Source organism: Hippopotamus amphibius, chromosome 13, assembly GCF_030028045.1.
Source record: "Hippopotamus amphibius kiboko isolate mHipAmp2 chromosome 13, mHipAmp2.hap2, whole genome shotgun sequence".
In the NCBI taxonomy this organism is placed as follows: domain Eukaryota; kingdom Metazoa; phylum Chordata; class Mammalia; order Artiodactyla; family Hippopotamidae; genus Hippopotamus; species Hippopotamus amphibius.
Window position 1 is genome coordinate 19,412,749 of NC_080198.1, and position 144,179 is coordinate 19,556,927.

Below are 144,179 nucleotides of genomic sequence, written 5' to 3' on the forward strand. Positions count from 1 at the left end.
TCTTAGTTTCAGATACTATACACAAGGATCTATCACATAAACCACTATTTTAGTGACTCGATTTCATTTGGAAAAACAATTATGACAGCCATAATATATATTGTAAATATATGTCATAATTCAGTTTTGTGAATTTCCAGTAACTTTTAAATTTGACTTTTTGTCCCCATTCCTCTGACTGAATCAGCAAATGCCAACTTAAATGAAAAGTTAAAATTACTTAATATTTTTCTAAGTTTATTTTAAAATACGTGGAGTCAATCATTTCAATTCTATTAATCCTAAAATGCAATTTTGAAGAAGATTAAAGATAATTTCATAGAAATATTAAAAATCATAAGACCATATGGAAAAAAATACATTTTTCAGAAAATATTAATTCTATTGTATTTTACTTTCCTTCCTCAGGCCTTGAATCAGTCATAGTTCCCTAAGAAGCCCTACTTTCTTTTAATAGGAAATAGTATTTCAGGACCATAATGCTACTCATTGTTTCTAGACCTTTCCAGCAGAGCCAGGAAACACTATATATATTTATATACACACATATGCACGCACACACACAGAAAATAATTAAGATAGAGTGCCTTATGATTTCATACTGATAATTTCAATTCAAATTCAGGGTCACAGATTTTCTTAACCACTGGTATATTACATCTTATGTGCTGAGAATCCTGGTTCTCAAGGACACAGTGAATGACAGAATTAGAACTATTTCACAATTACTCATTGTCTTTATCTTACATTACCAACACAATTGTCTTAGAATAATTATACAAATACTACCATCACCAACTGCATTCCCGAAAACAGTTAAATATATATTTATTTATACACACACACACATTTATATTTTTGCAATCACTCTCCTGCTCTTCCATCATTTCTTTTAGAGTTGTCCTATGTCTACATGGAAAGAATATGTAAGCTTAGTTATATATATCCATAAAAGTCTTCTGTAGATGTCTGCTCATTTTCGTTGTCAGAAACTCCCCCAATTCTGCACACTTGCCACTAACAGGCAGATACGGTGGCTTTTGTTGTTCTCTCCTGATCCTATTTCACTTTCGGATTCATGGTGCTATCCTGTCACTTTATCTTACTGCCAACACTGTCTACAGGGCTCTCTGTTTGCTCTGTTGCTTCTATGCGGGAATTGAGGAACATCTGAAAACTAGACCACACTACAGATGCCATTTTTCCAACATTCTGCCCTAACTGTTTTTGATGCATTATTTCACTTGTTTCACAAGCCTAGAAAACAGTTTTTTAAAAAAGAAATCAGTTTTAATGCCTCCATTTTACGATAATACAAACAGAAGCCTCAAAAATGATAAATACTTGTCTAAGATTAAATAGCTAGTTGCTGATGGAAAGCCATTTCAAATCGGGTCTATTTGACTCTTGAGTCCATAACCTTTGCCCCAGTGCCACACGGCAATAATTTCACATATACTAGAAACATTTTCTTAATATCAGATAAACCAGAGTCTTGTGACTTCTAAATAAAGTAAGCTTTCAAAGGAAAATTTCAATGCATTTCAAGTTGTAACAATTTTATCTTATACCAAAAGCACTGCATGTAGAGTCATACATGCACATGATTTTCTTTTAGAAATTGTATATAATCACCAAAGAAATTTCCATTGGATTTTTTTTAAAAACCCCTTCATGAATGCTCTATGTTACCAGTCAATGGACTGCTTTCAGCAAGTCTTTACTAAAGACTAAGAATAGGCAGTATCATTTGTGGACAGAGCACAAGACAAATGGTCGGAATTCCTAGGTTTCATTCTTGATTCTGTCATCAGCATACTGTGCGGCCTCCCGAAAGTCCATTTACTCATATGATTATAGACTCCTTCAACACTGACATTAATTCACTCCTGCAAAGTGAGTCTCTGGTATCTAATGTCCTTCGACATCATCTTGAGACAACAGTTGTAGCAAATACGATAAGAGGCACATAATGGATTATGTATCGATGACATAAAGGAGGCATGCATAATAAAGAGTGGGAAATAAATTTGAAGCAAGCAGGACAATAGGGGGATTGTTTCATTCTTTTCAAGAAGAGAAAAAAAGGCATTTTTATTTTCAAAAAGCCATTCATGGACAAGAGTTTCATCAATAAACTAATTTCTCTGATTGCGTTGGTTGGAATCTGAGATGAATTTTTATATATGAGAAACTTCCATGGAAAACAGCCTGTTTTCAACTTCAGATCTGTGGGCAACAACAGTGCCAAAGAAAACCCAAGGTTACTGAGGAGGAATCCGTTTGAGACACATATATGTGTGTGTATGTAAATATATATATATATATATTTGGATATTTTACTTACTAAGAGCTGAACACTGGATTACATGTTAAGGTGCTCAGAGTAAACCCATAGGGAAAGCAGAGAGCAGTGGGAATTCCTGGGCACTTTGGCTTCCAAGTCTTGAATTTTTATGCAGCTGTTCTGCATAGATATAATGAGAATTAAAAGGTAAACCCATGCTCTGAAATCTTTCCCTTCTCCCTCTCATTCTCAGAAATATATTCCTTAAAGTCTGTTTGGAAACAAATTTAGAATTATTGTGTAATGCTTTTATTACTAACATCTGTCTACACCAAGTTATATAGATTATGGAAACAAATAAATCTCCCCGGTTCAGATCCTTTCAAAATGACCGAAAACCTTTACTGCACTTGGGGATTTTCTATGTAGTCACAGGGAGGAAACATGGAGAAGGAGAGCGCCAACAGGTGCAATGCTTTAGAGAAAGGAAAGGAGCCAGGAATCATTTGAACTGTGCCCTGTACTCAGACAATCTGGTTACGTAGCCATTCTTGACTATCCTTCATTGTGAGCTGACATTTTACAGAGAATTTCACCTAATAGAATGGAAGTTTCAAAGCGTATTTATTTTAAATATGGGAGAGGGAAAAAAAAACAGTAATAGAATCACTTCACTTCATGAACAGGGCAAACCATGTTAATTCATTATAATTTGAGGCTAATTATGTGTGGATGACACTGAATAGTAGTAATTATTTTAGATCCCAATCACTGTGTCTTCAAGCTATAAGACAAGCAGGAAGGAATATAACCTATATCAAGACTTCTACATGATTCATTCAGACAGTTTAGAGGCCCTTTGAGACCACTTTTCAGGATCTAAAAGTTTAGAGGCTCTTGGGTTTAAGTGTTGTGCTGGATGCATTGGGGAATAAGAAATTCTCCTGACTCCTCCCCACCCCTCAAAATCTGTCCCATCCTTCTGCACGTTGGCATTTCTTTTGTTCATTTCACTCCTTAATCTCACTTTGAAAACACTTGCATCTTAATCATTTAATGGTTGAAGTTTAACACTTTCTGGGCAACGCTACAAATATATAAATTCCAACTTCAGCCATGTAACTGAACCAACAAGTTGTATGGAAGAGAACAAGCAGACTCCAAGAGCATAAGATATAAGTTTTTATGCAAATAGGAGTTTGGGTAGAGTTTTGAACATGGAATCTGCTTCCAAAGCCACTAAAACTTTATTGTGAAGTTCTCTGGAGCCACACATTCAACAGGATGAAAGATGATTATGGTGATGGTGATGATGATGAAGGATAACACAAGATAAGAGACGGAGAGTGAAATCATTTTTCCTAGATCAGGCTGTTGTTTGCAAAATCTGGTGTCCTCCACTAAAACTCTGTTGTAATATACTTCTATAAGAGATAGACATTATTATTTTTGTTTGTGAAGTGGCCTTCTTTCCATTGGGACACTGCTCCTGAACCATAATGCTCTGTCATTGTGGGACTATCAGTTATAGAGCCCAGTGCACATGGAGTTGAGCACATGACCCAGGGCCAATCAATTCTACAACATCTCATCTTTTTGGTCACATCCAAGGGCTGACATATGACTTAAGCAGATAGAGCCCTTTTACAGATTTATATACGAATACTGGCAAAGACAAGTTCCTCTTCGTTTTGGAGAACAAGCTATATAGAACTAGTTGTTGAAGCCAGCAGTAACCTTCTTCCATGTGAGAGGATGTGGACCATCCACAGCAAAAAAGAAAACAGCAAACATGCAGAAAGCATCTAGCTGCACCAAGAGTTGGTGAGAGAGCCCGGACACCATCTTTGAGTCTCTGAATCCAGTGCTTCCTGAAGCCAGCTCAACATTTAACTTCTCGGTTGCATGGGGCAATCAACTTCTTTTCTTTTTCTCTCCTTTTTTTAAAAATTAATTTATTTTTGGCCATGCCGTGCAGCATGTGAGATTGTAGTTCCCTGACCAAGGATCGAACCCGCACGCCCCTGCATTGGAAGTGCAGAGTCTTAACCACTGGACCGCCAGGGAAGCCAGCAGTCAGTTTCTTTTCCAATCACTTCAGGTTTTCTTTTTAAGACGGCCAATTTGAGTTTGCCTTTTGTTACATAAAACTAGAAGAGTTTTGACTAATAAGACATGGCAGGGCAGAACTATTTTTTTCCAGTTGCATAGTTAAAAACCCAGAAGTTAACAAAAATAATCAATTATAGTGGGTAAATTAATTTCATCTCTACTTGACTCATGACTATTTACCAATAACTGAAACATAAGTAGCAAATTTGCTTAATGAAATGGTATGACTTGAAAGTAATTCAACAATAACGAAAATATATACCACTAAAATATTAACATGCATTCATTCACCTGGAGTTTAGGTGACAGGTTGATAAACTTTTTCCTTAATAGGCATAATAGCAAATATTTTTGGCTCTGTGGATCATATAATCTCTTTCACAACAAATCAAATCTGCCATCAGAGCATGAAAACACCCACAGACAATATATTAAAAAGTAGCATGGCTGTATTCCAATAAAACTTTATTTACAAATACAAGTGGTGAGCTACATTTGGCCCAAGGGCTGTAGTTTGCCAACCTCTATTTAGAAGATCGACTTTGGACTCTTCTCAATTCACTTCATCATGAATTCCTGGAACAGCTACACTATACTAGACAACGTATTTGGCCCTAGAAAAGATTCAGAGCTGTGTATGGAAAAGTTCCGACCCTTAGGGAGTTTGCAACATAATAGGAAAAGAAGGCAAGTTTATCCCTAAATTGCTATTCAAACCAAATATGAAGTGTCTTAAAAATAAGATGAAACAAAATTATATGAAAGCCCAGAGGTGAGGATCAAGTCTACTGAAAGCATTTGTCCCTCAATGACCCAGAAAGATATAATTTACTCAGAACAACACTTAATCCCATGTTATTCTATGTTGCTATGTGACATGGAGAGAAAATATAATAATTGCACCTCTTTTCTCTTTCCTCGTACTGAAAGGAAGATTCTCTGTCCTGCTCAGCAAAAGAGGATTGTGTGTGTGTGCTAATCTGAAATTAATGGTGGAAATGTACAATTAAAGATGGAGGTCAGTGGTTGGTGGCAATAGAACTCTACAAAACAAAGGGCATGAAGATACATGAGGCAAGTTTTCTTAGGTGGTATATGTTTTAGTCTGCTCTGTACGCCCTGGAACTTCCCATTTCCTGTTCCAGATTTGGAACAAGATCACTATGAACAGATTATTTGTCTAAAAAAAATCTCTATTGTTTCTGAATGTTTGGAGTCAGATTTTTGTTGCTTTTGAGTGAGAACACGTGACAGAGGGCATTTAGATGGGAGGGAAAAGGCCTAGATGAAATGGATGTGAAATATATAAATGATACTGGATGTTCAGAGTCCGAAGTGTCTTTGGAATGACAAGCAGTGTGTCCTTTTTCAAACTGTTTTCTGCAGAGTCCTCATGTTTAAGAGGCTGAGCTCATGAGCAAGTGGGTGGAGACCAAAGGAGGAGGCTGGACTCTGGGACCTGTGCCCTTGGTTGAACCCAGAGCTAATGGGTTTGTTTTAATCTGTTTTATGTACTAGGGTTTCAGGGAAGATAGTTGAAAAGAAAGGGGCTAAGGCTAGAAAAAGAAATGCTTAGACACTATGAAGTTGAACCAGAGGTGTCACACAGGCTGAGTCAGACCTGGGACTGGATCTCACAGTTATTTCCTTTTTGACTACCCAGGATGGCTCTTTCATGTGTATTCTCAAATAAGAAGGTGAGCTGCCCAAAGACATAAAGGGAATTAAACTGGGTTCAAATGATCAGCTCTGGACTCATTTGTTATGTTAGAATCCCTGCTACGGCCAAGTACTATTTCCTGTCTTTTTTGCTTAGACCAAAGGGCTATAAATGTTATTTATTGGATTAAATTGACAGTGTTTGTGCCACCATATCTGATAAATTAAATGTCAAACTCTGTCCTCCTCTGGGATCCATCTCCTTGGAACTGGACATCACCTTTGCCTCTTGAATAACTGATTCTACCTTTTCAGAAAAAGGTCTCTGAAGGCCTGCTGGCCATCTAAGAAGGGAACCAGATTGTCCTTCTCTACTGTAGTACTGAACTTTGGGACAAATGGCTTCCAATCAATTTGGTTAGTCCATGGGGCCATTTCTAACTTTATTCTTTCACAGTATGGTGTGCTTTTCTCTCCTACCACATTTTCATTCTGGCTCGTAGAGTTAATGCTAGAGTCTTCTTTGTGTTTATACTTACTTCTGTATTTACTGTATAAAATTGTTCCATCTTACATGAACTCTGGACCAGCTTGCATTGATCATTTCCACCTGAAAAATTCTGTCTGAATGGTTTTTGGTAACATTCTCTGATTCAGGGAAAGTGAAAGATATCTATTCAATGAAATGATATTCTTTATTTTTCTGGTCAGTTACTCAGATACCGCACTACTCCCCATCATACAGAGATAAAGCAACATCCCTGACCTTGTCAACACAAATCCCGTGAAGCGCTAAAAGGAAAAAGACAGGTAGGAGAAGAACGGCACTGGTGAAAAAGACTGGAAGTGGGAGGAGGGATTCGATCTGGCTGTCCACCAGTTCTTACCCCTAAGATACATACTCAGAGATAAAGCCTTCATGTTCAGTTCTTACTGATGTATTTTATTTATTGTTTCGTTTAACAGCTGTCTTCAGGTATGCTCACCAAGAACATTAATATAAAATCACTTGGTAATCTCTTTAGGGTTAATCAACAATGGTCCCCACAACCATATAATAGCAATAGCATCAACAATCAATAATTTGAGAGGCTGACTAGATTCCAGGCACTATTCTAAGCACTTCAACATCTACTGAATGTCAAAGGAAAAGAATCAGATCCTAGCCATCTCTCTTCAAGCTTGCCCTTTAGGCAAAGAATGCAAAAAAGAACAACAAGGTAGTTCTATAGCCTAAGATTCCATAGATCTTAGGAAAAATATGACCTACAGAAACTGGAGAGCACTGTGTTAGCCTCCAGGAAATTAACAAGCTTGAAGGAAAGACTGCCACACTGAAGAACAGAATAGACAGTATCACAAAATAGACAACGGCGTGCCATTCCCTCTGTTCTCTTTAAAGTGTCAGCATTTTGATCAATCAACAAATTTATCAAGCATTTGTTGCACTTTAAGTTTCCCATATTTTATAAAACTTTTCAGAAAGCTCTGTGTGATGTGTTAACCACAAACTATTTTCTGAATTAAGGGTAGATTAGGAAAGTCACAAATTGGATGGCACGGACCTTTAAGAAAAAGAAGTATGCATCCTTAATTATGGATGACTTTCAGCGGTGATCTTTCCTATCTAAAAACAGGATAACATATTTTAAGAACAAAATGCTTTCATCAACAGTCATTCGCAGTTAGAACAATAAAATATTCAGATTGTTGTAGGAAATAGGAAAGTTTTAAGATTTCACTGAAAGACAAATGACTTTAAATGGTTTTTTTACATAAATATTTGGTTGCTGGCATAAAGGCTGAAGTATCAGAAGCCGGGGGAAGGAAACTGTAACAGTTATAAAGGTAACAATAGGCTCAAAATATAAAAAGGGCCAATTCAGCTGGTTTAAAAAAAGAAAAGAAAGCACAATAGCACACCAGTAAGTTCACCTATTACATAATTACAGGTTTTGTATACAAGTGCAGACAAGCAGACAGAATAAAAACCTCCTCTAGGAAATCCAAAAAACTTGGCAGGTCTGGCCAGGTGGGATGTGATGGCGGTACCAACAACAAAAAGAAACAGACTGCAACTAGGGTTTGGCCTAAGTCTGAATTTGGCTTCTCTTTGCTAAACAGCAGTTTGCTGCAAAACTCTGGGAGACAAAGGGAAAATGGAAAGTGCTAGAGAATTTAGGCATAGAGATCAGGTAACAAAAAAAAAAGATGCTGTCAGTCACAGGCTTTGCCAGGCAATGTTTTTGCCCTCATGTATGAGAACAACTCACTTGAGATCTCTCAAGAACTTCGGAAGACAGTCATTTCATAAACAAAGCTCTTCATTGGAAGGCAAAGGGGGAGACAAATGAAACTGTGTTTGGAACATTAAGCTATGGGGACTGTGTACAATCCACAGATGTGTTTTAGACTCAAAGCAGTTCTGGTTTGACTGGGGTTGTGGCAACTGATAAATCCAAATTTTGGAAGTTTATGGGCCATTTATTTCCTTCCCTGGCATGCTTATGTTTCTGCCCAGGTGTTTTCCACACACTGTGTTTACCTGTTATGTAGGGCACCCCGAAGATAATCAACCCCGTATTTCTACATCTGGGTGTATACCCAAAGCATTGAAAGCAGGGACCTCGAGAAATATTAGTATACCCATGTTTGTAGCAATATTATTGGCAGTTGCCAGAAAGGAGAAGCAACCCAAGTGTCCAGTGATGGATGAATGGATAAACACAACAGAGTATGTGCATACAACGGAATATTATTCAGCCTTGAAAAGAAAGGAAACTCAGGGACTTCCCAGGTGCTACAGTAGATAAGACTCCATGCTTCCAATGCAGAGAACTAGATCCCATATGCAGGCCGCAACTAAGAGTTTATACGCCAAAACTAAGGAGCCAGCGAACTGCAACGAAAGAGTCCGCCCGCTGCAGCTAAGACTTGGCACAACCAAATAAATAAATATTAAAAAAAAAAAAAAAAAAGAAAAGGAAGAAAGGAAATTCTGACACATACTACAACACGGATGAACCTTGAAGACATTATGCTAAATGAAATACGTCAGTCACGAAAGGACAATCATTGCATGATTCTTCTCAAATGAGGTTCCTAGAGTAGTCAAATTCATGGACACAGAAGGTGGAATAGAAGTCATCAGGGGCCGGAAGAGGGGACAGTGGGGAGTTAGTGTTTAATGGGTAGAGTTTCAGTTTTTTGAGATAAAAACGTCTGCGGATGGATGGTAGTGATGGTAACATAACACTGTGAATATATTTAAGCCACTGAACTATATACTCAATAATGCTTATGATGGAAAATGTTACGTTATGTGTATTTTACTACAATTAAAAAAAAAAAGATCAAGTAGTAGGGGACATGGAGAGAAGAGGCCAACAAATGATGACACTGAAGTGCCACTGAAGAAGATCCTAACACCAGCCAGAGATTGGGACCAATTAACGACGGATTGCTCTCAAAGTTCAGCAGATACAGTCAGTGCCTTACCCATAGGCCTTCACTTACCACTTTTTTACAAGTCAATCTGAATTCCAGTTGCCAGCACCAGCACCTCTTTGCCTGCTGGGTCTCATTAGCTGAGCTGCCAGAGCCTTCTTTTCCTGGGTATGCAGCAAAACAGAAGTGCCCTGGAATTAAAGCTGCTTGGGAACAGACCTCAATCCATGACTGATTAGAACTGGTGTACAAATACCCCAGTTCCCTCACCCCCCTTGAATGGGATGGATAACTGTGAGACAGCTGTTTTATACCATTTCTCAAGTTGCCCCAGCAGAACTGCACTGCAATTTCCATGAGAACTTGCTGAATAATACACCCTTATTGGCTTCTTCCCCTTCCTTTCTGTTGATGGTTAATTCTAAATGTCAACATGATTAGGCCATGGATATTTGGTCAAACATTCTAGGTGTTTCTGTGAAAGGACTGTTTAAATGAGACTAACTTTATAGTAGATTAGCAGATTAGCAGATTGAGTAAAGATTACCCTCCACCTGGGACTGGGCCTCATCTGATCAGTTGCAGGCTTTAATAGAAAAAGACTCCTCCCCCGTGAAGAGGGAATTCTGCCAACAGACAGCCTTCAGACTTGAAATTCACCATCAGTTCTTCTCTGGGTCTCCAGTCAGCCAGCCTACCTCACAGACTTTGGATTTATATATCCGCAATTGTTTGACCCAGTTTCTTAAAATAAATCTCTGTCTTCCTGTCTCTGTCTGCACACACACACACATTCTGTTAGTTCTGTTTCTCTGGGGAACCCTCACATGCGTTTCCACTCCTATACCAGTGCTTCCTGGGATCGCTTTCCAACTAAACTATGCTTGTACTTGAACCCTTGACTTGGAGAAGTGGTCTTCCCCCCGGAGCACCTTTGGTGATATATGAAGACATCTGTGGTTGTCACAACTGAGGGTGCATCTAGAGGCCAGGGATGCTGCTCCACGTCCTTCAGTGCTCAGGGTAGCCCCCCACAACAAAGGCGCAGCCAACCCTCAATGTCAACAGTGTCAAGGTTGAGAAACCCTGACTTAGAGTTGGCTTCTGAGGAAACTCAAACTAAGGCAGGAACTAAAAAGAGAAAGGTAGATGCTGCTGAACTAGGAAGAAGTACTAGAATCAGGGTTATTAAAAATCTGCACACCGAACACAAAATCTTAACATTCTTGCAGATGAGGGGTGCAAGGTTACTAGAGGGCCAGGCTTAGAATGCCAACTGAGGGTGCCACTTCCCTTTGCAATGGCTCTGTCATAAAATGGGAACAAAACCATGTGGGATTTACCTCTGTGTGGTGAATCCTTACACAGAAATCAGCACTCAAGAAAGGCCTAGGGCTTCCCTGGTGGCACAGCGGTTAAGAATCCGCCTGCCAATGCAGGGGACACGGGTTCGATCCCCGGTCCGGGAAAGTCCCACATGCCTTGGAGCAACTAAGCCCATGTGCCACAACAACTGAGCCTGCGAGCCACAACTACCGAGCCTTGTGCCACAACTACTAAAGTCTAGAGCCCGTGCTCTGCAACAAGAGAAGCCACCACAATGAGAAACCTGCGCTCCCCACAACAAGAGAAAGCCCATGCAATGAAGACCCAACGCAGCCAATTAATTAATTAATTAAAAAGAAAGAAAGGCCTAGCCATATGGTTGGTTGGTGATAGATTCTTCCTCTGTGTTCCTGTGCTGTACTAATATGCTAAGTGACTTGTGTCCTGGTCCCAGCCTCACCTAGCATGGAATTCAAATTTATGTCTCAGCAAAAAGAGCGATTATTTACCATTACTGAGTTTGGGGACGGTCCTCAGCAGGTCACCATTGCCAAGGCTGCGTCTGTGAATTGCCTGGGCCTCATGCACTGGGTTTCTGGCTCTATGAAAAACATGATTGGTTGTCATCTGTGCTCACTCATTGTCCTTCACTGGAACGAAGTTCTTTCTTGGCCACATTAAGAAGTGAGCCTGTCAACACTCCCATATGTTCTCCAGGAAGAACGGTCACTCCCTCTCAGCCTGCCTTGCCAGAAATGCTCTTTTCAGTGTTACCTGTCCAGTTTCTTATTTCTCCCGGGAGATTCCCTTTCCTTCAGTCAGCTGGATTGTTTGAGTTCTCTGGGAGTGTGACTTTAACAGGCACGGTGGGGTGTTACAATATCTGTTCGTCTCTATCTGTGTGTTGTTCATTTTCAGACAATCCAATTGCAGAGCTTGCCTTGGCGTCTTTGATAACGGGGATGGTTCCAGGGCAAAAAAAGCGGGGCCAGCAGTTGGTGAGAAAATAAGTGAGAGTCAAAGAGAAGACTCCAAGAAAATGTTTCTGGCTGCTTCGCTAATGCTTGGATTGATTTGATGCAGAGATATTCTTGGAGGGTTTTGATTATTAATGTGCCTAATTCTATGGCTTCAATGTAGGTAGTGGGTTCTTCTACAAAGTGGGATCCCATGAAGAGTCACAGGGGTGGGATCGATGTTAGTTCAGCCTCTCGTCCCACATAATGTGTTGACCAGACGTCCATGATTAAAGCTTCAATTGTACCACTGCAAATGCCAGACTCTATTCTGGGGCTGTAACAATAGCTTCTGTGCCACCTGATTCTATTCCAACGTGAGAATAGCACAGAAGAATATCAGAACCTGGAGTTTTACAGATATAATTTGAAAACCTATATGAGAGGGAAACAAACATTATCTTTAGCTTTGAAAACTGTAAGCTGAGACCCTTGTATACTGAAAACCAATTGGTTTGAATTCTAATTTTATCTCTGTTATGAATTACAGCCTTGGAAGAGTTATTTACTTCCACTAGACCTTTGTTTCCTCCACTGTCGAATAAGGAGTAGGCAGGACTGGGTCCAAGAACCCTCCCAGCTTCTGCATTCTGTGATATCGTAGCAAAGGTGGGCAAATCAGATTTCATGTCATACATATCGTTTGCATAGAATTAGTTAGCCTCTTCCCCGAGCGCATGAGCAATGGCAAAAACATTGCTGATAGAGAAAAAAAAAATGGAAGAGATGATTTTGCACCCATGGGGTTGATTTGGGATTGAATCAATGAATATCTTGTGAAAAAAAATTAGATAAACAGGTTTTATAAGCCAGTAAAATATACTGAAGTCTATGAAAAATGACTGGCATACCTCTACGTGGGAAGGGGGAAGTTTTTAGGGGAGGTATTCTCTCTCATCAGATGTTCCACCATTTACCATGCAGAACTGCCTACAATGATGCAATCTGAGATCCAGAGAGCAGAAAGTATTATATATGGACATAAACCGTTATATGTTAAAATGATAAATCGGTCATTATTGGTTTTAATTAGGATGCTCCACAAAGCAGACCCTAGGACAAGGATTATGGTGCAGGTCACTTATTCGGGAGGTGATACCAGGAAACAGAAGAGAGGAAGCGGGAAAAGTAAGACATAGAAGAGAGAAAAGCCAGGAGGGAGCATGAATACTCAGGCTGCCTCAGTAGGAAACTAGCGCTCAGTCACACTGGTGCTATTCAGAGGAAATGCTTAAGAATGACATGCATAACTGACTCGCAGAAGGACAGGAAGCAATGGGCATTTATCCACTCATCCCCGTCTCCCTTGGGCTGAAGCCTGTTCTAGGGGCCAGTCCTGGGCTGTGTCTATCTGTTGCCTTGCTCTGTTACCCTCTCACAGCTTCAGAGGAAGCAAAATGGAGGGAGCCTCGGCCCTATTGCTCGTGCCACACTGGCAACAGAGGCAACTGTCCACCACAGCTGCCCTGAAATCGGCTGGGCCAACTGCATGTGACAAGGTGCATCACAAACGCCGCACTTATTTTCATCAGATATAGTATATTTTCATCTTCACTCAGCCAATGGAAAAGAAGCGCATGCACGAACATTCTTCTTTAAAGCATATTGTCATAGTTAAGACGGGGACTTGAAAAAAACTACCTTTCATCCCAGGTTAGAAATATCTTTCAAGGAAGTGGGCTTGGAGAAGAGGGGTGGAAGGTGCCCATGGGTGGATAAGGGTCTCTGTACTGAACTCTGTGGCCAACAGTTGAGTACAATAGTCCAGGCTTCTGTATTCCCCTATTATGTCATAGCTACATCAACACCGAGAGCCAGAGACACCTGAGCCAGCACCAAAGAGCTGACTGCTTACCTATACACCCCTTCCTTCTAGTCCATTATTTTTCCTTCTGGATTTGAAACACTTGAAAAGAGGTGGGGGGGACAATAAATATTACTTTAAAAAGCCATAAATGCTATTCTTTGCACATCTTTATTTAGTACTGGGCAATCCTATCTGCTGAAGAATAAACTGAAGGAGCCATGATTTGGAGTTTGATATTATAACCCTGCTAACCTCCAGACAAGGACAGAGGCAAGGGTTTTTTTTTTTCAGTTGAATATAAAAGGAACAGCTCATAACTTCATTGGCTAATTAAGGTCTTTTTGATTCAAAGATCAGAGTCTCCACTCAGGCTCAGATTAAACAAAGGGGCATCTATTTTAATGATACAACACAGATATGGAGAGATTCAAAGAAGGCACATCTGGGCTTCGCAAGGACTAGAATCAGAAACTCAAAACTCAGAAATGAAATCTCTCTCCATTTATTTGAAGCTGTGGTTTTCTCTCTGTTTCTTGCACACGTGCGTGTGCTCGCTCACTCTCTCTCTCACACACACACACATTTCTCCCCATCACCCCTGCCCACCAACTTCCTCTACTGAATCTTATTCTAGTGCCTCAAATAAGCTTCACTCACAACCTTCCAGTTCTAGTAACCCTTTCCAATCAAGAATTTCCTGTTTCTCTAACACCAAGTTCCCAAGAGAAGAATCCATTGCAATCATTCCAATTCACACTAGACCAGACAAGTCATAAATTGTTAGAAGCTATACAGTTAGGGCAAGTTCCCATCTTTTGTTCAATCAGCTGTTGCAAGGGCCAGGGTCACAGAGACCACACACATTCAATAGGGCTGTGGGCGGGACTGGTCCCCACAGAAGAGGGCGTATGTAAGGTAAGCAGTAAATCCCATATCTAGGGCTTCCAGAATAGCCCACTGGAAAGTGAAGGAATAAATTACATACTTTTCTATACCAATATAGTTTATTGATTGATACATTTTAAAATAAATTTAACTAGTACTAATTTGAATTCACAGTCCATCATTTACCTATGAGACCTAAGTAAGTAAAATAACCTTTGGGGGCTTCATTTCTATCTTTCACAAGTGGCAGATATACTATTTATCACCAGGTCAAGGGCTGGCAAACTGGGACCAGTGGACCAATTCCTGCCGAGCCGCCTGTTTTTGTAAAAAAAAGTTTCATCAGAACACAGCCACGCCCATTTGTTTGTATATTATAAGGTAACAATGGCAGTGCAGAGTAGTTGGGACAGAGACGTCATGTCCCATAAAGCCCAAAATACTTACTATCCGCTATGGACTGAATCACGTCCCTCCCAAACTCAAATGTTGAAGCTCTAGTCCCCCCAGAGGATGGTATTTGGAGGTGGAGTCTTTGCGAGGTAATTAGGTGTAGCTGAGGACATGAGGGTGAGGCTTTCATGATGGTATTAGTGCCTTTATACCATCAAGGCACTCGTGCCTTTGTACCATCTGGGTGCTATCACCAGCAAAGGACCGAGTGAACACACAGCAAGAAGGCAGCCGCATATAAGCCAGAAAGAGAGCCCTCTTGAGGATCCAAATCATCTAGCACGTAGATCTTGGACTTCAGCCTCCAGAACCGTGAGGCGTAAATGTCCGTTGTTTAAGCCACCCTGTCTATGGTATTTTGTTATGGCAGCCCAAGCAGACACAACCTATCCTTTTACAGATAAAGTTTGCTGACCAGGGCCTAGATTGTTATGAAGATTAATTGTGATCGTGCCTCCCTAAGCACACAGCCTGGTAACCACACACCTTCTCCACATGTATTAGATTCCTTTTGCTGCACTCAGAACACATTCAGGGCTCTAAGATGCATACCTTCAGGGGGAAAAAAAGTAGCCTACAAATTCAAGATCAAGGAAATGGTTTTTATGCATTTAATATCGTCTTGAGATCGTCACAGGTTTTCAGTTAATCTGTTAAATGTAGCAGTGTGTTCATAACTTAATTTGTATATTTTAGCCATTTGCTTCAATGCAAGTAATTGGCAGGTACCACATTAACACACAAAAGTAGTTAATGCCATGTACGAAAAAAAAAGCATATTTAGTTCTTTATTATTTCTGCTAAATAATATAATGCACAAATCATAGAACTGAAGGGCCTGCAAAGATGTGTGAAGGTGGATTCATTCATCCCTCAGCTTCTGGGCAGCATTTCACATTAATTATCCTACAAAAATTGTTGCACGTTAGTCATTAAAATCACCAGATAATGAGATTCCACAGAATCCCTTGGTAATATGCACCAGGGCCTCACAATTCTTTTCTTGGGGTGTTTTCCCGAAATGGAGCCCTCCTGCTGCTAGGTCTTTTCATCTTGTTCTCAAAGGTCCGAGCTGCTCCACCTGAGTTTGTATGTGGCAGAAATCACTGAAATGACTGCTTCTCTCCTTCCCTCCATGTGAAGTGGCGCACCAGCCACGCCACCTTCATAATACCCTGGACCTTAAAGATCACACTTCTACGGCCAGGGCCACACCCAAGCCGGGGGAAGAGAGGCTTCTGGGACAAAGAACATATTTTTCTTTTGTCTTGGACACAGGGGCCACTGCCTTTTTTCTAACTAAAAGGCAAGAAGGTCACCATTGTTATAGTATTATAAACAATACCACCTTCTACACTGAAAGCAAGTCATCTCTTTGGTATGTTCTGTGGTATTTTCTTTTAATATTTCAAATGCACTCTCCTAAACGTATACCCTGATAGGGAGAGAAACTCCAGGATGTTCTGACAGTAATATGCTTAGAAGGTTGAGAAAAATGAACTGCTACAGGATGAGAGAGGGTGATTTAACTGTCCTATCAAAAAAGAAGTTTGCTTTCCTGAAAACACTTTCTGAGAGGATCCGGCTAACTAAAAATATACTCAAATGGATTTCTATGAAAACACTGTAGCTAAAAGTAAAATAATGTAAGTGACGGCATGACTAAAACAGTATTTCTGTTTTTCTCTATTCTCCCAGAAAACTGTTTTTTTTTTTAAACAGGCATGAAAGCATACATTCATTATTTGAGATTCTTCTTCTCATTTTAATGATTAAATTAAAATACAGTGTTAGGGGGCTTACCTGCCATTCCTTGTGCCTCCCCTTTTCCTGTAATCACACCCTATCAGAACTTCAACACAGACAGCTTGTTTCTGTAGCTTAATTGCCATCAGTCATCAGACTTGGTGACAAGAGGAACTGCCCAAAGAATTCACAGTTGAATATGCACCTCTATGTAAAGGCAGAAAAGGAAATAAAGGCTTGTAGGTAGCAAGAGAGCTGTTGAAGAGAGGGACCAGTGACATTATTTGATAAGACTGGTTCCCTCAAATCTGAGATATATCCATTTACCTCTATCATGGGAATTTTGAAATAGTGGTGAAAGAAGCAAAACATTTGGAGCATACTGACTGACATGGAAACAAACCAGTAAAAAATTGGGAAGTTTCTGGGTAACTATGTCATATAAGCTAAGCAACATTTTGTCAATATTTCTTTGAAGCTATAAATAATTATAAGATAGTTACTGCATTCCTAGAAATATATATAAGTTGCAAACAATTATTTTTTGATGATTTTAGTCCATACTTCACTTGTGTTTAAAAATGTGGTGTTTGTAGGTTCAGCCACTGGATAATTCATACCAATGATAATGTTTAAATCACTGACCTAATGTGTAGTTATCACCCAAAAGGGGTCAGAAAGTTTTCGCAGCTGAGGCATAAGCTTGTATTTACTGTCTCAAGGATCTGTGAAGAAATAGATGAAAACAGTTCCAGTTGGATCCAGGTAGAATTTTGAAACTTTAAGGATCCTCTTTTAAAATCTGTTTCCAATTTTAGAATACCATCCACACTTGTGCCATTTTCTTAAAGAAGAATCTAGGATGGCTTTTTAAGTTGGATGGATTCAACTTTCAAATTTGATTAATGAAATATGTTATATGCGAAAGGCTACTGATTTTTAATTTAGTTCCCCATCACATACTCACCAGAACACTGTGAGAGGCACCTTTAATCATGCTAATTTCAGGCAGGTTCATAATGTCCTGGAGATTTGTATATTTCAAATTGAATTAATCATCACCTCCCCTCCACCCAACCCCTTATCAAGCAGTCCCCTTTTCCTACTCGTTTCTTTTCTATTAATGGCACTGCCATCCGCCCAGCCACCCAGACTCAAAACCTCACAACCATGATCATCACATTTCTTTCCTTATCTAATATTTAACCAAATGACAAGCACCACCAATGCTACCCTGATAACATTTCTTACATCCACTCTTCCTCTTTACTGCTTTATCTCACTAAGTCATGGACCTATTCCATTTAGCTCAAACCAGAGGTTTGTTCTGAAGCTCAAGAAGTTCTGGTAACCCAGAGGGTTTTTTTTTGTGGGGGGGGGGGGGTTGGTTGGTTGGTTTTTAAATAATTTGTGACCTAAACAGACATGAGGCTTTTATAGACATCATTTATAATATTGAGTTTGAATTTATCTGGTAAAAAAAGGAGCTCTCAGACCCCAGTGCTATCCAACATATGGTATATGCCTTGTAGCACCTTTCTAAAATCTGGAAAATTCCGAATCCAAAATTCACCTGGCCTCAATGGATTCAAAGGAGAGAATGTGGATTTCAGTTATAACAACCTCCTGAAGAAGATTCTACTTATGATTTTCCCTTTCTTTGATCCATTCTCTACATTTCTATCAAAGGAAACTTTCTGAATATATTTACTCCGAAACTGTAGTCTTCAACAGATACATCCACATTTTGGCATTCAGGAGCCTTTGATCTGGTCTATCTTTTCTACATACAGAAGATGCGCCCTAAAGAACATGAGATTACATACTGACTAGCTATGAGAAACAGAAGACGTCCAAAGTTAAGCATCATGCCTGCTTTGTAGACCTATAGGTTAGCTATTGAGTGCATAAGTACTCAATAAATATTTGTCGAATAAATAAAAGAACAAATAACTGAGAAAAGAAATACTGAATGAAAGAATGAACAAGTATTGATCTCAAAAGATACGAATGGTAATGGCAAATGACAGGTTTTAGTTCCTACGTCTATGCCAAACATTGGTCAGGCTCTAAAGTCAATTTTGGAATTCCTTAACTCAAGAGAGAATGAAATTTTAGAGATGACCTAAACAAGAGGCAACTAAACAGTGAAAGATTGCTATTAAGGAAACCTAAATAGGCTGGGGTTTTCTGTTTTTAGTGAAGAAGAAAACAAATGAAGGGAGTTGTATGACAGGCAGTTGGGGTGGCCTTGACTTATTAAGTACCTATGTGACTAACTATAGAAAGGACATAGCATCAGAGGACAGGGAGTACTTACAGCGAGAACGTGCCAGGGGCAGTCAGGGCCCATGGCAGGCTGCCCTCCCAACACAGATGCAAACTGGTTTAAACACAGTCAGAGGGATTCAGTTTATTGAGATTTAGATCAATAGAATGTAGAAAATAGAACATATCTGAGTAACATATATTTGAGTAACCAATATATTTGGATAGTAAGTCAAAAAGAACTTCATGAAATGGGTTAAAGACATGCAAAAAAGTATGACAATTTTATCTTTATTTATACCTAAAAAAAAAAAAAAAAAAAAAAAGAGAGAGAGAGAGACACCTATCTTCTTGGAATACTGTAGAATCATTCTAGTTTGGAAGCAGGCAAGCCAACTCAAGAGCTTTCTACATAGTCTTTTGTGATGGAGGATTCTGAAGAACTGTATTCAAAGGGCATTAGAAGGGAAAAAAAAAGAAGGCAAGCAAGCAAGCTCCTGGTGACAGAAATAGAAGCAGGAGAGGGGTTTGTGATCCTTTTGACAATTCATAAGGAAAGCTTCATCTGTCATAACCTTAAGCGCAGTAGAATATCTACGAATACTCCAATAACGGGGGCTTATATTTGAATCACCTAGTCAGCAGCTCTGGTAGTATCAATATGACATATATGAATGGACCTGCTCAACCTGCATTCCAATCACTCACTTCACTTCTAACCCAGGACTTTAATGACTGCCAAGCTTCTACATTCACTGGCATGCACTCGTCTCTGTCATGCTCTTCTGACAGCTTATTCAAACAAAAGGAATATGACTAAACTCCCCAAGCAGGACAGAGGGAGTTCTAGTGCTGAAAAGCAAGCCAAATTTACAATTTAAAAACAAATTCCAGCCCTGTTCAATAAATTACCTATTGCATACTATAAGAATTACATTATTATTGCCATAATAATATATGGCCGTTATTAGAATTACAGCAATAACATATGCAACTGCTAATGGACTTATAATGTAGCATGCCACTGGGAAATAAAAACGAACTATATTTTTTCCCGTTACCAAACAAATGCTGCTAGAATCTATACAGTAATTTGAAACTGAGTAGTTATAAGTGGAAGTTTATACCCATATTTGTGATGCATATATGGGCCTCTGTCACATAATTTTCCACTAAAGTTAAATAAGAGGAAAATATTACACACAGACTGTTTCTATATACCCAAACTGTTTTGATTATTTTGATGGACTCAACCAGCTAAGTCAAGTTATACAGTTAAAAAAAGGTGAACTCAACCAAAAACAGTCAGGGAGGTCAAACCAATAATCAAGACAGTCAAAAATTGAATTGCAAGTTTTTTTCTTTCTTTTTCCCTGAAGAGATTGATTGGACTGGTCAAGTCAGTCAAAATAATCAAATCAGTTTGTGTATATACATAACCACAGTATTTAGCCATATCTAGCTCACTGGAAAAAATAGTAGCAATACTTCACATTTATTAACTAAGTTGATATTGAATACAGGCTCTCTGAGGTGGGTGGGACAAACGTTTCCGTTCCTATTTTTAAGTCGAAGAGTTTTAGAGAAAAGTGGCTAGAATGTGTCATCTATAATGGCATTACCCCCAAAACATAGTGACTTAAAACAATGATTTATTATTTCTCGCAATTCTGTGAGTTGAATGGATTGAGCTGGACAGTGCATTGGCTCCATTTAGTATAGACTGAGGCCATTCACGAACTTGCATTTAGCTGGGAGCTTGACAAGGGATGGAATATCCAAGGTGACACCTTCTCCACAAAGGTTTCTCTCCATAGAGCTACTCACTGTTTAATAGCTTAACCTGAGTTTCTTTCTAACAAGGCGGTTGACTTCCAAGTAGAAACAGTTCAAGAGGACACCCCCAACGTGCCGGCATTAACCGAGCCTCTGATTGCATCACACTTGCTAATGTCCGCTGTCAAAGCAAATCCAGTGACAAGGTGGGAGGGGAATCCGGAAGGGCATGAATACCAGGAGATGAGATTCCTTGGGGGTCATCTATGTAACATTCCACCACAACAAGGCTGGTATGTTACACAGCATAGATTGAAACTCAGGCCTCCTTAATGCGGTGTTCTTCCCATCAGACTAAGCTGACTCCCCAGTGTCACAGTTGACCTTTCTGTAGTAACATTACGAGTATTCATCATTTCTTTGTGTGGGTTGTGTCTTTAAACTCAGGGTAGAGAGGACTTTAATATCCCATATCTATTTTGAAGTTACCAGTTAAATTTAGCTTCCAGTTTCAAGTCTAGTCATTTTTACCTAAGAAGGAAATCTGAGGCAAACATGTCTTTGCTAGTTTCCATATACCTTCCTTTCCAACAAATTAAAAACTTATAAAGACACAAGAAATGATCTTACTGCCATATATAGGTCCAACACTGGGAGGAAGAACTAGAATTATTAATTCCTATATCAAATAGTTGAGGAAACTGAGAATCAGAATGTGAGCTACTTGCTCAGAATCTCATGGTGCATGAGGAAGCTAGCCTTCCAAATCCAGAAGGTTCTTGCTCTGGAAGAACTCATGGTCTCTTGGGAACATATATGCATAAACCTTTGAACACATCAACATAGAGCTTCTCTACCTGCTGAATGTTTACAGCACAGATTTGACGGTGCTATAGCTGATAGCATTTGAGAAGTTCTGTGTCTTACAACGCAGCACAAAGGACACACCAAACCAGCAGTTCTCCACCCTCTCGGTCTCCAAATCCCTTTCATTCCTGAAAATTATTAAGAACCCCAAAGAGCTTTGGTTATACAACAGTTACTGTGTTAGAAATTGAGAATTTTCTTCAATTTTAAGAACAGGAAGCATACATTCTGTCAGTTGTCAGAATGATAACATCATCATATGTCATGCTGCCTTTGTACCTTCCACTGTAGCCTCTGAAAGGAATGGGAAGGATAAAAGCAAATTCTATCTTGTTTATTATTATGGAAATAGTTTTGACTCTAAAAGGGTCTCAGAGGCACTCACAGGCTCTTAAACCACATTTTACGAACTGCTGTTCCAAACAATTTTCTCCTTGAAAAATAATAAATAGGGCAATAATAAAATTAGTAAACATCTCTTTATTTTCACTCCTAAACTGACAAAAGTTAAAAGCTTTCCTTAGAGAATAAAACTGAATTGAGGGCACAAATCCAGAGAGGGAGGGGACCACTGAGCCTGGGGTAGCTGTACATCTTTTGTGACCAATAAATTTGACTTTGGCAGATATGTTGGGTGGAGAAGTCACAAGAACAGATTTAGAGTTGCCCCAAAGTGGTTAATTCAATGGTGGTAACTCCACTGGGCTCTCAGCTTTATGCCAAGACCCCAAAGGGCTACTATATCTCAGCAAAAGGGTGAATAAGGGAAAAGACCTGTCCCCCCCCCCCGCCCAGAAAGGGACATGAGGAAATTTTCTCTCCATATTGGTCTTGGAGGGAAAAAAATTCTCTTGAAAATTCGTAACCACAGGCTTGCCCTTTTACGGGGTTTCAGCCCATTTTATTATAAATTTGTCCCAGGTTGGTGGTGCTTCCAGGCCCTTGGCAAGCACGGATGCAAATTCCATTGGGAGGAACACAATTTTAACCCGGGCTTCAAAGAATTCCTTCACACGTGCCACTAAAAAATAAGCTTGTAATTGAAAACAAAAATCATAAAACACAAAGAAACAAATCCCTGAGTTAGATGGGCAAAGACCACACATATAAACATAAATAAGAATGTTTAATGAGCCTATAAAAATAAAAGAGGGTTTGAAAATACATCAAATGATCAGTCAAATCTGAAAAGGAATAAAATAGAATTTTTAAATAAAATAATCATATGACTTTGAGAAATTATAATATTGATATTTGAAGTTAAATAGTAACAAGGCTTTAGATCAATTGGAATTCTCACATACTACTGATAGGAGTGTAAATGGGTAAAACCACTTTGGAAAACTGTTTGGCAGTATTCACTGAAGTTGAATGGCACACACTCTGTGACAAAGCAATTCTTCCAAGTACAAACTCAATAAAAATGCTCAATGTGTTCTCACCCAAAGAACTATGCAAGCAAGTGTATAGTAGCTCGTCATAATGGTTACGAATGTGTTAATTTATAAAAATTCATCTAGCTCTGCATTTAGGATTTGTGTATTTTTTTATATGTATGTTGTGAATGAATAAAAATTTACACACACACAAATCACTCACATACAAAAGTTCCGTAATGTCCAAAGAAAAGGACAATTCTGATAAATCAGAGCAAATGCCAAAGGGATTTATTGCCCATAATAGAAAAAAGTCAACAAATGAATCAAAAAGAAAACTAGATACCTATAAAACTAAATTAATCAGAAGTTACATCTAAAGAAATGAAAAGATATGGTCCAAAGAGACTAAGACATGCAAGTTATGAAAAAGTTATGATATATCTACACATATATCTGAATATTTGTATCTATATCCATATATCTGTATCTATATCTATATATCTGTATCTATATCTATATATCTGTATGTGTATCTATATCTATATATCTGTATGTGTATCTATATCTATATATCTGTGTGTGTATCTATATCTATATATCTGTATCTGTAGCTATATCTATATATCTATATGTGTATCTATATCTATGTACATGAAATGCCAAAAGGAGTTAACGGGGAGCATGAGGGACCTTTGAAGCTAAGAATTTCCCAGAACTGATGCAAGACCTAAACCTCAGAATCTGGAAGAAAATAAATTGCCAAGGTTGATCTACATAAGGAAATTCACACCAAAATGCATCACTGAGAAATTGCAGAACAGCAAAGATAAAAGTGAGACCTTAAAGGCAGCAAGAAAGGGTTTTATGAGGAAAAACACTATTTTTTAGGCTAGCAGCAACAATGGAAGCCAGAAGATCACAGAATGATGAGTTCCAAAGTTCTAAGTGAAAATCATTGTCAATCTAAAAATAGTCTAATTTGGGAGAGAGTTATGCAGAATTAAAGCATGTAAGTACTTTGTGTTGTCTAAAAAAGATACGACATCATTGTACTGTTCTTTTCACCACGATCTGCTGCAAAAAAGAGCGTGGTATGCTCTTTAGTTGTTTGTGAGATTTAAACATGTAGTTAATAAAATTGCCCTGTTAATGAAACGTGCTTGGTCAGCTAGAAGGGTCCAAATAGATGTGATCAGTCTAGTCTAAAAGCTCTTTCACTTCTCTGGGTCCCAGCATTAGGCTGAATGTAGATGCTCAGGAAATACACAGAGGGATGGATAAATGGATAGACGAATACTTATTGATAAATGGATGGAAGGATGGATGGAGAGAGACATAGAGACAGAGAGACACACAGGCAGAAAGACAGATATTTTGTGGCCTGATTTTATCATCTGTATCTGCCCCTGACATTGAATATCTCTTTGGCAGAGTCTGATAGAATATAGAGTCCAAAATGCTAATTTTCTGAATTTTCAGCTCCCGGATCTGATTAGCGTTTCTTGGACTAAAGGAAATGCAGGGAAACAGCTTTATGTGTCCATAATGGAGAGCATTTGTCTCTATGAACACTCTTTGGGCGCCACTGCTATGTTTTGCAGTGAAACCAGCTGATGAAAGATCTCTGCCAGGGTGGAGGTCAGGGACTTTCTCTGAGTGAAATGTGACATCAAATGCTGGGCCAGTTGTGAATATCTTTGTCCACAGCCCAGAACTTATTTATCTTCTCTGGACATGGGCAAAAAAGAAAAACTGTATAGAGCACTTTAAAAAGTGTGTCACCGTTTCCTGAGAGAAATGATCTCCCCTCTAGGATCTGACTGAAAATCATGGGCAATTGAAAGTCTGGTTTATCCCTGTGGACTATTAGTCACCCTATAAAAGTTAATTTAAAACAAATTAATCCATAAATCTCTACATTGTCTGCAAATACTTACCACTATAAAAAACCTAATTTAAACCCTTTCCCCTCTATTCTAAATTAGGGTTGCACTGCATTTTAGAAAATGTCTTCCTGACTCGGAATAAATTACTAGTTATTTCCTTTCTTACTGATGACAGTGGAAGTTCTAAGGGTAGTATTAGGTCCAATCACAATCTCTTAGTTATCAAAGAGAGGGAGAAAGAACGCACAGTATTTTACAGAGCCTTATTACATAAACGTTATGTATTGGAGAAGTTTAATTTTAAATGCAGCTCCTCGGGCCATTCTTCCTGAAAGTCACTTAATAGGGTTTTCTCGTTAACACTTAAGTCAAACTTAGAATGTGGAAGAAAATGAAATCAGAGAGGCAGCTCTTTGACTGAGTTCTTACTTTTATCAGGATCATTCTCATTGGAGTCTCAAACAAGAATACATGAGTGGCCTTCGCTTAGTGAAAAGACTAAAAATGGTACTTTGACCCATCAAATGACTCAGATTTCTGATGAAAACTAAAATGCAAACTTTATTTGCTCCGGAGTACCGCTTTAAGGTATCTGTGGAGCATGGTCAACGACCAGGTTAAAAAAGATGTTTCTTATCTTTTCTACGTTGATGAGGGACTAACCAGAAACACAGTCATTTAAATACACATTTAGAATCCCCCCAACCCCCGCATCTTGAGGGGCAGACTGTTGAAAAGGGAGTGTTGCACCTCTGGTAGCTGCGAACTTTCAGGAATGCAATTTTTGCATAGAAAAATCCTGTTCCACGTATGGTAAGTGATTTATATCCCGAATATCTTAAAAAATGGCTACCTCCTAAGTCAGAGGAAGACTCAGGTGGTGAACAAAAGTCAATTATACCCCAATGTGCCCAATCCCACTGTCTACAGCCAATGAAAATAAATAAGACAGAATTTAGCACGTTGAGACATTTCATGCAAAGGTGTTCTGGGGCTGTCATTCCATAATCTAAAAAAAGGCACTTATCGAGCTGCTAATTATAAAGCTCCCCCACACCACTATACTGGTGTTAAATGGCACTGTTCCATTAGCTGTAATTATTCCATTTGTAATAGATAAGCAGTAACCATTTTCAAATGTACACTCGCCAATCATTTTTAAAGGATGAGTTTCATACATTTAAAACCATGTATTTCAAAACAACCTAGGTGACCAATCTATCTGAAGGCCTAAAATTCAAATTAGAAGAGCATTTAAAAAATTAAAATAAAATATATTCAGTAACAGAAATGATTATAGCCTGCGAGAGAGAGAGAGTGAACACTACAAACAAATTAAGGAGAAAAATATTTAGATGTTCAACTAGGTGGATGTATTAATTGTTCAAAAGGCCAGAATTTTTTTTATAGAACTCAGCATCTGGAACCTAGGAAGTGATTTGTATGAAAACAGACTTTGATGGTTGGAGACCAGATGTACTCACATAACTACGCAAGTGTCTTTGACCGCCATCATTCTGGATAAGTGAGATGCAGTAACCATTTGTAAATGCAGAGGAATAGACATGGACTGGAAGGTCTGGATGTGGAGGAAAGAAGTGGCTAGAATAGGCTAAGACTTTCCCCACAACTGCTACCCGGAGATCACTTTAAGGAATGCAGGAGTATCGCATTCACCAATTCTTCAAAGTTTACCCACCTTACTTAAACTCATCACAAAACAATTAATTAGCAGTACTATAGAAAGTCTCAGAAGCAAACAGGTATGATGTGTGCACCTTTCCTTACGTACGCCGAATTGCAATGAACTGTACAAAGCAGAGCAAAAACTGAATAAGTTTCTGTAAAAATATTGTCATATCTCTACGTGAGTAATAAAAAAAAGGCTAATGCTGGTGTAAAGGATGAACCCCAACAATAACTTTTCAAAGCAAATAAAAAAAATAAGTGCTTGGCGGGGGGGGAGTCAAGGAAGGGAGGGAATACGGGGATATGTGTATAAAAACAGATGATTGAACTTGGTGTACCCCCCCTAAAAAAAATAGAAAAAAAAAAATAAGTGCTTACTTTATTAATGAACCTGGAGACTCAAAGTTTTGTTTGCTACCAGTCTTGAATGGAAAGGAGCTGCCTACGCCTTGGTGCAAGGGTTCTTGAATTTGTTCTAAGCGTGGTTTCCCTGAAATTCTCAGGGCTTTTAATCATACAGTAGAAACTATTCTACATCTCAACTGATTTTATGAACATCGAATAATTTTACTGGCAGAAAATATGACTTGTTATATATTCATAATAATATATACATAAATTCCCAGTTGTGAGAAAATATCTGTTAAGAATAAACAGGATTAATCTGTTGGCTACTGTGAAAGAGTGACTGCTTAGTATTGTGTGCTGTCCAATAGACACTAACGTAGTTATTTTAATTTAAATTTAAATTAAACAAATTTAACAATTCAGTTCCCCGGTGGCACTAGCCACATTTCAAGCGCTCAGGAGCCACGTATAGCTCATGGCCATGGTTCTGCACAACACAGACACAGCACGTTTCCATCACTGAAGAAGGTTCTATTGGATTGTACTTTCTAGAAGTATTTTCTAAGAGTCAGCTAGGAGAGGGACAGACCCAGAGAGTTCATAGTTGTCTAGCAACCAAAGAAGCTGGTGAGTTGCTTTTATTACTGAGGTTTTCTGCAACAATTATGCTTTTCAAATGTTGTGGTCAATACAGGCTCTAAAGTTAAAGTTTATATTCCTAAGAAATTAAATCAAAACTTCAAATCTGAAGTTGAAAGTCTTGGGGGGCTTATGCACATTTTCTGTAAACACTTGGAAGAAGAACTGTGATTTTCTGATGACAAGAAACAGAACCTGTATAAATTTAAACTGAAACAGATTCTTTACCCCACTTGCCTGGTGCTATCTGTTCACTGTTCATTTTGCTTCTGCCCTCACCTAAACATAAATATTTTCTAAATGCCTTTTCTCTGTCTTTGCTATAAAGTTAATAGATAGCATAGTACCTTGAATTTTCAAACATAGGCCAATACTTGAAAACTTATTTCAAGTATTCTCATCAAATGCCATTGTCAATTCAAAGTCCTGGTGGCTTAAAGTTTTCTTTCAAACTATAAACAGCAGTTTTTTTTCTTTATTCGCTAAAAGTACTTTGTAACAGTTTAGCACCCTGAAACAGTCCTAAGTCTTGGGATGGAATTTTTAACAGGAGCTGCTGACCTGGTTTTACCCAGTATGCTACCCAAATCTTGACTTGTAGTTAGGTAGGGGCCACCCTATCTAATATATACTATATACAAAATAATATATTAATACTTATACGTTATATATTATAGCATATTATACAACCAACTTATTTATATATATATATATCATGTTATAAAATGATACCTCAAGAAATGTGTTCCTTTCCTATCTTTTAGCTGAACCCACAATGATCCAAGAAATTGGCACAGAGTTCACTCCTCCAATTTATGGACTCGAAGCACTGAGGAACGTACAGTGACTGCTCTGAGATCAGTTTTACAGTCTCAGGAATTTGGGAAAGTCCGCCGCTTTAGCCAGGAAAACTGTCACTGGCGGGTGTACTCTAGTTGCCTTTCCATGGACCAAGCCGTGCTGGGGCCATGTAGTGCTTTGGTCCGTCCTGGAAGTCCTGTTCTCACCTCAAGGCCTTCATTAGAAGGTTCTACCCCTTCTTATACACTTGCCCCAAATAAGATGTTTCTATTCCGAGTATTTAATCAGCTGATTTCTTCAGAAGGCTTTATTTACTTAAATTAAAAAAAAAATGGACTCTTTCGATAGCTGTAGCTTTCTGTCTCTCTTATTCTTTCTTAAAATACAATTTTATCTGATCCTACTCAGTTAAATCAGAATCCCTAGGGGCAGAAGCCAGGCAAAAGCATCTTGGAAAAGCTCCTTGGGCAATTCTAAGTCACATTCAGAGGTGAGAAACTGTTCTAACCTGAGAGTGATCCATTTCACCCTCCAGCATGTGGGTGCACATCCTGGTTCTGCAGCTCATTCAGGATGTGATTTGGGCCAAGATACACCCAACCTTCCTGTGCCTCACTGTCCTCATCTGTAAAATGGGAATGACAATACTCTCCTGCAATTGTTGAGACACTGAAAGGAGAGAAAGCTTGAATTCCCTCCATGGAAATCATATTTCTTCTCATCTATCAGTGTTCTTTGTAATGGGAAGGCACTTTCCAAACTTATTTTGGGGAAGAGGCATATTCCTATTTTGAGTCCAACGTGGAACTGGGTTCCTGACTGGGCGATACTGTTAAATGGCCCACTTGGGAGAATCACGTGGAGAATCACAACTTGGAGAATCACTACTCTGTGCAGTTCCTGTTCACTTCTCTATGCCCACTCTTGCACTGGTTGCAAACTCAGTTCTTTTTTATTAATTCCTTGTTAGCATTCAGGAAGGGTCCAGTCATTTAAGAAAACCATGGGAGAGAAAAGGTTTCACTTGAGACAACTGGATCCATTTGGTGAACTACAAAAAAGATGATTATTCCATTTTAGCAGCAGAGTACCTTCCTTCAGCCAAGGAGCAGGATTTGAGTACCACTGAGGCAGTCAACGACATTTTCTGAGATACTTAAGTACAGGAGAACAGAGGTCATGTATAGTTCATGTGGGGGTCGCTAACATGCCTTACAAATAGAAGGTATTTGGAAAATATGTAGGGAATTGCAATTGAGAGAAACAGGCAGGTTTTAGATTGGAAATAGTAGATAGTCTGAAATTCTTTCTTTTTAAAAAATTGGAATACATTAATTGTTTTCACCTTTCAATTATGACTGTCTTGAAAAATTCTGGTTTCACGGTGTATTACTTAAGCCCAAACCAACTCATAAAGAGGATGACCCAAAGAGAGTACCATATGCAAGGGGTGCAGTTTTCTATGAATAATCCACAAGTGTTGTCCAATATTTCAAGCATTTATAAAGTAAAATCTGAGTGCTGTGGCAGAGTCACTTGTAAGACAGCCTTGACAGATCAATTTGCCTCCTGACAGTATGGGGGGAGGGGTGGTCTGCTCATTTTTAGGATCGTGATATGCAGCTCTGCAGGTGAAAAATTAGAATTACCCTGAATGCCTTTCCCAGCATTTCACAGTGGGTCCAGCCACAATCTTGCTAAATGACCATGAGCTGTGACTATCAACACTGGTTGAGGATTTGTTTGGGGAATCATGAGATGAAGAAGAGATCTTCTATTTCAAAAACACTCTAGGAGTAAATTCTGGAACTATTAAAAGCTAAAAATAAAAACAAAAAAAACCCTTTCCAAATCCTAGACATAGAATGGTCTTGACTCATTTTCCAAATAAAGTCAAAAGGGATGAGCCTCGGAAAATTGTGCAACGCACAAAATGTGTCTTCTGCACCTCTAACCTTTCTCTGCTCCCTGCCCCCACCTCTCACAGACACTCCCCCTGGTGCCAGGAGCCTCCTGATTTCTTGTCAATCATGTGTGATGGCTGAGTGATTGGCACTCTCTGAATGAAACTCTTTTACACTCAGGTGTTACCCTGAGCTCTCATTTGCATTTAAACCCTTTTCTTTCTGTGGAGTTGCTAGCATTTTTTTTTCCTGAAAAGATTTTCAAGCAGAACACAAGAGAGATCTGGCATGGGGCGGGCGGTGGGAGTGGGGGTGGGGGATGGGGGGATGGGTTTGTGATCACCCTGCGTCTATTTTCTCAGGTCTGAAAGAAACGCTCAGAGTACCTTTTATGTTTCATTTGGGGAAAACAAGAGGGATGGAAGGAGGAAAGGAGGAAAAGAAGGTAGGAAGGGTGGAAAGAAGAAAGGAAAGTAGGAAGGGAAAAAGGGAGATGATTTGGGGTTTTATTCCAGAATTGAAGATTTCCTGTCTGATGTCCCTTTAAGGGTGGTCTTGGGAGTCACAGAGGGTAGGGCAATGGGTTCTCTGGGCAGTGATTTCTCTCGGGCCTAAAGCCTCTCTGCCTTCCCGTCTCAATACAAGTTGACTAGGGATCTGGTACCTTTCCTGATTCCCACAATTTTAGCACGATCCATCTGATTCCATCCCTCGGTCCCACAAGATGGACATACATGCATTTTGCTCTGTAACATCTTTGGTAAGTGTTTTCCTAAGCATATATATTCCAAAGTTTTAAAATAATCCTTGTATATTATGTTATTGTCCCAACCTCTGTTTCTAACAAACTAAGCAGTTTGAATCTCTTCCTAGCAACTTGGGTATCATTGTAGAGCATGTTATCATCAATTCCTTCAAGCTCATCCACTTAGCTGAGCACTGGACAGGGAACTGACTTGACACCAGGCAAGACCAGACTGAAATCTCACATGGAAATCTCACATACAATTCTCGAAAGGTGGATTATGAATAGTCTGACCAGCCTTGCATGTTTAGCAGGAAAGACTGATTAGCAATGTCTGCCTTGGGCCCAGGGCGACTACAGGACACTTATTTGCCTCCTCCTGTCTGAGCCTCTTTAAACAGTCTTGACACTGTCCAATCAGTGCGCAGGCACTTTCTGGCTCCAGTCACATCTCTCTCTCTCTTCCACTCACTTTGTGGAATCCTACTTGATTAGAGTTTGTCTGTTGTTCGTGAGGTGGCCTGAATTAATAGAGATGACATGTGAATGCTCTCAGCACAGCATCCCAAGACGTCAGCTTCCCAGAGATAACTAATTTTATAAATGTGATCTAGCCTTAGGATAGGTCAAGATGTCATGGAAAGTCCAGCAAAGTAGTTAATATGGAACTGCAAAAGATCTCACACCTCTAGTTCTATGATGGCATTCAAATTGCAAATGTTTTATATCAAGATAATATCAATGACGATGATGATGGTGGCTAAATACCTAGCTTTGAACGACAGACTCACAAAGCAAGGCAGCCAAGACCGACCGAGGGAACAGCAGATTGCCAGCTCCTACCTCACTCTCACACCAGCCTGGCGTGGCAGGCGCGGAGACTGGCACTATTGAAATTAATTCCCCCATGCCTTTTTGGGGGTTGTTGTTGCCAATCTCGTAAAGTTGAAGTCATCTAAGTGAGATGTTCTTACTGTGAATGTGGTGAATGTGCACTATTTTCCCAGCCACATCCATACCAGGAGAGCAACCCTGGCATCCTCTTATAAGAGACAAGAATGGGATGCCATAGAGATGTGCTAGTGACCTCTAGTCTCCCAACACATTCCCAGTCCTGGGTAGCGTTCCTAAAAACACAGTTTGCTAATTTGAAAGGGAGAATGCCTTCGGCAACACAGGAGTTAAGACACAAGATGTGACCATAATAAAGAATGAAATAATGCCATTGGCAGCAACATGGATGGACCTAGAGATTATTATACGAAGTGAAGTAAGTCAGAGAAAGACAAATACCATATGATATCCCTTATAGGCGGAATCTAAAAAAATGATACAAATGAACTTATTTACAAAAAAAGAAACACAAAAAAAGAAAACAAACTTCTGGTTACCAAAGGAGAAAAGGGTAGGAGAGGGATCAGTTAGGAATTTGGGATTAACAGATACAAACTACTAGATATAAAATAGGTAAACAGTAAGGACCTACTGTATAGCACAGGGAACTATATTCAATATCTTACAGCAACCTATGTTGGAAAAGACTCTGAAAAAAAAAGAGATACATACGTATAACTGAATCACTCTGCTGTAAACCTGAAACGTAAATCCACTATACTTGAATAAAAAAAAAAAAAAAAACCCACAAGCTTTTTTAGTAAGAGAGTAAGTAATACAGGTGTGAGGCAGAAGCCCAGCGCCACTTCTTATCAGTTGTGGCGTGACATGGCTATTTAACTTCCCTGAGCTCTTCCTTCTTCTGTAAAATGGGTCTATGGCCCCGACCTCACAGATAATAATACAAGGACACATGGTATACTAGGTGTAAAGTGCTTTTTCTTTTTGCACATGGATTCCAAAAATAAGTGCATTCCATTCATTTCAATGAGAGATGCTGTTTTGGTGTAAATAGAATTGGGCTTGCGGGGATGGCTGTGACAGGGAAGAAGCACGGTCGTGAAAAGCAGGGGCATGCCCTCCACCCAATTTTTGTCAGGCGGGAATCTATCTCAGAATTTTTAGATTTTTTAATTTTTCAAGGGATTTTTTTTTCCAGAAGGAAATAAAAAACATACATTTTTATATGAAATTTCCCAAGGACTCATATTTTAGAAACACTACCAGGTCAACGACCTAGGCTAGAGAGGAGCTGTTCTAGAATAGGATGTGGCCCTTCGTCCGTCTCTTTCCACCTATAGCCTAAAAATCATAAACACTCAATATGTAACCATCATCATTCTCATCATTTGCCTTGCCTCTAGTAGAAAAACAACCCAAATTGGAAATCTCTTAATATTTGTATGACAATTGGCTGGTCATATGGTAATGTTGATGTTGGAATCCTTAAAATTAACTGATGGCCTGAGGTCCTGTATGTTCAGCACTAAGAATGAATTTATCAGTTACTATCTTCAATCAACAAGCTCCAAGTCACCTAAACTTAAAGCAATGCACCAAGCCCAAGTGGAAATTCAGTATAATCTCATGAACATAATAACAAAATGCAATGCATATGCCAGCATATGAAGAATGTATTCTACTTGGAAAGCAGGAGAAAAAATGAAAAGTGCCTGTTTCTATGTATAAAGCATACCCTATAAGTGTTAAATGCTGTTTTACATAATAATAGTACATAAGCAAAGTGCTTATGATATATTTATAAACATCCACGTAGAGAGAGATTTTGGGAAAAAGAAGCAGTCCTGTTTAGTCACGAATTTTCATCCCATGAGAAGCTGAAGAGGCTTGTTTAGTGCTCAGAGGTACATTCAGCATTTATTTTGTCAAAGCACCTCAGTCTCTCTGAGTCGCATCTGTTAGACGGGAAGAAATATTAGGTTCTACCTCAGAGGCTGACTCTGAAGAATAAAGACATTTAATGTAAAGGTGCTTAGTGCAATGCCCAGAACACAGTAAACACTCTGAAGAGCAGCTGTTAGAATGAAATGACTGAAGTTAAACTTGTGAAATTAGTCTATGGATCAACTGGCTTTTTTAAAGGGCTAATATTTTTATCATGGTACGTATCTGGGAGCAAAACAATACAAAAATAAAGACTTCTGGCATTTTCTAATATTAGCATCTATAAGGTATGATTTAAAAGCCTTTATCCGGGATGAATTGTTGGAGGAGAGAGGCTCTCATGCAACATTTTCGTGTTATGAACAAGGAGCTTTTGCCTGGTAAACTCATGGGGTGAAATCTCATCCCTTGATCTTCAAAGTGTGACAAAGAGCTATTGATTGAGAGCATATTGTCATTTAAATTACAATTAGGGATGGGTGAAAGGTGGTTATTCAACAATTCAAACCTTTCTTTTAATACTGTCAAGGACGACTTAACCTTCACCCAAACACACTTCTAAAACTTCGGAGTTTCAATATGTCTACAATCAATGTGCTTTTTCTTCAAGGATGAGAATCATGTCATTACTCTCAAATGCTGAAATTTGGTCGTTTTGAATCTGGTGGTAAAAATCTTTCAGAAGGCTTTGCTCTCAGTCACAAAACGCTTGTGTCTTGACACAATCCAGCACTACATTTGCACCTTAATATGAAATTAAATCATTCGGCGCATTTTCCTAGAGTAGAGAGTTAGAAAAGTATATGCGTTTTCAAAAATCAAGTGCTATGTGGGTGATGTATGTTTTAATTTAGAGTAGTTTAAATAAAAAACCTTCCTTCTGAAGGCACAAATGGCTATGAACCTCATGTCTTTTATTACTGGCCAAGCAATGTTCAATTCTAAAGGCATTAGGCTGTGTGTATTTTAAACGAAACAATGGATAGAATGGAAACAGTGTGTATGTGTGTGTCTGAGTATTTATGCTGTATTTCCAACTTCCTTGCATGTTGCAATACGAATATACTTCATACATAATTTGCTTTGATACTGCTAACAGACAGACAGTCCGACACACATGGAAACACAGACACACACGCACCGACACACACGCTAACACGCTATGCCTGCATTGCTGGAATGCCGGACTCCATCTCACAACCTTGCCCCGGACAAGTTCCCTGCAGCTTTCATAGGCATGCGGACAGCATGAAGACTGCAGCTTTGATCTCCTACACTGAAGTACATTTAGCATTTATTCTGTCAAAGCACCTCTCTTCTCCTTTCTCTCTCTTTTCCTCTCTTCTCCCTCTCCTTCTAGGATGCATGCATACCCATCTGTGTCTCTGGAATGGCAGGCATTTACTAGGATAACATTATTCCAGAGGAGCCTTTGGCAGCCTCTTGTCCTCAGGGCAACCATTGTTCTGGCAGCACTAAGTCAATGAACAGTGCAAGGTCACCCAGTCCCACCATCTTTCATCCCCTTCTCTTGTATAAGGCATGGACTCCAAGGTACCCTTCACCGGCTTGACACATGAGGTCATGGAAGACAGTCTCCAGCCCAGGTACCTAACAGGTAAGCCAAAGCACTAACAAGAGAGTTAGTGGTTCCCATAGTGGGTGGAAAACAGACTGTAGGAGTTCTAACTGAGCCGTCCATTCTCTCTGTCATTAAATGCTCTCCTCTCACTTGTGAAGGAAACCTATTAAAAGAGCATTTTTCTGTACTGCAATGGTTTTTGGGGGCATCTATTAAACCAATGGGAACATCTAATTTTACATTTTATTTAAAAACTCCAAGCAGAAAAATGACATGTGAATGCCACAGTCACAGAATATGTTAGGAAAAGAGAAAAAAAAAGTATCAAAGTTAACATTGCTTAAACCGCGACTTCCTGTATCGGAAAATTTAGAGGGACTCCTTGTCACCCCGAAAAACCGGAAAGGAGTACTGCCTGTCCATAGAAATAGGCAGTTCATGTTATCAAAACTTTAAGGATTTCTACTCATCTATCATAAGGAAAATTAACTGTCTCATCATGACCAACTCATGCTTACTACTACATTTTGTTTGGATGACAAAGTGAAAACTTAAGGGCAGAATAGTTTTAAAATTATTCAGGCAAGTATAGTATCTAAATATTTAGAAAATGAAAACTAAGGAATTCAAGATATTGGGGGGAAGAAAGATGTTTTACTGCCGCCTTGTGGACAATTTAAAAGAACTGAGTATTTATTTAAACCAGTGGTTAATTTATGAATCTTGGTCAGTAATAGAACCAGACAAAAATGAGTACAGGATAGAGGCGGGACAGAATTAAAGATTAATTAATTGAGTTTAGTCCAAAAATATTTTCTCTTTTTTTAAGCCCAAGGAGATTCATAAAGTCTTCAAGTGATTATGTCACTGTATTTCAAGAAATTCCTGATATCCACAAACAGGAGATGGGGAGAAAACGAGATGGAATTAAATACTGGTTAATAGAGTTTAATCAGAATAACATTGTTCAACTTTTTTTTTTCTAATCAAAGGAGTTCCATAGATACTGGAAGTAATTTTGCCACTATATTTCAAGAAAATTTACAAAATCTGTTAGTCACCATAGAATTAAATGCAGCACCAGAAAAGCAGTGATAAGAAAATGTGGACATATTCTAGGGTTCAGTCCAGCAATTTAGCTTAGAATGTTTATTTAAACATAACTTGAATTTATAAACTTGTTTTCTAGGGAGATTTATAGTGCTTTTGGATTTTGGCTGGATTGAAAAAGTTCAAGTCGACTTCCTGCATAGAACATGCTTGTGTAAACCACCTTCTTCTTAAATTTTGACATGAAAATTTTTCATTATGTACATTTCAAATTACAAACAAATGTCCAGGTGGATGCTTAATTTAAAATTTAAATCTAGCTATCAATATCACAGAAACAGCATCTTGCAACTTTAGCATTATAACACCATAAATGCTTGTTGATGAAACATCAAATAATATATTGTAATTTCTAATTTCTCCTTGTTCATTTGTTGGCTAAATATTTGGAAGATCTAACTAATTCATTAAGAAAAAAAATATCTTAGCACTTTTGAGTAGTGAATCTAATTTTAAATTGAACAAATTAATAGATTTTTAATTTAAAACGTTTTTAAGCATATCATGTTATACAATAAATGCTTTAAACTTCAGAACATGATCTGCAATGATTTTGTAGCCACTATTGAGTCATCATATATTTTTCACTGGAGAGGAGGGGGAGTAGCTTCTTCAGTGAAACAATCTGAAAATCAAACAACAGGGGGATCTAAATTTTGCTAAATAATCCAAAATTTAAATTATTCATTTTTTATTATTAAACTATCTTGATTTGTGCAAGAAATGGGTACAGGAAAATTACTTAAATAAAACAATTATAAACCTATATTCTCTACCAAACAACAGTCAACACCTCATAAGTTAAACCTGGGTGTGGCAATAGTCCTGATTTTTTTCGTGGTATTGAGCATGGAAAAACTTAAGTAAATGTCATTTTCAAAATTCCTATCCCATTTTTGAGGTAGTAGAGAAGGCTTTCAGATTGTTGATAAATATACTAACTCCTATTGTTAAAATAAGGGTTCAGCTCTATCTAAATTATTTTATAAACATGTTCTTGCCTGTCCTCAGTAGGATATTAATCACTTCTTTTTTTCAGTGTCACTAAGTGTTCATTATATGCTGTTTATTTTGGCAGCATTCTCACAATAGCCTTATTACAACCTAGAAATAGGTTGTTGTCATCTTCTTTTCTACAGTTCAGAAAATGAAGGCTCAGAGAGGTTAAGTAAACTAGCCATGGTCACACAGCCTTTCAATGGTTCTTCTAGCAGCATCAATGACTCTGGGTACCTCTCTTCTTCCTCCACATATTTTAGGGGAATCAATGTCACCTATTTTTTTGAGCAAGGGTTGGCAGTACCTGTTTTTTTTTTTTTTTTTGCTCTGGCTTATGACCAAAGACAATCCCATCCAACAATGTTCAAGCAAGAATTGAACAAGTGCTAAATCTGTTTACTACTTACTGGTTAATTCATTTAATAAATATTTATTTACTGTCTTGTGCTGAGTATAGTGCTAGGAACAGGGCTACAGTAATGCCACACCCAGAATGGTAACTGCATTTCTGGAACTTACAATTTAGACACTAAGTTAGAGAAACAGAGAATTGAGCAGGACCCTGTCTTTCATGACATAGGGTAAAAACAGTAGCTTTGGAACCACACGAAGTTTAAGCGGCTCTGCTATCTTCTGCTTCTGAGAAAGTTAGAAGCCATTTGTCTTCCATCTTCATTTCCTCTCCTGTACAAACAGGTGTATTCAGAGGCTTAGCACAGAGCATGTAATGACCCTGGCCTAAAGCAGGTGTCCAGACATAGTGACAATGATTACAACAGGTAAGGGGGAGAAGGAGGTATGTAAACAATTCAGCAATCATGTTACAAGTACCATCCTAGTGATACTGACAAAGTTTTCTGGTAACCCAGAGGGCAAGGGGCTAGAGAGGGTGAAAGAAATGTCACATCAGGAGTGATACTTGACTTGGGTCTCCAAGGATAAGAAGAAGTCTGCTGGGCAGAGGGACTTCCATGTACAAAGACATAGATGGGTGAGTATTTCTATGGGATCAGAAAGATAGGTCTGGGAAAAGACTGTAGGGAGTTTTCAAAAGTCTAAACGTCACAGTTTAAGGATTGGACTCTGTAAAGAATTTTGTAACATATTCTTCTTGTACCATTTAGGAATCTTTGACTGCAGGTATAAGTAAATGAAATTCAGGTGAGGTTAAATAAATAAGGAATTTCTCGGTTCAATACCTGGAAATTCAAAAGTGAGACTGGCTTCAGGTGAGGTTTGATCCAGATGTCATCATGCCCTGTTCTGCTATTTTCTCAGCTCTTCTCTCTTCCATGTGGTGACATCATCTTCAGGCAAGGCGCCACTCTTGGCAGCAACAATATCTGCAAGCAGTGAAGTCAGGTGTCCTGGGCCTAACAGGGTCACATGCTCAGCCTCTTACCAAACACTCTATCCCAGCAGGAAGACATGCTGATTGGTGTAAGTACGCTCCAAGAGCAGGAACACTCCCACCCAAACCACGTGGCCACAAATGAGAGAGGTAAAATATGGGAGCTGTTAGCCAAAGGGAAAAATGCAACCAACCAACATCTAATACTCTCTCCTTATACGATGGCGTCTCAGTTGGAGTTGATCCCTAGAAGGGCTGGCATCCAAGTCTCCTTAAAATGATTAAATTAAACGAAACCAGGAAGAAACGGAATAAGTACATTTTCCTATTTTTACACAAGGAATATATCATTGACACATGTTTGAGACATAGCAATGAATGATATAGCTAAGAAGAATCCCCCCGCAAATTTACTCTCCATTTCAGCATGTATCCACAAAGGAAGGACTTAAGTCTGAATCAAGTACATTTCAAGGCTCTTAGAAACACAGACGCCTAGAATTCCTCTTTAGTTCATATTTCTTTAGAGTCCTTTTTTTTTCATGTTAACAGCGGCCAGAATGAGTTTAAACCTGATGGCAACAAGAAAATTGAAATAAAACGTTTATTGTATTTTTACTTTGTGTTTCCCAAAATGTTTCCCTTGCGTAAGCTTCTAATATCTATAGCTGTAGATGTGTCATCATTACTTAGCTGGAATGTTTGCATTATTAGAACCACATTAGGCAGTAAGCAAAAACACATGCCCGGGAGTCTAGTTATGAGATTTGTGCATGTTTTCTTTGAGTTGAAACAAAAGAATAATGACCAGCAGCATTCAGCAACTTAGCCTTGTCTCTATCCTATTAGGATCACATTCCCAGGAGAGAGCTCTGGTTTTAAAAGCTATTTGCAAATGTAGAACGACTTTTTTATTGTAATTTTTCACAAAGCAGTTGCAGAATAGAGCAGGGGGGAAGCCCAAAACGTCATGACTTGAGGACGTCCTTTTTTTTTTTTTTCCTGAAATGATTCCTGAATGAGCAAAATACCAAGGAAAATTATGATTTGTGTTTCTCATTTAGTAACGTAGGGGGATTTTGTCATTTGTAGCTTTTAGCTTGTGGACAATTGGCTTGGAACACTCAGCTGGATGATGTACCTTGATTAGTTGGGATTATACTAATGTGCTGAAAGTCAGGCCCTAGTTTCTTTTTATTCCTTAGACAGTAACATGTACATTACCTTATCCAAAGTCCATAAATTAAGTCCACTGAAATATAACTTCATGATGTCCCTCAATTCAATGATGTTTCTGTGTATCTTACTAGACAGAGTCCCTAAATTTTTGACACTTTGGTTGGGATATCCATTCACTTACTGCATGTTTATTGAATTCTCCTATATGCTGGGCATTGTTTTAGGGCTCTGTAGGTGTACAAATCAATACAGTATCTATCTTCATAGAAACTGTGTCAGGAGAAGGTCAAGGATAATTAAAGTTTGAGGAACGTTTTCAAAAAGAGAGACTAATTAGTAAAGAGAGCTCTGAGAACACATAAAAAGTCAATCTAAATTAGTCTACGGGGCAGGTGGTCAGAGAAGATGTTCCTAAGGAAGCGGCTTTTAAGTTGAGATCAGATACAGACAATTGGATTAAGAAGATGTGATACACACACACACACACACACACACACACACACACACACACATATACACACTATGGAATATTACTCAGCCATAAAAAGGAATGAAATTCTGCCATCTGCAGCAACATGATGGACCTAGACACTATTATGCTTAATGACATAAGTCAAAGACAAATACTGTATGACATCACTTATATATGGAATCTAAAAAATAATACAAATGAATGCATATGCAAAACAGAAACAGACTCACAGATATAGAAAACAAACCTGTGGTTACAAAAGGGGAGACGGAAGCAGGTGAAGGACCAGTTAGGGGTATGGGATTAACAAACTACCATGTATAAAATAGATTACTATTTACATATGTATACACACACACACACACACACACACACACACTCCACACATATAAAGGGTACACTTTATAGCACAGGGAATTATAGCCATTATCTTGTAATAAAGTATAATGGAGTGTATATAATCTGCAAAAGTAGTGAATTGTTATGCTGTACTTGTGAAACTAACACAATATTGTATCAATGACACTGTCTTTTAAATAAAAGATAGATGAGTAAGAATTACCTGGGGCAAGTCTCTGGGTTGAGAGAGAGCAGGATTCAAGTCAGGATGCACAGATCAAAGCAGACCACCTGCGATGGTGTCCATGCCAGCAGTGACCCTAAAGTGGTGGGGTGAGGCATCCTGGAGGGCCTTTATCTTACAGGCAATGGGAAGCCACTGTTAGATTCTAATTTGGGGGTGACATGAACAGATCTGAATTGTACATGGTCCCTTTGGCTGTGTATAGAGAATGGCTTTTGGGACTTCCCCGGTGGCGCAGTGGTTAAGAATCTGCCTGCCAATGCACGGTACTCCAGTTCAACCCCTGGTCCAGGAAGATCCCACATGCCACAGAGCAACGAAGCCCGTGCACCACAACTACTGAGCCTGTGCTCTAGAGCCTGCGAGCCACAACTACTGAGCCCACGTGCCACAACTACTGAAGCCTGCGTGCCTAGAGCCTGTGCTCTGCAACAAGAGAAGCCACCACAATGAGAAGCCTGTGCACAGCAACAGAGACCCAATGCAGCCAATTAATTAATTAATTGATTTTAAAAAGCAGATGTATCAAGCATACTTCAATAATAAATCTAAAAGAAGAGAATGGCTTTCAACGTGTATGTAGATTACATGTGGAATATTTTCATCTTGGTGTAAAACTTTATTTCTTTCTCCTTATTTGCTTTAAGATGGCAGTAAGGATTCCTGACTTAACACCTTCCATCACCAGATAAGCAACCAGCAGATTCATCCCGACAACTGATTTCAACGAAAATTTTATGGAACTGGGCAGTTTTATGCTTTATGTGCTTTTTTCTCCCAGAGGCTCTCAAAGCAGTCGGGTTATTGCCAAATTTAGAACGTGTAAGGGATTTCACTGTGGACGTTCTCTTAAAGGTATCCAGAACGAACGCCAACTAATTTCCAGGCTTTGAATTAGTTCCACCAATTTTCTTTTAATAATGTCCCCCATCCCATATTACAGCTCCGTAAGATTTTAGTCCTATGACATACAAAATTATTGAATGACCGATTTTCTAACTTCACCTTTTAAGAAGCCTATGCCACTTAGTAAGGGTAGTTATGAGAGAACATGCAAGCCCCCAGCAAGAGACAGAAGAAGAATACGTGGCCCAGAAGGACAGAAATGTACCTCTTACTTACAATTCTGTTCTTCAGGTCATTAACAGAAAATCAAATATACTGGGCCTGATTATACAGAAAAAAAGAGAACTTCCCAGTTTTCAGGTGAATTAGCTTTCCAAGGTGCAATTCCCTTTTTGCTTTGGCCGCTGGGTATCACAAGACTAGATTCAGGCCCATCTCTGTCCTTGTCAATGACAGTTAACATGTAGTGAAAAACCTCAGAGAGCTAGAATCCGCTCCCATTAATATTTCCTTGCATTCTTTCGCCCAAGTTTTCTCTTTATTTACTTCTCATGACTGTATTTCTGTAAGTCAACTAAAGGGATTTTTTTTTTAAACAATGTGGAGGTACAAATGGCTGTCTTAGATTCTCCCCCCAAAATGCCCTCTTAACAGGCCCTCTTAAGTGTATTAAAATATGTGTTAAATAGTATTCCAAAATCAGGTTTCCTTCTTTGAAACAGCTGTGGAATTGAAATGCTCCAAAACAACCCAAACAAATTATCTGCAGTAACCTCCCCCTCCGCCCCCCAGTTCTGCCTGCATGTAGCCAACAAGATGGTGAATGCTCGAATTTGGCCCCAGCCTTCTCAATAATTGATCTAAATAGGCTGCGTATCTGAACAGACTTCGCAACTGCAAGGTCAGATCGAAGGAGCTGACCTTAGTGAATGAGGCCGGAGAACATTTCCCTTCTGTGAGTATAAACAGGGCTTCAAAGGGAAGGGAAAGGTTGGCCTGAGAGGGCTTTAGCCACCACACTGTAAGCAGCCTCCTTTCCCTACAATCAGCAGAAATCCTACAGGGCCCACCAGTGTTTTCAACTAAGAAGGAAACATTTTTGTCTCACGGTCATTAAAACCACCAAAGGAAAAGAGAGGCCCTCCACTTTTTATCCTTTCTTCTGTAATCAACAGGTCTTTACAAGAGAGAATATTCGATTAATTTTCTTTCTCTTTCTTTTTTTTTTTTTTAACATTAAACGGTTGGTAGTTTAAATGGGTTTAGTCACTTCTGGGCTAGTTAGGGTGTCAGCAATGCCCCCAACCTAATGTCATGAGATGTTCAACAATGACTTTAAAATAAGTAGCTTTTGGGAAGTTATGTCTTTGAAGTTTCATTAATTAGTCATATCATCGGGAATGTATGGCTAAAGTAAATTACAGTGTTTAAAATATCTACTCTTTCAATGTGAAAAATGAAAGGATCCTGCTACCTTGTCTTTACACTAATGAAGATATTATTAATTGGTTTAGCAAAAACATAGATCTAACCATAATGTGCAACAGTTATTAAAGATAATTAACTACAGATCATTGGTTTGAAACATCTAGTCCAAAATGATTTCTGAAGGGCACATTATTCTACGAGATAAAATAATTAAATTTCTAACTGCTGCACGAGACAACTGTGGCATATCTAGCGTTTTAATTTCTTTTGTTCTATTCTCAGGGTACTCTTACTGTTTTAGGTTTTGAAAAAGCTACCCGTGTTTCACAGGGATCTCTGTTCAGCACGTTTTGCCGAAATCTTTCATGTCTACGGAAAAATTATGATTGAAAGAAAAGGATTACAATGACACTAGACCTCATAAAAAGCCCACATAAATTCAGCTTCTTTTTACTGGAGAGGGGTGTCTGCTAAATCAAACAAACAGAAAACTAAACAAGTTACTTTAATGAAATCCCTTCAAACACACCCCTCACACAATCGATTTTAAAAAATGGAGAGCCTCACATTTCCAAAATAAATAAGGGAAAATATAAGTAGGAACTCATGGATTAATGAATAATGTAATTATGTGCATACACAGAAAATAAAATTAAGCAATTAGAGTAAAAACAATTGAGGCACAAACAGAAGGCTATCTATTAAAAGGTGTACGATGAGAAGCGAAAAATTCTGACTGTATTTCTCAAAATTGCTTCACTTGGTTCTTACTATTTGAAAGTCAGTTAAATTAATGGGGGGAAAATTTAGACTCAGATGCCAATAACAGTAGTTTTATGAATCCTTGACAAAATTAGGATTATAATACTTAACACTGCTAGCACATTAAGATGGTCACTGATGACCAAGTTCAAGTGAGGTCTGAAGACCACATTAGCCTCAATGTGAGAGGTCCAAATTTTAAAATATTTATCGTACTATCTTGTGACCAGAAACTGACTTTGTGTTAAAACCAACAGTGAAAAATAATAGGGATGTACCTTCTTTTTTGAAGTAATTCAAATTTATATTGTCTCAATTCATAAATCCTGTCTTCATTTGTGGGAGGCCTAGAAAAAGCAATGAGTTTAAAGCCCCAGCTCAAGGCTTAGGTATAAATTATTGTTTAGAGAAATATTATTAATAACTTTAATCCACTGAGTGTACACTTGGTAAAATAGACTTAAGAAACCATAGAAATAAAGTCATTTCTTACTTGCACTAAAGTTTAGAGACGTGACTGAATATGAAGTTTTTGAACTTGGGAAGTTTATACTGATATTGATACTTGGAAAGAACAAAACCAAAATATTTAACACGTCTTTTTTTTGTTCAACATACAAAGAAAAGCAGTAATGCTTTAAAAAAAAAAAAAAAGGAGGGTAAAATAGGTTTTGAGGCTAAATATGAGTAAAAATCACTACCTTCTGAAGATGTGTGCTGTGGGCCACTAGTCCCCTAAAAAGAAGCAAAAATATTCTTTGTCAAAGGTCTGAAAATACAGCATATGGAATGCTCCTGGTTTGCAGTGCACATAAGCAAAATCAAAGGTTCTGAAAAGTCCCGCAATCACAATATTCACATAACGTAGCTTTCAAATGTTTCTTTCCCTAGAACAGTGATTCACAGGGAATTAGCATTCTGTATCACACTTAAGGAGACGGGGCTCTAAGGTCCCTTGTGAAGCTAATTTTGCTTTGATTCAGGGCTCCCAAAGTCCTTTTTTTTATTCCTCTGGTGTCACATTCTTTCACCTTCAGCCAGGGATTCCATCTCTTTTTACTGAAACCACTTTTAAGCTTTTTGTTAGTTATTTGCAACTAGGGGAGTACTTAAGTTGCTTTATTGTCCTTCCTAGGGATATTTACTTTTCAATGTCTTGTTGTAATTGTAGAATAAAAGACTTTAAAAATAAAATAATACTTGACATTGCTGAGCTTGGGGTGGGGATTTTTAAGTCTCCCTGACAGTGTAACACACAGGTCGCTGTTCTCTTCATAGATGGGGAGGCAGACACTCCCGTGAACAACGGTCTTGCCCAAGGACACATAGCCACTAAGGTCTACAGCTGACGCTTGACCCTCTGTCCTTTTACTGGCAAATTCTGGGCTGTGTTTTCATACTTTTGTATATACATCTAGAGGTAAATATCCTAAATGTAACCAGAAGTCCCAAACTTGTAGCCTCCAAGATGCACTTAACATGTAGATGTATTTATTTGACTGCCCAGTGCTTAATTTACAAATGACAGAGGTTTAGTTGGCAACAGTTAAAATTCAGGAGATTCCATGTAATAACCTAGATTCCAACTTCTGAGAAAGCAGGGGGCTTGTAATAGCAGACCCACTGGCTGGAGCTATTATGATCATCTGATTTAGAAAGGGCAGCCCCTTCACTCTCCCTTGAGCCCTAGTCCCCATCGATCCTTAGAGCCCTGCCTTGACATGAAGCGAGAATAAGTTACCAATTATTGCCTCACTTGCGTTGTTGGTGACTTTGTACCAGCTTTGCCTCAGTTCTTTACACTTTCGGACTACTTTTATTTTCAATTCCTGACCTCAACAACCTTTCTCTTATGGTTCCTTTCTATTTGAAAATTCTCTTTATCTCCCTAATAGAGGACATATTTTAAGTTGGTCACCAGTATATCACCTTTAGCTAAATAACTGGAGCCTAACCGCACTCAACATTCTGGGTGAAAGCAAGGGCACACCCACTATTGTGGGTCACCATGAGGAAAACCTTTGGCTATGCCGAACCCAGCCTCACCAGCCTGCTGGCTATCTCCCCCACCAGCGCTGTAGCAGCTCCGTGTCACTCACATTGCATGGCGCTGGGAAGGCGATGGTCATTTTAACTAGTGCCTCAATCGTATGCAATCAGAAGACTGTCCTTCCCCTTCATATCTGACTCACCCTGTATCTTATCATAAGTAAGACACGGCAAATAACTGGGACAATAGCTCAAGGGTTCACGACATTTAAGAAATGCGAAAGTAAGTTTCCTCCTCTGCCAGATTTCACTTTATACAGCCTGAAGAATGTGTGATGTGGGAATTCCCTGGCAGTCCAGGGGTCAGGACTCCACACTTCCACCGTAGGGGTTCGATCCCTAGTTGAGGAACTAAGATGTCACATGCTGTGTGGTGCAGCCAAAGAATGTGTGATGTATGTTTTCTGCTAAAACAATAGAACTCGCCATGGGTCACATATTAATGTTGATGGTGTACCAGCAAGCGATGCGTGTGCGGGAGAGAGGCAGCTTGCTTCTGGTACATTCCTGAAAATCAGAAAACTGAGTAGTTAACAGACACATTATTAAGAGGCTTCTAGATGCAGCCTGAGCTTTGAAACCCGAGCTGTGGCTCTTCCTGCCTCCTCTACGGAGTGGCAGCCTTGCACCCGCCTGTCCTCTGTTGCTGCAGGTGTGAGCTGAGGGGAGGTTATGGATGTGCTGTCATCAGATGGAGAGGTGGAGCCATCTGCTCGAACTTCCCCCAGTTATTGTTGGTTCAGTAGCGGCCGCGCTGGCTTGGGTCTTTTAACAGTTCATTTAACTGAGGAGGAGGGTGTGGAGTCAGAGGAGGAGGCCCTGGGTGTTGCTCAAGTTTCCTTGCAGATTTTCTGCTCCTCGTTCTAACTGGCCCTTTCAGAGTCCTCCTCTTTTCTCTAACCCACTCCTTTCCTTTCTTTCTTGGCAAGAAACTGCTACTCCTGGATGTGTTCTGAGTCAGTCCTTCCCAGCAATGACCCTAGGACACTCGCCACCAACTATCACTGACTCATGATATTTAAAATGCTGGGTACACAGTGTCTTCTGGGGTATTTCTGTTGCATTTGAACTACATCCAATAATACTAGTTCTTACCAAGCTGCCAATACCACAAGTGTGTCTTGTTAACTTAGGTTTTCTAGAGGTTAAAAAAAAAAAAGACCCTGGAACATTATTTCTATTGAAATTTTTTCATAGTTTATATTCTGGGTGGAGGAAAGATTAGGCAGAAACTTCCATTTTTCAGTCCTTATCACTTGTCTTTCCCTTAAAATTTGTCCTTTATCCTCGCTCTCTCCCATGTAAGATACTTCACCTTCAGGAAAATGGAAATTGTGTTTAAATGAGATCACAGTGACTCCAACCCGCTCTGAATGTTACCTTGCTTTTCAACTGTGCAACAGAATCCTTATACAAAGAAATATTTAACTTTCTTCTGGTTCAGTGACATACCAGTACAATGATCTCCCTCCTTTTTTCCTTAATATATATATATATTTTTTTAATCTGGCAGCTTTCTTTTAAAATTTAAGGAAGTAGCAAGAGCCAAAGACAAAGAAAGTGGTTTGCAATTTGAAAATGGACAGAAGATAAAGAACACTGAGCAGATGTTAGTTCTTTTGTTATCTATCTACTGTAGAAAAAATGTAAGAAAAGTCTATGTTGAAAGAGTAGGTGCAATTGGAAATTCTTTCCGAGAGGAAGCTTATATTGCCAAGAAGAAAAAATGTGTCCTGATCAATTTACTGATTAAAAAAATACATTATGACACAGGCCACCATATTCTCCCTTCTTGCCTATAGTTTTTCCCAACTTAGCTCACATGTATCCTCAGATTCCTTCTTGCCTTCAGTCCCCAAGGTGGACAAAAGCAACAGAACCACATGGAGAAGGGAGATGGGATCCCTCTGACATTCGTATGTTCTTTGATATGACTTTTGATATCTTGACTCCCAACCAACCAGTCCATATCTGTGGACGGGAACCATGTCTAAATTGTCTACTGTGTAGGTTCAACAACTATATCCTAAGAGACCAATTTATTTCATTTCAAAGGAATGGTACCTTCTGCCACATGAAGGGTCAAGCGTGAAGGTTATGAAGACTGATGATGTTTTAACAAGAACATTAGAATCAAGAGACAAATCTGAATCCTGTCTCTTTCAGTACCAACTGTATGACTCTATCAGTTACCAACATGTCCCCAGTTTCCTGTAAAATAGTAGTAATCAAATAATACTTACTTCTTAAGGTAGATTGGGGGAATTGAAGGAGATAATGAAAACTAGGGTTGAAAACTCAAACAGAAGCTACTCCTGGATGCTTACTTTACCTGGGCAGGTAAAGTAAATGAGTCAAGTGGGCTGGGTATAAGACAATACATGGCAGCCGGGAGTCTCTGATTCTGAGAGTGTGGTAGAATCCGTAATAATCCCAAGGCTTTCTGTCCCTCTAAAGGGGCAGCTGTTTTATTCAGCTCCAGCCAGTTGCTGCAATGGAAAAAATAGAGACCTGGTATTGCCAGATTTTCTGGGAAGTTGGAAATCCGGACTTTTATGTGAAACCTTCCAATTTTTAGTTGTTGGCAATTAATTCACATTTAAAGCACTGTGCAAGCCAAACAAAACACATTGCAGGCCCCATAAGCCCAGGGAGCCTCCACTTGTGACCTCTGATAGATGCGAATGTGTCTGTAACAGAACCTGCCTCATTACAGATATTCCATAAATATTTGCCTCATTTTTTCCACGTGTGTGATATCCTGCATGAGAAAAAAAAACTGATTTGATCTTTCTAGAAAGGTATGAGGTTGCCCACTCTTAAGACTCAGATTTATTAGTTAAGGCATATACTAACATGTTTACTGTATCTCATTGACCATGGAAATGCTTAACCTGGTTTGTGCTTTGGACAATTTAATTGGATCCTGTGACTTTAAAACAGAAGTTGAATTTTTGTTAGAAAACACACACTTAAAAGGTAGCCGAGACACTTCTAAATCACATCAAGGAAAATTCACCCTTTCTGATCCTGAGCTGAGTTCCTTTGGATTCTAGTAAGTGAGCGGTTCCTGTCTGGATTATTTTTCTTTGTCTTCAGAGAAGCAGGACCTTGTCTGAACTGGTCCATCGTCATGTCGCTCCCTCCTTAAGCAGTTCAACTTACTTTTTAACTGTTACATGCCAACAAAACAGGTTGCTTAATTGGTTTGACCTTTCACAGTATTTTTTAATTTTTCAATCTTAGTTTCATAGTTCCATCTGGCCCTTTAAAACGACATCTGGTTAACTGTACTTAACCAGCTGATCACTGTACAGTTATTTTTAAATGTAATGTATGCTTAAACAGATGTTATTTTTATAGATGTGGATCTAAACTGCACTTGTGTACGTGCTATGTCTGCATAAACTCTTTCTGCAATTCAAATGTTGACACCCAAAATTACAAGCCAGAATGCTTATGAACTCCACTATTATGGTACTGCACTTTTGTGCTGCTTGTTAGGTAAACATCAATTCAGTTCTTTTTTTCTCTCTTCATTGCACATAAATAAAACATTAGCATTTAGTTTATAAAGTGATGAACATTTTGCTGTGTTGGATTTAGCTTTATAAATACAACTGCTGTCAGCAAGAAAAAAGGATTTATTGAATAAATAATAAGAAAGCTAAGGGAAAATGAAAATATATATATTATGCAAAACATGGTGTCTGTCAACAGGTCACAGAGGAGCCTCCACGCTTTTGGTGTTGCTGTCGGAGATAATTCCATCTCTGACATACTGCGTCTGAAGTATTCTGGACCCTTCTCTCACGCTGTAGGTCTTCGATTTAATCCAGGAAGCACACTACAGAAAATAAATTTATTTTGGAGAACTCTGAAGGCTTGACTGTCTGGGGCATAATTAACATTTAGCACAATTTAAATGTCTTCTTACAAAAGCAAGGAAGATGCTGAGAAGACTTGAGGAAAAGAAAACCTAAATGGTCATCCCATCCTACAGTTTTATTTTTGTCTTTTTCTATCAGGAAAGAAAAATGCTAAGATGACAGTAATCTGTGCATAGATGGAAAGGTTTTCCAATCAGGAAAGCATCCTAACATTCGGTCTACCTTGTTTCAGGGAGAACACAGTCTTGCCAGACTCAGAGATCTCCAAAGACTACTGGTGTGGGTAGTTTGCATAGCATACCAGGTTGAGTCTGATTTGGGACAGAGAAAGTGGTCACAGTTGAAAACATTTTCCCGAGAACTTGGAAAGTCTCATTCTCAAGGTTAAAAATTGCTGTTATACATAATACCTCAGTAATTGATAGACATTGTCTCTCTCCAGAGTCCATTTTCCCTGAAAAACACCACCGAACATCTGTTCATAAACAGTCCTTCTGTGAAAACACTGACACAGGCCTTGAGCTTCTACGGGCTCAATTCCCCTGCCATGTGCAGATGGTACGATGTATTTATACAGCTGAAGCCTGGATAACAGAAGCCCAGCCGTATCTCCAGGTAAGACTTCAGGCAAACACGTGTGGCTGTTCTCCGGCCTCACCCCAAGTTGTTCGAGGGGTTCCTCCTGACACAAAGACAAATTGTTTCCTACTCATGTGTGGGATTAGCTGGAAAAATGACCTTCGGCCATCAACGTCTAACTCTACAGAGGAAAGGACATTTCTCATCTTTTAAAAAGATTCCACACAGTAATGAAAAACTAATTAGGTGACAGAGGTATTTGGGAAACTAAGTAGGACTGTGATGATTCAGTTGTCTTTTTTTTTTTTTTTTTTTTTGCCTCTATGCTTTCTGTGTGATGTTGAATAGGAATTAATTATTGCTAGTAAAAGCAAAAAGTTTGGGGTTAAGGGTGTAAATAATTAACGTTCAACTTTTCAAGAATGACCACGAGGAGGGAACATGTCATTATCATGAAAGAAATGATTTCCCATGTTAATTTCCTTTCGTTTCTCCTATTACACTCAAAATGAAGATGGGTACAAGGATTGGGCTTTTTTTCTTTTTTTTTTTAAACTGTGCTTTCATGGAGAAATACGTAAGAGACTTGCAAACCCAGGTGAACTTTGGTTGCTTTTCAAATCTGGTTTCCCTATTAATCACAGGGATGTTGGTTCTTTGGCATTCTCTAAAATCATTCTTTCTTAGAAACTAGACAAATTCCAAGGACAAGCATAGCTGGCTTCTCACAACCTGGAGAAACACTGGTTCTAAGTAAAAGCAGGAGGCTGGAGCTTCCGAAGGGTTTAGGGACCCCGAAGATCACCCAAATAAACAGAACAAGGAAGCCACACACACGCATAACCTGGGTTTATTTGTACCTGTCTCTGTGACACAGCTGCATTGTACATGAGAGCTGGGATCAGGGAAACATATCTACGGTACCTTAAGATAATATAAACTATTCATATTTTATTCTCTATGAACACCGCAGGCAAATTCTTGTTATATTTGACCAGCTGGGGTGAAAAACGTTACACAGTGTGGGGAGGTTTTTTGCCCTAGCTTCAATCTCCACTTCACACACAAGCTTTCTGCTTTGTGCCTTTCACAGATGCTTTTACACCATTGGTGAACCCCCAACTTATTCAATAATCTTCAGACTGGCTTACCAGTTCAGGCGAGAGAATCAACTCTGGTAAAGATTTGCAAGAGAAAAAAATTTTGCCTTTTGAGAATATGATGTTTAAGTGTCATGTCTCACTGGAGGAAGGCAGATGAACTGAGAACCTCTGGGAAAAGTCTTTCAGGGGGACCAAGTGTAGGAGTCTGTTTCTATATTATGGGAAAAACTCAGTGACATTTCCTGTTTGTTCTTCTCTACTTATTCCTCACAAGAAACCTCAGCTAAAACAGAAAAAAATAATCAAAATGAAAATAAAGTTGAACCTTTAAATCAGACACCAAGACAGCTTATCAACTAAGTATTGAATTGCACAGCTGTTTAAATGAAATTATACAGTTAAGGAGCATTAGAAGAGACCAAAAGCAAATCATGTTTTACACTTGAGAAAACAAGTGTCACGTTAGGCCAAATTTTTCTGGTTTTAGTTAGTAAGTTCTTTTATTGATACTTTATGTTTTTCCCCCAGGAAAATTGAAAGTTGAGGGATGTACCTTCTCTTCTGCCTGATGTATGCACATAAGAATAGGAGCCTAAATTTGCTGGAAATATTTTTATCATATTCCACATTACCATAGTATAATAGGTTCATTATGGCATTATTTATAATAGTGAGAAAAATGGAAAGAATACTAATATCAAATAACAGAGGCCTGATTAAGTTACAATTGGCCTGGGAAAATTATGTCATACGTTAAGCGGAAAATATAAAACAATGTAATTGCATATACACTCTACAATCTCGACTAGGAATATCACAGACACAGGCATGGGGAAAAAACCTGGAAAAAAATATGCCAATATATAAAAAAGAACTATTTCTGGGTGGTAGGTTTATGGGTTATTTAAGTTTTCATTTTCTTATATTTAGGTATTTCCCAAATGTTTTACACTGAACACATTATTTTAATAAACCAAAAAATGTGATGAAAAGCATAATAAAGATATTTCTCCTAAGAAATGCATTTGTTAACAAGAGGAGTTCTGGCATCTTTAGGTAAGAATATAAGCAGATATGGAGTATACTGAGTTATATGGTGGACTGAAGTTTATGAAATTTGGAAAGAGATGATTTAGGAAAGTCTTTTTCTTCCCAATAAGGTACCTTGGGATACAATCATCATTTGCTGCCTAGATACTGAAATGAATCCTAGGTGACCTGCCTGACTTTATTCATCTCTCCCTCTCTCCACCCCTTCCTTCCTTGCCTTCCTTGATAAATATTACTAACTCTGTGCCCGGTACTCAGAATAGGAGTTGAAATCTAGGAATCTGCAGCCTAGGAAGTAAGGTGGTCAATGAACAAGCAACAAACTATCCAATGAATAATGTCACAATTGGGATAAATAATAATTTGTCATAATTGTGAGAGCTGGGTGCACCTGGGGAAAGCAGGGGTGAGCAGCCCTGTCATTTGCAGACGGGCAGGAAGTCCTCTATATGGCAGCGACATTTGTGCTGAAAACAGAAAGCATCAGAGAGAAGTGACTGGCTGTACCAAGTGTGGGAGGATGCTCAAGGGAGCATGCTGGTCCCACACTGAATACTTGGCATTCCTGTCTTAAACCCTCTCAGCACCCCAATAGGGTCTGAACCATAGGAAACACTCAAACTTACTGAATTAGCTTGATTTGGAAGATATGCCATTTAAGTCTTCAAAACAGTAGGACCTAGGCAGACTGCATCCAATCCTTCCAGTCCACTGGCAACCTAAATTCCACCTCTAAAAAGATCTGCTGTCCACGAGGTCCATCTGACCACCAGAGATCCTCTGACTCACTGTTCCTAAATACAGGGGCTGTCCTTGTGGAAATATGAAGAACTTGGATAGTTTAAAACGTACCTTCTATCCATGTGCAGTGAACGTTTGTCTGTATATTCTGCCTGATGTAAAGTCAGTAATATATGTAAATATCAGACTGTGCAAAATTATTACCGAATTCCTGGAATACATCAATCACATTTCTAATCATTGCAATGCAGTGTCGGATGATCAGTTAGCACGGTCAGCCTATGTGACTAGCTGCTTATAATTCTTAATATTTGCCCTCAATAAAAATATTTTGGCTTAGTCTCAAAATCATCAAAAATACTAGACATAGGTTGGCCCAAACCACTCGTTCTTTTTGAATTTGTAGCAACTGCTTTCCTCAAACGGCTGGAAGAAAGCTGAAAGAACGAAAGAATTTTTGCTCTGATGGTTGCCAAGAGTGATGTTGAGTTACTTTTCCCCACTGGGTTGGTCAAATCAAGCATTTGCGCCCTTCAAAATATAAACAGTTCTGTCCCCTGGCTTGGGGAGGGCAATGATTTATCTACTATTAGCGAGGGAATATCACTCTCAAATAAGATCAAATTCAAGAACTAAGAAAAAAGATACTTTGTGGTCATGAGCAATAACATTTCTCATGGAAGACTATCCAGTAAGAGAAGGTCAGTGATGACAAATACGGGAAGTGATAACCCTGCCATCGCCAATGGAAACAAGATGTTGAACACGAAACTAATATTTCTAGTGCCTAATATTTAAAAATCTATCATAAATAACTATTGCCTCCCAGACGTGCATAATGGATCCTACGCGTTCAACGGTAAGTTCCTTTTTGGTTTTTTTCTTATGTTAACTTCTTTTTACATGGTATTATTTTCCCTCAATGGCATTTCCACTGACAGCTACACCGAATGCACTGTATAATTATCGTGTCTTCAGTTTCTTCTTCTACAGTTCTTTTTAATTACAAAATAATACCCTTTTGAAGCACGCATCTTTGATATCTTAACCATCGTCGGGTCAATATAGCAGTGTGCACATTATCAATATATTTTAATTATTTCATTCTTTCTAATGCCTCGTTTTGTTTTCCATGAACTGCTAGGTAATTATGTTTGTATCAGGATAAATAATTAACGTTCTCTGGAGCAGAACGGCTATTACTTTCCTTTTTTCTTTTTTTTTCCTCCCTCAGCCCCATGGCAACATAATAAATAGGCATTTACCTGGAGTGACTAAACGTGGTCTTTTCTTGGGGCAACAGTAACTTATTGGTGATTCAAGAACTGTTTTTGGTGAAACTGTGAGTTACCCAGAACCAAAGCTTCTGGCTTCCTAATTTCTCTTTAAACAGAGCAAAGGTGCTTTCATTACACTGTTAAATTCTCTTCTGTCCTACTTCATGTCCTAATCCATCACCTCAAAACAGCATGTAGGTTGTTGAGGCTGTATGTGCAAAGGTTATTTACATGCATAAAATTACTTTATTTTCTCATTCAGAAAAATACACCTTTAAAGTAAATCCTGACTACGTAAGGCAAGAAGAACATGAGCATTTTCAAAAACACAGATTGAGAAGAAGTTATGTGTGAGTGACAAGTTCAAAGACAAAGTAAAAACAAGGTGAAGTTCAGTAGGAGAGGCTTGAGAGAAAGTCCACGAGATAGGTGAATGGAGCAAAGCAAGGTGTGGCACAGATCGCAGTATATTTCATTTCTTTGCTGTGTGAAATTGCATCTTAGCAATTTGGAGTATACATTCCTCTAAATTCCTATTCCAGAAGGAAGGGAAAGGTACTCTAGTACTAGCTGTGTGACCTTGTGCAAGTTACTTAAGCTCTCTGTGCTGCAGCCTTCTCATCTGTGAAGTAAAGCTGATAAAAGCGAATGAGCACACTTCTATAATGCCAGTTTTATAATGCAGCTTATTATTTTTAAGATGGTTTTCAAGCCTCCAATTCTTCAAGCTAAACATCCCAACATCTTTGGTCATCTCTCAAATCAGAAGCTTTCAAAGATCCTCAGTGTTTTGGTCACTCTCCTTTTGTATGTGTTCAAAGTTCGAAGGTTTCTGTTGAACTCTGGATGCTCCGAAAAGAATCCAAACTGCACAGAGCAAGACAGGGTAACTCTCCTCTCCCCTTTCATCCAACTAGAAAACTTAAATATGAAAAGATACACTTTTAAATATTCAGCTTTCCGGTTTTATCTGTTTTTCTTCCTCCCTTTGTATTATGAAGTCTGATAAATGTGTTGCTGATTCTTTTCAACGTCTGCACATCTGCTGATGGCTGGGCTTAGTGCCAGTGACACAATGTGGTAATGCCAGTTCTGATCCCTGCCTTTTGTAACAGTGTACAGTGGAGACAGCCAAGGGTTTGCCTTTATTTTTGATAAGTCAATATTCTCATATACAAGGAATAACTATATGGTAAGTTGACAAATTCCCCACTAGGAATGAAAACAGAAGAACTCGATTTTCCCTTTAAATCAAGTAAATGAGAGGAAAGAGGGAAAGAGCTGTTTATGGACATTTTAAAGACCATGGTGTGGGGGAGGGGATAGTTTACTTGAGGCATCTCTGAAGTGCTAATCTGGGATTGGTTGGTCCAAGTCACATTTATCACAAATACCGTAGAAAATGAAACTTCAATAAAAGGTCAAATTGCATGACTGCGATGGAGCAATTCTGCTTAAGATTTATGTGGTAAGTAAGTATGGTCATTCCTGGATGATATGACAAATAATACTAGTGCATTTTATATTCTGAACCCTAGACCTGGATTCAGAACAGGACACTGTCTAATCCTCACATGTATTTCATTAAATTCACGCTTATGTAGTTTCGGAATCTCACCTGTCCTAAAACCATATTAATTCTTTTATAATTCATACAAAAATATAATAGAGCACCTACTGAGTGTAAGGGAAGGCTGAGTTTTGATAAAAGCTTGTGTAATAGTGTTTAGTCAATATAATGTCAAACATATTATTGTGTCATCTTTCATGAGGGATTTGCTACAATGCATGGTTCAGGTCTGGGTATCTGTGCTTCCTTCTACAACCCTGAATATGACGTCACCACCTCCACTCCTACCAACTGCAATGTTTAAAGAGGCAAAAAAGGAAAAAAAAAAAAAACGACAACAGAAAAACTGTGAAGTAATTTCATGCTCAGTGATACAGAAAGTGTTTTGATTTTCACAGAAAGAGTTTTACGCTGGGATTTAGGTAAATTCCAACGTAACAAAAAACCCTGCAGTTTCCTCTATGCTCCAGCTTACTCAAATATAATTTTTCTGATACTGCTATCTTAAGCAATACATAAAAAACCTCTAAAATGCACAGTTAATTATTATCATTTGTACTTTCTTAAGCAACTCCTTCCTAATAAGAGCACTTAACAGGAGTATAATATAAAGAATTACTAGGATTTCAAAGAGTTACATCAGACAACTCGCACATTTAAGACAGCCTGAATCTCTTAAGTGTTGTCATTTGGAGGCTGATGACAATGTAAACAAACATTTTTAAACAAGATTAGGCAACATAATTTTGATCTTTGCATGTTCATCAAATCAGAGAGAAACTAATACAATTCAGGAAAATTCGATTTTTAGCAGAAAATTTTTAAAATCCCGGTAACAATATGATTTCAATGAAAGGCTCTCCCATGTAAAACACGTGTACAATAAATAATATTTAGTAAACATTTCAAGAAATGGTTAAAATCCTCTAGCAACCTAAAGATTGTCATTGTTTATCCTGAAAAATCATCTTCAGAGCAGCAAGATAATGCTTAGTTTTATAAGATTCACGCCTCGGTGGGTGTTTATAACCAAATAGCAGATCTAGGGCAAGATACCTACAGAGTCAAACTACATTGGCTAAGAAATTTGATGCAAACAAAGGGCAGTTTGCAAACATAAGTTTTAAGCTTTGTATCTTAGGTATCAGATGGCTCTACAGTACTGTAAAAAGAGCCACCACCAAGTCATCTTCTAATGGATTCAACTGAATCCAGAGTTTATATGCAGTCATTCTGCTTTCATTATCCCCTACCTCATTTTCTCACTTTGTGACTTTATTTGTAAAACTGAGCTTTATTCATGCTTGGAAATAAGCATTTTAGGCACTCCCAAAAGAAAGAACTCCAACTAAAGAAATACTTTAAAATATTTTTCAAAATCCTTAAAATGACAGGGCATACATTTTTTTTTCTGTTTTCCAATGATATGAGATTACAAATATAATAATATTCTTTTTCCAAAACTGTTCTAGAAAAACAACAAAAACTATAACACGTATACCTCTTGGGAAACAAAAGCCCGAGAGTGTTGCCTTTATCCAACTAGTAGAAGGGAAAAATCTGTCTGAATAAACTTTTCAAAAATTGCTTCTTTTTATGTTACAAGTTTTGTCTATACTGGTTAAACATAAAGAGGTTAATAATCTTGCACAGGACAATGGTGGTAGCAATTCAGTAACTGAATAAATATTCCCAATAGAAGGACCCATTTTCTGTCAGGAATAATAGAACAGGTAAAAGTACTATTCATTAGGGAAAACAGAATTGTGTATATATATCTGAAATGACAAAAGGGTAAATCAACTGAGGACCAAATATGAGCTGAGAGATGACTGTATATAGAAGCTGTGGTCTTGTCTCTGTACACTTTCAGAACCAATGACAATGGAGCAATTGGGGCCATTGATTCTTAATATTGATTCAGTATTCTGCATGGCTCCAAGCTTTTTGAAATTTCTGAAATTATAGAATATGTTGTTACTGACAACTAATCTTAATATTTTTAATGTGAAATTTTATGATAAAATTTTTTCATACTCTAAAGATGGAAAATGTTATTACATTATCTTCTCAACAAATTAATATCCTGAAAGCTCTTAAGGTACCAAAAAAGTAATGTGGTCCTATATTTTCCAGTAGTCTCTAAATTATTCAGAAAGAGAATGAATACAGAAAACTATTTTTCACATAGAAATGTAATGTCTAATGTGGTAAGATACAAAACTCTTTACAAATTATAGTTTTATAAAAATTTGCCCCCCACACTCTTCCTCTGTGCCCACGTATTATTCACATTTAACTTCTGGTTGGCTCAGACTACAGATTCTAGCACTGGAGGTTCTGAGTTCAAATCTCAGCTCCACTACTCACTGGCTTGCTAAACTCAGACAAGGTATTTGTTCTCTGAGGCTCAGCTCTACCTCTGTAAAACTGGAAAGTACAATCCATGTAAGAGTTCGTGAAAAATGATCAATAAATTCAGTTGTGTGTTATCTTTTTATTACTATTATTGTCATTACTATTACCACTCTATTAATCCTAAAATTCCCATTACAATACTTTGCTAAAAACAACAGATGGAATATTTTTAACGTGGAGAGCAGCATAGTTATTTGAATGATTTTAATCTGTATCCCAGCTTTGTGAGGTCCTACCTTTGTGATTTAAAAAATACCATGATTCCTAAATGAACATTTGGTTTCCTAACTGTAAAAAGGGGATACGAATATCCGCCTCTGGGTTTTCAGCAAGTTAAATATGATTAGGTATGGAAATCATCAAACACCCTGCAAAGGCTAATAATTGTGAGGAAAGTAAGCAACTACAACTTTTGAAAGAAACGATATCACCATTAAAGGTCTATAAATATTGAGGCAGTGAAGCAATTTTTATGATTTATGTGTGTTTTATCTGTCGGCTTCTCTCGACACACTGTGGTATTAAACGTATTACATTAAGTAGCTGAAATCAGATTGAATACAATTCATTCCGGTCCACTTGCGGAAACATGCCAATCGGATGTTTTCCAATTTTCTCACCTAATATTTCTCTTGTCCTTTGGGGTCATGGGGTAATTTCTGCAGGGAAAATAGTCTAGCCACTGTAAAACTGATCAAAGTGTGACTACGAATACTGCCTTAGGACAAATGATTTGAACCCTTCCATTATCAAAACATCTGCAAATATTCTCTTTTATGCACAAGTCAGTGAGGGAATATATGCTGGTCGAATTCCCTTCCCGCTCAGGACACCTGATACATATAATCGAATTTCAGAAAAACTGACAAATGATGGGAACTTTTAGGAATTAATAAATTCATCTAATAAGACAATACCCAAATCCTAGAAAGCCAGAAAGCATTTTGTATAGTCTTAACTGTCAATGCATTTTGCAATTTTTTGAGTTAATGCACTGGTTCCTAAGATATTACTGTGTGTAAATATTGCTTTTGTACCCTTTCCAGACTTATGTATGGTGGTCTATAAACCTCCCCGTGATATAGGCCACCGAAGGTCATTAACATGCCGTTTTAAATAATCTCAGCCTGATTTTTCTCACGTATTGGCATAGTTCATGTCTTTTTCGACATATGTTTTTGTTTTAAAAGATTTATATCTTACTTTGCTAAACGGACCCTTAAGTAAAAATAGGTAAAATATCTGCTTTCACAGGAACAGATCAATGATGTGTGTCTTTCTTCGTGCATGTGTGTGCACGTGTGCAGCACATATCTCTAACTGAAAATTCAGCTTTAAAATTATAATGTAATGAAAAATGGGATGATTGGTTGACTTCTGTCATCTTTTTGTTTTAACTGATTGTCAAAAGCTAAGTCTTTGCTTGATCCTTTGCCCATACATTTTAAAGGTTACAAATGAGCAGACTGGTCCCGGCCCATTTCGTGTGTATGTGTCACTGAAGTGGAGTTGCAGTAAAGAAATACAGAATAAAAAAAACGACAACTTTCTTCTGAAACTCTAAATGGGAAGCTATGCCTGATAATAAGATTGTCAAAACGGCAAATAAGAATAATAATAATGTATGGCAATTATTCACAAAATAGAAGCAGCTATCTTTTCTTTCATTGGCAATAGCCTGATTTTGCCCACTGAGTTAATTTGGCTGAACAGCTGGTTGGACAAGGGCCCCCCTCCCCTGTTCTGATACAGCTGTTTTTATTCTCTAGCCTAAGTTTCCAAAAATATAAACCTATGCCTTCATGCAATGATTTTCTCCATCAAGAGTTTTATTATCATTTTAAAATATTCTAAAATCCAAATGGAATATATTCCAGAAAGTTGGATAATATGGTCCATGTATCTATTACATACACTGAGGGTTCCTGCTCCGTTTAAAGATCCAACCTGCCATCTTTGCATTCTGTTTAACCTAATCTTAATGCTCACAATTCTAAGTTTTCAGCTCCCGTGGTTTTACTTTCACCGATTTATTACTGTTTTTATTTTTCTATATCAAGTTTCTTACTCAATTTTAAATAAAAGTGTATGTTGATGGTGGTATTCTAAACATATTACTTTGAATAATAGGAGTGTTTATTTCCTTTAAACTCTAAATGACATACTTGATACTAGTTAAATGTTCTCCAACAATATAACAAAATATAAATCATCTGGTGGAACCCACATCCTAAAATATAACCCAGTCTATATTCATATGAACTCATGGAAAATTCTTTTCTGCACTGTTTGAGCGTGTAGGCTCGATGTTTTACTATTGTTTATTCTTCAATAACTAATCACCCTTCTTGGTCTTCCAAAAGTTCCTGGTATTTCACTAGTTTACACGTCGATTGAATTCTGTTCCCAGAATTGCTTTTGGCTCTAGGCCAACAGCTGCGATAATCAGCTCTAAGATTTATTCCAGGAGAAAAGTGTTATAAACATCAGGATTCATAAGGCACACAAAAAAATGAATAGTGATGCCTTCTTTGAGATGCTTGAAAACTTTTTGTGCCTTCAATGAGCACTAATGCCAGTCTTTACACTCTTCAACTCCATGTGAGCTCTGATCTTGTGGAAAAAAAAGGCATGTTCATTAGATGTGGTGGTTTGATATTTGTATTAATCATTACGAGCCAGTTTAGCAAATTGAAATGATTTAATTTCACAGAGGCAAATATAGAAAAATCACAGAGAATACTTTAAAAGCCCCACCTTTATGGAAATTAAGGGATTAACTGCTATACATGATCTGACATATTTACTGCAATAGGATATATTATTATATTCGTTGATGGGTGGAGTAAAAGTACACAGGAAGCCAAAAAAATTCAAAGGGAAACAGTTGGCAGGTAAATGCACTCAGCTAGAAATGAATAATAAAGAGAAACGAGGTGAGTGGAAAACAGCACACAATCAAATCTGAAAGAGACAAAAGTAAAGAAAAGTAACTTAGTTTACAGAATGTTGAGAAGAAAAGGTTGCAGAATATTAATCTTAGGTAGGGGAAAAGAAAATAGATGCCGCTGAAACATGGGAAAGATACAGGAACAGAATTCAATTAAGGTAATTTATGGCTACATAAAGGCAGGGGTTTGGGGGAATTTGGGGGGCTGCAGAAGAGTTAAGGAGGAAGAGTCTCAAAAGCACAGTGCCAAAACTACAAGAATAAGATGCTTTCCACAGTATTCACCCCTTTGGTGGGCCCTATGGGTACCCTAGGGTCATTCAGAGTTCACCAGAACTTCCCCAGGAAACATCCTCAGATTTCCCAAACGCGTTGAAAGAGCTCCTTAAGTTTTCCTTTTTAGTATGTTTCTTCACTTGTAATGATTTACCTGTGTCATGATATCATTTTCTCTCCCGGGGGATATAAACAGAAATTCTGGTTAGGCAACCTCACCATGAGAGCACAAAGCTTACTGCAGCCCCTGGAGGAGAGCAGGCATTCAGAAATGATTTTTGAATGAAAAAAATAAAGGAATAAACGTGTACATGGTTGAATGAAAGCACTAGCTATCCCATGTTCAGTAATCCTGCCTGAAATTAGGAATTAGAATAACAGGAAGAGAAAGTTAGGATTAGGTACAAAGATAAAGAAGGATTCTTAGGAAGGGCTTGAAGATATTTGGGGGGGAGGCAAAAAACAATAGAGCTTTAGTGGCTGCAAAAAATAAAGGTTGACAGTGAAGGAGATGTGGAATAGAGGAGATAAACAGAAATTAGAGTTGAAATGTAATTTCATACCAAAAGAGTCATCTAACAAAATACGTTGCAACACTTAAAAGTTTTGAATATTAGAATCTCAAATATTATAAATATTGAAATTATAAGTAGGAAAATCATAAATTCTTATACTTTTGGCTTTTCTGCAGAATAAGTGAATTTTTTTCATGCAAACTCCTAATGAAAGGATAAGAGTAGTTCTCATTTATTGAACGTGTATTATGTGCCGGCTGCTCTGTGATTCTTGCGTGTGTTTTGCTAAGCCTCATGATGACCATATATGGGAATTACTACCATTCTCTATGTATTCTGCCTTTACTAACTCATTTCTCTCTCACTCTAGCACTATTCACAGCTCATATCCCAACCCCTTCTCCTCTGAAATTCTTTTTTTGAAGAAGGTTGCTGGTGTCCTGAGTGTTGCCAACTCTTTCTAGAACTTGTTTAACCTGTTCACAGACTATAGAGCCAGCACGTGAAGATCAGATTTAGAATGGCATTGCTGACACACTGCCACCATAAGGATATATCTGGTGTCTTTCTCTGCAGAATGATTCCAAAGAGAAAGCAACTTATTAAGTGCACAGCTGTCCCAGCCAGGTGCATCCGATACAGTAGACCACAACTGCTAAAAGCAGAAGCGGTGGCATGAAATGGGTGTGTGGGACGACTTCCTTTCTGTCTATCTGATTAAGCCCCTCCTCTGCCTCTACAAAAGAACACCCTGCTAAGAAGGTGAGAAGTAAACACGGTCCCAGCCAGATGGACCTGAGGTCAAATCCTAGGTGCAACTTCCACTTGCTGTAGGAGCTTGGAGAGAAGGTTTAACTCACTGAGCACAGTTTCCATGATTGTAAAATGGGGCTAACAACGCATACTTTGCGAACGTGCTGGCAAGATTACATCAGATGTTTCCCAAGTGCCTAGTGTGGTGCCTTTTACATAGTAGATACTCAATAAAGGGCAACTTTTACTATAAAATACACCATGTTTCATGGTAGTTTTTGAAAATTGCCACCTAGTTGGGGAAATAAAATGTTGTTAACAAATCATGTACAAAACATGTACACAGCTAAGAGAACTGGGAGAATGTACGTGAGTAAAAACAAAAAATTTCATCTCACCCTGAGAAAATACGAGATTTCCTCAGTTGTAGGACATGGGGAACAAAGATGCTGAGGGGACAGAATAAGGACCAGACGTGTAGTGAAAGCGTCCTTCACTCAGAAGTACAGTTAATATCCAGCCACCCAGCCTTCCTCTGAGCTAGCAATGCCCTGGAATCAACTGAGAGCTAACTTGGTAACCTCCAAACCACGTGGTTGCCATTCAACTGAACATCATTTATGCCAGCTCAAAAGAGCCATGTTACTCACCGATCTAATTTTTTAAAGTGTTTTCACCACATATACAAAACACTGGAAAAGATTTATCAAGAATATATAGGATCTGAATGAAACACATGTATCAAATGTGAAATACTACAAAATTATTGAATATGTATTTACACCCATACATGAGTACTATATACACGTTGTACTTGAATTAGAGACAGCCTAGAAGAAAAGTCTTAAAATCACAAAAGTGCCCATTTCTTCATTTTAAGTCTAATGCAAATATGATCAAATGTATAATGGAAACTGGAGAAGTTGACAACACAATGCTGAACTTCAGTAACTCTTCACACTCAGCTTTTCTTCCTCCTGCCTCTTTCACAATCCTAATACACACAGGGCAGCTACAATGGACTTTTCCATGTTTCCTAAATAAAATGCTGTCCCCTTACTTCCTGGTGGATATTCAACTTCAAATCATTCCTCCAGACCTCTTTCAAATATCAGTGGCACAGCCCATCATTGAGAACAAGGGCTCCAAGAAACAGGTACACTGGGGTTTCTACTTTCTTCCAGGTTTTGTGAAGCTGGACAATTAACTCACCTTCTCTAAGTCTCGTTAAGCCCAACTCTTGAGACTGGGAAAATACCTGCACCATCTATATCCAGAGAGTAGAGAAAAGAAACTCTAGGAAAGCGCTTTGTCATGTCCATTAGACACATCCAATCATGACACCTGTCCTTCTCAGCTCTTTTTTGAAAGAAAAGGTTACCAGGAAGACAAGTCAACTCCACTTCTCAGGAAACTGAACCAAAAGGATTGAAAAAATCCCCCTGGTGGGAATAGAAAGAGTAAAGGGACAGGAGAATGTGGGGACAGCTGAACTGCATTAATAGAGGATCACCAGAACAAAGTGTTTGTACATCTCGATGCCAAAAAATATTGACGGGTGAGATTGTTCAGACCCATCCTTCTGCAGAAAACAACTAAAAATAGTATAAAAAAATTTTAAACATCTTCGTAGGCACTCGAGCTTGCTGACTAGGCAGTAAGGAATTATCACAAAGGTAGCACTGAGTGGAAGTGGGAACCCAGGTAGACAGTGGATCCTCAGAGAACTTGTATAGCCAAGAGAACCTGAGCTGTGATTTTGGAGATTTCACTGGATCCAGAGAATTCAAAGCTGGGTGCCCCCAAAATAGAAAGTCTGGGAAGACAGCTTCCCTCCATACCATTGGGACCCAGCAGGGCTTCACCCTCTAGGTAAGGACAAATCCAAGGCAGACTCACCACATCCCTCCCAAACCCAAAAGCCTTACAGGAAGTTGTCTTGGACATAAAAACATCTCTGAGAAATGATAACCTTGAGCCTGTTGTTGCAGGGATATTCAAGACAAAGTAAGAACACCTGGGTGGTCCAAAAATCTTCTTGCCCCCAGATCCTCAGGGATCTCCTCCTTGAACTGTTTTTTTTTTATTATTATTGTTATTATTGCTGCAAAATATGTAGAACATGAAAATTTACTACTATAACCATTTTAAAGTGTACAATTAATGGCATTAAGTACATTCACAATATTATGCAACTATTACCACTAGCTCTAAAACATTTTCATCACCCCAAATGGAAACCCCATATCCACTGATTGAACTGCAAAGGTTCAGATACTAGAATTATCAAGGGTGGATTGTAAAACACTGCATTAAGTTTTTTTTTTTTAATTTTAACTTTATGCAACGAGTTGGATTAACTAAAAGTCGTCAATAAATAATAGTGCAGTTGGAAAGTAGATAAGGAAAAAATTAGGAAATCTGAATGAAAAAGCATAAAGTTGGGCACACCAAAAACTAGATAATACCAGGTACCTGAATAATCATTTTATGTCTTGGAGAACATATTTATTATCTTTAATTCCCTAAAATTCTACATCTGATCTTTTTTCAAAATATTATTACTCTTGACATTGTATTGTGCCTGATACTGCATTCCTGACCAATTATAACATTGTTCTTAGGTGACAATATCAGCTACTTTATGATATTCAGCATTTCAAACATAGTCCTACGTGTTAAGATAAAAGACAAATACCATTTTATGTTTCATTCTGTAAGCTCCAAGATTCACGGAAGGACGTGGAAATGGAGTAAAATCCACTACGTTGGGCCAAAGAGCAGTTGTGAAATATTAAAATCTAGGAAGTCAGGTAGCTATTAAAGCTTATTTTTATTTGTAAAATTAAACATGGGCACAAAAACAGGTCAATAAAATTTAACGGTCAAGCAAATAATGAAGTTCAGGATGGTTTAAAAATTATGACAAATATCTTGAGGTGTTTTATTTGACTACATTGTAAGAATTCTTTCCAAATGTAATCCCTGACCTCTTCCTGATAATTGCATGCAAAAGAGCAAATCAGATGAAGGAAAAATGAGAACTTTAACAGATCACTAGACTGCGTTGTCTCTGCAATGCTTCTTATCCAGGTCCACCCCCAATGGGAAATGAGGTGAGCATTAAAGATTTCAGGGAAAACATATAATTTTTCATCACCAAATTGATATAGCAAGATATTCGATAATATGATATAAGCTTAGGCAAAACTGGTTCTATTTGATACCTGCCTACTTAAAGAAACATCAATTTCTTATCTCATCTAACCAAAAACTATACAGAATTTTATATTCAAAACTGAAGATGCCTAACAGAAATTCAACAAAAATATATGAATACAGGCAGTCCTCGCTTTGCGTGGCACTGGGTTAACTGAAACTCACACACTGAGTCCTCTCTAAATCAAGCACTGCCTGTATTGTACACAGCTCATCATTTTGCACAAATACAAGCATACACCAAGGAGCAAAATGTAACAGTCTCACTATGTGGGTGACATATGGAACTCTTTGAGCTATTTAAAATTTTCTTTGTTTTCCCAAATACCATTCTGTTTTTATAAAATATGGAAGGAGAAAAGGAATTTAATTTGCACAGTTACAATGATTATTAAAAAAAAAATTTTGTTTTTATCTGAGAATATTATTCTGGGGTCTATTTAATGTGACTGAACAGACACAGATTACCATATATAACCTTAAATGAAACTGAAAATGCTCATTCCCGCGAGCTTTATTTTATACTCTGAATTCAGTTAAGTACCTCCTATTCTGAAAGGCTCTCTTTTAAAAAGGGCTCTACAAGCACAAACAGATGGATTAATTACATTAAAAACTGACATGTTAAGTATAAAGTTAAGGAAACCAAACTTATGCAAATAGAAAATTTATCATTTAATACCCACTGAATCTAAATGAATTCTTTTTTTACTGTCATCAGGTTTCAAAACATTTCAGGCATGGGATAAGAGGCAATTTATCTGGCATCATAGAAATCTGAGAAAATAATTTGTCCTTCCTTTTAGATTTTGAGAAGAATCACCTATTTATAGACTAATAAGAATAATAAAAAAAAACTTTAAGATAGAGATTTTTTTTAGAGAGCAGGTTAATGTAAGGAAAATATAGACCATTCATTTCCCCAAATCAGCATTTTCTTTTCCAAACCTCATTGTCCTTATCTCATACTGCTGGAAAAATAGCAATTATAGAGTAACAGAAGGTTCGCATTTCTCCAGAGCACTTTCATGGGCAGAGTCACCAATTAAAAGTATTGCCAGATTTCAAACGATATCATAAAAGACAAGTAATTTTTTCGTTCTCATTTTTATAAATCAAAAGGAACATAACCATCTATTATAAGCTCTAAATTTATTAAATTTCTCTACTTATAACTCACTTATTTGCAAAACTGTAACTATTAACTACCCCCACCAGATATTCAGTGTAGTGGTTAAGAACATAGACTCTGAAGCCAGACTGCCTCAGCTCACATCCCACTTCTGTGATTATCAGCTATACAACCTTGGGCAAGGTTACTGAACCACTTCACGCCTCAGTTTTTTTCATCAGTAAAATGGAATAATAATAGTTAATATCTACCCTGTAGAGTTAAGAGGATTAAGCGAGTTAACCATAAAAAGCATTGAGATGAACATAATAAATGCTCAATAAATATTGCAAAAAGAAAAAGATGACATAATCACAGATATCTGGGTGGTCACAAAATTACTGTAAGTGGATAGAGTTCCAGTTTGATGTAATTTTTAAGAATCTTCCTATTTATTTCCCATTCTATTTCTAATCCTCTTCTTTCAAAGTGTCCTACTTGGCTAACAATAGGGCAGGCCCATATTTCATCTTCAAAACTAAGCCATTTTTTTTCTCTGTCACAACAGAAGAGCAAGAGAGGAAAAGCAGGCACACATCAAAATCTGCACAGAGCAGTGTGAGTTTGTAGGTGAGTACTCTGAAAAGGTTCGATGGTCATTTTAATTCAGAGACTAGTCCTCATATACCGACCAAAAGAAGTAATTCGTTCCTTTCAAAACAGCAGCATCAACAGTTTAGCAGAGGTCAAGGAAAATGGAGCTATTTCAAAGCCAAGTCTAGATTTGGAAGTCTTATAAAAAACCAATTAAAACAAGACTTGGAAAATTATTTAAACACATTTGTCAACAATGATCTCACATTTGCATATGCAAATCTGAAAACTCCCTTATGAACATACCAAATGCGAAGACTTCTTTTATTTGCAATATTAACTTAATAATAATGGCTGCAATTTAATACATGGCAGCATTTTGATAAACCCTCTATATGGATTATGTCATGTAAGTCATATATAGCTCTGTGAGGCAGTAACTATTAAACCTGATGGCAATAAAGATTTTAAGTTACTCATCAAGTGGCCACAGTCCAGATTTGAAATCAGATTCTTCTGACTTAAGAGTCCATGCTCTTAAAAACCCTGTTCTCTAGTCACAAAGTTTTGTAAATTATTTGCTTGGTCAGATTCCTGTTGCTGTAGAAATGATCAGAGAAGGCAGAAGAACAGTCCACTTTCTTTGGGAGAGGTACCTCCACCTGAGGAATTTCCAGGGCGCATCTCTGTCCTACTTGGAACCTAAATCCCAGAGAACGGGGTTTATTGTCACTTTAATTTTATTCTCCAGATGTCAACCCCATCTTTGGACATAAAAGAGAATGAACTTTTGAAGCAATTTCCAAGGACTTCCGATCCTTTTCACTTGTTAGAACTTTCAAGTGCTGGGGTTTGAAACATCTGCCATATTCTCAAATCAGATGTAAAAGCTTTGAAAGACTTAAACAGCGTTCAAGATCAAGTTGAGAGGTTAGATATATTTGAAGGGGAAATGACATGGATTCAAATTTAATGTTAAAATTCAAGTTATTTAAACTTAGCTGAGGTGGTTAGTCCCAAGCTTTGTGTGTGGAAAATGGACAAAAATATTGAGTCCATTTTAATAGCGAAACTATACGGACTCGATGGAAAATTTAATATGTGCATCTTTCTCCTGGTTTCTTCTTTGTTATTATATTTCAAGCAACAGCTCCATCCTGCCAAGTCATCATACTACACGGAATTTAGAACTCTTATGGGCACATGCTTTCAACAGAAAGATTCCCTTACCATAATATTAGTAACTTAAGGCAGCTTATGTGAATGTCAGTGGAAAGTTAGGGTGCCCCTACAATATATTGACTTCCAAAAGTAGAAATGTGCTTCTAATATAAATGCTTGCAAATATTACTGTCCTCTCTTGAGCTATATTTATTTCTGAAAAATGAAAATGATAGTTTTATTTTACCAAGTATGGAAATCCTTAATTTAAAAGACATTGGTAAATCTTGTGTAATTGCTTCAGCATTGAATTTAACACTGAATTTTCCTTGTGAACTCATATATTCAAAGAGATGGGTAGAGTTGGACTCTGTGAAAGTTTTTAAAGGTTAACCATATTGTTCCCATTTATCTAGTAAGATAAGGGGAATTTATGGTAGGTATAGGAAGGTATGGGGAATTTATGATAGCAACAGAAAGAGACGCTGTATGGATACACGTGGCTCAGAAGGGCACTGATGGGATGAAGGTAGAAATTCAGGAACTAAATGCAGAAAACTTTTGTTGCTGGGGAAGAGGAGAAAGGTATAAAAGGGATTTTTCTCTGAGCATTTGCTGTGCAGCTCAGTCCAGACAGACACTCAATACCAATTGTAAAACTGGCAAAGGAGTCAATAGTCATATGAAGGAGGACAATTTTGTTTTCTGATGTGCCTATGAAATTGTGTTCTGCTACAAACTAAGATAACTTTTGAAATGGGTGTATACTTTAAGAAACGTCATTGTTTTTAAAAATCTTTTTTTTATTAATAAAGCAAAGCCTTTTTTTCATAGTAGGAAATGTAAAAATATGCATAAGAAGAAATAAGTATAAAAGTCACTTACAAAACTACCTTCAGAGATTCTAGTATTAAGAGTTTTATGCACCCTCTAAAATGTCTGTGTGCATGTGTGTATATGTTCATACGCCTACGAGTGTATATAAAGCAGGAATGCAAACAGAAATATGCACATTTTATAATCTGCCTTCTGTACATATGTTGGGACATTCTCCCCAGTAATTTTTTTTTTCTTTAAAACTTAATGTCTGTTTGTGGGGCTAACAAGAAGAATTCGAATTTTGGACTTAATACTGGCCCACCTTTCTTTCAGACCAAAAAAGTGGCTGGAGATGTTGAAAAGACAAGCTTTAAGGGGCAACAAATCTTGTTACACTGAATTTGGTACAATCTAAAGAAAGGAATGCTGGGCAGAACCAGAAATGTATTATTCACACACTGGATACTGACAAAACTCCAGAGAGGATACAGTAAGATGTGAATCTAAAAAGGACTATGGGACTTTCCTGGTGGCGCAGTGGTTAAGAATCCACCTGCCAATGCAAGGGACACAGCCTCGAGCCCTGGTCTAGGAAGATTCCAGATGCTGTGGAGCAACTAAGCCCATGTGCCACAACTACTGAGTCTGTGCTCTAGAGCCCATGCGCCACAACTACTGAGCCCGTGTGCTGGAACTACTGAAGCCCACGTGCCTAGAGCCCACGCTCCACAACAAGAGAAGCCACCGCAATGAGAAGCCTGCACACCGCAACGAAGAATAGCTCCTGCTTGCTGCAGCTAGAGACAGCCCACGCACAGCAACAGAGACCCAACGCAGCCAATAAATAAATAAATAAATAAGACTGTGACGTTATTTCTTAATCCACAGATTAATCTAAGAAGTATTCTTTTTATTCAATATAGAGGAGATAGTAAAAGTACAAATAGAAGTCAGACTGCCTTGGTTTGAATCCTGGGTCCTAAGCCTCAGTGTGCTCTTCTGTAAAATGGGTATGATTAATAGGTTGTTGTGAGACCAAATGAAATAAAGCACTTGGAACACTGCCTGGTGCAATTCATGTATGCCATCTGGTTAGACTCCAGTAACTGACTGCTGTCTTTTGATTACTTGGAACTTCCCAACAAAATTTTCCAAATGCAATTCCCTTCCTTAAGAAGAATGATAACATGCTTACCACTGTATAGTTGCCTCCTGTGATAGCATAACAGGGTAAGAAGATAAACAAACAAGCAAAACCAATCAAAGGAAAACTCTCCCTGGACCTTTCTTGAGTGCGACCGTCAGTTCATCCTATGACCTACCTGATAAAATCCTTTGATTAAATTTTAAAACTCAAGTTAGCCATGTTGTTTTCTGTTGTCAGCAATTGGAGATGACTAGTTGTTAAACTGACTCAGGTGCCCCCAAGGCCAGAAGAGATCTTAGAGCTCATCCGAACTAGAGTTTAGAGGCAAGTCATTTTGTTAGTTGGTCAGTTCACAGCGAACCTTTCATGTAATGACAATATTTTTTCAATATATGACCTCAACGGTGGGAATGTGAAAAACAAAAATCGATGGAAGGAAACATTGCAATTAGGACCACAGACTCTGCACTCAGTACCTGAGTTCCAAATCCTGCTTTATCCTGCACTAATTGTGTATTCTGCAGCAAATCATGGCAATTCTCAGCACTCTATTTCCTTATCTATAAAATTGGGGAAATAATCATTCCAAACTTAATAGGGTGTTATAAGTATATTACGCACTTAATACACTTACAGCGTTGCCAAAAACAAGACGGTTGCCAAAAACAAGAATTCAATAAATGCTAGGAATAACAATATAAATAATGCTTAATAGCAAGAAGAACAGGACCAGATCTGTGCCAAGTCGGTTCTGTAAAGAACAATGTTCGTGAAGACCAATGAGGAGGGGCCCTGAGTAAGTGGGCGTACTGCTAAACCCCACACTAATCTGACTGAGTTCTCTGCATTACCAATGCACTTTAACTGATGCTCAGAGTTGGAGGAAACAAAATTAAACACAGTAGTCATTAAACTCAAAGTGAGTGATTGGCTTTTCCTATTAAAGAGAAGAGATTATATCACCGGATTAAAAGAACCCAAGCTATATACTATTTCTCACTTAAAATAAAAAAAAAGTGTTAAAAAGTAAAGGATGTGCAAAGGGTACCAGTGAATACATACAAAAGGAAAGTAAAAATAGAAGTAGTAACACAGGTAGCAGACAGAAGAAGTAAAGAATGAAAGCAGTAAGCAGGATAAAGAGGGACACTATGAAATCTTAAGAGGGACAGTTTAGGATGCAGATATAAGGAACACGTCTGCACCTCCAAACAAGCGAACAACTAACACTTGAATCAAAAATCATTAGCTCCACAAGATCTGAATAAAAATAAAACTAGTGAGAGTTTTCAATAGACTTGAAAGAATGAAACAGATCTAAGTAAAAAATAAGTAGACATAGAGAAAAATTGATCAATAAATTGATTTAATAAAAATACAGAAATATTTCATCCCTCAAATAGAGAATATATGTTTTTGTATATCCAGATACTATTTATAAAAATTAACCATTAAAAACACTTAATCTTTTAAAAGTAGAGCTACATTTTTCAAGCTACCCTTTTTAAAAATCATAAGTGAATACAAATATCTAACACAATTAGATATAAGCAAAAGATGACCTAAATAATTTTATATTTAAAATTAATTTCTAGACATTTCCTTCAAAAAGTGAAATTAAATAGAATCTAGAAAATACTGAGCTGGAGATTATTTCAGCCCAAATATAGTGGTTCACGGAAAGCTATACCACTAGGACTAGTTTTGACCTTAAAAGCCTTCATTATTAGAAAAGGCAGATAAAAAATAAAACAAAATCATTATGTAGCACCTTAAGAAATAGTAAATGAACAAGATAAACAAAAAGAAACTGAGATACACTTAAAATTAAGGAAAGAAAATTAAAATGAAGTAGAATGAATATATCAAACTGAAAGCTGGTTCTTGGCAACGGCCAGTAAAAATAGACGGCCTTCTTGCAATCATGAGTGGGGCAAAAAGAGAAATATATAACAGTAGATACGAGTTAGAATGAAAAGTGGGATAAATAACCCATAGATTCAGGAGATGAAACAAATACAAAGGCACCTCTGTCTGAAACTTGATTGCAGCCAATTAGAAAATCTAGAGAAAATGGGTGATTACCTGGCAAAACACATTAACAAAATTACCCCCCAAAGAAAAGGATAATCTGGGTAGATCATTTACCCCCAAAGACACTAGAAGGTGGTTAGAAATGCGCCATGAAAGAGCCTCCACTTCCAGAGCTTCCACTTCCAGATGCCTCAAAGCTGAGTTGTACCAATCTTTATGGAGATACACACTTACACAAACTTTTCAAAAAATACAAAAATTCTCTTCACTTTATGAAGTTGTGTTTGTGTGAATACCACAACCTGGCAAAGACATCATGAAAGAAACAAACCAAGATTACAATATTAACTCACTTTTAGAGACAGATGCAAAAATCTAAATAAAATGTTACAAATAAAATCCAGCAGTGTATCCAAAAATAATGCATGTGATCAAGCAAGTGACTTAGTATCAGTAAAGTCTATCGAATAGTCCCTCAATAAATTAAAGAGAAAAAAAGAATTTAGGATAATATTCATGGACCACGCGAAGGCATCTGTTAACATCCTCAGCCATTTCTAGCGAAAACTCCAAGTCAAATAGAAATGGAAAGTTACTACTTAAGTAAAACAAAATATATTTACCATGAACCAATACAAGTGTTATCTGAAAACCATTTCACTTTCAAGTTTTGCTATTTCATTTCTAACCCATTCCCTTGTATTTTGACACTCCTTCCTCCCTTGAGCAAACATGCATTGTGTGCCTAGTATATTTCAGGCACTGTGTGCGGCCACAATTCGAAGAAATTAAACATATAATCCAAAAAGAAATATCAAAAACAGGTAGCCAGTGAAAACCATACAGAGAAGGTGACTGAAGAGGGAGCAAGTTAAAAAATACTGACCAAGTTGAACTCAATTTCCCTTTTCCAAATTGGACAAGAGTTGAAATTGAGCTTTAAGCCTATTACAAGTTAAGACATTTTTCCAAATGGAGTCCAAGATGTGTTAACAATTAAATGATTCCTATTTTTCTCAAATACTATATCACTCTGAACTGAACTAAAAACAAAAACAGTAAAAGCATATTACCGAAGGGAAGCGGATCGTTTCTATAGCATTTCCACGTTCCCTGAGCTTCTCTGAGATTTTACCAAGTTTGCATTTAATGAGAGCACCCTGATGCGACTGTAGGCAGGTGAAGCTGCTATTATGTCGCAGGGAGAGCTGACAGACAGCTTCAGGAGCGTTTAGTTAACAAATCATTACTTAGTGTTTGTAAGACTTCTACCTGAACCCAAACAGAGCGTGGAACTGTCTTGGGAAGAACAAAGCCATCAATTGTAAAACAAACCTTGGTAAAGGCAGCTAGGATCAGCAGGGAGGGGAAATAAAGTAATTTATTCAAATTGTATATTTGAACAGTAAGAACTTCTTTCTGAAAGTAACGTAAATTTGAAATCCTTTAAAAATATGAACGATAGGGCTTTGCTTGCTTTTAGGGACAAGGAATGTATTTGTTAAGTCGAAGGAGAGTAAAAATGAAAATGGGAAAGAATATTAATAAACCACTTAACTATGAAATGACCGTGTGTACATGCTCTAACTTTTGTGTAAAGCACGTGGCAATGTCAGGCTTAGTTTTGTCACTGAAAAGAGAAAGGCAAAGTTTTAACGCCATCCCGCCATTGTGATTTCTTAACTTTTGCCCTATTCAAGAGGCTTCATCTTTTAATTGCCAAGGCCACACACAGGCAGGGAAGACAGGGCAGGGCTGAGCCAAATGCAGAACAGAAAAAAAAAAAAAAGAGAGAGAGAGAAAGGTCAAAGCAGCAGAGGTAACTATTATTTTTCAAAGACTACGCGAAGCATTGAGATTCTGATACCTCATTCCTGTGACAAAAATTGTAATGAGAACAGGAAATGGTACCCCATGAATCCATTGTCCTGACAATGATTTAATGAGAATGGGAAATGGTGAGAGCATAACTAATTCGCATTATGATCCTAAAGTTGTCATCTTGTGGTTCTGCTCAGATGCTGCGAAATGAAGGATGTCGGACATCAGCTGGGAGAGTGCGAGGAAAGCATGAAGACGGTGACATTGTGTGGCCTGAAAGTAAGGGCAGAAAGTGTTAGTGATGGAGGGGTATGGCGTGGGAGGGGCAGGAGGGGGATACAAGGCATGGGGCTTATCTGCTGAATGACAAAACAGGAATCCCTTTAAAGACGGCATGGGTGCCAATTGGAAGGAAAAGACCAGCAGGTAAGGCAAAGGCTGTGATGGAAAACTGAATCTAGGAAGTAACCAAAAGATCAAATGAGATGGCACAAACAGGTGAAATCTGGCTCATCTGGACATTTTGTGTTTTATCTTCTCTTGGAGATATTCAAGTCTGTTGAGATGCAATTGATTTTGAGGTTCTAAGGCACTAATTCTTTTCCTCCCTTAGTAAATAAAGTTTTACCTCCCCATCTCTAATTTCAACTGTGCATTTTATAAGTGAAGCTATCAAAGATACTCCATCCCAGCTACAAAAGCTCTGAAATAAAGTGGTCAGTGGGAGAAAGAACATCATTCAACTTGGTTCTGCTGGTGGAAATCAGCACGTGATATGTCAAGATTATGTAGAATTTAAACTCCACAGATGGCAGAAAGTAATTTATTTCTTGTTAACAAATAAGTTTTAAGCTATTTCTCTAAATAGCAACTCAGGTTCTAGACAGTTTTGAGTGCTGAATTATTCCAGAACTTCTAGACTTTGTTGAGCATGACAAGGCAATGTTCACTGTCTGCTTACTTTGCAGGAAACACGTTACCATACATGGAAGTGGTTGGAAATCAGCAGGAAAACTGAGAAATAAAACTTCTTCATTATGCATTTTCAAGTCTGACTTGCTCCTCAAAGCACCAGCTAGTCATTTAAAGTTGTTCCTTAAAACTCCCTCTATAAGGTTTCCGTAACATTTAGCATGCTTCTCACAGGTGTATCCTTCCAAGAAGAGAGAAAACAGAGTCAGGAAGGAGATGAAACTTCTTGGAAAAGAAATTGTATTTTACTAATCACAATACCAAAGCAGTATAGTAATTATAACCTACATTCATTCTATAAAATAACAATAAAAATAATAATGATAAAGGGAGGTGCCTTTCCATTCAGTTTTCTCTTAGCACCTTTTATTTAAACACAATCATAAGAGGGTATTTCTGAAGATGAAAAGCAACTTTCATAAAAATGAAAATGACTGATTCTCTCACCACTAGTCAAAAACCTTTCAGACTAAGATAAATGACTCGAAGCCATTAGAAAAAAATTATTGCCAACTTATGTGTGCCTAAGCCCCCCTACTTTGCATTTTGATTCATATTTAAAATATTGATTCCATCAAATGGAGGAACAGTTACTGTCAGCAAGAAGATGATGGAGAAAATGAAGTCAAAGGCAAACAATGTAAACAGTGGATTTATTTATTTACCCTTAGGTGAAGATGCCATATTTCACTTCTATTGAACACTTGCTCAATTTATTTTATTAATTTAATCTTTCTAAAGTACTACTTCACACTCTGATGCAATTTCAGATCAAACAGATCACTGTGTACTTGTTGAATTCATGGCGAACGCTACATGAATTTATAATCCAGAATGATTCATAATTGAGTGAGCTACCTTATTTTACTCCCCTATTACAGGAGAGGTTCACAATGAAAGACGATAATGTTCAAGGAAGAAATGTGAAAGATATTCTCAAAAGTTGAACTGTACGATAATAATGTCTAGTGAAAATGAAATATTTAATGTCCACATTTAGGTTCTCCATCATGTATTATGTGGTCCTGTAAGGGGTGTCAAATGCTGATGAGAATTTCAATTTGACCGGGCAAAAATGAAGTAAGCAGCATACAGTATTTCATCCATTATGTCCATTTTCACAATGAAGGATGGATTCCATAATACTTTCTATTCCATCCAATGTCAAGGTCTTAAAAACAAATTTTGAAAGCACTTAAGAGGTTCTTTTAACAGCTGTATTTAGTAACAAATGACAGATATCTATTAATGCAAGTACATCTTATATAAAATATTTTAATATGGATTTTAGGTGATAGTATATTCTTATTAACATCACGTGTAAATTGACACATCACAGCAGCTCTTTTAGATGAAAGATCCATTTAGTCCCATCTTCAAATTATGGATTGATACAATATTCTACGCCATAATGGTTCCAAAAGCATTGTTAGCACTATGTATTATTCATGTTTTCAGGTACCATTGTTTCAGCTCATAATAGAGTATTTCACAATTGTGAGTGAAGCTTATAATGAACTGAAGAAAACTACCTAACTGTTGTATTTTAACAGGTCACCTAGTTGGCCCTGAGGACGTCTGGGCACTAGAATTGCATCACTCCTTGGCACTGGGCTCAAATTTGAGAAAATAAAAAATTTCAGTTCTGAATGATCTACTTCAATCACATAAGCACAATGTGTTTAAGATGGTATTTTTAAAGGTGCACATAATCATCACATATGGCTACTGTGGGGAATTCAAATTGTAAATTAAGCTGTTTAATTAAACTAAAAAATATAGGCCAATATATGTCCATTAAGAATAAAACAAATTGTATTAAGTAGTTATGAAATTATATTAACATTATAAAACTTGCTTCTCAAACTTTCCCATGCATACAGTATCCCCTGGGCATCCTGTTCACATAGAAATTCTAATTCAGGAAAGCTGGGGCAGGGCCTGAGATGCTGCAATTCTCACCAGTTTCCAGAAGATGCTGATTGGTGGACCAGCAACGTTGCAGAGGATCACTGTGGACAATCAAACAACTACTAGCTGGCTTGGGATTTGCCACTCTGTGTAACTCAGTTTTCTAGTACTAACTAGGACATTATACTGAGAGAATTAAATGAGAAATTGACGCAAAACGTTGTTTAGCATAACCAATGACTCCATCTTTGGCTGCCACTTTTGGAGATTATCTACCTTGTTTATTCATTGGCTTAACACCCAACAAATGTTAGTTTAAAGCAAATTCTTGTGTGATGTCTATTCTCTGATTGAGTGAGCCCAGAGATAGATAATTATCAAGACCTTATAAAGCAATGGGTAGAAAGCGCTTCATTCTTTAGCTGATATGTCTGCTATCCTATCATAAGAAATACTGATTTGAGTTTATTATTTTGGAACTGACCAAAAAATAAACCTCATCATTTTCTGTATGACAGTATCACTAATATTTTATGATATGTGGTCATTTTACTTTCCTTAAAATTTTAATTTTCAAATTATTTTTTTGGAACAGAATACATTCACTTGGTTCAAAAATCAAAAAAGGATCAGGGGGTATTGAAATAGATGCTGTGGGGGACTTCCCTGGTGGTGCAGTGGTTAAGACTCCATGCTCCCAATGCAGGGGGCCTGGGTTCAATTCCCTGGTCAGGGAACTAAATCCCACATGCATGCATGCTGCAACTAAGAGTTCCATGCCACAACTAAGGAGCCCACATGCTGCAACTAAGACCCATGCAACCAAATAAATAAATAAATATATTAAAAAACATAGATGCTGTGAGTTCTGGGTTTACTACGTCACGCCTGTGATTAAAAGCAGCTGCAGCGCTGCCTAAGGGCACCACACCTCCAAGCTGTCAATCAATCAATGAAGTTTCCTCCCACTGCTGGGGTCACTCTGATGTGCATTCTGTCTGCCAGAGGCTGCCAGCGGGGTGGAGCTGCAGCTGCTCATGGTGGTAACCTGTTTAATCATTTATCATCTATTGTTCCTCCCCTTCCCTGCTCCCCTGCCTATGCTTCCTGGAATCACTTCCTATCAAGGTCAGCTTCTGGGGGAACCAAATCAAGTCGGTATTAAGTACAAAGTCCCCCCCCAGTCCTTATCCTTTTCCTCTCTCCACCCAGTTCTCACCCCCAATAAGCAAATTATGTTCTCAGTTTCCTTCCAAGTTTTAATTCTGTGAATCTCCAAGACACATATTCCTTTCTTTTTAAATAAAATATACCAAATATGCCCACACTATTCTGTACCTTTTTTTCATTTAATGTAGCTCGGACATCTTTCAATATTAGTGCACACAAAGCCTTCTCATTCCTTTGTATGGTCGCATGGTATTCCACTGTATGTAAATGACCCGCTGGTCCAAACCCCTTTTGCCATTTCTTCTCCAGCTTATTTACCTCCGTTTTATTTGATTACTTATTGAATGCCAAAGTTTAATCATTTAGTAACCTCTTCTGACCACAAACCAGTTTACTAATGTCATTCTCAAATTATTACACCTCATACTGAACAATTCTTTCACAATATATTATCTATAACACAACAGAAGTGGGATGCTATTTCTCTTGCCAGAGACGAAAATAAAGTCTAGGTCAGCTTGCACACACAGTTACACGGTAGGGTGATATCAAATTTGTAAAGAGGTAAAGCTCTTAAGGCTTCTTCACAAAGAATTTCTCATCCTGTATTTATATAATCAATTTCTTTTAAACACAGGTCTGGAACTTTACCTTCTTTGTGTATATTATATGCCCACTGCTCCAGCTCCTTCAGTCCATATTCATAACACAATCATTAGCTCCTACTTATTGAACATTTAATGTGCCAAGCCCTGTCACGTGCACTTTATACTTATTATCAATATTTATCACTATATTATCTTATGAGTCAACTATTATCTCTATTCACAGGTGAGGAAACAGATGCTCAGAGAAGGTAAGTCATTTGCCAGAGTCATGTAACCAGCAGGTGGAAAAGCTCAGGATTAATAAGCTTCAGTCTTAATCCTATTGTCCAAAGACTAAACTATCCTTCCCAGCTTTCTCTCAAGTGCACAGAACAATCACTGTCTTCAGTTAAGTACTTGATAAAATTACAAATTATTCTATGACTAGGAATTGGGTCATAAATGAATATCTACAGAGAACACTTTCCTGTTATATTAGCCAAAGCCAGAGAAACAGAACCAATAGGATACATATATTCTCTTATGACATACTATTTATGTATGTATAGAAATGTATACATATATAAGAAGACACTTGTTACAGGAATTGGCTCACACAGTTATGGTGGCCAATAAGCCCCACAATCTGCAATCTATAAACTGGAGAAATTAGAAAAGCCGGTGGTGTAACTCCCAGTCTGAGGCTGGAGTCCCTTCGTCCGAGTCCCAAGAACTTTGAACTCCAATGCTAGAGGGCAGGAGAAGATGGGCGTTCCAGTTCAGGAAGAAAGAGAGGGAATTTACCCTTCTTCCTTTTTGTTCTACTGGGGCCTTCAAGGGATTGGCTGATGCCCACTCCCACGGGTGTGGGCACATCTTCTTTACTCAGTCTACAGATTCACCTTCTGATTCAAATGCTAAATCTCTTCCAGAAACACCCTCACAGACATAACCAGAAGTAATGTTTTACCAGCTATCTGAGCATCCCTTAGCCCAGTTAAGTTGGCATGTAAGATTAGCCATCACACCTATTTAGCACGGATCAATAATCAATATGCTTTAGATACTGTCTTTCAAAAAGTTCATATGCATCTACAGAAATTACCATATCCTTTCACAGCTGCCCAGAAGCATATCAGGGTTGTCAGAGATTTAAAACCAGTAACACAACAACAAAACCCCAAACCCTTTATTATATTCAGTTTTTCTCCTTTATCAAGATAAAAAAAGGGATTTGCTTGGTATGACTTATTATAACCTCTACTGTGGATTACAGAAAAAATGCTTTGCTTTCCAAGCCTCCCAATTTGCCTCTTAAAGAAAGACTTGCCCAATTTGGGAAGGAATCAATGCAACCTCATTAGGTTGTCGCTTCTAGATTTTGAATTTTTCTACACTTTGGAAAATTATAACAGGATTTACCCATTTCTAGTTTTCTAACACTTTGCCCATTCTCCAGAATTCCTTGTAGATAACTGAGAACTGTTCTAATATTATAACTCCAAGTGGTACCCTGGACAAAATCCTTATGAACTTTAGGACAACCTACTCTAAAGAGGCCCACACAGTTGTTTACTCTCTCTTCTGGGCCTGTTGCTTCTTCCTTCCATTTCAGTTTGAAGATTATTTCCGTTGGAGGAAGCAGAAGCAGAGCTGGCACCCAGCAGTTTGCTTTCTCACTGTCATCAGTGCTCCCTTTTCCTCCAAACAATCCACAAAAACCTTCTTTTTTAAAAAGAAGGTTTAAAAATTATTTTTAGAGCATTTTGAAAGCTGTAGATCATTTTGGACATTGGTCTTTTATATATTGCCTTTCTGTTTCATGCCATCATTTGTTCAAGTCCTTTTTTTTTTTTTTTCAGTTACTAACTCATTGCAGGTCATTCTTTACAGACCCGTCACTTGCATTTGATAACTTGCAAGAATTTAAAATATAGGACCCTTCCATTCCTGGACTCACCTTTTCTTCTGCAGTCACTGACCATGGAATTTCATGCATCATTTTCAGCAAACTTAAGCCTTACTGTGGTCTACGTTTATCTTTTTAAAATGCCCTCTTAGAAGTTTGTGAAGAAAACAGTCAATTGCTACAGAGTAGGAAGCAGGATGATGTGTAGCAAACAACAACCTGTTCCCCTTAATTTGGTATTTGTGTCAAAGCAAAACACACAGAGTTTTAATACCTAATATTGTGGGATCTAGTTTTATCAGAACTTGAAAAAGCTAAATTGAAGTAGTACAACAAAAAAGTATGAATAAACTCTCACTTTATACAAAAAAACTGAAATTATAGAAATTCTCCCAAATTTTAAAATTTCGTAGGGATTGCAGTTCAAAGTAGGCAGTCTCAATAAATTGTGTTTATGATACTCCCATAAGAAAGTAATTACTCACCCCTTAGAAATAGAGACACAGATGTAGAGAACAAATGTATGGATGCCAAGTGGGGAAATGGGGGGTGGGATGAATTGGGAGATTGCGATTAACATATATACACTAATATGTATAAATGACAACCTGCTGTAAAGCACAGGGAATGCCACTTCACCGTACAGTAGAAAATAATACAACATTGTAAAACAACTATACCTCAATAAAATCAGAAAAAAAGAAAATAAATTATTTCCCCCCTTTGATGTTATCCTTTGAAACAAAGTGGTGTTTATGTGTATCTTTGGTGACTACTGTGCTGTTTTTCAACCTTCTAATATTCACTATTATTTAAAAAATATTTAAGCTATCATAATAATCTACATATCTTTAAGTATCCACTTATCTTTTATATTGAACTATAGCAGATTTATAATATTGTGTTAGTTCCAGGCATACAGCATATATACAGGCATACAATCTACATATGTATAGACTAATCACACTGTTGGAGACCCAAGAGAAGGATGTGGTTCTGCTAACTGCCAGAGAACACAAGAAAGCAGTAAGCAGTATCACTGGTGCTGAATGATGCCTCTCTTCTCCTGTGTATTTAGTACATATTTGAAATTGACCGTTAATTTCATATAATGGAGTTGTTCTGCAGGAGTTTTGATATTAATAAATGTCTTTCAGCACTTTATTTAAAACAAAACCAAAAAACACCTCACAAGGCTCGATCCTGCCACATGCCGGCCCCGTGCAGGCTAAGAACGGGAAAGGATGGAGAAGGTTCCTGAACGTGTGCCTGCCAAACACATAAATTCTTTTCTAGATTCTTTTCCACTGTAGGTTATTATAAGATATTGAATATCGTTCCCTCTGCTATAAGTAGATGTTTGTCATCTATCTATTTTCTATATACTGGTGTGTATTGGTTAATCCCATACTCCAATCCCCCAGCCATCCCCTTTGGTACTCCTAAGTTTGTTTTCCGTGTCTGTGAATCTCTTTCCATTTTATAAATAAATACATTTGTATCATTTTTTAGATTCCACATGTAAGTGATATCATACAGTATTTGTCTTTCTCTGTCTGACTTATTTCACTTAGTATGATAATCTCTGTTTCTCTCCCTGTTGCTGCAAATGGCATGATTTCATTCTTTTTTTCATGGCTGAGTAGTATTTCATTGTACATATATACCACATTTCTTTATCTATTCATCTATTTGGCTATTGTAAACAGCGCTGCTTTGAACACTGAGGTGCCATTAGCCACCTATATTTTTTGATATCTACGCATCTTTATTTTCAAAATCTCCAAAAGCATCTGTCTTCTCATCTATTCCCTTGAACCCTCTTTGGTCCTAGAGACTTCCCCGGCTCTGTAGCCCTCCGTCCTTTGCCCTACTCTGTCCTCCCTCTAGACCAGCAAGCAGCTTTTCGTCTGTTTATTCTACATGATGGCTCCTGCTTTGAATGGCATTTGAAAATAACTGTTTTATGACTAGTGATCTTTGAAGATCAACTACCTGAGATCCATGTCTAACTAAACTGAGTATTCTGTTCCTGGATTAGTTTAAACTATAATGACACACCGGTTAGAACAGGAATCATCAGAAAATCTACAAACAATAAATGCTGGAGAGGGTGTGGAGAAAAGGGAAGCTTCTTGCACTATTGGTGGGAACGTAAATTGATAGAGCCACTGTGGAGAACAGGATGGCGGTTCCTTAAAAAACTAAAAATAGAATTACCATATGACCCAGCAATCCCACTCCCGGGCATATACCCAGAGAAAACCATAATTCAAAAAGACACATGCACCCCAATGTTCCTTGCAGCACTATTTACAATAGGCAGGACATGGAAGCAACCTAAATGTCCATCAACAGAGGAATGGATAAAGAAGATGTGGTACATATATACAATGGAATATTACTCAGCCATAAGAAACAAAATTGGGACATTTGTAGAGACATGGATGGACCTAGAGTCTGTCATACAGAGTGAAGTCAGAAAGAGAAAAACAAATATCATATATCAATGCATATATGTGGAATCTAGTACAGATGAACAGGTTTGCAAGGCAGAAATAGAGACACAGATGTACCGAACAAACCTATGAAAGAGAAAGTGGGGGGCAGGGGGTTGGGGGTTATGAATTGGAAGCTTGGGATTGCCATATATACATTACTAATAAGAGAAAAATATCAAATTGTATACTTTAAATGTATGCAGTTTACTGTATGTCAATCATATCTCAATAAAAATCCTTAAAAAATAAACTATAATGAGACATAATGGAAATATGTGATTTGACAAGGTAGCTGAACAAATTTGCTTCATCCAACCGCTTGTAAAAATGTCAGATAAACACAAAGACAAAGCTATCCAAAGCCCAAATAGAATTTCCGATAATTCCATCTTTTAGGGAGGCAGGTGGCTGAGCAACTTCTTGCTGTTAGCTTGGTTTAAGAACGAAGTCCTCACTAACAGCATCTTACATCAGAGACAGAAGCTCTGCTGACCAGTTAAGAAGGATCAATCTCTTAACACTTTTCAGAGTCATCTAGAACCAGAATCCTTCTACCCTCGATAGCTCCTCTTGATAAATTCATTATAAGCCCACAGGAAAGAAATCAGACAAAAATGAACGGACAGATATATAATCTTGTGGGATGTTCCTATACATTACTATCAGTCTAGGATAGACCAATTATTTTAAAATAAATAAGGATTTAAATGACATATAATAATGTAAAGTTAAAAACCATACACCAACTTTCATAGGCTATAGAAAACCATCCTTTTTAAGCATGAATGAACTCTATTCAAAGGGATATATAACAGACTGAAAAATACTGAATATACCCTGTAAACAATAAATGATACGGAATATAGTCTCTGAGCATGATAAAGTAAGATTAATACTAAAAACTACCAAACATTATAAAAACTAGATGTTAAAGAGCAACCTCCTCCCTAACCCCCCCAAAACTACTGTTCTAAAACAAAATCAAATATACAATTACAAACTTTTTTGGAGATAATAAAAGTGAGACCGCGTTTTGTGAAATTCAACCAAATATAAGTTGAGCAACAAATGCAAACCAATACATTTCACATTTAAAATATAAAAGCAGGCAACAGAGCAGATTTAGCTGCTATTCAAAGTTTGCTTACCCATGTTCTAAGAGATGGTGTTGTGAAGTGGTATATGAAAATTTTAACAGGTGCTCACCTCCAATGAGAAAAAATAAAAACGCGTGGTGGATGAGAGAGCTGAACCCTCTGTCAGCGCTTTTACTTCACCTTTGTCACCCAATCTTGAACACACAGAATGACAATGCATGACCTCCTTGCCAGACAAACCCAGCACCATTTCCCACTGGGCCCGGAGAAGCCCTCAGAATCCTTCTCAACCCATTTCTCAAGGCAGCCACAAACAGTCAGAATCCACAGAAGACACAAAACCTATCTGCCATCCCTGATCTTCTCCCCTCTTAGAGTATATTAACCAGAATTTGATCCAGCACTTTGGGGTAACAGAATACAGAGGAGCCATCACCTTGCTTGAGTGAAATTGTCATAGGTACGATCACACACATTTTTCAGTCTCATCACGCCACTGACACGCATTCAACTAACAACCAGCTTCAAACCTTGAAGCCGTCTCCACACCAGCTGCTATTAAACCATACCCTGAATGCCTTCTATGTCAGATTCTCATGTACAATCTTCCACCTTCAACTCATTTAAATCAAATTAAGCATGACTTTGGATCTTTATGCCAGTTCAGCATGGTTAAAACAATGGTCTCAAACGGAATTCCTTAACACACCATTTGGAAACATCTTCTTGATAACCAAAATAACCATGTTTTAAATTACTCTCCCCACTGAGTGTTGAAATCTTTAGGGTAATATTTATATTCACACTACACGCAGAATCTACACACAAAAAATACACTTTTTGAGCACAGAGAGGTTTTTTTTGTAACCGTTACCATCATTTTACTAAAGAAATAAAGATAATTTTAAGATTGTTCTAGTACCTTAGAGCCTCAAGGACTGACTCCAGCCAGAAAAAGCTGTAGGCAAGTAGTGGATTCCAGGAATTTCTTGTTTTCCAAGTAAATCTCTCGCTCGAGCACTAGAATACCTGTCATCATGAAAGGTAAAAAGAACGTACACACAATTGAGTTTCAGAGTGCTAAACAGTAAAAAATGTGAGTTGCTATTATAATATAGCTATAAGACATTAAATACTATCATGAGGGAGTTTGAAAAGTTACCAGTGTTACACGAACATAACAAATCATTTTTGTATGTATTTTGTGGCCCTAAGGTTGACAGTATTATTCCATCTATACATTTCTAGAAAAGAGATAGAAGAGTAGCATTCTGTACTCTTAATTTATAATCCCTGATTGTATTTCGTTCATTTTCAATTATATTTTTTTCAAGATATAATTATTTTCCTTTCAGGTCTAATTTTCTTCTTCCATACAGAAGTCTTATTTAGATGTATTTTTATACAGGGATCAGCAAACTTTTGCTGTAAGGGCCAAAGAGTAACTATTTTAGGCTTTGGTGGCCAAGAAGCAATGTCCTCAACTGTTTTAACATCTATCCTCCCTGAAATACTCACCGTCTTTTTTTACATTCTACATTTAAATAAGTAAAATCCGTAATTGGCTCACAGACCATACAAAAACAGGTGGTGGGCCAGCTGTGACCATTGCTGGAGTGATGCCTGCTCTAGAATACTGACCACTGAACAAAAAGGAAATCACAGTTGTCTGGCCATGCAGCAAAACCTAAAGCTTAGTAACTTCCATTTGTAGTGTGTGTTTGACAAGATAGATGACACAGTTTAACAATCACCTCCATGTTGACCAAAGAAATTTCATGTGTCAAGTTTCGAATTCTTCCAGTGGAAAAAATTAGAACCCCAAAGAATCCTATTGTTTCTCTTTCAATTAACAAATATTTGTTGCCATTTGGGCAATATGAAGAATCAGATAACAAAACCAATACCATGAACCTAACGAGACCCCAGCCCCTTCCACTGAAAACCTATAGCATTTATAGCTAATATTTTCCTACTTTACCTCAAGATATATGTCTCATAAAGGAATATATAAAAGGCTTAAACACAGCTACTCACAGAAACATCATGAATGAAATGAAGTATTTTCTCTAAATTTTTCAAATCTAAGTTTTTCTTCCTACACAAATCATTTAAATATAAATATTTTTAGGACTTTGTAATAATTATACAGCCAAAAGCTGAACACTCGCAGCTTTTTAGTCTGACAATTAGCCGTAAAGTCAATGTCCACCAATGATAAGGAAGAATAAGTTGTATTTTAAGTGAGAAAATATAAAGAATCACAAGCTTCCCAAGTCAAAAAGTTTTTTATTTCTTCTTTTTCAGAAGAGCACGAAACGCATCTCTAACAATGCAGAGAAAATTCTATGCATTCTAATTGGTCAAACTGTAGTGGTAGTTTGAGTTCTCTGTGTTCTCTGCCTATGTGGCGCATTTTGAATATTCCTCCTATACTGGAAGAATGTCTCATCTTAGAAGATCTGCATGCCCATGACAGAAGCTGAAAAACTTGCTTTCTCACCTCCCTTTAAGATGTTGGCTTTGCCCACATGAGACTTCACTTTGAAAGAAGCAACATGGAGAAACTGGCGCCGTACACAGAGCTCATGTTCTCCTAAGAGCAGAGGGGCCTGCCTCTCAAGGGCAGGAAAGCAGACGTTCTAGAATCTCACACACAGTGGCAGTAGCCGTAACCAAAGCTGTGGTGTCCATAGTGCACATGAGTGGCTCTTCTTGGGAATGGTTCCTTTGTGGTTGGGGGGTGTTCCTTGCTTTGCAGTCTCCAAGGCTCAGACTCTGGCCCTTCGTGTGAGCTCCCTAACTTTATTTGTCTCAGGTTCCTATCCTGGGTTGACTTAGGTCTCCCCAGAAAAGATATGCACGGAAATCCTAAGTCTTGGCACCTGTGAACGTGACCTTCTTGGTGAAATAGGATCTTTGCAGATGTAATCAAGTTAAGATAAAGTCATAGGTCAAAATCCAATATGACGGGTGTTCGTCTCAGAAAAAAATCAATAAAAGATACACAAGGAAAACGCTATGTGACAAGAGAGGCAGAGATCAGAGTGAGGTAGCTGTAAGCCAGGAAATGCCAAGGATGGTGGCTGCCACCAAAGCTGGGAAGAAGCAAGAAAAGATTCTACCCAGAGCCTCGGAGCATAACCCTGTTGGCACCTTGATGTTGGACATCTAGCCCCACAACGATAAGGGAATAAATTTCTGTTAAGCCACCCAAGTTTGTGGTATTCTGTTATGGCAACCCTAGGAACCCATTACAGTGGGGTTCCTCAGAAGCGGACCCTGAGATAAGGATTTAGTATAACTGACCTTTTAAGACAGTGCTTCCACTACCAAGTGTAAAATAGATACCTAGTGGGACGTTGCTGTATAACAAAGGGAGATCAACTCGATGATGGGTGATGCCTTGGAGGGCCAGGACAGGGAGGGTGGGAGGGAGTTGCAGGAGGGAGGGGATATGGGGATATATGTATAAATACAGCTGATTCATTTTGGTGTACCTCAAAAGCTGGTACAAAAGTGTAAAGCAATTATATTCCAATAAAGAGCTTAAAAAAAAAAAAAAAAGAAAGTGCTTCCAGGAGGAACCAGTAAGAAAGTAGAGAAAGCAGGACAAGGGAAGGATTTCAAAACCGAGTATGCATGTGATCTCAGGCAAACTCCCAGGCTCAGCGCCATCCTGTAAGGAGCTCTGGAGTTTAAATTGCATCCAGAGTTTGCCCCAGTTGGAGGCAAGGGAGCTGACTTTATAATTTCTGTAAGGGGAGCCAGTCAGTCACTGGCTGCTCCACTGGACCTAATCTCCCTGGCACTTCAGGCTCTCTGAGCTGGCAAAGTAGCCGCAGTTGCCATTGGGCAGGTATCTGAAGAAAGCTGCAGGGGCTAACCTTGGAAGAAAATTACTGAAGACTCTGGGTATGAAATACACAAACACACGAAGAGGAATTTGGGGGTATTCGGGCAAAGCATAGGTTGTATTTACTATACCCATTAGTAAGTTTCTTTTCTGCTCAAATTTCCTAGAGTGGAGCCTGTTGTTGGCAACTAAAAACAATAACTGATATGCCACCCAAGAGAAGAAAGTCATCTGTTTTTTTTTAAACTTACAAAAACAGCTCAGTCATTCGCCTTTTCAAACACAAATGAGTTGCTGGAATATTGTGGGAAAATCCAAATTTTATAAAACAAGTCACATTTTAAATGCATTAAAGGAAACTCAATATTTAAAGAAAAACTTGTGAAATGAGTAAAGTGAAGACTTTCCATAAATATTTAAGCATATCTACTTTGTCATTATATATGTATCTATAAACCTATAATATCAACAAATATGTTACAAGTGCCACTTAGTTGTAGAGCACTACTCTTGGGACTATAAAAAAATATAAGCTATGCTCCCCGTTTTCAAAAGTTTATATGTTAATATCTGTAGAATCTTTGGTCATGTCACCTAACATTTCTGAGCCTCAGTTTCCCTCCCTGTGAGATGCAGATGATAATGTTAATACAAACTACAGTGGAGATCATGATATAACTTATGTAAATGCTTTTTGTGAATGCAAAAGATTATATAAATATAATGATATTGAGAAACACATAAAAATATGGTGTAAATAGAAAGTCCCACAGGAATTCCAAGTGAAAAAAATATCAAGTCCATGGGACCTGTGGCGTCCCAATGGCAAGTAGATTCCTCTCAAAGATAAAGGTACATTGGACAATTGTCAATGGATTCTAGAAAACCCTTGAACCACAGATATTACTCTGCTGCCTCTAATTCAAAACACATCAAGCAAAATTCTACTTACAGTTTGTCTTCCATACAGCTTGCCTGCAGGGAGGTAAAGTGCCAAGCAGAGAATAGGCATGTCTGAGGCACTGACAATTAAATTTCTAAGTGGACTTTGAGAAGATGGTACTCTAGTGAGTTAAGTCTGTGTTACCAATTTGGTGAATGTGAGTTTGGTCTTAAGAGGTCACTATACTCTTAGGGCATAAAGTCAAGTTTGTGAGCCCTCAAAGAGATAACCAGACCCTGAAACTTTTTCAATTCACCAAGATACCCTAGGTCTTGGCTTGGCAAGTAGCTAGCATCTTCTTCCTTGAAATTTCTACTCTCTTTACTACATTTTAAATGTATTAAATGACATAATTTTCTTTAGGTTCTTGAGAATCTCTTTAATTAAAGCTGCAGGATGCCTACAGAACTCAAAAAGTAATAATAGTCTATAGAAAAATGTTCATCAGTTCTGACAGCTACTTTGAATGCAGATACTCATTTCATGGACTGCTGATTTCCAAAACAAAAACTATACAAACCCCATGTCTTTTTTTCCTCTTTGGATCTAATCCCTTGTTCACTGATATTTGAAATGTGCTTATGGTAATTTGATTCTTGTTTGTTTTTCAGTCTATTCTTAGTGTAGAGGAATGGCAGGAATTTAAACACTCCTCTACTTTTACGTCTAGGCAAACATCATTGAAATAATATCCGTTCAAATTCAGTTAAGATTTTGCATTGATATCCTGATCTGGCCCCTCCGGCCTCAGAGAGAGGATTATGCATTCTCTTTTCCTTCATTCCCCCCTTCCTTCCTTCCTTTTGTAATATCTGGATCACATTTCTTCTTTACCATTTCTATTCTCTTTCTCTTTCTAGGTTCTTCAAGCTCTACTAATCCACACACACCTTTCCTTATTCATGCATATGCAGGTCTCTTCTTTGTTAGAAAGGAAAGAAAAATAAAGCAAAAGAAGAAGATGAGAAAAAAATAGAAGGGAAAGAAGAAAGGAAGGAAGGAATAAACAAAAGGAGGAAATAAAGAAAACTGGATACACTTACCTTTTAGTCAAGCATGAATACATGACTATGTTTAAACAAATTGTTTAATTAAATGCCTGCTCCATGTAAGACTCTGGGCTAGGTGGCAGGAAGATAAAGTTAAATAAGACATGAACTTGTCATCTAATAGAACAGACATCAAATCATTGTAAATAAGCTAACACAAGGCAAAAAGTGGACAAGTTCCCTAAGAGAGGAACCATGACATGGTAAAGAAGGAAAGATGACCATGACAATGAAGAAGAAGGAAAGGTGACATTCGATTAGGTAGAGGATGGAAAAGGCAGAAAGAGTCTCATGGAAAGATGGCACTTGAGACGAGCCTTTGAGGATAAGATTTGCTTTCCTTTCCATTTGTCCCATCAGTTTCCCTACAAAATTCCTCAAGCAAGTTCTGCATATCCCTTTTCTCAACACCCCTTCACTTGCTAGCTAATCTGCCTTCTACTTTTACTCCCTCCTCAAAACTGGCCTTTCAAAGGATACCCATAACACTTTTATATTCAAACCCCACATCTTAGAGACTTTGATTTAAAAAAACAACAACAACAAAAAACCTTTTTAAAGAACAAAACTTGCTCTCTTCTTAACATCCACGACATGGCAGTATCCCAGGCTTCTGCTTACTTTGACCCAGGCCAGATACTCTAATGGGAACTGCTCTGCAATTTCATCACCAACAGTATCGGGGATTTACCATTGTATGCACCCCTGAAAGATTTACTCCAAGATATGCCAAAGAGGAAAGGTGGGGAGGGGGCAATAAATCGGGAGCTTGGGACTGACATATACACAGTATGTTTAAAATATATAACCAACAAGGACCTACTATATAGCACAGGGAAATTTACTCAATATTCTGTAATAACCTAAATGGGAAAAGAATTGGAAAAAGAATAGATATATGTATATATATAACTGAATCACCTTGTTGTACACGTGGAACACAACACTGTAAATCAACTACAGCCCAATATAAAATTAAAAATTTTTAAAAAGACGTGATTCAAGACATGTACATACTCTTAACCGAAGTGTGATTGTAACACCTTTGAAAACCTTTTTTGATCCATGCTCACCTTTGACCAAGATTCAGCAGATGAAGGCACCTTTAAAAAGCATATTCTACTCCAAACTCCAAAAATTAATGCATATTTCACTAACGATGTTGAAGAAAAACAGGAAATAGGATTTACATTACCCACTCCCTTGGGGAACCATACCACCCACTGTGTACCACCGTTCTTCTTATAAAATGTTTTCTATTGGCTGCCTAAGCCCCCTTCTCTATAGATCAAAATAGAAGACAAAATTATCTTTGTAGAACAGAATGAAAATTATGTAAAGATTCAAGTTGAGATATGGTATTATGGCTAGGAGTATAAATTAGGACGAGACATATGGTAGAGAGAATAGGTGGAGAGAAAAAAGGAGTCCTAATATTTTCATCTTATATAGCAGACTGTTGAAGGTAGTCAGTGAACATGAAATGGCAGTTTAAATACACTATTTAAAAGTATAAAGTTCTTTAGAAGGGCAAAAAACATATCAAAAATTAGGAGTAAGCAGAGGCACGGTAGGATAAATGTGGTAGCATGTCTCTCATCTTTTATGTCCAATATTTTACATTCAAACTTGATAAATTGAGATATATTAATTAACCATATTATTTAATTTTTGGAAACAATCACTCCAAAGAACTACGCAGGAAACCCTTAAAACTGATTTCCTCAGTGAGCAAGACTGGAGATATTGAGAACCGAGGTGGTCAACTACCACTTTAATTATAAGCCCTTTGCCCCATTTGGCTTTTTCAAACTATGTACATGGATTCATTTACTAAGATTTCTAGAAGGAAAAACATTGGGAAAAATGTTTTTAACATCAATTGCTTGAATGAATGGTTTTTATACATTTTTGGTTTAAAGATCCTACCCTAAAATACAGAGCTTTTTATTCTTAATATAACTAAACATGTATTTTCATGCTAAATCTAGATGCTAGTCGAGATAAGCAGAGCCAGATATAAAGGTTTAATTAAGATATAATGCGAGAATAATCTTCAGAGGGAGATTGTTTTATTGATAGAGTATTTTTTTCTCTGTGAATTAGATCATTTAAAAATATTCTGCTTCAAACGCCCAGTGCAAGGGCATCATTTGAGAATCAATGTCCTAAATATTCACAGCTGGGTATATCGCACCTAAAAATAGAGAGCTTCTATTTTATCAAAATAGATGCCCCTGTAGGTAGTGGTTGTGTCAGCCTCCCTCTGCATTTCCTCTTTTCTTTCCTTTCTCTATTGGGGGGGGCGGTTCTAGTCTGTTGGGTGTTTTTGCTCTCACTGTTTTTCTGTTCTTGTTCTCTTTTTATTTCCTTTTCTTATTCCATTAATCTTTCTCTATTTGCCATCCATAGAACAGTGTTTTCAATTATGTGTTATATTTAGTGAACAATTTGTTATTCCTTGCTCTCAATTCAAAAAGTAGATCAGTGAACTATTTCTGTATTTTTGTAATGAAGAGAGGAAGGCAAACAGGAAGGAAGGAAGGAAGGAGGGAGTGAAGAAGAAAAAAAAAGAGGGGGAGGAGGGAAGGAGGGAGTATGGGGGCAAGAAGAAGACATAAAAATAGGCAGAAAGAAGAGAAACATCCTTATGCTTTTTGCTACAGTAGTCCTTGTTTAATTCTTCTTGTGCTTCAGTGGCCCTCATGGAAAAAAGCTACCACAACTCTAGTTGAAGTGGTCTAAATATTCTGTTTTTAATTCTAAGAAGTGGAATTTTTCTCAGCTTTATTCGGGTATAACTGACAAAATCATAATATATTTAAGGTGTATAATATGATGATCTGATATATGTATATATAGTGAAAGGATTCTCTAGGATGTGGAAATCTTGACAAAGATATTAAACCACCTACTCAGAGAAAGGCTATCGTAAGGGAGCGAGATCCTCATTTTTCAAAGTTTAGATACTTAATAATTCAAATTTGATAAAATAAGGTGTGCATAAGCAAATAACAACTAACGCCATCAGGCAGGCTGACCTGATCTTTTGACAAGTTTCTAAAGATATAGCTACACTTTCAATAAAATATATGTTTAAAGGTATTCTCAAGTGCAGATGGCCTGAACACAGATCTAGAATCTTAGAGTAGGCAGGGACTTTAGGATCAGCGTAATCTCTCATCACAGACAAAGCGTCGGAAGTCCAGGGACATCCAAAGATGTGCCTATTGCGTTATAGGTTAGTACTGGAAAAGGCGACCTATGAAAAAACAATATATTCAAAAACTACTGAATTCAAAAGCACTTACAAGTGGGTGCATTGTATTTAATGTGAATCTTATTTCAGTAAAGGTGGTTAGAAGTCAACGTGGTCACCTGTTTACTCACAGGTGTGTCACGTCTCTGGATTAGTCAGTATGACATTCATCACCCCTTCGTTCAACACTGTCTAACACACACCAGGCACCGTCAGAGGCACGGGGAGAAAACAACAAGCCACAGCAGAGATGGCGCCTGCCCGCGTGGAGCTTACGGGCGCCGAGAAACAGGCATTCGTCAACGAATGACACCAATAAATACATAACTCAACTCGGCAGACAGCTGCTACCACGGAAGGTGCTGTGTGTCCCACTACCACGTGTAGAGGCTTTCACCCCAGTCACAGAGGTCAGGGTCTCTTCCTTAGAGAAGGGACCACTGAATTTAAATCTGAAGACATTTTGAAACTGGGACGGGGTGGGACAAGGGAGTAGGGAAAGATGTGCATGGGAAAAACATGTTTAAAGACCCTGTGCTGGTGGACACAGGTACTTTGAAGAGTCAGAAAGACAATGAGGTAGGAACCCAGAGATGAGGGGGAACATGGTGGAAAAACTTCCGTGAATTTAGTTAAGCAAAAACCAAGTTAAGCAAGGTCGTGTTGATGCTACAGAACTGTAGAGATCAAAGAAGCCCCAATAACATTATTTTCACTCGGCATATTTACCTAAAGTAGTTAAATGATGGAATTAATTCACTGAATGCTGCTATCAATGATACCAAAGAAAACAACAAACAGATTTGACAAATTGTAAGTCCCTTTCAATTCCTACCACTGCACACAAGCACTCTGTTTAAAGGAAGCATTCCTCACAGCAGTTGTTTGATTGCTTTAACTGCTTATTTGAAAAACATTCTGTCTTGGACTGAAATGGTAAACTTTAACTGACCATTTTTCACCTAAATGTAATACCCATAAACACTGAGTACTGGAGGAGCTGTACTTTACCATACAGCTAGTCAAGGCAATGAAAGAAGTTGAAAAAAGAAAACCAGCCATACTGGTCTATGGGTCATATTTAGGCCAAAATTTGGGATTAAAATTTTTACTTTTAAAGCAGAAGATCTTTTTAAAGCAACCTGTGGAAAGGCTTTTTGTTGGGGTTCAGAAGCCCCCCTCTGGGACATCAATACAAGCTGGGAAAAGTAAAGCCTGGAGGCAGTATTGCCCAGTGGTTAAGAATTTAAATTCTGGAAGTTCAATGATCTGGTTCTACATCTGGTTAGACCATCCTCCAGCTCTGTGACCTTGGTAGATAGGTTTAATTCCTTAATCTTCCAATCTGGATATTGAGGACAATGATAATTCCGTTGCAGGTTGCTTGAAAGATAATATAAGTACATTATCCAATGCAAAGATTGACACTCAAATCTGAACCATCATTCCTAGGTAATATTAAGTAGCTTTTCACATTTAGCAAAGTCTACATCAGGCTCCTTGGCATTATCTAACAAAACTGTCCATTTCAACATCCAGTGAGGCTGCAGTCTGTGCAACTGTTTGTGATCTTCAACTATCTGGGTTGAAATCCATGGAGGCGAAAAATCCCATTTCCCTTAGGATGTGGACACTCGCTTACACAGCTCTCTGAAAGCTGGCGGGCCCTCAGGCAGGTTGGATTACTCCAGGTCTCATCTATGATAAGACTGTTCTAACAGAACTGAGCGCATATCATAGATCAGCTGCCTTGTATCTTTCCACACTAGACTGCTTTTCGAACAAGATGTTTTATTTTCATGGTAATTTAATCATTCAATGTTATTAAGTAGGGGTTATAAAAAGGCAATTGTTTCTCAGGACCTTGAAATTCAGGATTCTCTTTGGAGTTGCCCCTGGATCCCCCTTCCGTTGTGTCCTTGGGATTAGTTATGTAGCCATTCTATACTCTAACTTTTTATGCAAAATGAGAAAAATGCCACTTTTACGAGCTGCTGTAAATTCCTAACTAACGCTGAAAGCACGCTTTAGTTCCTTTCACCTGAGAAAATTAAAGTAAATGAAAATATTTCATTATTAATAATCTAATTCTCTTTGAATCTTTGATTAATACCATTTTAATATATGAGATTCTCAAAATTGGGTCATATTCTATATAAATTTTTGAAGTTGGAGGCTATATACAAATAGATAAATTTGAGTTAAAACTAATTCTCCTAAGAAGATCTAAAATGGACATAATACCTCATGAATTAAGCATAAAATAGCAGATTCAGGGATAGCTTCCTACAAAAACCAGCAGTATATGTTGCTCCTTAAAGTATATTATTTTCATTAGTGGTGAGATAACCACTTTTACAATTTTGAATTTTTTGATAATGTAAAACATCACACACTCTCTGATGAATTTCTTTTAAATGTAAACTAAGGTTGTGTCAAAGCAGCCTAGCACACCTGGTGCAAATGGTACACTTAGAATGTCATTTTGGATTGGCAAAGTTTTTTATTCCCTCCTAAATCGCTACCTCGAGTGTACTGTGAAGCATTTCTCACCACTACATCCTTCCTCATGATACCCTGTTAAAAATACGATGATTTAACATGAATGGATAATTTCAGGAATCTTAAGGACTACTGACATTTCAGTTGGAGCTCATTTCGTTAATTTAAACTTTCTTAACATCCTTCTATGACATGTGTAAACCTACTAAAATGTAAGGCAGATTCCGAAGGAAGGGTTTGAAAGTGTTAAGCGAAAGCGTCAAATATGTTACAAAGTCCTACCACTGAACTCTGCATTACCCTTTCCCTTTCACATTTAACATTCACGCAGCTGCTCATGCCATGTAATCAACTGATTGTTACACAAGCATTTTCTAAAGCTATGACAATCTCAGATTTATGAGGTCAAGAAGTGCAGACTTAATCCATTCAATAGCTGCAATTTATCGTCTGATTATAATTGTATACACAAACACAGTAATGATTTAGATGACATAGTGTAAAGATGAAATCCGTTTATTTTAAAAGGGTTTCTAACCTTTAAAATATGTTGCCATGAACACCTTTCGATGTCCGCTTTTAACAACACAATTATTATTGTTTTATTGATCAGGGTTTTATTACGGATTTGACACTTATATTTCATGCTAATCGAAAAAGGTGTAATTTTTCTGAACAATTTTAACAAGAATATGACTGTAATTAATTATATCACTATTATGTTTTCAGTGTCTAGAAAGAAGTGCTTAATTTATCACACATGTCTCCTACAGCACATGGAAACCTCTTTTAAAAAGACAGGGTGCGCGCTCCTTCCACAGATGATAGGATATGACATAGGCACTATATTTATAGATTTCTGCTGCCATGCTGACCTGGTTTTATAGTGACAGCTCTTTTGGAATGAAATTGTACATTAGCAACTCAGATAGCTTGGGTGGCACCCAATATTACCATCGTTTGGTCTTATAACACTAATTAGTGGTCATTCCCTAATGCTTTCATAGATCAAGAAAACAACCTGCAGACAAGGCCAAAGTGGTGTTGAATAACACCAGCCCTATATACTTCAGATATTTTTTTCCCCCAGTTTGCAAGTTGTAACAAATGATGAAATGCCGTTGCCGACTTGTTTGGCTATACGTGGCAGTTTGTTCTCTTAATATTTACTGTTATACACCAGCGGTTGTAAGCTGTACCTACAACACACACACACACACACACACACACACACACACATACACAAGTATGTATATAGTATTTATACTGATCTTTAGTTTATTGTTAATGATCTTATCACTTTTCTAAAATATCATGGCTCCATTACACAAGCGAATTAGAACCCTTACACATAGCAGTATAATTTATGTTTCAAATAAAATTTTTAAAATAATTTGTATTCCATGCTAATAAAGCCAAGCTTTTTCTTGTTCAATTTTTATATGTTGTTCAATAACAACCTTATTAAATCACATAAATTTACATTTCACTTTCCATATTCCTTACATATATGAATTCCATTCCATTATATAGTGCTGTCCTGTATCTGTACCACTACAGAGTTTCTATTATATGAATCTATAAATTCTAATTAATACATATAATTTGGTACATTTAAATTGAAATACATAGATTTGCATTTTCTACAAATGTTCAAAATCATTACATATCATAAGGTTTGATCTATCTCTACATCTTTTTCCTAAATTTTCAGTATGATGCTATTTTAGTTTATTAGAAAACATTTGATTTAAAAACCTAAATGGGAAAGCATTAAATATTAAAATAATTTATAAATATGAAATTCTATGCCTAACATTATGTAGAATGGATGAAAAAGTATATATTATAAGATGGCAAATGAAGTAAAATCAATAGTTGAATTGGTAGCATGTTCTAACTGTAATTAAACAGTCATGCTCACTTGCTTTTCTGCCACACTGTTTTAAACAGCACAATCCCAATGGCAAAACACAGGCTTAGAGTTTCCTTTCCTCTTTGAAAGAAGTGAATCAATATTATTATAGTCAATATATCTTTATCTTTAATAGAATGGTGAGGGAAAAACATCACAAATAAAAATAAGTATTTCCTAGTAAATCAAATCTAAAAAGACAAATTATATGTGCTCCTGCCACATGTGATCGTGACATTAATAGACTTTTTCCCTTTGCTTTCATGGGAACAGTCCCTATCTGAGCATTTTCACCACCCAAACTGCAGTTTTAGTGTTAGGCCTGGCTTCACTTGAAACTTTGTTTTCCATTTCATCATTATCCTCCTAGTTTTAAGCCTGCTGCGTTGTTAGTGCACTCTGAAATTGTTAGAAATACACTGCTGCAGTAGTAGAGGATTTGTGAAATGGTGATTAGCGGTCTTCTTCATTCAGTAGTACTTATTGCGCACTCACTACATTCTTGGCGCTATTCTAAGCCCTGGCAACACATCAGTGGACAAAACACATAAAGATCTTGGCCCTTTTACAATTTATGTTTTAGAATGGGAAAGATGGGCAATGAACACATAGTGAATAAGTTAACTACATTGTAGGTTAGGAAGTGAAAGTGATATGGGCAAAGAAAAGGGAACGAGAGAGGGGGAGGGTGTGGGGGTTGAAATTTTAAACAGTGTAGTCTGTACAGGGATTATTAAGAAGGCATCATGTGAAGGAAGAGTCCAAGGAGGGGAGGGAGGGAGCCATTCAGTACGTGCAGGGTGATGGTTCAAGCAGAGGAAACAGACAGTGCGCCGAAAATATGGAAGTTGTTCTGATAGGTAGGAGGGTCAGAAAGCCCTGAGGCTGGAGCATAGGTGAGAGCTGGGGGTGGGGGAGAGAGGAGCAGGAGATGTGGGGCCAGCTCAGAGAGGTCAGAAGGACACAGAGCCATGTAAGCAAAGGTCATTGGCTTTCTACCCGGAGCAAGATGGCAGGCTATGGCAGGGTGCCAAGTAGGAAGGAATCTGAGGTCATCCAACTCACATTTTAAGAAGATCATTTAAAGAAGGGGCTGTCTGGAGAGTAGGCTGTCAGGAGATAGGCATGGAGCAGGGCAAGGATGGCAGAAATCCAGGGAAAAGAGGTGGAAGACTCAAACCCAGCTATCAGCAGTAACAATACAATGAAAACACAGCGTAGGCTTAATTTAATTCCATTTCTACCTAAATGCCTCTCCGAGGTAAACCTAGTTGGAAATCAGAAACTACTTAGGGTCACACTTCCATTTTCAGATGAAAATCAAATGCAAGAGACAGGACTTTCTTAAAAAGCATAATTTATGCAAGATTATTATAGGTTCCTTTTTTTCCCTCCTAGCCAAAATAATTGTTTCCACATTATTCTTGTATTATTTGTAAGTGATGCAATCATAATATTGAGAATTATTGATTATATATATTCTTCTTATCTTGGAACTTCTATACTAACTGATTATTTCAACAGATCTATGGGCTACCAATTACCTTCATGACCGTTCATTCTTTCCTTCATTAAGTATTTTGAGTACACACTATCACCCAAGCATTGTGCTTGGAAGTTAGGTGTTAAACAATAACTTTCAATTTAGTTCACCTGAGATGATATCTTAGAACCTTTATTGTAGAAAGAACTTTTCTAATTCCACACAAAAAAGCATTTCTTAGATTCACACCTTGAAACAGGATGTAACAGCAAACAAAGAGAGATCCTGCCCTTAGCCTATAGTAATGGGGGGAAGGACACACATAGCTCACCATCGTGCAAAACAGAGGCATAAATGCCAAAGTTAAGCCACGAGCATAATCCAGAAACAGCACAGTGATAGGTTTTAAGGAACCAGGAGGACTCAGGAAGCAAAGATCGGAGATAACTTTCTCTTTCCTTTTCCCATGAGACAGGAGTGGTGACAGATACTCATTGAATCATATACACCTCTCTTCTCTCCTCTTCTACTTTGTGATAATTTCTGCTGTTAGGTTTGGACTATTTGGGAAATAGCTTCTTCATGAGTGAAACTAAATACATCAATTCCACTATAATGCAATGTTGCATTATAAAACTTACCACATTCTGCAAATTCACACAATAAAGACCTTATGAGGAAAATGGGGTTAGGGTTGCAACACTCAAAAACAGTGACATAACAAAGTAAAAAATTTTGAAAGGAACCTAATAAAAGCAGTGGCATAATTTTACACTTTTAAGAAATACAGAAATATGACAATAAATATGGCACTTTACAATAGATACAAACTCAAGTTTGCTCTTAGAAGTGGGTGTTAGAAGGGTTCCGCTTGTAAGTTATTGTGAATGGTAGAAGTGGGGTTATCTGGAATTGGCTGGAAGGGTGTAACACCAGATGTGAAAGGGTGTGTTGAGCTGAAGCAGATATTTATTGTATATTTGTGTGTGCATTTTGTATATATCTATGGGACTGGGTTTAACTAGGTGCATTTCCTGCATTTATCGAGCATTTCTTAACACAAAATCACACATAGGCAAGTGCAAAATTCACATTTTGCTCGACTGTTCCCCAGTATATCATTTGTGTTGTAACACATAACATTTTCAAAACAAGCATTATAGCAGAACTGCTATAGTTTGCATTGCTTTTGCACTTAAGATTTAGATAAGACTTACTCAGACAACTGGCTTTTAAATGGCTTGAGTCAACCCCTTCTGAACTGATGCAGTCTCCCTGGCAGGCTTTTTTAAAAGATGGTACCTTTGGTTGATTAGAAAATAGTGTCCCTACCTCTGGGAGTGCGTGCCTGTTGAGTGTAGGGAAGGCTGGCTAGATTTCCTGTCCATTTGCTTTCTCAGCCAGGCTGATATTATGCTCCACTAAGGTGAGCTTTGAAGGGTTTATAAGCTAAAAATTCACTGATTCCTTTGCCAGAGGCTCTATGGTTTAATGTCAATGTTCTGTTTCTTTTCCATTGCTACAGTTGTTTGTCAGAATGGCTTCTCAAAGAATTCATTCTGTGTAATTTGTAATGGTTCCAAAATGCTATTGTTAAAAAATCATAAATTATTTACTACTATTTCATCAACTAATGATGAAAGAGAATCCCATTAAAAAGAAGCCCAGATAGGACAAAAAAGCAAAAACCATTAAAAAAAAATCAATGAGATTTTATCGAAAATAAAATTTCTACTCATCAAAAGATAACAATTGAAAATTGATTAATGTACAAACTATCACATCAACAGGCTAAAGAATAAAAATCATACGACATCAGTAGATGCAGAAAAACCTATGACAAAATCCAATATCCATTCATGATAAAAAACAACAACAACAACAACAACTTTAGGCAAACTAAGAATGGGGTAACTTTCTCAACTTGGTAAAGATCAGCTACAAAATACCAACAGGTGACATCATACTCAGTGGTAAGAAACTAAATACTATTCTGCTAAGATGAGGAACAAAGACATTCCCTCTCATTACTTGCATTCAAAAGCCTAGTAGAAGTCTCAACTAATGCAGTAAGATAAGAGATAAAAGGTATACGTATTTGGAAGAAAACTGACTTTGTTCACAGATGGCATGGTTGTCTATGTAGAAAATCTTAATCACTGAACAACTCCTGGAACTAAGCAAGGTTGCAGGATACATGGTTAACATGCAGAAAACAATTGTTCTTTTATATATCAGCAATGATAAATTAGAATTTAAAATTAAGTACATAATACCATTTACATTAGCATAAAACAAAGACATACTCAGGTATAAATTTAACATAATATGTATAAGATCTACATGAGGAAAACTGCAAAGCTTTGATGAAAGAAATCAAAGAAGAGCTAAATAAATAAAGAATATCTCATGTCATGGATAGGAATACCCAATATTATCAAGATACCAGTCCTTTCAACTTGATCTATGCATTCAATGCAATCTTAAATCAAAACCCCAGAAAATTATTTTGTGGATAGCTAACAAACTAACTCTAAAAGAAAAAGACCCAGAATAGTCAACACAATACTGAAAGACAGTAAAGTTGGAGGACTGACACTACCAGACTTTAAGACTTAATATCAAGCAATAGTAAACATGACATTGTGGTATTGGTTAAAGAACAGATGAAAAGGTCAAGAGAACAGACTGGAGAGCCCAGAAGTGGACTCCAGCAAATGAAGTCAACTGCTATTTGGCACAGAAGCAAAAACAATTCAATGGAACAAGGATAGTCTTTTCAACAAATGGTGTTTTTCAACAAACTGGACATCCGCATGAAAAAAAAAAACCCAAAAGATCTTATACCTGTCCCAAAAATTAACCTGATATGGATCATAGACTAAACTGCAAAACTATAAAACTCCTAGAAGATAATATGGGAAAAGACATCCAGGTGACCTTGGAATTGGTAATAAAATTTTAGATATAATACCAAAAGCATGATCCATGAAAGAAAAAAACTAGTTAGTTGGACTTCATTATATTAAAAACATCTTCTCTGCAAAAGACATAGGTAAGAGAATAAAAAGACAAACCACAGACATGAAAAAAATCTTTGCAAAACATATATCTAATAAAGGATTGATATCAAAAATAAATTTTAAAAAAACTCTTAAAACTCTACAATATGAAAAAAGCAACCCTATTAAAAAATGGGCAAAAGATCTGAACAGACACCTCAACAAAGATGCAAATACAGATGACAAATAAGCATATGAAAAGATGCTCCACATCATATGTCATCAGAGACTTACGAATTAAAATAACACAGTACCACTACACGCCTATTTTAATGGCTGAAATCCAAAACACTGACAGCACCAAATGCTGGCAAGGGTGGGGAGCAAGAGGAATTCTCATTGCTGGTGGGCAAGCAAAACAGAACAACCGCTTTGGAAGACAGCTCAGAAGTTTCTTATGAAACTAAGCATACTCTTACCATATGTTTCATCAATTTCACTCTTTTGTATTTACCCAAAGGAGTTGAAATCTTATGTCCACACACAAACCTGCACACAGACGTTTATACCAGTTTTAGTAACAACTAAAAGAAATCAAAACGTCCTTCAATAGAAGAATGAATAAACTGGTACATATATACAATGGAATATTATACAGTGATTAAAAAAAATGACCTGGGGGGCTTCCTAGGTGGCGCAGTGGTTAAGAATCTGCCTGCCAACGCAAGGGACATGGGTTCGATCCCTGCTCCAGGAAGATCCCACATGCTGCGGAGCAACTAAGCCCATGCGCCACAGCTATTGAGCCTGCGCTTTAGTGCCCATGAGCCACAACTATCGAGCCCATGTGCTGCAACTACTGAAGCCCACGTGCCTAGAGCCCGTGCCCCGCAGCAAGAGAAGCCACGGCAATGAGGAGCCCGTGCACCGCAAGGAAAAGTAGCCCCCACTCACTGCAACTAAAGAGAGCCCACGCATAGCAAAAAAGACCCAACAAAGCCAATAAAATAAAATAAAATAAAATAAAATAAAATAAAATAAAAGTGCATGTTCTTTAAAAAAAAAAAAAATGACTGGGGACTTCCCTGGTGGCGCAGTGGTTAAGAATCTGCCTGCTAATACAGGGAACATAGTTTCAACCCCTGCTCCAGGAAGATTCCACATGCCACGGAGCGACTAAGCCCATGGGTCACAACTACTGAGCCTGCACCCTAGAGCCCATGAGCCACAGCTACTGTGCCCGAGTGCTGCAACTACTGAAGCCTGTGCACCTAGAGCCCATGCTCCACAACTAGAGAAGCCACTGCAATGAGAAGCCCCAGCACTGCAACGAAGACTAACCCCCACTTGCCACAACTAGAGAAAGCCCGCTCGTAACAACGAAGACCCAACACAGCCAAAAAATAAATTAATAAAAATTTTTTTTAAAAATACGCTGTCAAGTCACAAAAAGACAGAAGAACCTAAAATGAATATTGCTAAGTGAAAGAAGCCTATCTGAAAAGGCTACATACGGCACGATTCCAACTATATGACATCCTGAGCAAGGCAAAACTACGGAGACAGTAGAAAAGGTCAGTGGTTGACAGGGATTTGAGTTGGGGGGGGAGGGGATGAATTCAGTACTGCCCCCTCGGCATCAGTTCTGTGTTTTGTGGCTTCAGTTATCTGCAGTAATTGTGGGCTGAAAATGGAAAATTCCAGAAACAAAGAACTCAAGTTTTAAATTGCACACCATTCTGAGTAGCGTGATGAAATCTTGGTCTGTGCACTCCATCCTGCCCACGATTTCTAACCAGAGACATCACCTGCTCTGGACATCCAACCACTGGCAACATCATGGCTGGACAATCCAGGATCACCCAAAGGAGCTGATACTCCTTCTGACCTATTGTCAGAAGGTCGGTAATAGCTTAACACTATAGCACAGTGCCTTTATCATTCACTTCTCTCCATCTCATCATGTGGGCATTTTATCATCTCACATCACCACAAGAAGAAAGGTGAGGACAGTATAATAAGGTATTTTGAGAGAGACCACATTCACATAACTTTTTATTACATTTTTATTTCTATATATGTTCTATTTTATTACAGTATTCATCACTGTTGTTCTTCTTTAACTGTGCCTAATTTATAAGCTAAACTTTATCACAGGTATTTATGTAAAATAAAAATCACAGTATATATAGGATTTGGCACTATCCACAGTAGGGGGTCTTAGAATATATCCCCTATGGAGCACAGAGGATTTTTAAGGCAGTGAAAGCATTCTCTCTCCTGCAATGATGGACACATGTAATTATCCATTTGTCAAAACCTGAAGAGTATACAACACAAGGAGTGCATGAACTCTAATGTAAACTACTACACTTTGGTTTATAATAATGTATCAATACTGGGTCAGCAATTGTAACAACTGCATCACACTCATTCAAGATATTAATAAAAAAGGAAACTATTTGAGAGGCTGAGGGGTTATACGGGAACTCTTCCTCCTTTCTATTCAATTTTCTGTAAATCTAAAACTGCTGTAAAAAAATAAAGGCTATTAATCAAAAAGAGAAAGCTTAAGAAAAATGAGTAAACAAGCTACATATTAGAATACACACACACATTTCTTTGTTATATATTTGGCAGTTCCTATAAATATATATATTCACAGTATATTATATGCATACGTATATGCCTCGTTATATTTTCTAAGTTTTCTGTTGATTGTTTTTGTTTGTTAGGCTTTTCCTCATTTAATGTTGATGTTTAGGAGTTCTTTTTATATCCAGATACAATTCCTTTGTCAAATATATGTACTGTGAATATACATAGATGCATGTATGTGTGAATTCATATATATAAAATGTTTACATGAACCTATATATATATATATATTCACAGTACATACATTTGACAAAGGAATTGTATCCAGATATATAAAGGACTCCTAAAGGTCAATAATAAAAGAAAAATATCCTAAAGACAATGAATAAAGAAAAATATACTAAAAATAATGAGTAAAAAAATTTTAACAGATACCTCATTAAAATATACATATTAAGGGACAATAAGCATATGAAAAACTCCATGAGTTAACACTTCACATCCACTAGAAAGACTAAAATAAAAAGGGCTGACAAAACCAATTGCTAACAATATGGAACAAATGGAACCTTCAAACGTTGATAGCAGGGATGTAAGATGATACCTCACTGGCACACGATGTGGCTGTCTCATAAATACTCTCACCCCACAGCCATCGTGACCAAATAATTCTATCCATTGGTATTCATATAAAAAAAGTAAAAACCTATGTTCACAAAGACTTACATCTGAATCTTCCTAGCAGCATTATTCATATGAGCAGAAAAGTGGAATACATTGTGGTATATCTATACAATGTATAAGCACTGAGCAGTAAAGGATGAATGAACTACTTATACATGCAAAAATATGCAAAAATATCAAAAACATTCTGTTAAGCAAAAGAAGCCAGAACCTAAAGAACACATATTGTGTGATCCATTTAAGTGAAATCTAAAAAAAAAAAAAACACAAAAAACTAATCCATTGTGATAGAAATTAGATAAATAGTTGCAAGGGAAATTTCCTGGAAAGGGGCATCCAGTGAGTTTCCGGGAAATATTATTTGTCTTGTTTGAGGTGATCATTGTATTGGTGGTTACAATTGTCAGAACTCACCGAACTGAACATTCAAGACCTATGTACTTTACAGTATGTTAATTACAGCTAAATATAAATGCCCAGATGCCAGCACAATAAAATATACACACATGAATTAAAATGTTTCCTACTATAGAATTTGGGCAGACCCTGTTCCCAAGCTAATCATTTTGAAGACAGATTGAAATATTGTATTATATTTTTATTATTCTCAGGGATTCTTATCCTGAGAGAGTTTCATTCTATACTAAACAAGCAAAACTGAATGTTCCAAAAGAGAATCATGTCATGTTCCTAAGTGTAAGACAGGAAGGTATGTTTTACCTAATGAGGTGTCTCAGAACTTTGTTTCACCCCAGAAAAATTGATGAACTTTTATAACTACTGATGCTGTATTTCTGAACAACATTATCACCTTAACATTTGAGATTTAAAGCTCACAGGAATCAACACTTTAGTGAGGGCTTTCTTTCACTTAAGACGGACACTTCTTCAAAATTTAAAGCATTCTGAGCTTTTCTGAGGACTGCATCTTTTTTTTGTAAATGTTTCTTTGTTCTTCTCATTTGGGCTTTTTCAGCGAGTTTCCACTCTTTTCAATGATTTACCTCAATAGACTGTCCAAACTATTCTCTAAACAACCAGGAGCTCAAAAAAAAAAAAAAAAAAAAAAAGGCAGTGATCACCCATCCATATTCAACCACTAAACAGTTGAAATGTATTAATTTCTCAACTGAAAATAAGTGGAATGAGAGTCCAGGTATTGAATTAAACAAATTATCCTCTTTGTTTAAAATCCTGGCAGAGTTATCTCAAAGCTAAAATGGAAAGATAAAAAAAGATTGAGTGGAAATTATAACTATATTGTGATAAGGCACAAATGTAAAACCATATCCAAAGTATTTATCAACCAAATCCTTGATGAGTCTAATGAGGTGAAGGATATTTTAAAACCTGATTTTGTCTGAGTTTGTGCCTAGTGGACAGTCATTGGTGCTGCTATGAACAATAAAAATAACAGCCTTTAACGACTTCAAGGTTAGAAGCCTACAGTTTAGGACTTGGGTTGTTCCTTTGGTTTCTTTAACTCAAGGATTCCAGTTAACGATCTCTTGCATTCTCCTTGCCTTGCTAAGACAAAAACTAATAGCTAAGAACCATTCAGGTCTCAAACGCAACATCTCTTTTCCTAAGAAAACTTTGCTAACTGCTTGCTCACTCTTCCTGCTAGGGTAATCTCAAGTCACATGCTCTCACAACAATTTGGAATCTGCAGTCAAACATATTATGATTTTTATGTAACTAGCGTTGTGATGATTCATTTATGGTGTCTCCACCACTTACTATCTTCAAAGATCCAGCAGGACAGGGATCATACTTATCTTGTTCGTCATTGTAGCGCCAATCTCTTTGCTGAATGAATGAATCATCACAATAAGACAGGAGGATGACATATAAAAGCCTTCACAAGATCCTACACTAGTGACCTATATCAGATATCAAAATAAGAAGAGAGAGATCCCGTTTGTAGACTATAACGTCCTCACTGGTGATATCCATTAGATTTCAAGTTCAAGGTTTTTGCACATAGATATCCATTTGTTTCAGTACCATTTGTTAAAAGCACTTTCTACTATAATGCCTGTGGACCTTTGTCAAAAGTCAGTAGTTTATCTATACGTGGGTTTATTTCTGAACTTTATTCTCTCCATTGATTTATTTACCTGCCTTGAAGCCAATTCTATACTATTTTGATCACTGATTCTTGAAACCAGGTAATTTTAGTCCTCCAACTTTTTCTTCTTTAAAATTTTTTGGCTACTCTAGGCCCTTTGCATTTCCATATGAAGTTTAGAATGGGCTGTCAATCTCTACACAAGCCTGCTGACATTCTGAGTAGATCGTATACAATCTATCGATCAATTTGGGGAGAAGTAATCTTGATAATATTGTCTTCTCACCCATAAACAAAGTATTTATCTCCATTCCTTTTGATTTTCATTACTTTCTCTCATCAATATTTGACAACATTCAGTGTCATGGTTTCTCACATATTTTGTCAGATTTACCCCTCAGTAATTCATACATTTTTACACTATTTTAAATGGTATAAAATTCTTATTCCAAATTTTGTTTCCTGACTGTTGCTTGCAAGTCTATGGAAACACATTTATTTTAAATATTGAATTATATCCTTCAGCCTTGAAAATAATGGATTCTACATTGATTGATAAAGATATCCTTGAAGTTACCAATGAAATCAAGACAGTCCACAAATGTCAGGACTTTATCATTTGTGTGAATAACGGAGATTTTTAGACAGACTTTCATGAGGATAGTTTCTAGGTGTTACTACACTTGTATCACTAGAACATTCTCTTCAGTGTTTTTGTGTGAGAAAATATGGAAGAAATACACACTGTAAACTGTAAAACTTTAAACAAATACCATCTCTAGTACACGCTACTAACAAATCACATTTGAACGAATGAATAGATGAGTACAACAGTGGATGCTTGGAAGATCAACTCTGAATACAGAGAATTTTGAACTGTCTGCCACCACAGACTTTAGTATACACTGTGCCATCTTAGTGGAAACTCAGATGCTAGAAGGTTTTCCTTACGCATGTCTTCAATCTCATCACGTTTTATGATTAACAACATGTCACATGATTTGTCTGTGTCTTAAACTACATGGAGATTGAGAAGCCCGTGGAGAAACTTTTTGAAGAATTTATACTATTCGTCGACTCTCAGTAAATGTATCATACATACCTTTTAAGCAAAAGTTAAAGCTTTATTCTGTAATTACCTTGGGCAATCTGAGTATAACCTATTTGGGAAACTTGGAAGGTGAAGGTGATCCGGATGTGACACCAGTTGCTCAACTGATGATGCGCATTCTTCTGGGTGACCCAGCTCATTAGGCAGGTTCAATTTTCTTCTTCATAGTTTCACACTCACCCTTTCCTGCATTTACATTCTCAAAGATGCCAAGAATTCGAAACAGACTTGTGTTCTTTGAGGCATACAAATAACTCCACTATCTTATGAAAGCTTTAGTCTGGGAATGGCTAAAAGCTCTGTCTACTGGCATGGAAGTGATTCTGATATTCAAAAAAGTATTGGGGGGGGGGGAGAATTTAGACCATATCCTTTGTTACACTTATTAGAAGAAGAAAGAGGAGGAGGGGGAGGAGAGGGAGGAGGAGAGGGGAGAGAAGAAAACAAAATCTTTGCCTTTCCATGTTAAATATCTAAGTTTCACAGTCTAAGAATCCTCAACCCAGGAATCCTTGTGGATTATGAAGTATTTCACAGGGGAGAATTTCTTGATCAGGGTAGGTCACCTCCTTAAAATGATTTAGTGTTTGCAGGTCCTCTTCAAATCTCTGCTTCAGTTATCATAGTGGTTGTTTGCAGTACACTATTGTTTCTACTTAAAGATCTGCTCTGTTGAGTTTAAGGAATTTGGGGACAGGAACCTCATCCAAGCTGTCACATTTGGTCTCTTCACTGCCAGGCCAATGGTTAGGATCAAAGGACTCCGCCTCAAGAAACAGCCTGTTGGATGACAGAGGACAACAGGCTTGCCAAGTTTCTTAATATTTGTCATGTTCTTCCATGTTTAATAAAAAAGGATCCAATGCTACTGAATTACTGAGTGATTTATGAAGGTTTAAGCAAGCAGTCAGCAAACAAGAAAATATCCCAGATGCTACATTTCTAAACCTTTCCTTCCAATCAGCATTGCTTCTGTTAAATTTTCAATGGGAACTATAAATTGAGGTCAGTCTAGGTTCTTGACAGTATCACTGACTTTAAAGAGCCGTGGATGCAGATGATACAAAAGTAACTTCAAAAATATTTCTCTCTGTTGAACTTGACCCCAGGAGAATTATTAGAAATATTTTCTTTCAAATAATATGCAACTAAATTTTAGAGGTTACTCATCTTGAGTCCTCAGATAGGCCTCAAATAAGAAGTAATTCTTATTGGTTTACAATAATTGCTAAATTCAGTATTTCCTAGGTATTTCCATCAATTAATATAGGAAATACACAACTCTGAATAGGTTAACAGAGTATACAAGCAAAATTTGAAGGTGTGACAGGGAACTTCTTGGTTCAATTTCTTTGATACTCCTTATAGAGAAAGGTAGTGCTAAATGTGAGGTTGGAGATCAGTAAGTCCAACATTCTTATTTCACAAATGAAGAAGCTGAAAACTAAGGAATTAAATGATGTGACCATATTTTCACTGCTGATTCCAAACAGAGCAGCAATTAGAACACTCATCTCTTGACACATGGTCTAGTGCCTAATAGGTCAATCTGCCTACTACAAATGTTCCTTGTTCCTCTCCTGATTTCCTCCTCTTTCTCCATCTTCCCAGCTGCCTCCTCCTCCTTTTTCTTCTTCACTCCTTTAGTTCAGTAGTGCTCAAATAGGGCATTTTGTCCCTCAGGGGGCAATGTCTGCAGACATTTTGGGTTGCCACATGTGGGGAGGGAGTGCTACTGGCCTCCAGTGGGCAGAACTGAGAAATGCTGCTAAACATCCTATAATGCACAGGACAGCCTTCCTCCACCCAAACAGCAACAGGAAAGATCAATCTGGAAGAGCAAAATGTCGATAGTGCTGAAACTGATAAAGCCCGCTCTAGTTACCTTCTGCAGTAATTAAAGGTGGATATACTTAGCATAGTTATTTTTTTTTAGGGTAGAATCTTTCATATCCTTAATGATCTCTTACGTATAACTCCACTATGCAAATAAAAGCAGTTTTTTTATTTGAATAGATTTATTTTATGAGCACAGATCCATGATTTTTACATATTGTAAAGTCATTCAATGGAAACCCACAGTTACTATGTCACTGATATCCAGTGTGGAACAAACTTGGTATTGAACACATGTTAGTCCAATGTTGTTTTTCAGTATCATTTGAAAAAATATGTAAAAATGTGTTTAAAAGTGAGATCCAAATCAAACATTTTTAAGAGTCCTAAACCTTTTGCTCTGATCTGTTTCTTATAACCCCCAAATAACATATTCCAAGTATTAAGACCCGATTTTTCAAAAAATATAACATGTGACTTTTATGCAAATATAAAATTAATAAGTCAAAAAAGTATTTAATGAAGGAGCCAGTAAAATTATTAAAATTGGTTCAAAGGAGATTTTGAATAAGATCAACACACACACACACACACACACACACACACACACACCCCGCCAGTCAGAAATGTTGACATGGCAAAACTAGTTACGAATCCATTGGGCAATAAAATGTAACATTTGGGGGTCAACTTTTCTACAGGGTGGAAATTAATTGTATACCTACTGGAAAAAAATTCACTTCATTATGAACAAAAATCATTGCAACTTAACCTCTATTCCAATAGAGTTGTACAGTGGATCAGACATAGACCAACAAAGGTGCATACTTCTATACAACCTCAGAATCCCTGACCAGGAAGGTCTGCTAAACAATGCCTAGTACTGCACTGTAAGACACACAGTAATCTCTTTTGCCCATTTCCAAGTCACTGACAGTTTTTCCTGGCATAAGTCAGTCCAGAAGCTTCTGTATTATGAAGAACCCTTAGAAGAATTCAGAGTCATTTCCAAGTTTTATTTAAAGATCTCATTCCTCCATTCTACCCCCGCCTAACCCCCAAACACACAGAGTTCTGTTTCTAAGAAGTCCTACACAATTAGGTCCGCTGAGCCTATACTTTTTAGACCTCATGTGAGTTAGAGAGGAAAATGTTAATTACTTAATGTAAAAATAAACCAGGAGAACACTTTTTTTTTTCACTGATTGCCTGACTGTTTTCTGGTACTTACAGCTGAGAGGGAAATTAAATTATCATCACTGATTGGAAGCTCAATGCTTGTTTTTATTTGGGGAGCAATCTGGAAACGGAGATGCTATTAGATAGAAAGGTAAAATGTGATCTCCATGTTGAGCATTCTGTATGCCTACCTGCAACGATGCAGCAGTATTTCTAGAACTGAAATTCTCACAGGTCATAAACTATCTTGATCCCATTCTCCATGAAAAGGCAAGGAAAGGGACTATTTTTATCACGTTATCTGATTAAAAAAGAAACATACTTGTTCTAGAAAGTTTGTAAAATACACAAAAGCACAAAGAACACAAAATATACCTGTCTTCTCCAGACACACAGGTAAACATTGTTAAAATATGAGTATGATATATATCTTTCCTGCTCTTTCTCTTTCAGACAACTGACCTCTGTTTCTTTCTGTCTTTTTTTCTTTTTAGATACACATATCTATTTATTAAAACAAACTTAATTCTTAGTACCCCTTGTATATATTCTTTTTAGTAACTTCCTTTTTCATCTAATGATGTATCCTTCCCATATCACTAAAAATTTTTACGACTCCATTATAAGTATGTGAATTTTATTATAAACAAACATGAATTTCATTAAAATTACATAACAAAATTATAAAAATATAATCGCTTGCTTTTATTTCAAATTTTAGGATATGTGAAAAGAAAATGAGAAGTTTAATTTTAATTATCATTTATACAGGTATGAACAGAAGAAAAAGTACATACTATATTAATCAAATTTTAAAATCATTTTTGTTTTAAATTTTCTGAAATGAATTCTCTGCTTTATTATCATAGGTGAATCTAACAAATGAAATGAGAAAGTCTTAGGTTTGTAAGATAACACAGAAATCGTTATGTAAGGGTCACAGTACAATATGGATGCCACTTAATTTTCTAAATTCAGATAGTATTACACAATGTATTTGTGCCAAATGACTCAAATTGTTCTTTGGGGTTCCTCTAGTTCAAATTCCATAATTTCAGAGACTGTTTTAAATCAGAGATTAGTAAATAAATGTTGTTTAGAATAACACATTGATATGAAAAAAGGAAAGCACTTATATAATGTGTGATAGTCAATGAAGATGAAAACTATTCTCAGATTCTCAGCAATCGTTGGTGCTGATGATCTCTTTGTTAGAGGTAAACCTGAAGTTGGGGGGACTAGGTGTGAGGCAAACGGGAATTAAAGAAGGTAATCAAAGAGTAACAATCCATCTGCCTCTCACTTTATTCCTCTGTCCTCCTTTTCAGTATGGGTTTTCCCTCATACATGCTTTATTAAATACACAAGTGCCTCTCATTTTTTTTTTTAACTTTCTCAAATGAATATCATACCTTATCTAACACAATATTTTAAAATTATGGTTTTATAATTTTTAACATACTAAATACAAGGTTCTTAAGTACCTTAAGCTGACTTTCTCCTTTATTTGTCAGTTGTATTTTTTCAACAGACCAGGCATGAGTCAATTTCATCTACGTTTTTTACTGGTGTAAAATACCAGCATAATTTATTTTAATCAATGTAGCCCTCAGCCATTTCATGTTCTTAAGGGAAGGGAATGGAAATCTCTAGAGAAGAAGAAAACTGAAAAGTGTGAATCACCTACATTTCTCATTTACCCATGCTAATTAAGACCAAGCATTTGAAAGTTACCATCTGAAGGAAAATTAAGCCAATTAACCCACTGATGAAGATAATTTTCAATATTCTATCAGGAGGCAAAAATCTTCACCAGCCCTTCTCATTCCTACTGTGGAGGTAATTTCCATACTATCTCTGAGTGCTAAGAACTCAAACGAGTATCATGCCAGTTCTGGGGGTTCTAATTGCAATTTTTATTTAAATTCTGATTTTCTGCCCCACAGCTTGATTTCTGATTGGCTGGACCTGATTGCTTTCAGACCTGATGAGATTTTATTTGTAGGCCCTTGGAAACTTGCGTGGATGAACATTCTCTAAGTTTAGAGGGAAATCCTCCTAAGATCTAGCTTTCCATGTCAATTGGAACATAAGGACCACTAGAGGTTGTTTAGGAAAGGGATTAATTGGGAAGCATTAATTACAAAATGATTACAGCCTACATATAAGTTACTCATAAAGATGTATGTCTAGATCTCAAGCTGTCTCTCAGATGAATACATTTCTTTCTAATTTCAGCATATGCAGCATTTCGTCTTTTATTGTTTTTCTTTATGCCTGGAGTCAGCTAGTATGGCTAGCATAAAAGACACATTACAGTAAAAATGCCTTTACTAACTGAAATTAAGCAAGTTCCTTTGCCCATTTCTTTGTCAAATCTTTCCTTTTTTTCGGGGGAGGAGAGATTGAAAGAATTAAATGAAGTAAATATAGTTTAAAATCCTGGAGTCTTTTGGATATAAATAAAAGTTTTCATTGTTATTTATATAAATATTTAAACAGTTTCGGTATTCCAGACAACAATGAACTAGCTAGCACAAAATTAAATTAAATTAAATTAAAATTCTTGTTTTACATGTGGCCCTGTTCAGGTTTTTAAATGATCTGCAGGGCTACTTTAGGCTTTGAGTTTATGATCCTGGCTCTGGGTTCTCCACCACTGGCATTCATGTCTGCTTAGTCTTGCGGGTTTCCAGCTCAAATACTTTTGAAAAAATGTTATTATCCCTGATCAATGAAGACAATAAGTCAACAATCTCTATCTGCGCTCCCACAATCTCCTCCTGTACCCTATTTCTGAAACTAGACCATCTCAAACTGCCCTCGATGCAAGCAAGAAGAGATAATAATGCTATGACTCTCTCTGGACATAGAGGTTCACATTTTAGGATGAACTTTCTTACGCAGCAGAAATTGGATTTTTCATTCATTGAATATTTTTATAATAAACTTTTAAAAATAAAAACTTCAAGCAATTTGACTATACTACTACTACATTAGAGATGTTCAAATAGCCTTTAGGAAAACTGTTTTTCCTAATCAATCATACGATCATCTGTCAATGGAAATAATGGAGTATTACATTCAACTATATTTACTATTAATGATAAGTTAGGAAATAGTAATTCTTATTGTACATTGATTTTTGGAAAATGTATACCAAGAGACAGTTGCTCTCTCCACTTTAATCAAAGCAAAATCAAATCACAGACCCACAAGCTACCAGCACACTTCTGAAAACAATTAAAAAAAAAAAAAAAACATGCAATGAACTCCTCTGAAATTTCTTTGACTCTCTGGTGAGTTTGGAAATGTCTGCATGTGTCTTTCTTGGTTTGAGCTTAATGAGTTCTGTGACACACTGGAAACAACTCTGAAAGTACACCAGAAACTATTAGGTATATAAGAGGACACAGGAGGCAACTGATCATTCTATTACCATTTTGCTACAAGCCAGTTAGCCTGTACTACTTAGAGCATGGACAATGAGTCGTAAAATTTGGACACCTCTCACTAGAAAGGCTCTTCACACAGGGCATACGCCTCTCTTCAGTCTCTTCCGCTTCTCTCCAAAAGAGTTTTTGGAAAATGCTCAGTCCCTTTCTTAACAAGAATTATGACAATAAACCAAGACAGAAGAAGTTCTATCTAAGTATAATACATTTTAAGAGAGCATAATTGTGGTTGGGTTTTCACATGTTGGGGAATCTGTTTTCATTTCCTACATAACCTACATCCTGGAATTGACTTTCTCAAACCCTTCTTCCCATCAGCACCAGGCTGGCAAATATAGAAACACCTAGTCACAGCGCTAACCTGAAAGACTGATCAAACAAAAGGGGAAGAATTTCAGGGCAATAACTATGTAGTAGGATGAAATTGGGAGATCTTAAGTGAGACTTGTTACTTCCCTGCATTACCTCATTGACTAAATGAAGAAAGTAAATAGACCAAAGAAAACAGAATTCATCTTCTGGGTTTTGAGTTTCATCATAATTTTGATATTCAAAAGAATAAGTAAATAAATGACATCCATTTAAATGTGTCCTAAATCAATTTCACCTGACTGATGTTTTGGTTCTAGGAAGTAGGCTGACTAAGCCCCATGACTGACATGGGCAAAGGGTTGAAATATTCTGAGGGGTAAAGTCTCCCTACTCAGGAAAGGATGCTGGGTTTCACACCTGGGCCAAGTTACTTGATAGCTTTGTTTCCGGTGGCTGCCTGGAACAGTGTGTAGAAAAGCATTCTGAGGCTGGGTCTGGGCGCAACAGAAAAGTCTCAGCTGACTACTGTTGTCTGTCATAGGTGTTGGGCAGGGGAATGGTATGATCTATGGCAGGTGTTTTTTGCTATTTCTGCCTGGCTATAGAGTCTTATTCTCAAAAGCAGAGCCCTTGAGCAATGGCTTATTCCAACATGAATCTCCTGGGTCAGTGAAGAAATTCAGTAGCTAACTAAATTTGTTAACTTCTGCTATCTAAATTTGCAATATCAAACGTTACAACTAAAAAAAAAAAAAAAAACGATTTAATCCTTGGCCCGTAACTTCCTCATGGAAAATTCTTCTGAATTTCACTAAATCGAAAGGGATGCTTCCTGGTGATATGTATCCCTTTCAACAGTTTAAAATGAGGGTGAGAGGAGTGGGGGAGGGGAAGGAGGGGTTCTATACCACACAGATGAGTAGCGATTCTATTTAAATCAGCCATCAAATTATGTGGCTGGTTACAAAAAAAGAAGAAACTGACCAAGGTCTGCACAATACATGCAGTAAAATCACCTCATTGTATTTAGATTGATTTGGATGACAACAGAAGGAGAAATTTAATGTAAAATATCGTAACTTTTACCACCCATCCGTGAGTAATACACTGCGAAGATACAGCATATTTACAGCAGAAAGGAGTCCAGATTTGTCCCAATTAACCTTGTAACTAGATGTACTCCAGTGCTTATTAATGACAGTAATGAGATGCAGACAAGACAATGCATTAAACATCATTGGCATATAAATTAAATTCACATACAGTTTAAAAGGAATAGATACCTTTATGTACTGGACACGAAAGGAAATTATTAAGAAGCTATTTCATAAGAAAAAGCTAATTAGAAAGAAAATTCAATACTTTCTCTAGTGTTCATCTCCATCAGTGTTGGAAACAAGTTTGACCACGAACTAAGAAATTGTTCCCATTGAAATTACTGTGCAAGGTATGAAATTAATTTCATGATTGTCCCAATGGAAGATACAGTAGCTACAAATACTTATATGCCCATTATCATTTTCCTCTATATTGGCCTACATTGTAATTTGCTTAGGTTTCTATCTAAAGCTTATGAATAATTTAAAATAGATCTTATGCTGTCTTTACAGCAAAATCATGATAGAAGAACAAGATAGACATTTTGCTGTACACAGAATCCAAGCTCAACAGCAAAAAACAACGTGAAATACACACTGGAAGACTGTTTTAAAAGGCCATTTATAGGACTATATAACTAAAGGGTAGCTCAGTATGCAACATTTAGCAATATGACTCTTGTTCAATATAGTTGCTAAATAGCTAGAAGGAACTCAGGCAGAATTGGGGTGTTCTGTGATTTACTCTTTAGAAGATGGTGTCCCACATTTTAGAAAAAGCATCTACATTTTTTCTCAGGGCTAAAAACAGTGAAATTTGATTAGGACATTGACCTCTCCTGACAGTTTTTAGAAAGTATTACCGTAGTGAAAGGCTGAACACAAAACTGGGTCTTCCCAATTGTCACAGGCTAATCGCTACTGCTTTTTCCCTGAGATGTAACTAAAAATGGGATCCAGTCTTATAACAATAGCAGCAACCAAAAAGGAGAGGGAGCGCCTCCCACTCACCTATGTAATAAACATCAAACAATCAGGTTTGCACCGACATTAAGTACAATCGTGTCAAAGCCACCATCAGAAATCAATCAAAGACATTTTTCTTTTGTAGTGTTGTTTTTTTTTTTTTTTTTTTAATTCACAGCAACTCAGAGAACCAAAGAGGAGAGGCACGCTTCTAAACAAAAAACGAAATTAGTAACAGCAGACCCATTGCCAAGGGCAACATGCATTTGACAGAAGATGCAATGATGACAGATGAGTCCTCATTCTCAGTCTAAATTTTGTCTACAAAATGAATTCATAATATCTTAAATATTATCAGCCACGCTTCGCTCACCTTTGTTCTATAGAATGGAAGGGGGCTGTGTTGGCAGAAGTCAAGAGATGTAATTTCCTCCATTTCCCCCTTGTGAGCCTCCCCACTTACAGTTGACAGTAATTGTTCGAGTTTGTCCCCCTCCCCCGCTCCCATTCTCTTCAGTTTTTTTTCTCTATATTCATGGATCCTTTTCCCCTCGCCTCTCCTCTTCTGTTACAAAGTTGCAGTTGTCTAGTTTCTGCCACTGGGACCATAACATTTTTAAATGATTTGAAAAACTCAACTAAATTCATGTTTAATTTTAAAATTTCTTTCTTTGAAAAATATTACTTTTCATAGAATTCAATTCAAATGATTTTTTTTAAATACTAAAAGCTGTCAGGGTTCATCTAGTGCAAACTCATGTTATAAATGAGAAAACTAAAATCCAGATCCCAGTAAATACCTGATATTGGCACAGTCTCAAAAATTGTTTAGCGAACTGTTTTCAGTTGTGTTTTGTTCTCTGATTTTGACGACCTCAAAACCTCATGAGAAAACCAGGTATTAGCTACTGCCACTGTAGAGACAATTGCCGGCTCAGAGAAGATAATTCATGCACCCAGGGTCACACAGTAAGTGACAGCCTTGCTGACTGCAAGCATGGACACCTCCCCGTGGGGTTTCCTTTTATTGTCATACCATAAGGGGTAAGTTGTTTATGAAAATAAAAATCCTTATTTTTATATTTCATACTAGTGTTTACTTTCATTTTCAGTCATTCCCCCACCTCCAAAATTCATAAATTAATCACTTGTGTAAAGACTCTCATCTCGTACTTATCAGCTCTATGAGTCCAATTAGAAATGGGGCAGATATTGTGCCTCAATACTTAAGTCCTGGGATGAGCTGAAATGACACCATGATAACGGGATTTTACCTGTTCTAGACCAGGGCAAATCTGTTTTTTTCCTTAGCAAAATGTGTGCCCCACACATGAACCTTTACAAATTGTCTAATGATCAGAAACTTGAGATTCTTCAGAGAGCTCTCAATACAACAAAACTATCTATGACAAATGTAGGACAGATATCAAAAATTACTCAGGTATTGTAGTTAAGCTCTGTTCTACAAAAGACTGGATTCTCCCTTCTCCCACTTTTTCTTGCCTGATAAGCTTCAGTTTCTATAAAGAACAGTTTCTATAAAGGACTACCTGGAAAACAATATCGAGCTTTCAAGCACACTATGTTTAGACAGACTGTAAAGGTAACAAAAGGTACAATTAACAGAAGCGACCTCAAACTAATAATGGCAGAGCTATTTATTACTGAATCATCTTCCTCTAATTTTAGAAACCGAAGAACCTTCATTCCCTATTGTCCATATTTTAATTAATGCCTATTATTTTCCCTAAATAGTGCCCTCTTTTGACATGCTATTTATACACACCATTTCTGAAAATACACAGAATATGCAGGGCAAGCAGAATCTCCACAAAATGTTTTGTAAGAAGTATTTGGGTCCCTTTTGTCTCAGGAATGTCTCGAGGACAAATTTGTGGTTGTGCCCTCTTGGGGGGTATTCCAGCTTTCAGCTGCTTTTATGTAGTTTGAATATATTTGATGTATTTTGATCACTCTGCATACATTTTCTGCTTCTAACGAATAATGTGGACAATAAGCACTTCAGTTGGGTGCTGATCTGACTTTTTCTGGTCCTTTTCAGGGTGACTTTGCAGAAGCCCACTGGTGCTCACACACAGAGTGTTTTTAGAAAGCCTATTTACAGAGAACAAATGACACAGGATATCTGTCCAGCCTGAGTGAAGTGTAGCCTACATGGCTTTTGAAGCAATAGAGTTCAGCTTGATAGAATTAAAACGGAAGGCTAGAACAGTTTACTAAAGAAGAAGAAAGAACCTCCATGTGTGGATATCTAGAATTACAGTGTTAAGAGAGTTTTCGGGGGAGAAACTTCAGAACACACCCAATAGTTGACATCTCCCATTTGTTTAATATTTTGATTTCCTTTTTCTCAGTTTTCTTAAATTTAGGAAAATCAGGTTTGAAATGACTTATTTTTAGGATATTTTCTTAAGAACTGCAGATTCTATGTTTAAAAAAAAAAAACTGTCAAGCTGAAGATGCTGTCATTCCCCAAGCTGGCTTTCCAGGCCTCAATTTTGAGGTGAAATGTCTTATTTTATGATTGGGCAAGTTAAGAATATATATTTTTTCAATCTCTAGAAGTAAGACACTAGAACATTGGCAATATGTTAAGAACACTTTTACTCAGCATAGTAATTTAAGTCCCTTGCTTCATTCAGGATGTCATCAGTTGCTTGATTCTAGGTGTTTCAATGAGTTCCCTTGGGCTTCTAAGACGACTCAGACCTACCAAGTATATTCTGTTTAATCTCTGCCATGTCTCAGCAGGTGCATTACTCTGACATCGAGGAAGGCAAAGGAGATACTGCGTTTAAGCACCATGAACGTGCACGGAGCTGTGTTAATCAAGTTCTAGTCAGAACCCAGCAAGCATACCTACTTGTACCTGACCTTACAGCAAACATTTCTGCACATTTGTTATTATATGAACAGAGCAACTGCTCTGTAAATTGGCAACTCTTTATACATTTTAAATGGGCTTTTGGCTCTATCCCTTTGTATATATCAAAACTTTGCTTAAAGTTTAAAGAAACAGTGAGCATCTAGGCATTTCACTCTTTTGTTTCAAAACCTATTTTAATGATCAAATATTTTGTGAAAAGTATCATGCTTTGAGAAAATATTAAAACATGACGGTTGACAGTCTGATATGTTTAAACTAGGATGTATGCATGATGTAATGTGGACGTGACTTCCAAACTACACCACATTTAAAGAAGTCTGTCTGATCACTTTGGTAAGATAAGTCCATAATGGTTAATATGTTTTTACATATTCAATTCATGAAGTTTAACTGCTTCTTTTAATTTCATTAGTGTTGAATTAGTCCTTTAAAAGCTTCCCCTCATTAACGTGAAAGGAAATTGAAAGGAAGAGTGAATAGAATGGGTCGTGAGAGCATTAAAATCATTCAAAACCAGGAGGAAATGTCCTTCTTGCTTCCAAACATCCAAAGTACGTATTTCACAGGTACACACATTTTCCTTCACTATAAAGCATAAGCAAAATCATTCTCATCATTATACATATACTGTCCTATCCACTTAGCACCAGAACCAAACACTTCAATGTCTAGAAATAAACAGTGAAGCAAATAGTTGTAGATTCTGTTATCATGAATGGAGATGAATGTTTCTCATCTAACTGTTTCTCATCTAAGAGGTGGAGGAAGGCTTTGAACTGAAATAGTCAAGAAGATTGTTCTCTAAAATGAAATTCTTATCCACAAAGCAAGAACTAGTTCAGTGATTTAAAATCTTTATCTCTAGAATGACTCAAAGCTAAGCCACCTAAGACAGCCTGAATCTGACAAACAAAATGCAAAAACCTCATTTGGATATAAACCCTCAATCTCAATAAATCTCTCTCCATTTTAGCCTCAACAATTCTGCAAAATTCTGGCTTCTGTTGGCTTTTAAGCACTACCACTGTACCAGCTTTCCGGTTCATACTTGTGTACCTTTAGGTAAATCAAGGGCAGCCTTCAGAGGAATGGAAATCCTACTGGGCGGGGCTGGGGGGGCAGGACTCAAAACCAATAGGTAGTCTTCACCACGGCCCTCCCACCCCTGCTTCTCAGATATAATAAAGGAGGTTTTGGCTCTCAAGAAGTATACAGCCTAGGGATGATTATGATACAAAGAAGCTACAGCCTCACCAAACCTAAGGGATAATAACAAATTATAAAATGGTAGCACTTCCATTTTATTGCCCTTTCACGAATCTTCATTACCACATGGAAAGTTCTAAAAAGTCCTGCAGTCAAGAAATCTCTTTTGTCTTAATTACCCCAATGTATCTCTAACCTGTTTGCGTCTGGATCCCTTTTCTTTCTTCTCAGGTACCTTATATTCAGACCTCCCGGGGGGTCATGTTCTAAACACATCTTGCAAAGTAGACCTTATATTTGTTTTCTATATTCCTATTATTGACTGTCGATGTTTCGTATCTGTTTTTTTAAAATAGCCTAGCTAAGCCCAGAGGAATGATTAGGGAGTAGGCGTGAGTGACAGACAAAGCATCAGGACTAACGGCTGTGTCATCTTCATTTCCGCAGCTATAGAAGGAACAAAAACCAGGTTTCCCAGTATACTGTACTTAGCTTGGTAGAAAACAGGCTGTAGAAAGAATTCACAAGCAGGGTCTAGTGAGGAAGTCAAATTATGGATGCCAAGAGCATAAGGCAAATGAAGAGGTAAAAAGATACTGGAAAGTCAGATGAAGAATAGTTCAGGGAGAAAAGATTTTTTAAGTTCAAAAGCCTGAGTCTTGATTATCAAAAGCCAAGTCTCTGAATGACACCAGGGTTAAATATATCTCATTCTATGTGACTTTCCTCTTCTAATTCCTGAAGCCACAAAGGATAATGAAAGCAGGAGTACATTTAAAAAATATTAGATAATTACTGATATATTAACTGCGCCTTAATTTGATTTTTGGTCCCAAAGCACCTTACTAATACAGACCCTGCTCTCATTTTATAGAAGAGGATACCAAATATCAGAAAGGTTAAATGACATGGATAAAGCCACACAGTTACTTGGGGACGATGTTGCAACCAGAATACTTGTCTACATCTTCCACAGTCAGCAACTAAATTAAATTTTTCTTCAATTCTTTTCTTACAGGAAAAGCATCTTATTTCTTTGAGACATTTATTCTTTCTCTTCAGTGATTTTGGTTTTGTAAAATTTGGTTTCTCGTGATGTTTTAAAAATGTAATCATATTTCATGAAATTAATCTCCAAGAAGATTAAAACTGCATTATCCAATTACTGTGCCCTTATATAATTCCATTAATTTATTTACAACAAAATATGTTTTGGGGAAAAGTGTCACAAAAGAAAATAATGGTTGGTACCAATCACCATGCTGGATCATCAAAATACAGGCTCACAACAAGATCCTCAGTTACCTGACCATTTAATGATACAATGCTACACTTTGTCATTTCACTGTTTCCTGTTTGTCACTTTGTTCTTTGCTCTCTTACTCCTTTCCTGCCTTCTGTCAGATTAAGTGTCTTTTTTAGAATTCCAATTAATCTTCTGTATCAGCCTATCAGCTTTCTTAGCTGTACTTATTGGCTTTGTTTCTGAATGGTTGGTCTAGGGTTATAGTAGCGTCTTTAACTTGTCACCATCTACCTTCAAATAATACTGTATTATATCACGTACAATGTAAAAACCTTCCATTTTTCTTCTCTCATCCTGTGTGTTCTTATTGTCATAAATTTTACTTCTACACATTCTCTCAATACATTATTGCTATTTTAAGTGGTCAATTATCTTCAAGGAATTTTAAAAACCAAGAAAGCAAAGTCTTTAATTTGCTCCACATATACACCATTTCTGGACTCCTTTAACATTTTTTGAAACACAAGTCTGTTGGCAACAAATTCTCTCAGATTTCATCTGTCTAAAAATTATTTTTATTTTTAAAGAATATCTTCACTGGATACAGAATTCTAGGTTAACTGTATATTTTTTCTTTCAGCACTTTAATGATGTTGTTTCATTGTCTTCTGGTTAGAAATGCTTTTGATGAGAAGTTAGTAGTGATTCTTAGTTTTACTTTCCTGTAATTAATATAACTTTTCCTCTTTAAGATTTTTCTCTTTATCATTCATTTATAAAATTTGATTATGATGTGCCTGGGTATAGTTTTCTTTGGGTTAATCCTACTTGTAGTTCATTGAGCTTCCTGGCTCCTTGGGTTTAAACTTCTAACAAAACATGAACAAATTATCTCTTCAAACACTTTTCCTCCCTCTTGTTCCTCTCTTTCCTTCTGAATTCCAAATGCATGTGTGTTACACTGCTTGATTTGTTCTACAAACCACTGGGTCTCCGTTCATTATTTTCAGTTATTTTTCTTTGTGCTTAAGTTTGGATAGTTTCTATTCTATTGCTATGTCTTGAAACTTATTAATTTCTTTTTCTGCAGTGTCCAGTGTGCCATTAAACATATCCAGTGAATTTTTTATATTTGTTGTTGTATTTTCATCTTTAGAATTTACATTTGGTTGTCCTTTGATAACTTCCATTTCTCTACTTTTATGTTTTATGTTTTAAATCATTTAACGTGTTCATAATAACTATCTCCAAATGCTATCATCTCTGTCATTTCTGGGTCTGTTTTTACTGAACAATTTTTCTTTTGGTCATTAGTCAAAATTTTCCTGCTCCCTCTACCAGACAATGTGTAGTAATTCTTTTTTTTATCAGATTCTGATAATTTTAAATATTGCTGAGTATTTGGATTTTCATTTCTGTAAAGAGTGTCAGTGATTTTAATTTTCTTTTCTGGCCAGCAGTGAGCTTTTATCCTTTGGGTCTTATTCTAAAATAACATTGACCTGTGTAGCTTGCCTAATACTGTGGTGCGATCCTTCTTTGATATCTACCAAACATCCCATGGTTTACTGAGGTTGTGTCCCTTTAGTTGGCTGGAACTTGATGTCTGGTAGGCTTGTGAGAGCTCTGGGAATTGTTCTACTTACAGCCACCTGGCAGTTATTCTCTTACTAGTGTTTTTCATTTGCTGGCCTCATGGATTCTCACCCTACACGTGAACAGTAAAGCATTATGCCAAAGACTCAAGATAATCCTTTACAGACTTCTGGGTCTCCTTCTCAATATTGTTTTCTTCTCACCTATGTTCTGCCCATCAAACTACAGTTACTTCAGATTCACCAAACTCTGAACTCTGTATTCTCAACTAAGGAGAACTGTTGTGTTTTGCGTATGTTTCCTACCTCACACTGTTGTCTAGAAATGGCCTCATGTAGAAATCAAGGGCAATCATAGGGTTTGCTTTTCTGTTTCCCTTCTCTTACAAATCACAGTCTTGTACTGGATTTTATCTGATTTCGCTTCTTATATTTTGTTCAGATTCTGGTTATTGATGACAAGAGTGCAAATCTGGTACCATTCCTCCATCATATTCCAAAGCAAACCAGAATCATACGCAATTAACAACATCTAACCTGATTCAAACTATATACAATCCTTATTATGGTTTTATTCTTATGCTTGAATCCCAAGAAGATTAATTATATCAAGTCAGCATAGCTCTTTCCCATCTGGTCTTCTGTGTCTACCGTGTATCTCTGAATCTTGACAAGATCAAAACTGCCATATGGAAGGATATCTACATGAGTCCAGGTCAATATAAGGTTCATGAATGTCTTAGTTGGGTTAAATTTGATGCACAACATTCCTTGGTCTCAAAGTCACAGATAATGAGTCATTTCTCAATTGCATGACCTTAAATATCAACAAACCCTCCAGAAAGAACATAAGCAAACACGGTGATAGTGATGGTAATGCTATCAGGAAAATAAGAAACTATATAACATCCATGATTATATAATATATAATTTAGCATGCTAAATTAGCTTAAATGTAATAGCGGTAAAAGTTTTAATCACAGATATTTAACACAGAATCAAAAATTCATTCACAACTCATTTGAATGTTTCAATATAATTATTTTGAAAGTTGATGAAAAAAACATTTGAGACTGCTTCCAAACATAGACCTTGTATTTTGAAAACTATAAGCTATTTGTCAAAATTCAGAAATTTGATGTAGAGCTTAAAAGTGAAATTTGATAGAAAATATACCTGTTTTATGTCAAGGTTAGCAAATGTAAGGCAGTTTCTACTAACTATGTATACTAACACATATATATATTGTGTGTGCATATATATACACACACATGCGCACACACTACACAAATACGATATACATACATACATATATGTGTACATCTTACCTATGATCAGATGACCAAAATGAAGACATTTGGTATTCTATTATGAGATTTCCTTACAGTGGGAGTCAGCTAACATTTTATGTAAGGAACTCTATTGTGAATACTTTAGACTCTGTGGCCACAGAATCTGTCACAAGTGCTTGACTGCGCCCCCATAGTGTGAAAGCAGCAAATGAATGCATGGGCTTGTGTTCCAACACAGCTTACCTACACAAAAGGTGGTGAGCCACATTCGACCTGGGAGTCATAGTTTGCCTATCTGTGATGTATAGCACAAGTTTTAAAGCAACTTTAAAATAGATGCATTATTCAGGCATTAACTAGGGTCAGCTTTCAAGTATTTAGAGAGTCAAACTTGGGTGCCCATCTCTTATGTAAGTGCCAACAAGAGGGTATCAGTAACACTCAAGGGCTAGAAATCAGCTCAGACACTTTTCTATCTGCTCTCATTCCAACCCTTTTTTTGTGCTTGTTTACATCTTCATTTTTGGCCTCCCTCCTGGCTTTGGGTATTTGGTCTCTTCAGCAATTCTCTAGAAAAAAAGTTTGACCAGGCCTCTCATCTCCAGCTTTTTCTGCGTTGGTTGCTTCAGGCAAAATAATCAAACATGATTTTGTCTCTATGTCCCAAACTTTTGATGGGTCTACCCAGAGCAAGGTGAGGGGTGGGCATGTGACCTTTTAAGACCATCATTTGAATTTCACAGATCACTAGGCAGAAGAACATTACCCAAACCATCTCTTTTTTTTCTGCACCTCCCTAAATTAACTTCAGTAGCAAAATCGAAATGATTTATGAACTGGACATGTGTGACTATAAATTAGTAGTCTTGGTCAATGTCAAGATGATTAAGGAAAAATGTCCAGCATACACAGTTTCTAATTTTGAAATAAATTCTCCTAAGAAACTATATCCTTTACCAGTTTTGTTAAAGTATTTTTTAAAGTTTTCAGAAAAACATGCCAACTTAATTCATGTGTGATGAGCCTCCTAAAACAACATTGAGTTGTTGTGAGATTTTAATTAAGAGAACAGACAGAAAGTGCCCACCATAGTATATGGCATGTGGTAGGCATTCAAACATGCGTTCCTTTACTCTATCAAATATAGGAGAAAATACCAACAGGGCCAATTCAATTTACAAAAGCAGATGTATGTTTTCAGATGGTGTTTCAGTAAGAAATTCCTTAAGCTTAGTTCTATTACCGCAGAATGAATAACAACTGAAATTATAAAGGAATCAAGATTCTGCCAATAGCCACACATTCCCGTAGAAGGTACTCTATGTAAATATACATATTACCTCTGCAGGACAGATTTGAGATGATGGATAATACTGAAAGACAAGGACATAAGAGAGATTTCAGCAGAGTGTACAGGGTCACACGTTTACGTAACCTGGAAAAATGGGATTGCTTAATTATCTGTTGAATTTCAGTGAATACTAAAGACATACTAAAGAAATATGATTAGGAAGAGAAGAACAAGAAATACTGTAGCCAAGGTTTATAAAAATAAACTTCAGTATAAAGAGGAACCTTGTAAATGTCTGCTCATAACTTTTTTTCAAAAAAGCAAAATAAAATATTTAATAATCTCTTTCATATGGCATAATTTCACTTGTTTTTGCCTTAGGCAAAAGGGAGATTTTTTTTGCCAATAAATTTGCTTTTGAGCTTTTGCAAAAAGGAAACCTAAGCTAAAAGCTGTATTTCTTTCAGTGAGAAACAGATCCTCACACTAAATGTTAACCACATTGTCAATAATGTTTTTGAGTTGCAAAAAGCGAAAATAGGAAAAAAATTCCAGAAAAAATTAGAAAAAAATTTTGAAAACTTAGAATTGGGCATTAGCGACAAGAATTTTTTTCTCAACAAATAATATGATTTGTACTTATATTTCATTTTTGTATTATTTTGAGAAAACAGTAAACCATGTGATTGAGTTACTCTATCCAAATTACTAGGGATATTTTATCCAAAGAATACTAATGAGAATTTTTTAACCCAAAGTACTAGAGACTGACTTATGTGAGAGTAAGGCAAGAGTCTATATCGAAACTTGCATTTTGGAATCACCTAGAATTTCTTCAGCACTGCCAACTCCATTGTTTACCCAAGTTATTGCCTAACCTAGCAAACGAGTTGTAGCTCTTCATTTCTACTTTCCTACCTTGGATTATATAATAATATGAAGACTATCCAGAAAAGTCTTCGTTCTTTTGGACTCCATTAACTTGTAATGGGAGAGAAATCATTTCACTGTGCGGAGAAAGAAAGTATCTATTTTATAAGTTGCCAGTATGAAGTGGAAAAGAATTTGGCCTTAGACATGAAGGCAACAAGAGTTAAAAAAATGAATAAGACTAAGAACAGTTTAGAACACTAGTGGACCATATTTTGACATTAATACTTAACTGTAATAAAATGATTATATTATATATAATTTATATATATTATAAATTCTCTGATTATAAATGATTACATATGCTCTTGAAATTCTCCGTGACAATTATCTCTAACTCCCTTTAACACTCCCCTAGGTTAACGTTTTCCAAATCATAGTGACTCATGTACCAAATTCAAAATTCTTGCCATGTTTGTATGCAATGTCTAATTGTTTTTAATTGACCTGATTTTTTCTTAATCAAATGCATTTAAAAAAGAAAACTTACTATCATCATGAAATCAAGGGTTTGGTATTCCAACCAAATTCTGAATACATATTAAAATAAAAACCATGTTATTAAAAAAAAGTTAACTGTTATCACATAAAATTATCACATACTCTGCTTACCCTACTTAAAGAAAATCTACCCTATATTAGAAATGTATACTTCACATTCGTGAGGAAAACTGATATCCAGGAAAGTATTTTTATAATTGTGAACATTTTGGTAAAATGCTACCCATAGATATATTTGTTGGGGTTTCCTTTTAATTGCATGAGCCTCCAGTTCATCTACACCCTGGGAGAAATCTAGGAGTAAAGAATAATCCACTTCTTTTACTCACTAGTATCATATTTGCTGGTGTTGTATCAGGCTCTTGACTTAAATACAATTCATTCACATGATAATTCAATGAACTTGGTACTTCTGTCACCTCCCCACCCCTGCCCCCACCCCCATCACAGATGGGAAAACTCAAGTTCAGAGAATGTGAACAATTCCCTTAGGAGTATATTACTGGAATTTGCCTGCTAGGCTGTCCTGTTACAAAGTCTCCCTCTAAGAACTGCAACAAGAGGAATGTTGTGGAATATCAGGGGGGTGGGCTTGCCAACCAGCAAAAGGAGAAGAGAGAGAGGGAGTGAAAGGGGGCTGGCTGCTGACTCCAAGAAAAAACATTTCTGTCTTTATTTCCATTGTAAACATCTCGGAGACTAAAACCGCAAGGTTCATATATTGTCTTTCAGACGTCTCTAGCTTGAAAACAGAATGAGTCTAAGACTCACATTTTCAAATGATCTCTACAAGGCAAATTAAGATACACTTCTCGTTTGTTCGGGTCCATTTTTTCGGTCTATTACCTTGTGTATATGGAGGCCCTAGTTTCACAAAGCCATATACATCAGATTGTCACATGCTCATTATTTTGGGATTAGGGAATTTTGGCTCCAAAAGCCACGAGGCTGACAGATAGCTGTAGTAATTCCAACAAATCTATATTTATGTGTGTCTCAGCAGAGCACTGAGCATTTACATTTTCTACCACACACACTCCCTATGCCGTTGATGAAGTGAAAAGTCAAATTTGAAGGGATGGGTATCAAATTTACAGGACATTTTTAGGATTCCAAAAATTATGAAGAATAACTTCGGGTCACATAAATGCTATTTTACAATGTATCCTTTTAATGTGAAAAAATGTTTCAGAAACATCCTCTATCTACTTAAACTGGTCAAACAAATATTGAATAGTTTGGTTAAGGATCACGAGGATGTGTGCTGTTGAGAAGAAAACTAGTAATAAGACTGTGCTACGTGTATTTGGATTGTTAAAAAAAGAATACGTGACTTTAGACATTTCTCTGTTGATCTGTGGAAGAAACCAGGTTTCATAAATTATAGCAACAGAGAGAAATACATCTTAAGATACAATCTACAAAATGATTTTGAATTCATTTGGAATGAAAAGCCTTTAATTTTATTTAGTCCAAAATATACAGGAAATCTCATTCATTCTCTACTGAGATCAGTAAAAATGCTTGCAGGTTAAAACCAGTAAGAGTAATTATCTCTTTTTCGGGGACAAACATATTTAAACCACCCATAGACATGCGTAATTTTACATTTTTCTTTTAACATCTGCTCTGTAACGTATGTAATTTGTTCCGAAGTTGCTCTCGTGTAATTGTTGTGTACCATGGATTTGCTTTTGACATTGACCACTATGACCACTGTTACTTAACATTGTTGTGGAAATTATAATTCAATAAGGAAAAATATATAACTAATAGAAACAAGGATGTAAAATTCCGAATATTTGCTAAGATAGCAGAAAAGGTAAGAAAATCAGAATTTGAAAGCATATTCAACATTATTCATGATGCAAAATGCAAAGAGAAGATTATGATATGATATTTTGTCTACTATATCAGCAAGTAATAACCAAATACTTTCATGTGGGCACTGGGAAATGAACTCTCTTTTCTCCAATGGTGAAAGTGTAATTGATAATTATCTTTCTCAAAGGTAGTTGGATCATGTTTATTAAGATATCTATGCCTTCCGATACAGAAATCTCACTCTTAGGATTTTTTCTAAGAAAACTAGATGAAGTCATATATACGTATGTGTATCATATGCGTATATATGATACTCACATATACATGCATACTATTAATTGAAACTAATTGAAAAGTGGAGACGAATTTAGTTTTTAACAGCTGAGGAATTGCTAGTGGGTCATTGCACATCCTCTCCATCGAACATTTCCTGATTAAAAATAATTTTTCTAAAGATTATGAGAGAAACAATGATGAAAAATTAGAGAATCTGATATACCAGGAAGCTAAAAATTAAATACTAAGCTCAAAATAGAGCAATACTCAAATCTTGATGAAAATTATATATATTGCTTATGAAAGAAACTGCGAAAAATCTATCAATGCAGTAATGGTGACAGTGTTTTAGTGGTGAGATTTAGGGCAACTGCTGTTTTTTTTATCACATTATCTACTAAAGAGTGAGTGTGTGTGTGTGTGTGTGTGTGTGTGTGTGTGTAGAACAATTTCGAATACTTCTTCATTGTTTTATGATTTTATGTAGTAGACCACAGTCCAAATAAAGGACTCATTAAGCATTAGCGAAGTTTACGAAATTTTCTCTTCCACTCAAAGCCAAATTAAAAATTAGAAAGATAAGCAAGTATCATTTTCCTTTACCTTGTTCTCCTGAGTGACTTCTTTCTTCCTTTCCCAAACTCTCCCTCCCCCAACATTTAAGCATAACACAGGAGATGGTCCCTTGCTTTCTTGTTCCTTTTAGGAAAAAAAAAATCTTTTTGTTTTGATTTGGAAATTAGAATTAAATTTTAAGATAATGTCCAGTTTGACTTTGCAAAATATTATGTACTCTGATTATTCCTGAATTGATATTTCTAAGCCAGGCTTCCCTCTTTCTGCCACCCTAGAGTCCTACATTTAACTGTCCACTTAAAGTCTTAATGTGGATATCTACAGGCTTTTCACAGGTATAATATGCAAGGCCTAAAATATTCTGGCTTTGGTTTACTCACTGCCCCATATCCTTAGACCAATGCTAGAATCATGTCTTGTATATAGCAGATGCTCATTAAATATTTGCTGAATACATAAATAAAAGAAGTATTGCCCATAGGGCCTGTGGGCTCCTGCAGTAGTCACAGAACAACTCAACACAGCTGAGGATCATTAAAGGCTTTGATTTCTTGGGTACTCTACAATTAAGGTTATTAGTCACTGAATGACACTTGGAAATCACTGCAAAGGAATCCCTTATATTGGCCTAACCCTTTATAATATAGAACACCATTGTTATTTATGACACCACTTCAGTCATTCAATAAACTCTGAATCAGCCATAGATGATATTTTTTCCTGTTACAAATGGAGACAAATAATAATAGCTATCATTTATTGAAAACCTACTCTATACGAAACTCCAATGCCCAGCGCTCTGCAAGCACGATCATGTTTAACCCTCAGTGATAAATATCACATTTTAAAGATGAGAAAATGGGCTTGGATGAGCTCAGTATCCTTGTGAGCTAGGTGCCTTGTAAACTGGAGAGTATAATTAAAAGGAAGTATAAAGAAGAGAAAATGGCTAGGAGAGATGAAATAACACCCCGTGTCTGATAGGAGGGGTGGGATGCACCTAGCAAGGGTCAGACCCAGGTCATTTGATTTCCAAACTCATGCCTTTAATGACCACGCAATGCAATCTCTTAGTGAAGAACCTGGTTCTTTCTGGGCTGGTCACAGTAGAAACCAGACGGTTGAGTCCTGGCTTGGGGCCCTTGAACCTTCACCTAAAGCTTATTTAATGTGCTTAATGGGATGATGATATTGGGGCTATTACATGGCTGTCTCTGCCACTCCAGGCTCCCTGAACCCATTACACTTCCTAACTATTCAGCTGCTTCAGGAACAGTCACATAAAGCCTACAATAAAACCAGCAAATACTTTTCTGAAAGGATTTTGTGTAACTATAGCAGAGGGAAGAAGCTGGATGCCAAAGTGCCTTTAACGTGCAAAAACTAGGCACTTTAGGGAGAAAATCAAGGAGTTTTGCTGGCATTTCTAAAGCTTGGTTTGAATATTGGTATAGCAACTTCAGAGATCCCAGAATGTAGAATTCAAACCACAGACTGTGGGCTAAAGACAGAAGTCACTTTCTTGCCACACAGAGAAGAGATTGAAGTCTTCCGTGGGCAAGTGGGAAGTACAGGCGGGGACAGTGACAAAAAGAGAGACAGCTGGGGAGAGGAGAACTGGTGCAGGCAATGGGTTGCTACACCTCTTCCACCTTGGCTGCGTCCCAGGGAGGTCCTGGCCTTGGGCCTAAGAGTTAAGGGAGGATCAAAAAAACCACTAATAATCAAAATAAATAATATTTTAATGCACAATTTAAAAAAGAAAATTATACAGCAGAAACTAACACTGTAAATCAAGTACATTCTAATAAAATTTTTTTTTAAAAATACAAAAAAACCAATGATAAACAAAGTATCAATGGCTACTGCTCCTTCACACCTACATTCACAGTCTCTCAGGGAATCCTGTGGGTTCAACTCCCAAAGACTCTCAAAGGTTTCTGACCAGGACCGTCATCTGCACCCACTTGCAAGAGCCTCCCACCTCAGCACTTTGCACACGTCTCCCTCTAATCCATTCTCCACACAGCTACCAAAGGCATCTTTAAACAATACTGCATAGAACCATGTCCCAGCTTCAAACTCCTAAGTGACGCTTCTATACATGTAGAATAAATCCAACTCCTCAGCAAACCTCGCAGTGCAGCCCCAGCCCCTATCTCTGTCTTATGTTTTTTGCTTTGCTCAAAGTCAAAACAGTGATGCTCACTCCCACCTCCAGACCTTTGCACTTGGTGGTCCCCCTGTTCTTTGCCTGGCTGACCTCTTCCCATTCTTCAAATTTCCGCCTGTCTCATCTCTTTAGAGAAGGGCACTAAATTATTCTGTCGCAGCTTATTTGTTTAGAAGTTCTTATCATAAACCTTCTGTAATTATATCATTCTATTTATGGGCTTATGTATTTATTTTTCTCCACCTTTAGAAAGCAAGTGCTACTAATTAAGGGACCACACTCTCCACAACCTATAGTATTGCTTATGGCACACAGTAGGTGCTCAAACAACGTGCTGAATGGATAAACAAGTGGCGGAGCTTTTATGAAAAAGAGTAAAACAGCCACCATTGGTTGCAATCAACTGAGTGCTAAGCATTGCACAAAGCACTTTCCATACACTGTCTCACATGAATGTCCCAATTTAACGTGAGAAAATGGGGGCTCATACAGTTTTATGCACTTGCCTGAAGCCAAAAACATGGCAAGTTGAGCTCTGTGAATTCAAAACTGGTGTACCAGTCTTTCAGAACCCCGAAAACGTGTCAATGTGCAGTGAACATAAAAATTTACCTCAAACCTATTCAAAGCATATTCAGATATCCAAGCTTTTTTTTTTTTTAGCAAAAACATTCCTGTCAGTCCCTATTCCATTCCTACTTGAATCACATTTCTTAGGAAAAGATAGGAATTACCTTTTCTGAGTCAAAATCTTCAGTGGAGATCCTCAAACTCGCAAAATTCGTTTTGCGACACAAATCAAAGTCGGCCTGCCTCTAAAGCTTGTGTTTCTCAACTATCCCATGCTCCGCTGGCCTTCTGCTACTTGCATCTGCAACTAATTAAACTGTATTCACCTAGTGTGGTCCGTCATCACCTGGCCTGAGTCAAAATGATCACAGGTTTCATCTCATTTCATCCCTTACCAGCCCTACGAGGCAAATCCCATCATACTTTCCACTCTACACATGGGGATACTAGGAATCAAATATTTTAGTTAGAATCATGAAGCTGGTGGTAGAGGCAGAATTCAAACACGGTGTGACTTTGATAGACCTCCAATTTTAATCCTGTGGCCTCCTTCAAACATTCTTCAGAGCAGCTCTGTGGGACTGCTCTGGGGGCAGAGCCATGGTCTTCCAAAGCAACCATCGGCTAGAGTGAGTCTTATAAGGCTGCGAATCCCCAGGTCTGTGCCACTAGTGAATCCTTTCTCCCAGGAGGCCATATGCATGATATTTACTTGCAAGGGATCTAAAGTCAAGTAACCCTAGCTGTCTGCTGCAACTCCCTGTGTGACTCTGGCTAAGTTATATAACCTCTCTGAGCCTCAAATTCATGGAGATAAAAGAGCACCCATGCAGCCGGCTATGGGACGGTGAGACTTTGAATGAGATAAAGGATGAAAAACATGTTGTATGGCATTTGTTACAGAGTAAGTATTCAAAAATCAGAGGATTATTGTGATTAAGGTCTTCAATATTTTTAAGTCCTCTATTTATATTTCCCAATAGAAGAAAAAAATTTCCACAGACAAAATCGTATCAACTTCTAATCTGCCTCGGACTAGCCCAAGTGGTGATGCACCCACTACTTTCTTTTTTTTATATATATTTTAAATTTTTATTTTATTTTTATTTTATTTATTTTGGCTGCATTGGGTCTTCACTGCTGCACTCAGGCTTTCTTTAGTTGTGGCGAGTGGGGGCTATTCTTTGTTGTGGTGTGCAGCCTTCTTACTGCAGTGGCTTCTCTTGTTGTGGAGCACAGGCTCTAGGTGAACAGGCTTCAGTAGTTGTGGCACATGGGCACAGTAGTTGTGGTGCATGGGCTTTGTTGCTCCACGGCATGTGGGATCTTCCCCAACTAGGGCTCAAGACCATGTCCCCTGCATTGGCAGGCAGGTTCTTAATCACTGCACCACCAGGGAAGCCCCAGCACCCACTACTTTCTATCACTGGACCCAGGAAGCTTGGTATTTGTGAGCAGATGGGCTTATGGCTCATGAAGATAAATAGTAAGGTTCTCCTGATGCAACAGGAGACTATCTGGCATCTAATAAGAACTCTAACCAATAAATCTTGTAAATATTGTTTTATGGATCTATTTGAAATTGAAAATACTTCACTATTTTATACAAAATGTATCAAATTCTTGCCATAGATATGTGCCATGATGGGTCAGTAAGCTTGCCTGTGTGAAACAAAAGTAAAGAGCAATTTTAATTGGTATAATTAAAAGTACCACTCTTTTTAAGGGGATACATTTTAGCTTAACATCAGGAAATTGAAATAAATGAGCTTGAAGAAAACCTGAAACTCCATTCCAGACCCCCTTTATTAGAAGGAAGTATAATTAATTATTAAAATAAAAAGGAGGCACAACATAACCCTCAATACTGCTGACAATCAAACTTTGGCTATACTCAACACAGACAATTATGCACATATCATTGGATTACAGACAACTCACGCCTTGCAATTACAAGAAGAATTTCCCTACAAATACCATGAAAGACACCATATAAAAACATTACTGGCACTAGCCTAAAACACATGTTGTGCCATTGAGAACCCAGAAAACAGGTGCCAACATGAAATGAACCTGAAATTGAACACAAAATATTACAAAATATTATGCCAAAAAGGGCATACTTCTAAAGAATGCATCAAAATGATTATAAATATTTATTCAGTTAATTTGAATCTTTCAACTCCAAAATATTCTACTCATCCATTCCTGCTTTAATTACATTTTTGTCAAAAGAGCAATAGGGATTTACTTTCTAAACTACTCTTTTCAAAAGGTGATCTCAAACAAAAAAGAAACAGCATACATGCATGTAATTTACAATATATAGTTTCAACTGCACAGGTGAGGGCATTCTTTTCTTGCAGTGGCTCTTAGCCTTTCTAATCTAAACTATCACCACTCTACCCAAGACATGGACTGACTATGATAAAACATGGTAACATATTTTTTAAAGATTATAAGGACACAGTAAGGTCAACTTAATACAAGTTTATTAAAAGAATACTTTCCTGAATATAATAAACGATAAATACTCATAATTTTGTTTATAATATTTTCATCTCCCACATATACTTCTCCCACTTTTTAACTTACATATTCCTCTAAAATTTGGGGAAATCATAAGAATGAAGACATTTTTTATTTGGTACCTTGCTTCATTAAACAGAGAAAAAATATTTTATTTATTAAAATAATGTTTCTTGACATCAGCTTTTTTTTATATATACCATGTTCAAACAGAATAATCTGGAGCAATGGGAACTCTCCAATTTAAAACCACAAGTGAAGAAATTTTATCAGGGCAATTACTGCATAAAATGATCATTTTTATTCATGTTACAAATGCAGAAACTGAAATACAAGGAAGATAATTTGCCAAGATGTTATGTGCCAAGAATTAACCTTGCTTTTAGGAATCCCAATTTTACGAGTCCATGTTGTCTTTAAACTATAGGTTAAACTCAAGAATTGTTATTACAGGATTTAGATAAGTTGACACCACTTCTGCCACCTTAAAAAAATTGTTTTTGCCCTATATCATCATCCCTCCTTCAGCTGCTCTTGGATTTTCAGGAAGAAATGAAAGAGTTACTAGTACTCGTACTCATTTCTTTCTTCCAAATTTTTCTTGAAAACAATTCAGTTAGGACATTGATGCAGACACTCCACAGACACTGCTATAGTCTGGGTCAGGAACGACATCTACCTTACTACATCCACCCACCAGTTCCTGGTGCTCTTCCTACTTGAACTGGCAGCAGCATTTGACACAGCTGATCACCCCTTCCTCTTTGAATCGCCTTCTTCTCTTGGCCTCCAGAAAAATCTGCCAGTCCTCTTAAGGCCCAGATGTCCCAGAATGTTACTCATACTGCATTTAATTGGTCAAAGCAAGTCACAAGGCCAGTCTAGACTGAACACAGACTGCACTGTATAAGTGCCCAGGGAGGGAAGGAGTTGTTGGTAGCCCTCTTTGGAAACTATAGCATAGACCTCAAAAGTAAATAGAAGTTAAACAGGTGGTTGAAGGAAAAGAAAAAAAGGGATAGGAAGAGAGAAAGAGAACTACGTCCCATTTAGAGAATACTGTCATAATTTAGTACAGTACGTTTAGTATTCATCAGACCACCTATTTTTATTTTACATTGAATTTGTGATGACTTTCCTTCCCCATTTACTTTCCTGTGCCCCCACCAAAAAATTTGAGCTTTGTAAGATTTCAAGTCATCATTTCATATTATATAGGCTAATTTATGATTGTGATTAACAAAAATCAAAGAGAATCAGGACTTGTACTTTTGCTTTTTCCTTGACCTTTCCCATATAGATCAACATAGCGGCCGCCAAGTCAATGTTTCACTTTCAGATTCAAAGCAAGAAAGTGGTGCTGGCCATGGCTGTTCTCAAAATCCCACAGCCACCCTTCACTCCTTATATCAAGGACTAGAACTGAGTCACATGGCTGCCTTTAAGTATAAACAAAATTGGAAACAGTGTGTAGATTTTCTGAGTCTGTATTTTAGAGACAGCAGCAGAAAAGTGGGTTGGACTAGCTTTGTATTCATGAATCTCTAGTGATCACTACATTAAAAAAAAAGACAAAATAAAAAGAAACAAACCCCAAACTATCTTTTACAGCATGAGTCAAATAACTTCTTCTGTAATGAGCCACACAGTAAATATCTTAGGCTTTGAAGGTCATATACTTGTCAAAATTACTCAATTCTGTCATTATAGTTCAAAAGCGGGCATAGATAATACATAAACTAATGGACCCTGACTATGTTTCAATAAAACTTTATTTAAAAAACAAGTGGTGGGCCAGAGTTGGCCCCTTGGGTCACAGTCTGCTCACCCCTGCTTTAGGATGATAATCTGAACAAACATTTGTCTAACCCATGTATATCCTCAGAGTCCTACGCCTCTACTCAAAGGATCTGAATGGTTGCTAAGAACCTCACTTTCTGTTTGGACCAAAAAAAGGCACTCATCACTTCACTGCTTTTAGGGAGTGGCAACTAACAAACAAGCAATAACAAAACAAACAAAAACAGGCTCAAATGTAGCAAATGTTAACTTGGGATTTCATTACAGAAATAGATATATTTTATAATACATTTTAGTCCTGTTCTACCATAAAATTTCATATAGGTATTTCAAGCAACTCCTATATCTTGATGCTATTCAGTCACTGGAGAGGTAGCCAAAAGCACTGAACACAGTCCCTGTAGGACTGCTACGATAAAATTTATACAAACACAGCCATAAGACAAGGAGGAGCATATCTATATGACCTGGGTACTCAAAAGCTTTATCCTCATTAAAACAATTTCAATCTCTATTTCCAAATTCTTCATGTGCCCCAGTGGTTACATTTCTGCCCTTAGCTATTCAGCATCTCTTAACTTAAACTCAACAGCATTTTTCCCAAGTATGGTATCATCATAATAGCTGAAAATGAAAACGATTCCAAAAATAACTTCAAGTTAATTGTGCAGGTGAGAAAATACATCCACCCACACATCAACCAGTGCCAAATTGTCTGAGTGAAAAAAATGAAAATCTGGAAAGAGAGCAACTAAGCCCCAATTCAAAAATATGCCACAATATATTTAGCACTCCTTACTATTACAAACACCGTTATTCAAAGCATTCAACGGGACAGAACTTCCTTCACAAAAACTAGATCAGAAAAGTTCTTTTTTAAAAGTATGCAAAGAACAAAATGATTTGTGCACTCTCCACTATTGAATAGATTTTTCCCAGGGGTTTCCATATATGGCATGTGGCATTCATGATTCTACTTTGTCTTACATCAACCTTCTACACTGTGACAATAACTGCTTAAATCCTTTTTTTTTTTTTTTTTTTGAGTTTAATTCTTATGCTAAAAAGAGCTCTTGTGGTGATCTCAGGAGACCAACTTCTGGCCATGAGTTAGACACAGTCTCTACTATTTCCTCTCCTTGCCATGTCCCCCTACTTGTTTCCAGAAAATCTATAATATGTAATGATTTAGAATTAATACTCCAATTCCCTAGATCTTTTAATGAATTCACTTACACTTGGGGATCTGACCAAGGCATCTGTTCATGAATAGTGGAATGATTACCAAGTCCTGATGGGGAAGGCACGATGCCATTTTTTCCTGAAATACATCCCAACTGAGAAATCAACGGCCTCATGCCTGGATCTGTGTGTGTGTGTGTGTGTGTGTGTGTCATTTTTTTTCATTAACTATAAAACTCTTTTGGACATTTTCTTCCAAGCTACTGCCCTTTACCCTCTTATGTCTGTTACAAGGTAGAGAAAAAGAGCCAGTATGTGAAACTTCCCTCATACATCTACACCAGGACTTTGAGAATTTAGCATTGGAATCAATTAATAGCCATTGCTAGGCCAAATTTCAGAAACCATTTGTTAATTACATGGGCTTAACGGATACCTCCTCATTCTCCATCTACCAAAAACTTAACATGAGATGAGTCATAGTCCAATTCCTGCAGTACCTCTAGTTCAAGCAGTTGATATTGGAGGGCAACACACAATCTCGATTTCATTGGCTTACTCCTTCCTTATCAAATCTTTCAAGCATTAAAGTTCAAGTGGATTTAGTTTTTTTCATTTTATATACTTCAAAACTAAGTCAAATCTCTTCATGAATGGAACATAATCTCCACAGCACATGTGTTCTGACTTTAGTGCCCTCAAGAAAACCAGCTGGGGAAGAACAGTGGCCACTAACCCAACCTCCCACCCTGAAATCAGAGTCAGGCAGAGCTGTTGACTCTGAGACGGGAGGTGAGGTCGGGCTAGGGACTTTGACCATCAGTGCAGCTTCTGTCATTGTATGCTTGGCGCGAACTGAAATTGCTGACCTGCAGCATAAGGCTGAGATTTTCACTCACATTTTCCAGCCTGCTTCAAAACTCTCTTGCCAGTGGTATTGTACGGTCCTGCCCGCTAAGCAAGAGGCAAGCGGCCAGTGTGATTCCCCACAGCAAATAAATATTCTAACTCTTGCAGATTTGTGACCCTGAGTTTGGAAGTTTGTTCAAAAGCTTACCTCATTTGTCCTGGGCATGACACTGCTAGTTCAAAACTCATGGTTGAAAAGCACAGCTGAAAGGGACTATTAATAGTGTTCTTCAAGCATCAAGCATCGTTGGACACTGGTTAATCTTTACCATCATCCATAGGACTTTTTTGAAAAACAGAATGTGAACTCTGCCACTATGTAAATCAAGTGAGGACAACATAGCTGTCCTTTAGGAGCATAAAATCAATAGTGGACAAGAGTGAAGAAAAAGGAGATATATTGAATTACTGCCACTAATTGGGTAGCTTTGTTTTTGACATCTGTCACCGCGTAGGTCATGTCATGAGTCAAAATTTTTACTACTGATAAACCATGGCTGCAACCGTCCAACTCAAATAATCACAGGCTGTCCTGAACTATACGCCCTAAGAACTCAAGAGCTGACAGAATACTTACTGTCTCCTCGTCACCCTCACGGTGCCTGGCAGAGTGCTGTCTACAACCTGGCACTAAAATATATGTTGAATGAGTGAGTGGAATACATCCAATCTCTGAATGAGTTTACATGTTTTGACTGGTTTCTCAGGAAACCACCCACACCTACAATAATTAAAACTCTTTCGCTAATGGCTATGCCCAATTTAGGCCTAGGTCTTCAATCACCTACATATTTTTAATGGCGAAGAAGAAGGATTAATATTTGTCTTATATGACAGGACTTTTGCTATTTGTCCTAAGAACATTTTCTCTGTTAATCTTCACACAAATAAAGTATTATTACTTTTATTTTACAGAAATTCAGCCTTAAAGAAAACTGGTGCAAAGGGCAGAATGCCAGGACTAGAACCATGATGAACAGACTCCATCATTCCTGTTCTTTCTCCTCCATCATCTTGCCTATCAGCGCGCATGGGCCCAGCCCTTCCTAAGAAAGTTGGAGATGCCTACTATTTTGACTACTTCATTCCCCTGATGCCCATATGTTGACCATTAAGCACATGTGGCTATTAAAATTAATGGAAATTACATAAACAATCGCAGAAGTGCTCAAGAGCCACTAGTGGCTGGTGCCTGTCTTATTGGGACAGCGCAGATATAGACCATTTCCATCATGACAGGGACTTCTATTGGATAACACCTGCTTGGGAAAAAAAGCTCTTGATTTTCTAGAACTCTAATTAGAAAATCTGAATTCTACCATCTTTAGATGAGAAAGGAAAGGTAATTTAGAGTAAGCTTGTTCTTTATTCTGACAGGGAGTAGGATGCTTCTTATTTAACCTATTGATTAAAATGTGTTTTTTGTTTATAGCCGTTACCGGCCCCTTACTAAGGCAAAGGTACAAGTGCTCCTCCTTGCTGGTGACAATGGAAAAGGATTTACAATAATTTGTATTCAAGCTCTTCTCTTTGACCCTTACTTCCAATTTAAGAGTGAACTGACTGGTTTTGTGTCCAGAGGAGAACAAAATTATTTCATCTAATCAGAGATCAGAGTCAAAATACCTCAACCAAAGGGCTGGCCTCAGGTCATCAAACGGACCCATATTTATCTCTCTGATTCTAAGGGTGTAAACGCCAAAGATTTCAATATTATAATAAATATATAGAACTGCAAACAGACTTTGATGCATTCATACCACTTGGTTTTCCTTTTTCAGGAGGTTTTAAAAGGTGCATTGGCCACCTTCAGATCATTTTCATTTTCCATTAAGAAAAAAAAAATCCCAATGTGTTTTATTAAAATTTTTCATCACGCATATTACACTCCAATTTCTATTTTTTAACTGAAAAGGATTGATTAAATCAGCAGGTAGCAACTGAATCGTGTTTAAGACTCAGTGTGACTGAAGTAGGTTATTTTTTCCTACCTTTTTTTTTAATCCCTGGGCAAGGCTTGCTTTCTGCTCCTTTATTTAGTGGTACTCAAATGTTGCAGCTTTAACCAAGGGTTTTGTTGGTCACTTCGCTCCCCACCAAGGATCTAGAGTAAAAAAATTCAAAATGCCTCAAATTACTCGGCTTAATAAAAATTGACAGTTAGTGTTGATACAAGAGAAAGAAATTGTTAGAGGTGAAGAATGGAAGGCAGAAAGCATGCCTCGCTGCAATACTGTTGGGCAGATTTAAAGGCTCGTTGTAACTTGAAGCAAAGTTAAAATAATGCTGCCGTAGTAATAATACCTTACCTATCTACAGCACTTTTCATCTACAGTTAGCCTGAGGCTTTTTACATTCTATATATAGATACCGCTTCAACCTCCACTGAAATCCAGCTGCCTTTGGGGTGGAACCAAACATCTTCTCTGTGCCAGCAATATTACACAACAGTTTTCAGGAGGGGAAATGAAGAATAATTTCTCCTGTTGAAACTGCAGGAGGAATTTCTGAGTGGGAAGAATGTAATTTCTAAGTTAGAATTGGCACTGACACTAGGACTTAACACCCCAATTCATACAGAAAATGGGCGTGGAATCTTCAAAGAACATGAGGTGTCACCGCCAATAGTTTTATTCCTCAAATGATTAATTACAGCATTTATGAAAATGAAAGCTATT

General features: G+C 37.3%; 1 long non-coding RNA gene across 1 annotated transcript; it reads right to left on the reverse strand.

Annotated features, from left to right (window-relative positions):
* Positions 1-15,626: 15,626 nt before the first annotated feature.
* Positions 15,627-86,647, reverse strand: LOC130834564 (uncharacterized). Its single transcript, XR_009048688.1, has 3 exons — positions 86,298-86,647; positions 16,796-16,993; positions 15,627-15,898 (listed from the first exon to the last, which is right to left on the reverse strand). It is a non-coding gene; the product is annotated as an uncharacterized LOC130834564 (long non-coding RNA).
* Positions 86,648-144,179: the final 57,532 nt, after the last annotated feature.